At 35.6% G+C, this 119,984-nt stretch overlaps 5 protein-coding genes across 6 annotated transcripts; 2 read left to right on the forward strand and 3 right to left on the reverse strand.

Annotated features, from left to right (window-relative positions):
• The first annotated feature begins 9,090 nt into the window (after nt 1-9,090).
• On the forward strand, nt 9,091-34,049 carry LOC149895621 (uncharacterized). The gene is made up of 9 exons (XM_090118797.1): nt 9,091-9,169; nt 28,969-29,051; nt 29,768-29,890; nt 30,224-30,289; nt 31,706-31,797; nt 32,209-32,289; nt 33,016-33,134; nt 33,389-33,497; nt 33,794-34,049. The coding sequence occupies exons 2-9, from the start codon at nt 29,002-29,004 to the stop codon at nt 33,976-33,978; spliced, it is 825 nt and encodes a 274-aa protein (XP_089974923.1). The 5' UTR covers nt 9,091-9,169; nt 28,969-29,001; the 3' UTR covers nt 33,979-34,049.
• Nucleotides 34,050-40,610: 6,561 nt separating this feature from the next.
• DPCoAC (dephosphocoenzyme A carrier) lies at nt 40,611-61,329 on the reverse strand. Its single transcript, XM_090118915.1, has 8 exons — nt 61,133-61,329; nt 50,867-50,952; nt 46,674-46,815; nt 46,065-46,253; nt 45,526-45,696; nt 45,081-45,166; nt 44,179-44,362; nt 40,611-42,930 (listed from the first exon to the last, which is right to left on the reverse strand). Exons 2-8 carry the CDS (start codon nt 50,916-50,918, stop codon nt 42,777-42,779), a joined length of 978 nt encoding a protein of 325 aa, XP_089975041.1. The 5' UTR covers nt 50,919-50,952; nt 61,133-61,329; the 3' UTR covers nt 40,611-42,776.
• A 649-nt stretch (nt 61,330-61,978) lies between these two features.
• Nucleotides 61,979-68,464, reverse strand: LOC149895623 (phosducin-like protein 3). Its single transcript, XM_090118874.1, has 6 exons — nt 68,385-68,464; nt 67,561-67,632; nt 67,186-67,285; nt 66,157-66,358; nt 65,574-65,709; nt 61,979-64,323 (listed from the first exon to the last, which is right to left on the reverse strand). The coding sequence occupies exons 2-6, from the start codon at nt 67,623-67,625 to the stop codon at nt 64,188-64,190; spliced, it is 639 nt and encodes a 212-aa protein (XP_089975000.1). The 5' UTR covers nt 67,626-67,632; nt 68,385-68,464; the 3' UTR covers nt 61,979-64,187.
• A 1,715-nt stretch (nt 68,465-70,179) lies between these two features.
• On the reverse strand, nt 70,180-74,412 carry LOC149895624 (E3 ubiquitin-protein ligase RFWD3-like). Of its 2 annotated transcripts, none has more exons than XM_090119019.1 (2): nt 74,190-74,412; nt 70,180-73,323 (listed from the first exon to the last, which is right to left on the reverse strand). In XM_090119019.1, the coding sequence occupies exon 2, from the start codon at nt 73,312-73,314 to the stop codon at nt 71,401-71,403; it is 1,914 nt and encodes a 637-aa protein (XP_089975145.1). In that variant the 5' UTR covers nt 73,315-73,323; nt 74,190-74,412; the 3' UTR covers nt 70,180-71,400. The 2 variants fall into 2 exon arrangements, with proteins under 2 accessions (XP_089975145.1, XP_089975146.1); XM_090119020.1 differs by lacking the exon at nt 74,190-74,412 and adding an exon at nt 74,003-74,136.
• Nucleotides 74,413-74,841: 429 nt separating this feature from the next.
• LOC149895625 (BTB/POZ domain-containing protein 7) lies at nt 74,842-106,959 on the forward strand. The gene is made up of 31 exons (XM_090119123.1): nt 74,842-75,169; nt 79,688-79,813; nt 80,212-80,276; nt 81,469-81,566; nt 82,692-82,872; nt 82,947-83,057; nt 84,099-84,214; nt 84,485-84,550; nt 85,336-85,449; nt 86,012-86,126; nt 88,459-88,567; nt 89,316-89,387; nt 89,695-89,768; nt 89,949-90,074; nt 90,153-90,492; nt 90,733-90,852; nt 91,284-91,401; nt 93,545-93,690; nt 94,245-94,321; nt 94,708-94,833; nt 96,039-96,109; nt 96,506-96,563; nt 96,904-97,178; nt 97,483-97,542; nt 97,935-97,978; nt 98,721-98,778; nt 99,085-99,135; nt 99,741-99,800; nt 100,402-100,555; nt 101,674-101,736; nt 103,654-106,959. The coding sequence occupies exons 2-30, from the start codon at nt 79,745-79,747 to the stop codon at nt 101,723-101,725; spliced, it is 3,126 nt and encodes a 1,041-aa protein (XP_089975249.1). The 5' UTR covers nt 74,842-75,169; nt 79,688-79,744; the 3' UTR covers nt 101,726-101,736; nt 103,654-106,959.
• The last annotated feature ends 13,025 nt before the right edge of the window (nt 106,960-119,984 follow it).

Genomic DNA, 119,984 nt, shown 5'->3' on the forward strand with positions numbered 1-119,984 from the left:
TCCCCATATTATTTTACAACCTAATTTGACTTGTTTATTTGTTCAATGTTTATGACTAAATTTATTGTAAAAGATAGGATACCTTACTTCATAATATGTATTAGTTCAACTAACGTTTGAACAGCTGTTTTTGCGTGAAATAGTAACAAACATCCTGCATCTATTCTGACAAATTCGTTTCTTTTATTTCCAAACAAACACTTATTTTCTACATTAGGTAAAAAATAAACAGAGTGCAAAATTTCCAGTTTCGGTTCCTAGTAGGTACTAGGTAGGTCTTATTATGTTATGAGAGTTCATATTTTTTATATTTTCCTTTAAATTAGTTATTTAGATAAGAATAACATGTTTAATTAAGTTTATAACCGAATAAATTAACACAAAAGATATCATTAATTGCTACATTAATGTAATTAATGCATTACTTATCAATATTATTTATACATTAAAAACATAATATACCTATTTCATATACTAAAATAACTACTTGCAGTTTGGCCCAGCCCTGTCTGGGTTCTTTTGGACAAAAACTACAAAAAATATAGCCTATAATACATTGAGTTACTATGTACTACGTACTAGAGAGGGCATCGCTACTACACTATTATTATAATTGTTACACGAGTTAGAGCCAAGCGTCTCAAACATCGCTTAACCCATTGACCACCGTAAGCCCCGATCGGGGCGCGACACAATAGATTTTCTATTGTGTCTGTGATTCCGAGGACTGATGGATTAATATGTACAAATGACTAACTATAGCCGCCCCACGCGCGCCCTGCAACGCCGCGATTGTCGCACAGATTTTGTTCGTGGTGTCCTCTCTATACGTATAGTAAAATACCTCAATGCTATAATATAATATATAAATTATATTATTATCATTAGGGCAGACATATTTGTCATTCAAATAATTTTTTGAAAACTCACTCATAACCGGGATTGAAACTTAAAAATTTAAAATTGATAATTTCCAACCTGTATGTAGACCGTACATACCTACACTTGAAAATCATAACCCTCCTTTCGCAGTCGGTTAAAAAAAAAATTACTTATCGCTTAATTTTTTCTTAAATTTGTTTAAACATAATATGTTAATATAAAAACATTACAAAACCGCAAGGTTATTATTTCTCTTTTAAAAGTCCTTCAAATATAATGTAGGTATGGAAACCCCATTGCCAATATCAACTACTTATTTTTATAAATTCCCCAATATTGATCAATTAATTTCAAGATATCTTCAATAATATTATTTAAAATAAAAAAATAAAAATGGCGGAATTACCAATAGGCAATAACGTATTAAAACGTTGCGACTTCTAATTACCTATTAAACTATGTCTAAAAAAATCTTCTCTCGCAATTCGCAAATAAACTAATGCCTAATTTTAGGCATTTAATTTTATTTTGTGCAAATTACTTCTAACGTTCCTAGTAAATTCTATCCCTCTTTTCTAGTGCAATATTTTCGTACACGATAATAGCACAGATGACGTGACACACAATGTTTTTTATTGATTAACATCGAGATAGTACATTCTATCTCGATGTTGATTAATAGTATTTTAACGCGTTATTTTTTAAAATATTAGGTAATTAGCGTTCTGCATAATAATATAATATTTGGAAAAGATAGTAATTTTCTTCTCCTATCTATACTAATAGTACTATAAAGAGGAAAGGTTTGCAATTATGACGTATGTATGTATGGTTTTCACGCATAAACTACTGGACCGATTTCAAAAATTCTTTCACCATTAGAAAGCTGCATCTTCACTGAGCAACATAGGCTATATTGAATTTTCAAAAAAATTAGAGATCCTTACCAAAAATGCAATAATGTAACCCAAGGTTTAAAAAATTCCTTAATAAAAATTCTGTCATCACGTGCGCTGCGGAATCTATTCCTTGAAGTACGAGGATGGTTCTTATGAAAAAAAAACGTAAACAGTAAGTAAAAACGTAAGTAGGTACCACGGGCGAAGCCGGGGCAGACCGCTAGTGTATAATATTTTTACTTCACGTAAATATTATTCTAGGAAACTTCAATTTGCATATAAAAATAAACTGAAAAGAAAAAACAATGCCGACAAGAAAAGTATGTATCATCATCATTTATTGAAGAAAAACCCTCTAATCTTAAACAGGCCAATACCACAGATAACCAAATAATTCCTAATACTATAAAAACCTATTTATTATCGATTAACAAACGCCCACAACTGACTAAATCGGAATTGATAAAACGTTGAATATTAATGTAGCTGGCACGCGCCTTATAAACTACATTTCTACATAATATTACTTTGTCAAATCTATTGGTTTTTCCATTTTTAGTCCAGCCATGTAGAGCCATTGGTTCTGTAGAAAATTTTATTTTACAATAGCTATCTAATTCATATTATTATAATATTTTATTTCTATAAAGATTCAAATAGTAATTATTACTAGCTGCTCTTCCCGCCATTTCTATTAAAAAAGCATAGCATATTTTTTTGCTATCGAAAAATTGTTATTTGTGTGTCAAATTGTCAGAAACAAACAAGACATCTTTCCTGGTTATAATATCAGTACTTGTAGATTAAAAAAAAAACCATCAATTTATAAAATTTAGATTTGAAAATTTTCGTAACTAAGTACCTACATACCTACCTAAAATTTATCTACATATTATAAACAAGACAAACATTTAAAAGTCTTTTATATTATAATTTAAATCGATTTATTTAATTAATTTAAATTTTCGTTTAGAAGTACACATAAGTTAAATTGATATTCAAATTTTATTTACACTCCGTATTGCCTTCACTGAAATAATGTTTATCTTATTCTAAGAAGAGAATTTTCACCGCAGTACTCATGACTCATGATTACCTACTTGTAAACATTCCACACTTAATAATCTATGAAAGTACAGAAATAACTTTACATGACGTAACTAAATATATACCAATACTAGCTGTGCTCCGCGGTTTTACCCGCAGTGCTCCGCTCCTGTTGGTCTTAGCGAGATAGTCTATAACTCTATAGGTATAGTTTTCTCGATAAATGGGCTATTTAACACCGAAAGAATTTTTCAAATCGGACTTCGGAATCGGAATCGGAATTGTTCCTGAGATTAGCGCGTTCAAACAAACAAACTTCTCAGCTTTATAATATTAGTATAATCATGTATAATATACCTAGATTTAAGTACAGAAACAACTTTTCATGACGCAACGCAATATATAACAGTACTAGGTTTCCGCCCGCGGCTTCGCCCGCGCAGTCAATGAAAAACCCGCATAGTTCCCGTTCCCGTGGGATTTCCGGGATTGCGTCATTTTCCCGGGATAAAAAGTAGCCTATGTCCTTTCTCGGGTATCAAAATATCTCCATACCAAATTTCATGAAAATTGGTTCAGTAGTTTAGGCGTGATTGAGTAACAGACAGACAGACAGAGTTACTTTCGCATTTATAATATTAGTATGGATTACAAAAAAAAAAAACCGTTCTTAAGATAAACGCAATTATTGTATTGTTACCGATCCTTGATAAGTGTACAAAGTTTGAATTAAATCTGTCCGTTTAAAGTTGGTCAAAATCGAGTCCAAAGGAGTCGGTTATATACAAACACAGGTGAAGCTAATCTATGCGTGTTAATAATAAAGTGGAACCCAGAAACCACTAACAAATAAATTTTATTTATCTGTCTATGACAACGGACTGGATTGACCGGTCGCGGTATTTAAAATTGTTTAAAAGCTATTTTAAATTCTGCTCTTAAGAATGAAGAACATTATAACATACATAAATACCTAATTGCGTTTTCTGAATACCGGAAGGTGACAAATAGTTTTACGAAAAAAGATGGCGCGTAACGGAAAAATGTCACGCGTAACCAAAATAATATGTTACACTAAATTTTTTTCCAACCCCGATAAAGAAGTTTCACTTCAAAAATACTACACAAAATAACGGTGCATTTACATCAAACGAGCGTATGCTCATGCTCATTCTAACCCCACTATGTCAAATTCTTTAAGTGTAAACAGGCGAAGAGCATTCTTTCGTTGTTAGTGCGTTCGAAAAGATTCTATGCAATGTTCTAATATAATGAACAACACTGGATACGAGTTTTCGTTTACACTAAAAGTGATCTCGTATTCAGAAAGAATGCTATAGCCTTTATGTTGATTTGTTTGATGTAAATAGGTACACCGTTATATTAAATACAGGATGTGGCAATTTATGGATAACTGAATCTGGAGATAGAGAACATTGTGTCGATTCAAAAGAATGTATTGTGTCAAGTGAAAGTCCCTCTGTTTTCGAGGTATTTGATAATAATATTTCGAAAATTCTATAAAATAACACCCTTCGCCACTCTTTCTGATGCTGTGACTCCAAATTAAGACATTTTTTCAATCTTTTTTTGCATAGATGGATAGATACACTATCGAATATTAAACCATAATTTCAAGAGGCGCAATTATAATTGTTTTTAAACAAAGATGTATCTCAAAATATGTTTGCTTATTTTGTTCCTAAATTTAATCTAACGTGGTGTAAAAGTAAGATATGGTCAGTGGTTTATTTCAGCTACTTTCATAGCATTATGTCCTATGGAATTCTACTGTGGGGCAAGGCTGCAGATATATAAACTATATTTATCTTACAGAAAAGAGCCATTCGCTCTATATATAATTTACTACGTGCTCGGGACTCACTAAGAGATCATTTTAAGAATACTGGTATCCTTACTGTACCATCACAGTATATATTTAATAATATTTTGCATGTACACAAAAGCTCTGACTTACACACAAGAGTAGGAGATAGACACTGTTATGGCACAAGGAACAGGAATAGAATTGAAATGCCATTTTTCCGATTAGCTAAAGTTAAAAATTCATTTATGGGTCAAGGTATACGCTTATACAATAGAATTCCTCACAATATTAAAGAGTTTAGTAGTTCTAAATTTAAAACTTACATAAAAAATGTACTAGTTCAGAGAGCGTACTACAGTATTCAGGAATATATGGACGATAAAGACCCATGGAGGGTTGTCGCGTATAAAACCACAGGACAGTTCTTTGGCATATTATGTAGTTAGATATAAGTTACATATTATGTAAATTTATTGACATTATTTTAAAAGAGCAACTATGGAGTTTCTTGCCGATTCTTCTCCATAGATACTGCTTTCCGAATCGGTGGTAATTGTTAAAAATACTATGTAATGACGATTCGAAAGTGCTACTAAATAGTAGTCTAATTGAATAAATGAATGTTTGAGTTTGAGTGTAGGGACACACATAGCGATTCGCTGATCAAAGCTTTTTGTATATGTAGGTATGTGTCTACATTGTATCCCCGACGCTTTTTACATTTATTAAAATTATATTAGAGTCAGTAGTGCTTAACGGTTAGCCTAAGTAACACACATTGTGAAAAGCATTAAAAGTAATTGAAGAAAAAGGCTTCTATTATTTGGAGACCTTGGGGCTGAAGCACTACCTGTGAGCACTACTTTACAGTCAGCGCAACGGTGTGCCAAATTAAGAAAAAAACATGCCTGTTTCATTAATATTCCGAAATAGTTTCATTGTCTATTTTCAGCATTGAATACACATTTAAATTCGTTATATAATGAGACAAGAGAATCCATATTGAAATTAAAAGTAAAGTGAAGTGAAAAAATCATTTGAAACTGTCGCGTCGTTTTGTTAAATTATATAAAATTTAGTTGTTCGAAGTGGCCACCATAAGCTCTCATAGGTACAAACTACATTTTTGAAGTGAAATTACTTTACGCGCGTTGAGAGTAAATTTCAAGATCGCGTCATGGCAATACCGTCACGTCATGGAGTAAGGCGACGATTTTGATATCTTTGAATCTTGCCAAAAAGTTTCACTTCTGACGCGTGTGCTGGGCTACTTTTTAACGAATGATTGCTTCAAGCTACTTGCATGTCTTATTAAAGTAATATTTGTGTTATATTTTCCTTTTGTTAACCGACTTCAGTTATAACATATGGCGCAGAGACATGGTCGTTTACAAAGGGCCTGATAAATAAATTAAGAGTGACCCAACGAGCTATGGAGAGAGCAATGCTCGGAATTTCTCTGCGCGACAAGATCCGCAATACGGAAATTCGCAGACGAACGAAGGTAACTGACATTGCTCTCAGAATCTCCAAACTAAAATGGCAGTGGGCAGGCCACATAGCCCGCAGGACCGATGCTCGTTGGGGAATACAGGTCCTTGAATGGCGACCAAGAACCGGACGGCGCACTGTTGGACGCCCTCCCACAAGATGGTCGGATGATATAGTTAAGACAGCTGGGCGCAGATGGTTAAGCAAAGCCAAAGATCGGCAACTGTGGCACAGTATGGGGGAGGCCTACGTCCAACAGTGGACTTATCCGGGCTGAATGGATGGATGGATGGATGGAACCGACTTCAAAAAAGGAGGAGGTTCTCAATTCGACAGTATTTTTTTTTTTGTATATTTGTTACGCGATTACTCCGGCAATTATAAACCGATTTGAATAATTCTTTTTTTATTTGGTAGGTCATACGTCAGAGGTGGTCCCATTGTCACCAGGTCAGGATCTGATGATGGGATCCCGGGAAAATCAAGGGAATCCCTCAAATTTTGTAGGCATATACACTGTTTATCAGAAATTATTTAAATTTGTACATATAGGTATAGTCTTGAAGTCGGTTTTTGTTTTTTTTCTAAAAAATTACTTTATTTCTATTTATTATCATATATGGTTGCCTAATTAAATCCGGCCGCAAATAAGGGTTGCCGGCTGTTAAAGATGTTGAATATTTAAGGTTGAGTGTAAACATGCTTGCAGCCAAATTTTGACTGGCAACCTAGTTGATATATATTCTCCTAATTATAAATACATAATAGTTACATAAAAATTCGGTTTTCAGCAAAAAACCGATGAACACACTAATCTTATATTTATAATTTTTATAAGCCAGCAACCCTTATTATCTCAATAATTGGGGTTGGCAGAAAATTAGCGTCGGTGTCTCATGACTGACTCAAGACCTTTTTTAGGAACATAGTACACATTACTTTGGTTATTTACTATTTATGTACTCAATACTAATACGGTTTGACCAGAGCGAAGGAGATTTAATTTACGTAAAAACCAGCTTACGTAAATCGGAATTAAATTTTAAATTATAATTTCGTATAATAATTAATAAAACCTTGTGCTTTTGAGGTTGTTAACCTTTCACTTTGATAAATGATATGATTATTATACAATGAAATAATATCTTTAGGTATATATATTTTATCCGACATCGAAAATAAAGGTATGGAGTCGATTTTGAATGTTTATACTCGTATCATTTTCATAATGGTAGTTACTTCTATGCATATCAGTAATAAATATAGGTATTAAGAAATAAAAAACAATTTAATAAATGGGTCAAATATGGTGGGTCATAAAATTATTGTATTGTCACCGTTCCTCGATAAGTGTACAAAGTTTGAATTAAATCTGTCCGTTTTAAGTGGGTCGAAATCGAGTCTAAATAAAATACATACAAATCTTATACATCTTATATATAAAAATGAATCGTAAAATGTGTTGGTAAGCGCATAACTCGAGAACGGCTGAACCGATTTCGATAATAATTCTTTTTTTATTATATTGCTTGAAGTACGAGGATGGTTCTTATGTAGAGAAAACGTAAACATGTACCACGGGCGAAGCCGGGGCGGACCGCTAGTTATATGTTACATATATAAATACAGGTGAAGCTAATAAATGATCAAGGTCACATCTTTTATTCACAAAATCGTCATACACTTATTTTAAACGTCAAATTTTGCAAAATGGACATTTATTATTAAAACTGTTACCCCTGTGAACAAGGGATGACCACGCCCCTACCCCTCGCCACGCCTTAACCCGTTACTACTTTTACCAACATAGATATTTTAAATCTTTGTTTATAAAATACTAGCTGTATCCAGCGGCTTCGTTTGGGTAGGAAATTCACTTAGAAATGAGATGTGAAAGGGCAAAAAGTAGGTATCCTTTACCTATATAAATAAATAATCGCTATCTTGCGAGTTGCGACGTAAAATAATGATTTAATAACAAAAAAATAAATAAACAAATTTTATTGTTAAAATTACCTAAATAAAATTACTTTAGGTAGGTACGTATTCATGAGAGAAATAGGCCGCTATGTTTTTTTTATTTTCAAATGTGGTGCAGCCGGGGCAGCTTCTCGTATAAGTACCTAGGTATATTCTTTGTGAGAATCTAATGAAAGTATGAATCTAAACAATCAGATATATTATTATCCGCGATTTATTATCTAGTCACAAATCAAAATGCTAAATTACAACTTAACCTGTCGCGTAGTTTTCGCATAAAAAAACCATTAGGTATCCATGTCCTATAATCTATCTCTGTACCAAATTTCATACAGATTTGATCAGCTATTTTGCATGAAAGAACATCAAACATTCAAAGTTCAAACATATCATGACAATCTTTCATGTTGTTGGACTAGCTAATACGAATAATACAATCATACAAATATTTTAATAGAATTAATTTACGTAATTTTCTACATAATATTTAGCTTCTTACACGTGCAAATCACAACATCTAAAATTAGGAACTACAATCTACATATTAATAATAATTTCCTTCTCTCTTACCTACTGACGAATTTATATTTCCACAAGAAATTCTCACAACTTATCCATATTATCCATATTATTCCATTTATAATAGAAAAATCTTCCAAATATAATATATTCCATCAACAACACTTACACAAAAACCTTTTAGTTTTACAAAATATAATTCATAATTTGACTGACTGTTGAAATTTTAATCATGCTTAAATTTTTGAAGCAAAATCAAAACCAACCCTAGTAAGCCACGCCCCCACCCTTTGTAAACCACGCCTACATCATGCTATCTCTCTCACTCTAATAACATTCGAAAGAGACAACAAAAACTACCCTCTACACTTCATCTCGCTCTCGCGCTATACGAGTGAGCGGGACAGCGATAGTTGGTTTGGGAAAATGGTTATTTCTGCTTCAGTTGCTATCGAGACGTTGTAGAGTAAACATCGGAGTGATAATTTGTGATTGGTTGGTGGTTGTGACGTGTTTAGAGGTGGTAAGTAGTTTTTATATAAGATAACTAGCGGTCCGCCCCGGCTTCGCCCGTGGTACATATATTTACGTTTTCTCTGCATAAGAACCATCCTCGTACTTCAAGGAATATAATAAAAAAAGAATTATCGAAATCGGTTTAGCCGTTCTCAAGTTATGCGCTTACCAACACATTTTGGGATTCATTTTTATATTCATAACTAGCGGTCCGCCCCGGCTTCGCCCGTGGTACATATTTACGTTTTCTTTCCATAAGAACCATCCTCGTACTTCAAGGAATATAATAAAAAAAGAATTATCGAAATCGGTTCAGCCGTTCTCGAGTTATGCGCTTACCAACACATTTTGCGATTCATTTTTATATATAAGAATATGTATATTCAGTGATGTGAAACAAAATCTAAAATTTTAATTTATATAATTTTAAATTGAAAGTCTATACTTACTAATATTATTAAGCTGAAGAGTTTGTTTGTACGCGCTAATCTCGGGAACTACTGGTCCGATTTGAAAAATGCTTTCGGTGTTAGATAGCCCATTTATCGAGGAAGGCTAAATATCATCACGCTGACTCACGAGTGGTGCACTGCGGGTAAAACCGCAGGGCTAAGCTAATAAGATATAATCGGTATTTATTAAAATGTAGTCTTCTAATTGCGAACTTTTACATTTTTTTTATTAGTTATAATTATTTTCGACTAACTGTTCCCCGCGGTTTCACCTGCATTGTTCCGCTCCTGTTGGCGAAAGAATTTTTCAAATCGGACCAGGTTCCTGAGATTAGCGCGTTCAAACAAGCAAACTCTTCAGCTTTATAATATTAGTATAGATTCCAGTAGAATAGGTACGTTTTCAGACTTATTCGTTTTTCCGCATTATAAGTAGTATTGTTATGAAGTCATAGTCTATATCTCTATACAAGCAAAAATAAATTTGGAAAATCCCAAAGTGCAAGCATACGACTAAAATAAACGCACATAATACGTATCTCCGTTTTGTCTTTAGGTACTTACCTATTGTTATTACATTCAATATACAGGGTGTCTCAAAAGAAAGTTTATATTTTGTGGATGAATAAAAAAAAAGTAAGCGGTGTATTGAAAAAATGTTTATTAATTATTAAAGTGCATAATATGGGAATTTATTTATTAAAAATAATATCGTCCAAATGCAGTCCATTGCGTTCACGGCACTCATTTAATCGAACACTAAAATTATTTATGACAGCACGGCAGGTAGACACAGTGATGGCTGCCATTTCGTGTCGGATATTTTTTTTTAAATGCACTAGAGAAGTTGGTTTTTTGGCATACACTTTAGATTAAAGAAAAAGTCCATGGGAGTTAAATCAGGGCTGCGTGGAGGCCAATTTATATCACCTCTGCTAGAGATCAATTTTCCCGGAAAATTTTCATGAAATCGAGGTAAAGACATATTGGATGTGTGTGATGTAGCTTCGTCTTGCTGCAACCATGTTCTCTGGTTATAGCCAGGAAAGTTTTGCATTGCAGGCACTAAAAAGTCGTCTACCATCGCTCTGAATTTACTGTAACTGCACGCCCCCTTTCGTCTTCGAAAAAGTAAGGGCCAATAATTCCTCGCTAATTTCTATTCTCGATAATTTCTTGTGGGGGTATCTTAAATCTAAAGTGTATGCCAACAAACCAACTTCTCTAGTGCATTTAAAAGAAAATATCCGGCACGAAATGGCAGCCATCACTGTGTCTACCTGCCGAGCTGTCATAAATACTGTAATTTTAGTGTTCGATTAAATGAGTGCCGTAAACGCAATGGACTGCATTTGGACGATATTATTTTTAAGAAATAAATTCCCATATTATGCACTTTAATAATTAATAAACATTTTTTCAATACACCGCTTACTTTTTTTTTTTATTCATCCACAAAATATAAACTTTCTTTTGAGACACCCTGTAGTTTTGGTTAAATTAGCCATTTTCTTAACCAATCTCCGCATAGTAGACTCTAAAGGTAATAAAAAAGTGATTAAATTAATTTTTACGCAAGCTACCATGTTTCATACGAAAAAGTGTCTATTGACGATAATTTTTAGTTTTCTACATATTTCTGTATGTAATGTAACTGTTTCCGTTTTCATAAAGAATATTTTGCCATTGACAGTATTAAGGGGAGGCTCCCTAAATTTTATGTGAATTTGCATTACCTAATATTCTGAAACAGTCACACATACAATCAAAATGGAACTTTAGTATATGATTTATGGGGTCTTTTTCTTTCCACGTACAAGACAGTTACGTGTAACCGTAAACCGCGGGGCACAGCTAGTAAAAATATAAATTTATATCCTTTTAGCAACTAACATTTTATTTTAGTAAACAAGGATGGATGGATGGATGGATGTTTGTTAAACGCTCACGCAAATACTATTGAACCGATTAGGTACAATGCAATTTGTTATGCGGACTGCAGTTAGCTGAAGACTCAATACAAGACATACCTACTTAGGCTATTTTTCATTTCGGAAATATTCGGGTTTTTCTTTGAAAACGCTGACGAAGCCACGGGCGGAAGTATGCGTCCATTTTTTTAACATTGCCTTTTTGAACCTTCTCTAGATAAATTAATATTCTGGATGATCTGTAGAAACTGCTTTCCGACCGAAATAATAAATAAATAAATATTTCAGGACAATTTTCACACACGGCACGATCTGATCCCATACTAATCTTTCGCTTGTGTTATGGAAACCAGATGGCTGATAAACATACATATTATATAAATTTAAATAAATACTTATATAGATAATTAACACCCAGACACATAGCAAACATCTATGTTCATCACACAAATATTTGCCCCGGGTGGGAATCGAACCTACGACCTCTGGCTTGGAAGGCAGGGTCATTACCAACCAAGCCAACCGGTCAGTCAAATGTTTAAAGTTGTGTATTTGACGATTCAAAAAATTTAAAATACATAATTTTAAACATTTCACAGGGTCGGTCGGTCGTTCAATCATCTATCCATCCATCCTCACAAACTTTCGCATTCGCATTTATAATATTATTAGTAGAATTTTAACCAATAAAATAATATGTATTTAAAATAACACAAAGAGCCTGTATGCATTTGACACAAACACGCATATTATGTTATTACTACACGCATATTATATTACCTGGGTACGCGAGTAACGCCACGGTTTTCAGCTAGTCACAGAAAAAAACAAGCCCGCCTTTTAACAAGTCGATGAAGACAGAATAATCGATACAATTACATCACTAATGTCACGATCTTAGTCTCTTTGTGAGAACATCACTCGCTTGTCAAATGTCAATGGCAAACGATCGGTGTATACGCTTTTGGAGTTTTTGGGACAGTCCCATTTAGAAATATTATGTTTTTGTATTAATTATTTTACGTGTTTTAATATTAATTAAATAAGTATTGATTATTATGTATTAAATGTATTTTAATATTTTTTTTGTTTATATAAAACTAGATTAATGTATGGATTTTAATGATATAATATTTGTTATATTTGTATTCACTTGGATTAAGACAATAAAGATTAATTTAAAGAACAAATAAGTCATACCCGGCTAAAAGTTTTAAATCTGTATGCTGTACCTATCCTCCGGAATAATACACAACGCTTAATACCACGTATTCTCTACCCCTTAAAAATCAAATCCCATACCTTTATCACACAATTCACATCAATCACGCACTTTATTTTTAATTTTTCAAATTGAAGTCTTTAATTACTAAATGTGTTGATATCAAACGCAAACAATATATATATATTACGCTATACTACATAATAAACTTGACCCTTTTTCCACCACAATCGGTTAAAACAACAAAAACGAATTATCCCACAAAATCATCCAACATGTTCACCCTATTGCCCCCCCGTGAACAAGAAAATCAAAAATCTATGGTTAACCTTGTCAATACTATGTGCTTTTGATATGAATCTTATTACCTAAGCAATAAGATTGAAAATCACGTACTAGAAACGCAAAATTAAACTTGTTACATTACCGTTAAATTATATTTTCGACAGGCTTTGAAGTTTGCGAAATTATCTATTTTAATATAATAAGACTACTATTTCCATCCGAAGTCGGATGGAAAATTAATTTTCGTAAATATTTCGTAATCATTTCAAAAATCCAATCATCTATCTTTACTAATATTTTAAAAATAAATACATAGTTTGTATATTTATTTATTTGGTTCAACGTGCAAATACATTGTATAGGTAGGTAATGCTTGTTAATTAATTTTTCCTTAGTCCTCTTTCTTTTCAATCTTTTCAAAACAAAATCCTTCAAAACAATATCAACTGTGACAATATCTTTTGAGTGTTGATAGTTTTTTTTTTACTTATTTCGAAAAGAGCAATAGTTTTACTAGAAAATTTATTTTCAATAATAGATGCAATCAAATGAAATTGACAGTTTATCTACTTACTAAGTGTAGAAAACTTTGTACCAAATATAAAACACAACATTACACCAATCTTACTTGTTTAATCCATACTAATATTATAAATGCGAAAGTAACTCTGTCTGTCTGTCTGTTACTCAATCACGCCTAAACTACTGAACCAATTTGCATGAAATTTGGTATGGAGATATTTTGATACCCGAGAAAGGACATATAGGCTACCTTTTATTGCGAAATATGTACCACGGGCGAAGCCGGGGCGGACCACTAGTATTTAATATTTATAAATTTATTAACGTAATCAAAAAGAGCATTTAACCCTTCGTGTAACGAAACAAGACGGGCGGAAAATGGCCCTAAATATTATGCTAACGGGTTAAGTATCTTTTACAATTAAGGGTTAATATTTGACTAGTTTGACCCCCGGCGCCTCTCACGCTTCCCCTTTTAATTGATATCAATTTTTTAAATGTGGTTGATTGCTTTTTTGATCAGATTAAGAGGCTTAATACATTGTTGATACAGTTTTGAATATACTTAATTTTAAATGTGCTTATATATATGTACTAGCTTTCAGCCGGCGGCTTCGCCCGCGTAGTTAAAGAAAAACTCGCATAGTTCCCGTTCCCGTCGGATTTCCGGGATAAAACCTATCCTTTGTGTTAATCCAAGTTACCCTCTATACGTGTGCTAAAATTAATTGTAATCGATTAAACATACCTACACACCTACACAATATACACAAACACACACATCCATCCTCATAAACTTTTGCATTTATAATATTAGTAGGATAGTAGCATAGGATTCGATAGGATAAGTATTTTCGATACCAAGTCGAATCTTTTTAACCAAATTACTAAAAATTTCAATTGCAATGAAATCATCTATTAAATTAAAAACGTTTGTAGGTATGTATTTTAGAAATGAAATACCAAATCATTAATACCTTTCGATTAAATGGGCTTACGTATTTAACGTAAACACATTATTAAAATCGTTTATTTGTATAGGTAGTTAGCCCCAAGGCAAATGAAAATGACAGCAATTAGGTAATTGTCAGCCATTGTTGGTCGGTGACATCTCTTTTGTTAAAACACTTAATTACTATTATAGCCTTATTGTGTTAGATATTACGATTTACAATACAAATACAAATAAAAACATATGAAAAATAGTTTATGTTATATTGAATTTTCTATGAAGGAAATGAAAATTCACAAAAATATCATAATTTCACAATTTCTAGATATTATGTTAACTTAACTGTCAGTTAAAATTACAAATACATAATATGTACATATTGAATATAAACGTCAAAATATGTATAGGTTGTATACGTAGTATATTATTATTAGTCTGTGGTATACGTTACAGACGAAGCGGGCGAAACCGCGGGCGGAAAGCTAGTAAATAGTAATTAATACCTAGAGTAAAAAAGACACGATTACATTCATGAAACTGTTGTATTGTCACCGGTCCTTGATAAACACATGTACAAATTTGAATTAAATCTGTCCGTTTAAAGTGAGTCTATAATTTATAGAGTCCAAACTTTAAAGGAGTCTGTTAGATACAAACGTACAGGTTAAGCTAATAAAAGCTAATATCAAGGCATTATCAAGGTACCTAATAAGTGTGGGGTGCGTGTTATTAGATGTTACGAATATAAATCTATACTAATATTATAAAGCTGAAGAGTTTGTTTGTTTGTTTGTTTGTTTGAACGCGCTAATCTCGGGAACTACTGGACCGATTTGAAAAATTCTTTCGGTGTTGGATAGCCTATTTATCGAGGAAGGTTATAGGCTATATATTATCACGCTACGAACAACAGGGGTGGAGCCACGGGGGTGAAACCGCGCGGAGCAGCTAGTATGAAATAAAATATTTAAATACTTGTTGTGTGTAATATATACGTATGATAAAATACATACTTACACTAAAATATTGTGTGTTAGCCACAATAAGCAAGCAGAAAATAATATCCTACTTTTAACGGTGCATATTACATCAAATGAACATAGAGCAAGAGCAAGAGCATTATTTCGTCATCTTTTAGTGTAAACGAAAACTCGTATTCATTGTTGTTCAGTATTAGAACACTGCATAGAATCTTTTCGAACGCACGAACAACGAAAGAATGACACCGTAAATTGAATTGTTTTCAAAATCATTTTAATGTCGAATAATACTAGACTAATATTAACTTTTAACAATAAAATGTTTTCTCTAAATTAAAAAACAGATAGGTTTCACCCTCAAAAACCTTCGACTTTCCACTTTCCGACTTTTCCGTATTTCTGTACAGTGTAAACTTGACAATTAGTGTAATCACATCGCCTCAAAAGAAACTACAAACGTATTGTTACTGTGGCTACAACTAACTGGAGGGTTCGAATTGTTGTGTGTCATTTTGTTGAAGTGAAACTTCTTTATTGGGGTTGGAAAAAAATTTAGTGTAACATTTTTCATTACGCGTGACATTTTTCCGTTACGCGCCATCTTTGATTCGACGTATTTCTGTAAAGTTGCATATACATAGTAAATTATTTTTTGAAAAATAAGGTCATAAAGAAGTTTCACTTCTTACGTGTGTACCTACACTAGTACACGCACACATTTTTAAGCTATTGTATAGCTTCTATCGCGGGCCTTGAGCGCGGGGACCGAATCGAGAAAATCCGTAACGAAAAAACCTCACGCTCCCCACTCCGACGGGCTCGGAGGTCTGGCTTGAAGGCTGAAGGCATAGCATGCAATACCTTTACCGCGGCAGTCCCCGAGTGCCACACGTCTTTTTTAATTTTATTGTAAGTACATAGTAGGTATCACAGTAGGTATCCTAATAATACTATAAATTCAAAATTTTGTGCGGATGGATGGATGTTTGTTAAGTTCTTTTACGCATAACGCAAATAACTACTACTGAATCGATTACAATGAAATTTGGTATGTAGGTAAATATAGGGTATACTTACTCATTCAAACTCAAACTCATTTATTTGGCACCACATTATACAGAAATAAGGTAATTAAATAAAAACATTTTCTGTGGTGTAACTTCTTCTTCTTCTTCTTCTTATCAGCCGTGGGACGTCCACTGCTGGACAAAGGCCTCCCTCAAGGATTTCCAGTACGACCGGTCACCGGCGGCCTGCATCCAGCGGCTCCCTGCCACTCGGACAAGCCCCCCTAGTCAAGTGGCTTTCTGTTAGCGTACCGTTCAATAGAATAGACTACAAATGTATGAGATTGACGTAACCTGTAGATACGTTTATCTACAGCCTACGTCAATCTCATACATTCGTAGTCTATTCTATTGAACGCTACGCTAACAGAAAGCCACTTGACTAGGGGGGCAGGTCGTGTGTCCATCTTGTGGGAGGTCGTCCCACGCTTCGTCTTCCCGTTCGTGGCCTATACTTTAGGGATTAAAATCTTTTTCTTAAATACTCTACGAAAAATTCATTTCATTTAGCTTTCTGCCCGCGGCTCTGCCTACATTGTTAATTGTAATAGCTTCGTCAAGAACTACGCTATCCATTAGTGAAAATAGGCCAATTTTAAACAAAGCGATTGTTAAAAATTGGCCTATTTGTCTGGCATAGGTAATGTAATGTAAAATTAACAATATTAGGGCAAAAGGGATAGGGGCGTGGCCGGAAACGGAAGTCAAATATTGCGTTGTTTCAACAAGGAGTTAATATAAGCGTTTGTTTTGTTAACGTCAATATTGTTTGTGTGTGTTGGCATTTCTCTAATCTGTAGTGTAATAAAAATAGTTATATGCTATTTTATGTTGATATACAGAGTGTCCCACTATTGGTATACTAAGCGCGAAGGAACTTGTAGTTTTGCATACACTGATCAGGAAGAAATATAATATTTAAACAACAAAATTACGTCAATTTTTTTATTAGTAAGCTAGTACATCATCACTTTTCACTACATAGTATAAAACAAAGTCGCTTTCCCTGTCCTTATGTCCCTATGTCCCTTTGTACGCTTAAATCTTTGAAACTACGAAACGGATTTTGATGCGGTTTTTTTTATAGATAGAGTGATTCAAGAGGAAGGTTTATATGTATAATAACATCCATTAAATAGTGGAGAAGTACTGTTACTTTTGAGGTTTCTAATGTGATGTCGTAAAAAATTACATTTTTTCCGCTTACATTGCAAACGCAGGCTGAACCCTGCGAGTTATATGAAAATAATGTACCAAGTATTATACACATTGAAAAGGTCTACAGAAAAGTCTGTGATGGTATATGTCTATCTCTTATGGATAACCCACAATAACTTTTTTTGTCATTTACTTTTTACGACAAATAATGGCTAATTTTTGGTGCGATTTTAACCAATACAGCATTAAACCTTAACCAATTAAATACCTTGAATACATTGTTCGTTTAATATAGATCTATATGGCCCTTTACACCGTATGATTTAAGTGAATATTTTCGAAGATATTACAGATTTAAAAATTGCGGGACGTAGCGTTTGCGGCGTTACCAGCCGGCCGCCCGGCTATAAACTCAAAACTCAAACTCAAACATTTATTAATTATTCAATTAGACTTCTTCTAGAAGCACTTTTGAAACGTCATTAAGTACATATTTTTAACATTTACCACCGATTCGGAAAGCAGTATCTACGGAGAAGAATCGGCAAGAAACTCCATAGTTGCTCTTTTTAATCATGTCAGATTTATAATTTTACAAATTACATATGTAATATCATAATATATTATCATAATATACCAAAGAACTGTCCTGTGGTTTTTACGCGACAACCCTCCATGGGTTTTTATCTTCCATATATTCCTTAATACTGTAATAGGCTATCTATTTTATACCCGTGCGAAGCCGGAGCGGGCCGCTATGTTTTTATATACAACGTTCACAGTTTTTCTGTAGTGTATTTAGTATCAGCATTGCACCCGTGCGAAGCCGGGGCGGGTCGCTAGTGTTTTTATATACAACGTTTTTTGTTGTGTATTTAGTATCAGCATTGCACCCGTGCGAAGCCGGGGCGGGTCGCTATGTTTTTATATACAACGTTCACAGTTTTTCTGTAGTGTATTTAGTATCAGCATTGCACCCGTGCGAAGCCGGGGCGGGTCGCTAGTGTTTTTATATACAACGTTTTTTGTTGTGTATTTAGTATCAGCATTGCACCCGTGCGAAGCCGGGGCGGGTCGCTAGTAAATTATAAAAACAAAATAATATATTAAAAACCAAAACATTAATATAACAAGAACCACCAATCATTTTTATTAAATTTCATAAAAAAATATTACAAAAATATTCGTTCTCACTAATATTTACATTTAACTGAACATTTTAATACACTACTAAATTATCTATGATTTTAACAAAAATCTTACAAATATACACGCACCCTGTTGAAATAATTTATTATCTGTATTCGCTAATCTGTGCTCAGCTAATGCGATCAGCCTCTAGGGATGGCTTTGTTTATATGTATATAGGGGATAGATGCACAGTATAGATGTACTTAACTTTTATACGATTATGCGAAGTTTAAATTGTTCGATCATATCAGATTTTTTTACCAGAAATTGCAATAGAAAGAAACACAAGTTAGGAACTAAAAAACAATAAAGTTCAACAGAGAATACGAATATTCTAATTAACTTTTACAAGTAAACAGAAAAAATACAGTTAAACACTGAAATCCCTATTTATAATATTAAAAATGCGAAAGTAACTCTGTCTGTCTGTCTGTTACACTTTCCCGCAAACCTCTCAACCGATTTTGATGAAATTTGGCACAGACAATCTTTAGACCCTGAGAAAGAACATAGCTTTTATCAAAAATGAAAAATATCAATGTTAGTGAACTTAGCAGATCAAAAAAAAAATGTGAGTTCTTATCGCGTGCAGTTGAGTTCTACAGTTCCTGATACTTTTTAGAAATAGTTCTGGCGTTTTTACCTTAAAAAACGACATTTGAAAAAATTTATCTGCCAACTTCCCGTAGCAGATCATTTTTAGCAGATCAAAAAAAAATGTGAGTTCTTATCGCGTGCAGTTGAGTTCTACAGTTCCTGATACTTTTTAGAAATACTCGCGTAAAATGAAACACTAGAAAATTTATTTATGTCATATTTCATTTTCATCACGCCGTAGCATCATGTCGTAGCATCACGCCTTAGTATCATGCCGTAGCATCATGCCGTAGCTTCATGCCGTAGCATCATGCCGTAGCATCATGCCGTAGCATCATGCCGTAGCATCATGCCGAAGTATCACGCCGTAGCATTACGCCGTAGCATCACGCCGTAGCATCACGCAGTAGCATCACGCCGTAGCATCATGCCGTAGCATCTCGCCGTAGCATCATGCCGTAGCATCATGCCGTAGCATCACGCCGTAGCATCATGCCGTAGCATCACATCGTAGCATCACACCGTAGCATCACACCGTAGCATCACAGCGTAGCATCACGTCGTAACACATGCCGTAGCATTACGCCGTAGCATCACGCCGTAGCATCACAGCGTAGCATCACGCCGTAGCATCACGTCGTAGCATCACGTCGTAGCATCACGCCGTAGCATTACGTCTTAGCATCACGTTAAGCCGGGTCCAGGTCGGGTTTTTTCAAATGTCGTTTGTTAAGGTAAAAACGCCAGAACTATTTCTAAAAAGTATCAGGAACTGTAGAACTCAACTGCACGCGATAAGAACTCACATTTTTTTTTGATCTGCTAAAAATGATCTGCTAAGTTCACTAACATAAAATATCATATGTTTTTTTTATGTCGAAGCCGCGGGCGGTAGCTAGTAATTAATACATAAGTTAAGACGTCATAAACACTTGAAATTCATTTAAAAGTTTCTTAAATCTATACTTATAATAAATCTGTAGAGAGGCCAATTCTGTACATGAAATATATTTAAAAAAAAACTATAAAGGGGTGATAAGGGATCGCTACTGATGCCAAAAATGCAATCAGTAAAATTTTTGTCTGTCTGTCTGTCTGTCTGTATATTCGTTATAGAAACAAAAACTACACGACGGATTTTAACCAAATTTGGCACAATTATTCTTCATACTCCTGGGCAGGTTATAGTAAAAGAATCATGTAAATCGGTGTAGAAACACCAAAGTTATACATGAAATACGCTATAAGTCATCGCGCGTGAATACAGAATCATGCCATAAGGATTATTTTTGTGTATCATTTGCCGCGTTCGACGCGCTGCGCGGCGGGAGCTATAAAAAGGCGGCGGGTCTGCACCCGTTTCGCGTTGTCACGGCATCACGTGTGAACAGCTGAACCGATTTCGATAATTCTTTTCTATTATATTCCTTGAAGTACGAGGATGGTTCTTAAGTAGAGAAAACGTAAATATGTACCACGGGCGAAGCCGGGGCGGACCGCTAGTATTAAATAAAACACAAAAGCATTATTATAATTGTTCTTGCAAAAGGTCAGTTTTGAATGAGGCATGAGGCTTTAAATAAAAAGGCGTTCTCTCACGACGATCGTTTATTTGCGACTGACTTAATCTAATTACAATCATAACAATTATAATATATTTAAGATCTACAAAGTCTAGCACACATTTTTTTATTACAAAAAATTAATTTTAGAGTTAGTAAAAGTGAATTCTGTGTTTCATTTAACAAAATCTATAAAATGCAGTTCCATGAAGAGTTAACAATACAAAGTATAAATTATCCCTACTAATATTATAAATGCGAAAGTAACTCTGTCTGTCTGTCTCACAGGTACGCTTTCCCGCTTACACCTCTCAACCGATTTTGATGAAATTTGGCACAGACAATCTTTCCTGAGAAAGAACATAGGCTACCTTTTATCAAAACACCACGCGGGCTAAGCCGCGGGCGGAAGCTAGTACTTTATAAAAATAACCCCAAATCCCAATTCTTAAAAGTAAACATCGTTCAGAAACGAATCAAAATTTTCACCTCGCACCCCGCAGGTAGTCATAATTCAATTTATTTCGCATTCTGTACATGTCACCGGTGGTTTGAATACTGTATCAATTGGTTTGGATTTAACCGACTTTATCAAAAGAGGTTATACAGAAAAACATATCTATAAAACTGAAGAGTTTGTTTGTTTGTTTGAACGCGCTAATCTCAAGAACCACTGGTCCGATTTGAAAAATTCTTACGGTGTTTGATAGCCCATTTATCGAGGAAGGCTATATAATTATCATCACGCTAAGACCAACAGAAGCGGAGCTACGCGGGTGAAACCGCGGGACACAGCTAGGTAAATGGGCTATCTAACACTAAAATAATTTTTCAAATCTGACCAGTAGTTCCTGAGATTAGCGCGTTCAAACAAACAAACTCTTCAGCTTTATAATATTAAAGTATAGATAAGAGATGCTCATTCTCAAATGAAATATCAAATTCAAATCGATAAAACCGGTAAAATCGATTCAGAAAACAAACGAGATTATAATTACCTTCAGACAGGAAGCCACAGCGGATATGAAGCTGCGACGACTTCCGGTGACGTCACCGGCTCTACGTTAAGGAAATATTGCTGGAAAATTGATTTTTCATACTTTTCAGTTGATTTTTAAAGTGGGATTGCGTTTCAGTTTTATTTTTTGTGGATAAATGGATAAACTATGAATAAGTGAGCCTTTTGTGAACGGAATTTTGAGAAAGCATACATTTTTTATTTAAGTTCACCATTAAGCTGATACGTCATACTTTGCGACATATTTTATTTACCTATATTGATACTTTTTTCTAGGGATGTAACGATACATGATTTTGCCGATACGATACCGATACCGATATTTGTAGTAATGTATCGGCGATACCGATACCGATACCGATATCGACGGCTTGGTAGAAAAATAAATAGTGAATTATGCATAAAAAGTTACCAACATTTAACAGAGACAACTGTTAATCGTATTCTTTTATTTAATAATGCCAAATCAAAAAACAACAAAACCATTTATTTTAGTACATATTATTATTTTACGAATTCAGTTAAACTTTAAGTAATACACATACAATCAGTACCTAATAAAAGTTTACTATAATGGTAGAGTTTTTTCAGAAAACAAAGTGCGCACGCGCGGGCGGCCTTCGCATCGTTCATTGGGCGCGGATTTTTGAATTATTTGATATCAAAAAAATTGGTTGTTTGTAAAGTAGGTTTACGATCGAGATGTTTACGTGATAACATAATGCAGTGGCAGCGCTCGAGATGAAACGGGAGATCGGTCCGTCTCTCTCTCGTTATACCTGCGATCGCGCTCGTGAGGTTTTGGTGTGACACAAGTTTATGAACATGTCACCCGACTAAAACGATTTTAAAAACGTTATCACGTTAAAAATTAAGTTAAGAAAGAATTTAATAAAAAAATATCGGTATCGGTTGATTTATTATCGGCGATACCGATATATCGGCTTGCCGATATATCGGCCGATATATCGGTATCGGTATCGGTATCGTTACATCCCTACTTTTTTCATATTAATTTGGACAAAATCTACATACATATCTGAAAGTATGAAAGTTTTTCAATAAAGTGTGCTTACCACAATAATTAAAATACCTAGTTAAAAGAAAAGAAAAAACCACAGAAAAAACACACTATATATTTTATTAGTCCATGCTTAAACTAATGCAATTATTGTATTGTCACCGATCCTTGATAAGTGTACAAAGTTTGAAATCAATCTATCATAAGCCAATAAAAACTTTTTAATGACTGGCTCTGCTAAACCCTCGCTATTAGTATTATATAGTGTTTTAATATCTGTGGTATCAATAAGATAACAATACTTATACAGGGTGTCCCACTATCGGTACAGTAAGCGCGAAGGAACTTGTAGTCTTGCATACACTGATCACGTAATAAATACTTAAAAAACAAAATGACGCCAAAAATTTTTTGCTAAATTTTTCCTGAAAATCCATGTTTTCTTCTCTAGCTTCGCGCAGCCGGCATAAACCGCTTCGATAATGTGAGCATTTTGTCTATGAAAATATATAATCTTAAAAGATAGCTCACGTGCTGGTGGCAAAGTTGTCTTAAGAGATGCCTACGTCCTAAAATCTACCAGAATACCAAATTTCAGCCCGATCCGTTTAGTGGTTTGGGCTATGCGTTGCTAGATCACTATGTCCGTCAGTCAGTCAGTCCTTTTGTTTTATAATATAATAAGATTGTTATACAATAATGAATATAACAAAACTTTCAAACATAAACAAGATGTTCCAAAAAGCATCGCGTCATCTCAAAATACCTTTAAGAATATTTGCATAACAACACAGTCACCCGGCGTTCCCTGAATATTAATATCGATATCTGTTTTCATTCATTTATAGAAAAATTGATTCCTAACACGCGTCTTGGTTCACAATGATGTTAAAAATTCACTGTTTTTTCATCGTTTATATTCTGTTGTAGGAGAGTGAATTAGATTGATTTTGACTTTAGAGCGCATTCTTCAATCCTTGGTTTAAAATTCCAATAAAATCCTATCCTACTAAGGGCCGATTTTTCAATGCTTGGATAAAACTTATTCGTCGAATAATGTATAAAACTACCATTTTAAAAACGTATTCTAATTGCCCGTATTTGACAGTTTACGTGACATTTTAATATTATCGTGTAATACTTTATTGGACGGATAAGTTTTATCCAAGCATTGAAAAATCGGCCCTTAGTACTAATATTATAAATGCCAAAGTTTGTGAGAATGTGTGTGTGTTTGTTACTCTTTCGCGCAAATACTACTGAACCGATTACAATGAAATTTACCAAACATATAGAGGATAACTTGGATTAACACATAGGAAAGGTTTTATCCGGAAATCCCACGGGAACGGGAACTATGCGGGTTTTTCTTTGAAAACGCGGGCGAAGCCGCGTGCGGAAAGCTAGTAAATATATAAAAAATGTTGTGTGGTTTTATGAAACCACGGTAAAAGTGAAACTGTTCGAACGGTTCCGAACACTGCTTTGTGTAGCGCATGTCGCGTGACGGTCGGCTGCCGAGTAGGTATACCGTATACCTACTCGGCAGCCGCGATACACGCGACATGCGCTACACAGACCAAACAGTTTGAGACGATGTAATAAAAGTTTCACTTTAAAAATAAAGTAGTATGTCTTGTTATCATTTTTAGTCCTTTTTTGGTGCGACACTTGAAAATCAAATTCAATTAAGAAAATATAAATTTCATAGAAATATAGGTTTAGTAGATACTAGATTTCCGCCCGCGGCTTCACCCGCGTTTTCAAAGAAAAACACGCATAGTTCCTGTTCCCGTGGGATTTCCGGATAAAACCTAGCTTATAGACATTTTCCAGTCTTATGGAAATTTTCCTGTCTTAAATTTTCCTTTCTCATGGAAATGTCTTATCGAAATTTTCCTGACATATAGAAATTTTCCTGGCTTAAAAACATTTTACAAACTTATACAAATTTTCTTTATCTATATAATTTTGCGACAAAGAGGTATGGGTCGTTTCACCGCTGTCAAAAGTTACCCATGGCCATGTCACATTACAACGAATAAACACACATAAACACACACATTAGTATGGATTTATATTATTTATTATTCCTATAGCATTCGTGTGATACCAATAAATACGGTTGTCTGGAAGAAATCGCTATTTAGCGATAAAGCCGCCGTTGTTACAATGTATCCTAAGTTAAGTTTCAATTTGTAGTTTATCCAGAGCAATAGGTAAAATTATCACATAAGTATGTTATTTATTAGGCACTAGCTGCTCCGCGCGGTTTCACCCGCGTGGCTCCACTCCTGTTGGTCGTAGCGTGATGATATAGCCTTCCTCGATAAATGAGCTATCTAACACCGAAAGAATTTTTCAAATCGGACCTTTAGTTCTCGAGATTAGCGCGTTCAAACAAAAAACAAACTCTTCAGCTTTATAATATTAGTCCTAGATTAGCCCCAAAATGTGTAGAATGTTGATCTAGGGCCTAGGCAGTTAATTTAAACATTCCTTCAATCAAAACGTAAAATATTCGCAAAGCAGTTGTGCTAAGTCCCCACAGCGAACGGATATTACAAATTGTGACTCGAATGTGTTTGCTGTAAGTGAGTTTCAGACGGAATGACATTTCGTTATAATTTTATATGTATGCTTATATTATAATGGAAGAGTTTGTTCGTTTGTTTATAGACCGGGAGATACTGACACAAAATTTCGAGTCATTTGTAACAGGATGGCGGTTCTACAGGGGTCTTAGTACGCAATGACAAAAAGAAAAACGATGGCGTGAACGCTGGTACCGGCGGCTTAGTCGCGTGGGCGTTGGTCGAACTCGTCGGAAAATAGCGAAAGTCAAACGATTTGTAACAGTATGGCACTTATTTTTCCTGTAAGTTTGAGGATCAACGAATATAAATACAAAATTTCAAAGATCTAGGTGTTGGAAATCTTCACTTATATAAATTAATACTAAATTAATTTTTCAAGTATGACAGCACTTTTTCCCCCTACTAGAAGTATGGCAAATATAATAATGGTCACATTTTATCAAATACTCTCCAAAAATCCAAATGCAATACTGGTACAAAAAGTTTGGCGAAATCAAAATTTTTTGCAGATTTTCGGCGGTATGGCGACCATTTGGAATCGTCCGAAAAGTATGGCATGGCGATTTTCGTAAATGGCTGCACGACGATAGTTACCTGTGCAAAAGTTAGCCTGGTACAAATGGTTGAATGATTGTTTTATTTAAATCAACACATTCGCGTCGGTATGGCGGGCTGTAAGTCACACCGGAAAAGTATGGCATGACACTACCGCCTACTACTTTTTTATGGGCTATCGGTAAATTCTAAAATTTTTGTGTTACAAATCGTTTGACTTTCGCTATTTTTCCGACGAGTTCAACAAACGCCCACGCGACTAAGCCACCGGTACCAGCGTTCGGACCATCATTTTTCTTTTTGTCATTGCGTACTAAGACCCCTGTAGAACCGCCATCCTTGTTACAAATGACTCGAAATTTTGTGTCAGTATCTCCCGGTCTATTATTGTTTTGAATAATTAATAGATGAAGTTAGAATAAGAAAAAAAGCGTGTACCGAGCATAGGTGTCTGAAGTGAAACTTCTTTGCAAGAGTCAAAGATACCGAAATCGTCGCCTTACTGCATGACGTGACGGTAATGTCATGACGCGACCTTGAAATATTACACTCAACGCGCCTAAAGTTTTACTACTAAAAACTAAAAACACGCCAACTCTTGAATCACTCTATCTATTAAAAAAACCGCATGAAAATCCATTGCGTATAGTTTTAAAGATTTAAGCATACAAAGGGGCATAGGGACAGAGAAAGCGACTTTGTTTTATACTATGTAGTGATGAAGTGAGTAAAAATCTTAAGGAGTCGGTTACATACATACATACAGGTGAAGATAGTAAAAGCGTGTTAACGTTTTGAGTGTGAGTTTGAGTTTGAGTAAACAATACATAATACTTTGACAAATTGGCATTAGGGGAGTATCGACGAATAAACAGGATTACTCTGTGGGACAGTAATGTTAATTAGGGGTTCTTTTGTATGGAGTGACGAAATTCCTTTACTTTTAAATATATTTATTTATTTGTTGAAACAAAAATGAGAGATCATAATGCTTATAGTCATTCTTTCTAGCTGATTGAAACGTATTCAAAAATAATGAAGAAGATTGAATAAGTATTTTATTTATATTTGATTTAATATTTATTAAGTTAACATGACCAAAGATGTAAGTATTATAATATGTATTTTGTAATTTTTTCAATAAATTTTTCTGAATCCAATCGGAGAAAAATCGTAAAAATAATTAAAATCGGTTTAGCTCAACTTGCGTAGTAATATAAGGAAGTAACCACAGGAAGTAACCTTAGGAGTAACTAACAGGACTTAAAGTAAAAAAGAACACAGATAAATAATAATCTGATGTTTTTTTTTGTTTTGATGTTTTGATTGTTTAGATGTTTATTAATAAATAATTTGAAAATTTGATATTTGAATTATCACAGAATCTAATTTTTAACCACATAAAATAAAAGCAAAGCCGCAAGATCAAGTAGGTACAAAATAATTACCAAAAACACAAGTCTTTGAACTTTCTCCATAAAGATAAGTAATCTATCAAATTGACAAAATCACATCACTTTGTGATAATCAGCTTGTAATGACGCTGTCAGTCAGTATCCCGCTGTGAAAGGAATTGGCTTCCGTTTTTAGCACTGATATTATGTAGGTATCTTAGTTATTTTTAGGGTTCCGTAGAGAAATCCGTTTTTATGTTTATTTACTCATTTAAAGTAATTTAAAATATAGATTAGGAAATATAGATTATATATAACTGAAAGAATATAAAAATTCCTAAAAGTTATATAAATATCCAAAAAAATCTCAGCCAATTATTCGACAAATTATTTTTAACAAAAGAAAAAACTAAACATGTAATAACATAACAAACTGATCAAGAAACATCAAAACAATATTCCCTATCAAAAATTTGTCTGTTTGTACACCAAACCGCCTGCACACGACCGGAAGTCATAACATTAACCCTTGACGTCATAACCCTCAGCATGCCTGCCATTTTAAGTCCATATTGTTTATTTTAATATTTAATTAAATAAGGGAGCTCTATAATCCATTAGCATCAATATTTAGCTAGTATCGTTTATTTTAAACTAGCCGTTTAACCCGGGTTAATCTAATAAATCTTATTAATTTTATAGACTAGATATATGCCGCGTGGTTTCACTCGCGGACAAAGACGCGGGTTAAAACAAGTATTTATACATATATACGTAGATTATTTGGCATTCTGTTAAGTGGTACATAAGCTACACCACTGCTAAGTATCATTTAAATCCGTTCATTGGTTTTAGCGTAAAACGGTAACACACATCAATATATTCTTACAAGATTTCGTGATGTTACTTGATAAAAAAGAGGAGCGACAACATTTTAACAAAGTTGTGAGCAAGATTTTCGCTCACAATCTTTGACGTACAATAAACAATGAAACTCACAATCACGCTCAAAAATTATTAGAAGCAAATAGTTTTCAATAAATTCGATTATCTAATAAGAAATTGTAATACTGACATGATTTTAAAAGAGCAACTATTGAGTTTCTTGCCGGTTCTTCTCCATATATATCTACTGCTTTCCGAATCGGTGGTAATTTTAAAATAAATTAAATATCATTCTGGTTGTTTATAGTACTTAGGTTAGATTGCGAGCGTAAATAGTTTCAGCTTTGTAACAAATGTTTATAATAAATATGAGGTTTGTGTTTATAACAATGCTGATAAATAAGTTTTTGTCCACAGCTCAGCAAGCATCATGCATTGAAATGAGCCGCCATGTCGCAGCCTCCCTTCCCTCTCCCCTGGGGACTGCAATACCAGCACAGGTATCATTTTTGTTTTTTAATTATTTAAATCTAAAAAAGTAAGTAGAAATAAAACGTAAATTGAGAAATACAGCACAGAATGTGGAATTATAACTTTGAAAAATTTTGCAATGCTGTTTTCCAGAACGACTTATTTTATTTTATTTTATTTTGGTACAGTAACAGATTGCAGAACAATTCCTTATATCTAGCTCTTATCTAATAATACATATAAATTCTACAACCCAATTAATACCGTACACAGCTTTGAACCAAAAAAGAAAAACCGTTTACATTATGACCATGTTTTTGTTCCTAATCCATATCTATACCAAGCTATAGCCAGGAACAAACATAAACCAAGAAAAAAAAAATTCTAACAGAGAGAAAAAAAAAGCTACTACATATTTAAAACTTGTTGTTGTTATTGTTTAAATAAATAATTGCTCCAAAATAAACCTAAATATAAAGTGTGATAAGCAAGTAAGAACACACACGTAACACAAAATGTGACATTCGACACACGTGACACAACACGTGACATTCGACACACACATACACACACAGCTTTTTTAAGTTTTGGCTCAGGTGGCGCAGGTGTCCGGTAGAGCTCCAGAAACATTCAGGTATTAAAAAGTACACTAGAGACCGTGAACCGAAACTTATATGCTTTAGAAAGAAGATGTTTCTTACGGCTCTGGGATCTTACTCTATTCGTTCTTATTATTAATTCCCAGAGACCCCGGAACGCCCCGGCGAGAGACAGGCTACGACGCACACACGCACGCGCTGCACGTGCACGCACACACGCAGCCGCTGTACACACACAGACACACACACATCGAACCGCCACAGACGCAGTGAGTATAAACTATTTAAAAAAATTAAATTGTAACACAGGAAATTTCAAATAAATAGAATCACTGAAATAGATCGTTGATATACTTAATTCAAAACTCGTTTGAAATTTTAAATATTTAATAGTAACGAAAATGATCAAATTAATCTAAGTGATATTATTTAAATTAACTGGACTATAATATATTGAATATTAATCTATAAAAATGACACTGAGATGTTTTTCTCTCACCAATCCATAACATCTATTGATTTTAAATAAATTCGAACCTTGTTTCATGTTCAAAAAATATTTATCAATGTTTTTCTCTTAAATAAACTAATATTTAATTCAGATGCAAAGGAGAGAGTGAAGACACGCGAGAGTATCGCGACTACAGAGATCAATATCAACTGCACAGGTAATTAATTAGTACTATAAAGTTACTAGATTACCGCCCGCGGCTTCGCCCGCATTTTCAAAGGAAAACCCGCATAATTGAGTATTTGAATTAAATTTTTTTTTGTGATAATTGGAAAGATTATATATTAGTTTTATAACAAAACTGTTTTTATTTTTATTTTTTTGCAATAATTCAAAAGTTATTTCAAAATAAAAATTAGTCTTTGAATCCAGTACCGAAGACACGCCGGCAACTCCCGAAGCGTCACCCAAGCGCGTGTGACGTCATAATGTTAATTTTCACTCATTGCAGTTGATAGAACAATAAATATAGTTTGAAATACTTAACAGGATAATAAGGTAAATTTATGAAATTATTGTATTGTTACCGGGTTTTTATAAGTATACAAAATTTAAATTAAATCCGTCGGTTTATAGTGGGTCTAAATCGAATCGAAAGGAGAATTGGTTACATACAAACATATGTTTTAAGCTGATCCTGGCGATCCTTATCAGGATAAATTTATCACATAATTGTATTGTCATCGGACCTTGATAAGTGTTCAAAATTTGAACAAAATCCGTCGGTTTTAAGTGGGTCAAAATCGAGTCGAAACTTCGAAAGGATTCTGTTACATACAAACATACAGGTGAAGCTAATAAAAGCGTGTTAATACAGTGTTTTGATCTATTTAATTTTGTTGTCATTATTAAATTACATATTAAATATATTAATTGTTAATTATATTACTTAAATTTATATTAAAAATGGTGAACCTCAAAAGTTATCGTTTTGTACCATTATGTACGAATACTACAAAGGCAACTCCTGACAAAAATCGGTGATCATAAATATATCAACATCTGTTCTTGATGATTCTTATTTTTTTCGTAACTAACTAACTAATTCGGAACCAACTAACAAATCGTATTTTAGCAATAAACTTTCAATATTATTGTCTAGTCACGTGTAATAGCCGTAAACGCACAAACGCTATGTACTGCAGTTAATACATAGCTATAACATTATGACGTCACAACTGTGGTGACCAGTCATGGCGCGTTTGTAGTCACGTGATTCTAATTTAAATTTCATCAATTTTTAATTGCTTATAATTAACGGAAAAAAAATTTTTTGAAGTTATTTGTATTAAATATCAATATTATTAATAATAAAGTTTCAAAATACATAAAAAAAAATCAATATTTTTTTTTATTCAAATACTCAATTCCCGTTCCCGTGGGATTTCCGGGATAAAACCTATCCTATGTGTAAATCCAAGTTACCCTCTATGTGTGCTAAATTTCATTGTAATCGGTTCAGTAGTATTTGCGTGAAAGAGTAACAAACACACACACACAAATCCTCACAAACTTTACTTAGTTATAACTATTAAGGAGACTGTTAATAGAATTAAAATATAAACAATTGTAGATGCAGTTCGTACAGCAAAAACGCAGAAGAAGAGAATAAGAGTCGAGAGGAGACTGTGAGCAGCTCGGCTGACCCGTGGGGAGACCGGCTTGGTGAGACTTCATAGAAATATTTATTTTTCCACGAAAGATAAAATAAGAGAGCAATAAATTTAAAAAATTTTTTACTTGCCGAAGCACTACTAAATAGGTAGAAAATAACACGGTGAACAACAAGTAAGAAATTAAATTAGAAAAACAGACATTTTATCTCATAGTCTTACCGATAACAGAAATAATAACGAAGCAAGTTAACTTTTACACCGAACTCAATGACTTTGACGAAAAACTCGAGTTCGAATCCCACCAGCTCGTAATCGACGTTTTCAATACTTTAAAAATTTCTCATTTAAAAACATTTGAATGTTATACAACATGTGTATTTAAATAAATGACTGAAAAATAAATAAAGCATTAAAACTATTTCTCTTCATTTTATAAATTTGATCGTCTTTCCACAACCAGTGAGCAGTTCTCTCTGCCAGGCCAGCAGTTCCCGAGCTGAAGCCTCCTCCCCGCACCAACATGTTAGCACCACGCACTCTGGTATGTTCATTGAAATTAAAAGTACTTTGCTAATTATATTTATAAATGACTATACAGAGTATAACTCATCACACAATTTAAAGGTAAGGAACTCGAGTATTTAGTTCTTGATAAATTGTTATTTGAAAATTAGTTTTTAGGCGATTAACACACGGCACCGCGCACCGCGGCGGTTGGCAGTGAATCCCTACGAGGAACGGACCATTCGACCGCGCGGTCGGGCGGTGTATGTGTGTTTGGTATCAACTACTCTGTGGTATCAACGGATTTAATAGAAGCCAATGCAACTTGAGAACCGCTTCACCGCCAACCGCGGCGGGACGCGGCACCGTGTGTTAATCGCCTTATAGTTACTAAATTGGAGTTTGAGCAGCCTAATGTTGGGGTGTATATTTAAAAATGCGAATGTTTTATCTGTACTTAAATAAAACAGTTTGAAGAAAGGAATTATTCATCTGTTTAATTCTGTAAAAAAGACACAGCTATTATTATTAACTTCACAAATATAAATTGTTTTAAAGGATCACTAACAAATAAATAATTTGAATTTGACCATATCACGTTTACACATTCTCGCGAATAACGTGGCAAATGGTTAGACGAATAACCAACATGATTGTGAAAATGTGTTAAATCTACTTGTTCTATATACTTACTTGTTACATATACTTGTTATATTAAATGCATATTTAATGTTTAAATACTTATATTAAACATATCCGCCAGGCGGCAGACGTGGAGCCCTACAGCTCTGGCAGTTCCTAGTGTCCCTGCTGGCGGAGGGCGCGCGCTGCGTGGCGTGGACCGGCCGCGGGCTGGAGTTCAAACTGCACGAGCCTGAGGAGGTATGTACATACATACATACATACATAGAAACGAGACACTATCACCAGGTACTTAAAGTCTTTGAACGGATTTTAAGTTCTTCGTTGCGTTTGTTTCTTGAGAACTTTGGACGATTTTGATTCTTTTGTTTTTGTCCAGTTTTGACAGATTTCTAGCCGGTTTTTGTTAAAATGACACTAATTATTAAGTTAATAAGTACATTAACATATATATGATGATATGATATGATATTAAACACACGATCCACGGACAGGTTGCACGTCGTTGGGGAGCGCAAAAGAACCGGCCAGCTATGAACTACGACAAACTATCGCGATCGCTTCGCTACTACTATGAGAAGGGCATTATGCAGAAAGTTGCTGGTTTGTGTTGCTGTTGTTTTATTTAGTATTAGCTAATTATTGTCCTACTAAATATTATAAATGAGCAAGTTTGTACGTTTGCTTGTTTGTTAATTGTTACTCCTTAACGCAAAAACTGCTGAATCGATGTTCATGAAATTTGGCACACACATAGATAGTAACTTGGATTAACAGGATAGTTAGGTATTATCCAAAAATCCCACGGGAACGGGAACTGCGGGCGAAATGCTAATTGCTAGTATATTTATAAAATTTATTAAAATATCTTCATATAAATAACACATTTTAATTTGCAGGTGAACGCTACGTTTACAAATTCGTCTGCGATCCGGAAGCCCTGTTCAACATGGCGCGCACCCCCCCTCCCTCCTATGACGTCATCTCCCAACTCTACTACCCCCCCTACATCCCCACTACTAGTAGTAATGACTATCCTACTACTACTAGTAGGAGGTACTATGATACGCAGTTTGATACGTAAAAAAGTGGTTTTGAAGTCAAAATGATTAGGAGTCGTTTTTTGTTAATTGTGAAATAACTTTTATATTATTACCGTGTAAGTTATAATAATAATTGTGATTTTTAAGTACGTATCAAAACTAAGTAATACAGTAATACACATAGTTAATACAATAGTAAAGTTATATACATAAAAATTTCTAGTGTTTCATTTTACGCGAGTAGGGGAGAGCGGGGATGAAAGTCACATTTTTAACTTTTTTTATGTAACTTCCAAAATACGTTGTTTAGGAATGATATTTGTATATCAAAAGATAGTGTAATTATTCTGTTACAAAATAAATAAACGTATTTTTGTGTAATATTATCAGTTGTAGAAATATTTTGTATTTTCACTCTAAAGAAAAATGTGACTTATAACCCCGGGTCAGGCATGGTTGTCACAATGCCTAGGGTAGGTAGTCACGTACTAAATAACAGGCAATTTATAAATAGAAAGTCACACTTTGGTCTTATAATTTTACGGAATAATTTTTAATTAAGAACTCTTAACCAAATGAAACCGTGTCTACGGTCTTTATTTCAGTCTGAATATTAATCAATCACAATTTTAGCAAACAATAATAATCGTGAGTCAATATAGAGTCATCAAGGACAGATGGACTTCCAGCAGGTTTGTTAGGGTGATTTTCCGGTGTTGATTGAAAATTTACGGCTAAAACAAACAACCTCAAAACGCAATTAAAGTCAGCTCGCATACAGGGGGCTGGTTGATAGGTGACAACCAGCCCCCGAAAATTTGTGACAACGAGCCCCATAACACGAAAAAAAAAACTATACTACGATATTATAAAACACATTTCATCATCATCAAATGAACTGAAAGATTATTACTGTAAAACAAGAACGTATAATTACGAGGTTCGACACAGCAGCACAAAAATTTACTTTTGCTGTGCGAAAACAATAAACACGTGTGAGGCCCTCACGGCAGATCGGAGCGGTTTGACGCGAAGTTGGGACAGCGTTTTCACTGTATCGCTCTTGCCACGCTGTTCAACAGACTTATTCGATAGTTCAGTTTTGTGTTAAGACCGCTGTGACAAACAACCCGTGAGACAACCAAACCCGGTCTCCCCTATTATGTACATTTAGAAATTAATGATTTTAACGGATTTTAAACGCCATTTATTTATTATATTATTTCCGACGATTCGCACAGTTTGTAGCAAGCTTGGTCTCTCCATAGCCGTAAGAATCCGTTAAATCTTTAAATTCTAAAACGCTATAAAGAATTAAAGATATGTCTAATTGGTGTCTTAGTTTTTGAGTTTGATCTTACATTTGAAATATGACATTTTATAAACTATTTCTTGATATCGATGATAACAATATTAAATATATTTTATAGTTATGTTATACCCTTTTCTTACCAATGATGTTTCTTAATCAATATATTCATTAATAGTTTACATGAGTAAAAATGTAGCTACGCCAATAAACACGTCGTAGTTAATTGGAACTTGAAATGTTCTATTTCTATGAATTTAAACGTACAGCTTTTAAGGGCTTGGTCTAGTAGTGCAAACAAATGCATCCTGTCATCCTATATGTAAATAATACAAATGTACTAAGGGAAAGTTGCTCCACTTAATTTTTAAAAATTAAATCATTCGTATGCATAATTTAATATTCGTAATAAGTACCAAAAATGACAATTTGAAACAATTTTCGTGAAAATTACACCGGGTGATTTTTTTTATCAGTACACAAAATTTGCGAATACTTTCTATTGATATCTTCAACTTCATGTTTATATAACTGATCAACTTTTACAAAGAAATTTGGACGAAATATAAAAAAAAATAAGCTTTCCATACAAAATGCAGAACTCTATACATTTTTTTCGACCTAAGTTTCTTAGTGAAAGTTGTTCAGTTTAACTAATAAAACGGATAAACAAATTTTGTATATAATAAAAAAATGTAATGTTTGTGTTAAATGAAAACAAAAGATATTTATTTCTGACTAGCTTCCGCCCGCGACTCCGTCCGCGCGGATGTCAGTCTTCGCGTCTTCTACAGATTTATTATATTATGTGTAATATATTAGTCTATGGTAATATATAGATTTATATTGATAAACCTAATAAATGTTTTGCTAGCATTCTGATGCTTTATCGGTTGCACTGGATTTATCTCTTTTTTTTCAATCGCTTGAATGATATAGAGCGTATACGCACTATGCGGGTAGCCGCATTGCGGGTAGCCGTCCGGCTGACCGCAAGCATAATTATGTACGTAATATTAATTTCTATGCGCACTGTGCGGTCTGCGGTAGCCGCATCGCAGTGCGCATAGAAATGAATATTACGTACATAATTATTGTGCTTGCGGTCAGCCGGACGGCTACCCGCAATGCGGCTACCCGCATAATGCGTATACGCTCTATAGGATGGGTCCTTGATGGGCATCGAATGCTGAAGTCTCGAATCAATCAATTCTGACAGTAGGCAATTTATGTAAAATCTTGATAATGGTCCATCATTTTATTTTGCCTAAGCGTTACATACTTTTTTATATATTATATTTTTAACGAATTATTCACTCCAGTCCAAACAGCCAATAAGCAGACTTCTGCTTCTGCAACGTTTAGTTGTCCCTGAATTTAGAAAAAATAGTCATGATTCTTATCTATGACAAAAGTGTTATTTTTTGCATTGTATTTCAAATATTTAATTTTTTTTTAACCGCATCTTCCGCATTCATGTCGTATGCCGGAATTAGACATTTAACTTCTACTAGTCCCATTTTCCCTTTTTGATATGGGAGTGTATAAAGTAAATTTTTTAGATATTTCTCGTCATACTTTTAAAAAGTTATTATTATCATTTTGCTCATTAGGTAAAGTAATTTCGATATCAGTTTTAAGTTTTTTGATACCTGCAATAATAACGTCATAATCGCCTGCACATACTTATCGATTACACCCTGTATACAATCCACCATCCACATTCATAATGTTTTCCTGTCCTCCTCTCCTTTACGCTGTTCACCGATACATTTGAAATGAGTAAATCTGCTACCACTGAAGGATGTTTCATTGTGATCAGCAAATTTTCACCACTGTTGTCGATTATTTGTTTTTCATTTTTAATCAGCAATTGGGAATCATCAGTTTTGTTTTTTGCAGATTGGTGATGTACCCTAACAATACGACGAAAAGGGAAAGCATCAACGAATTATCGTTTTCGTCCTCTTTTTTTATTCTTCGCGTCTCTGTTACTTCTGTTTGTTTAGTTCTCAACACCCACTGAATTTTCTATGTTATTGTGATCTTCCATTACATCTGAGTTTTGATGATGTGATGATAATCCATTCGTTTTAATATTGGTACTTAGAGTTGGTAGACTAAACTAGAAATGGCGGACTAAATTTGTCAGCGCGTCTGTAAGATCAGAATATAAAACCAACATCCTGTATTTAAGTTACAAAATTAATAATCAAACAACATGCCGCTACGTTGAAAATGACTAGAAGAAAAAATTAAAACACCTCGGATCAATTTTGGAGTAAACAAATCATTTTCCCCGTATGGGGATTTCCCCGGATGAACTTGGGAAGTTCAAGTTCTCAATACAAGTTTATATTATATTTCGTATTTCTCAAACGAAAAATAAACATTTTTGGAACTTCAAAAAAATTATATTATACGAAAATTTATGAGCTTACTTTAGTTTTAAAGAAATATACATCCCTTTACTGACACCCCGTAAAATAAAGAAATTGTTGCCAATCACCTTTGCAATCTATTTGGTTTCATTAACTTTATGTTCGAAGATAATTTTTTTTCTAGTAGTTACACGCGTATTTTTTTCGTTTATTTTCCATATCGAAATCAAATGTTTAAAAATACGAATATTTGCACAAAACTAAGATAAAAATAATCAATTAACAAAAATATTAAATTTAATGAAGTACAGCAACTTTCACTTCGGTATGAAGGAAAATCGAGCGTAGAGCACACGTCAGAACGCTCCGGCCCAAGGAGCGCGACTAAAGAAATTCGCTAGGATTTTTCCTAATTATTTTAAATATTTTTTTAATATTTAAGGAATTATCAAAATTCAAAAAAAATTTTTTTTAAAGGATTAATACTCATTGGTCTTCAACCAACTCGAATAAATTAATGGAAAAAATAACTTTTAGCAGTATTTATCAATAGATTTTGTAAGGCAAAAAATGGGAAATTTAATGAATTTATAACGTTCTAATTAAGAAAATCATAAGTTTTTCGGCAATTTTGTTCAGCAGTTTTTAATAACGACTATATAAGGATAATAATGCGCTGATCAGATTGTGTAAATTGTAATCGGTTGCAACGTAGTGAGTGCACAAACTTAGCTCGAAATGTCTTTGGGGGAAATAGACTTATCTTGAAGGCCTGATTAAGGTAACATAAAGTAACATTATAAATGTGAAAAAATTCACGCGCATTGCGTATATTATAACACTAATTGATAAACAAGAAAAAAAAATTCAGTTTATCATTTCATTAGCCGGGAAAAAATTGTCAAATAACTTGTTAAAAACGCAATTTTGCTAGACTGCAGCCTTAATATAATTTGTTTATTTGTATATATATTTATCTATTGTTCTTAAAATAATAATAATTCGAATTTGCCTACAAGGCAAAGCCGTCAAATAAATGCTTGTCATTATTCGATAAATAATCGATGTAGCTATAATTCTGCTCAATCACTGTAATAACCTAATGGTGTTAGGGAAAGCTTAGTTCAATAAAACATTACTAAAATAGGTCGAAACATATTCTTTTGTTCGATTCTACGATAAAATTATTAAAAAAAATGAATTGTACAGTTTTTTTTTTCTTTTTTAACCAGGAATATGTAATTTTCTTCGTGTTTATCAAATTGAAGTCATTGCGTCAATTCGGAATATTATATTAGTTACCACATGATAAAATGAAATAGTTGTATTTAGATAAGTTATTGGTGTTCCGAAAGTTTAACTAAAAAAGTTGAACTGCAGAAATTCATTTAATATCATTAATTACATAGTATAAATTGTAGTTAAATATTTATTAATAGGTATATTGCAATTCTAGTCGTATTTTCTATCAAAATTGTACATTTAAGGTAACTAATTCAGACTTCATTTATAATAAAAAAAAAATGTTCCATTTTTGTGTTTTTAATTACGAAAAGCTTAATACTGTTAAATTTTTTAGTTAAAGTTGTTAGTTGTTTCTTTCTTTCATTTTAAATAAATTGAAAAACGAAAGAGCCTAGACGTATGCACAATAAACAACTACACCCACAACTTCGCTCATAAACTCACCGATACAAATTGTGCCTACGCAAAATTTTTAGTGAGTGAATGTAATAAAATTTGAACATTACCTACTTACTACCACAAAATATACGGAATATTTTCAACGCCGCCGAACTCTAAAAACCTTTATTGTGAGTCTAGTGGTTATAGTACCGACGTCAATATAAAAGAGACAAAATTGTAATGTTTTTTAAGCTTCTTGGCATAAAGATTACCAGATTTTATAATGCGAGCGTACAAGGTTAGTTCTTTATTGGTAACTAGCTGCTCCGCGCGGTTTCACCCCCGTGGCTCCGGCCTCCGTGGTGCACTCCTGATGGTCCTAGCGCGATGATATATTATAGTCTATAGCCTTTCTCGATAAATGAGCTATCTAACACGAAAATATTTTTTCAAATCAGACCAGTAGTTTCCGAGATCAGCGCGTTCAAACAAACAAACTCTTCAGCTTTATAATTTTATAGTATAGATTATCGGAATCCAACATGATCTACGTCGCAAAGGACATGTGTTAATAATTCTAATAAAGTTAATTTCATATTAATATCTTCAATTACTTTAGATAATAATTAGTTATAAGCAGTAGTGTAATTAGTAATTACTCAATTAAAAATATGATTAAGAATTGCAGTGCAATATTATTAGTTAATGTAAAAAAATTGTCAATAAAATAATTTAAACGTTACTTGTTTGTTTTATTTATAAACTGACTGTGCTTTGCGGTTTTACCCGCATTGCTTCGCTCCTATTGGTATTAGAAGTGATTGATTTTACTTATTCAATAAGTCAATTACCTTTACAGAAATGGACTTGCTACCTACTTGGGAAATAGTTTTTCAAATCGTACGCGTGGCTGCTTGACTCCTTAGATTAGCGCATTCAAGCAAACAAATAAATTTTTCAGCTTTATAATATTATTAGTTTGGATAATCTATTTACATATTAGACAGCCCATGTGCTTCTTTGCTTGCTTTCTGTACAAATTTCCGCCCGATCGGTCCAGTAATTTGGGCTGTGCGTTGATAGATCTTTGCGTTTTATTAAGATTTATGTAAACTACAGCTAGTTAGCTACTTCTGTTTAAAATATGTAGGCACAGCTTGCGTCCACAAGGTGAGTGCGACCAACGCGGGAGAAGCCGCGGGCGGAAAGCTTATTATTATATAAGCTCGATGCTGATTTAGGGTAACATTTGAAAATTCCAGTTTAGGTAGTAACATAGAGTCTAGGCAAATAAAAATCATTGTCAACTTGAACACATTTATTCCAATAAATTTGTACAACACCTACACAGTACAAATACACACATATTATAATATCAATCAATAACATAGATTTTTACGGCAATCGTAAATAAAATTTACAAAAATTAAATTTCACAATGCAGTATTTTCCGAAATTTATATAAGAAGTCGTAGATATTTCTTAAAATTAAAAACCGATGACCAAAACACAAAATACTTTAAAACGAATTTGCGCAAATATCACTGAAAAGCATAATAATGCCTATGTATTTTTATAATGGACGTGTGTAATCAAACGATACTGAATTTTGTAAGTAAATTTGTATTTTTATTAATTGGCTGGCTACTTGAAAAGTATATAAATTATATTATGCTATTTCACTATTACAGTAAAAAGTATAAAGTCGCTTCCCGCGTCTGTCTATATGTATGTAAGTATGCTTAGATCTTTAAAACTACACAATAGACTCTGATGCAGTTTTTTTTTTCAATAGATAAAGTGATTCAAAAGGAAGGTTTGAGTATATAATTTCTTATTCTTTAGGGCGACGCTGCGGGCGGTAAGCTAGTAAATTAGGTATACAATACTTAGTGGAAAATGTATCTATCAAACTGACATTTCACGCATATAGTGTACACAGTTCTATGTGTTGCCAGCTGTATTATTGTGAAAATAAATTAAAAACAGCTTACGAAAGAGTAAATGACTAAAAATTGAGTATCGTTTGAGGATTTATTATTTTAAAGATAAATATATTATTTAATAATATATTATTTTTAAAAGGCAATAAGCGTTGTAAAAAGATTGAAGTGAATATTTTTTATAAAAAGTCATTATATATATTTATTTATTGTCGCTTACAGTCACAGTTAAATATATAAAATTGAAAAACAGTATTGTCATTTATACATTCTACAAACAGTGCAATATGTCTACTATAAAGTGTAAACATTATCAAAATCAACAAAGCAATACCTACTATGTGAATAAACTTGTTTCTTAAATATTACTTCATAACAATATAATATTTTATATAAAATACAACCAAAGAATTTCCATAAAGGATTTATTTTCTATTTTTTTTTGAAGTGAAACTTCTTTAGGCGCGTTGAGAGTAAAATTTCAAGGTCGCGTCATGGCAATACCATCACGTGAAAGAGTAAGGCGGCGATTTTAGTTCTTTGAATCTTGCCAAAGAAGTTTCACTTCTGACACGTGTGCTCTGCATGCACGATATTTTTGAGTAAGTCCAACATAATATCGATTGAAGTAGAAATGTGAAAGTCCTATCCATTTCGGTTCAGCATTTTCCAACATAGACTGGAACTAACACATAAAATAAGCGGAGATTCAGTATAATATAAACATGTGTAACAGCTTAAAATACTGATCGGAGTAAAAACTGTTTTAATACGCTGTACTAAATATTCAAAAATGTCTAAGTTTTTTTCATAATTCATTAATTTATATTTAATATTATTTTATATTTTTTTATTTTATATTTCTGTCTTAATTAGAACACTCGTATTCTGATAATAATTGCACAATTCCCATGTATCACAAGACAAAGGCATTTATGTACAAATATTATTATTCTACACTGGTAATACTTACGAAAGAGCGAGACAGCTATGTGCGTAATTAATATGTTGAAAAGAGGCAGATATAGTTTTCATGAGGTCTCTTATAATTACAAAATAACATAATAATTATAACAAAATGAGGTTTTTATTTCGTCTTATAATATATTTCGATATTTTTACAATAAGAACGATTACATAGAGCTGCAAAAATTACAATTCGTAATAAATATAATATTGCAATAGCTAAAAAATACAAATAATATTATAATAATGTAAAAATTTAATTCATAAAAAGGCCATTTCGTTATTAAAGTCCCTTTAAGGCCTTTTTATCTAAATGTACAAAAATACACAAGGCTCTAAACAAAATAAATCCTTATATAATTCGAAACAATGATAAGATGTTATTTTGACTTATAATCAACAAGGCCCTAATATATTATAGACCCTTACAAGGTCTTTTCATGCAACGAGAGATTGCTGTTACTCTTTTAACAAAAATAACAGTAAAATTGATGTTATAATAAGAATTAATTAGCCTTTTTTCACATATTCACGTATTTTCACCAAATTATTCGGCAAAAAACTTAAACATAACAAATTATAATATAACATATTAGGGCCTTTAAGTGATATAATTATATATTGACCCCCATCGCTTCAAAGGTAAGTGCTACCTCTCTGAGGGTACTTTTAAAGGCATCGTACGTGGAGAAAGAAATTCCGACTGCTATGGGGCCCTTTACCCAGTTCATGCTGAGGCCCTTGAAAAAGGCCCGCCAGCCTTCGTCCCTGCGATTACAAAAAAAATGTAAATATAAAGTCCTTTTTAATTTTTGTATGAAAGTTATGTGTTAACAAATATGTAAAATGTGTTTTGAAAAATTTTCATTAAAAAAAGCCGGGTTGCACTCCGGGAGTGCCGGCAGAAGTGAAAACTTGATTATTACCGTTCAGCATGTTTGATATTTTGGAATGGTATCCGTCTTACGCATGGAATATAAGGGCTAAAAAAAAAAGTCCGTCTTACGCTTTTTCGATCAGGCCACGTGTCCTGACGCGAGTTTAAGATTTTATACCCAACGCCGCTAAAGAAGTTTTCACTTCAAAAAACTTTCTATATATTTAGATTCCTACTTAACTAATATACTAAATGTGAAAGTAACAACATTGGACCGTCTATCTTTGGTTCACGTTTAAAGAATTGAAGCGATTTTGATGAAATTTGAGATATTAGTTTTCAGTTCCGTCGAAAATTTAAATAGTCGTGGCTAGCAAAGTCGTAAGTGGTCCTTCGAGCCGGATTTTATTAGAATGTTTGATTTTTTGTGCAATTTGGAATAATGGAGCCTTCCTTGTCTGCATTTTGTGTACTATTTGTAACGCATGTGTGTGTCAGTGTGGGTATCTTTTATCTACAACTCTTATAGTTTATGTGTTTGTGCGAATCATTTGTGTATTATTTATATTGAATGTGTGTGTGTGTGTGTATTTTTTGTTTACATCATGTATACTGTGTTACGTCCCGGCCTTAACAGCAAACTGCTGACTACGCCGTTCGCATGGGAACGGAATGCGAGCGTTGTTTTGCTGTGTTAGTTTTTAAGATAATTGGACTGTTTTGAGTAGACGAGGGTGTAAAGTTTTATTTTAATTATTAAATGCAGTATTAAAGTAATATTGTTTTTTTTGCGGCCTCCGGCTGTGTGAAGCATAATAATTAATGTCTATATTGCTCGTGTCTGTGTGTATGTTTGTGCGTGCAGCTGTGTGCGCATTCCGGCGGGCGCGGTCTGCACGCGGCGCCGCACGATGTCGAGCGGGTACAGTGTGTGTGTGCACTGACCGGTAGACGTGTGTGTGTGCACTGACCGGTAGACGTGTGTGGGTGTGCACTGACCGGTAGACGTGTGTGTGTGTGCACTGACCGGTAGACGTGTGTGTGTGTGCACTGACCGGTAGACGTGTGTGTGTGTGCACTGACCGGCAGACGTGTGTGTGTGTGCACTGACCGGCAGACGTGTGTGTGTGTGCACTGACCGGTAGACGTGCGCGAGCGTGCGCGCGATGGCCGGGTACGGGTAGGAGCCGTCTGGGCGGCGGCGCGCGGTCTGCATGCGGCGCCGCACGATGTCGAGCGGGTACGACGCGGTCTGCCCCAGCGCGCCCGCCGCGCCGCCGAACGCCATGTTCACCCACCCGCTCGGCTTGCTGCCCATGTAGTCTGACACGGATCATACAATCGACGTTATACACACATCTTAGCAATGATACAAAGCCACTCAGCTTCGAGCCCATGTAGTCTACGCGAAATAGATTGAACAGACGCGTCGATAGTTAACATAATAATCGAACATGATAGAATCGACGTTTTAAACACGTCTTCAACAAAATCAACAACTAGATGAGATACAATCATCGTTATAGGCACATCTTCACAAAAATCAACAACTAAAGGAGATACAATCATCGTTATATGCACATCTTCAACAAAATCAACAACTAAAGGAGATACAATCATCGTTATAAACACATATTTTTCTCTACCTATAACTAAATAGACAATCAGCGACCAAAAACATCAAAACTAAAAAATAGATTGTATAATAAGCAATGACAATAAATCTTCTCCAAAAATCTTTTTTATAAATGCCTTAACTCCTACTCAAACTTTTAAATAAGAAAACACGACACTAAAATTTTTTCCTATTCAATTAAATTACCTTAAAGTACCCAATATCTTTTCTCATAAAGAAACACATAAAATTGTGTAATGTTGTCAGGTTAAATAGTAACATATATACAATAATTTCACGTTTAAGTTACCTATATTGATACATTGGTGTTTCCCCAGGATCTATCCTAGGTCCTTTGCTATTCATAACATACAAAAGTGACAGAGCATTATTAACTCTTTTTCATTATAAATAAAAATCACTCACCAAGATACCAATGTTTGAGCGAATCATACGTGAAGAAAGAGACGCCCGCGTACGGTACAACTCCAAGCACCGTCGCCGGGTAGCCGCTGAAAGTAAGAATAATATTTTGGAAATACTTATTATAATAAAAATAATGTGCTTACATTATTTTTCAAAACAAATATAGTTTTATTATGATTTTATGTTTGTAGGTGGATCTTATACTGTATATAGGTATATATACTATTACAAATCTGTGTGTGTGTGTGTGTGTCTCTCTCTGCGTGCCATATAAATAGAAGTATTTAGAATCAATGTGTGCGTATTTACTCGATTGTGTGTGACTATTGTGATATAATGTCTGTGCGTATGTGTGTGTGTTTGTATCTGTGTGCTCGCAATGTTTGTTCGTGCGTCTATGTCCGTGTGTAACTATGTATCTATCTGTCCATCTGTACACACTCACCGGTAGAGCGTCCTCAGCCCCTCGTCCCTCACAATCCTGGCGAACACTTGCCGTAGTGAGCTGTACTGCGCGACCGCCATCCGCGCGCGCGCAAGGTCCAGCGGGTACGTGGCGCTCTGTGACGTCACGCCCGCTAGCGAACCCGCCGCGAGCAGGCGGAGCGGGGACGCCCTGGTACGAGTGTGACGTCATATGCGGTGTGACGTCACATGCCACGTGTGGGTCGTGACATGTGACGTAAAGGAGCACGTGATTGAAAAAAAATCTCAAATAATAAGCTGTTTGATGTGGAACATAATTATATTCATCCATTCTCACATTATGTAGTATCCTACTAATATTATAAATACGAAAGTTTGTGAGGATGGATGGATGAATGGAAAAGAAGTTGAAGCTAGTAATGAGAAGATAATACTTATAATTTTTAAGACGAAGAAAATGATGATGAAGCTGATGAAGAAGTTGATGATGACTAACCAATAAATGAAAATGATGATAAATTTTACAACTATGATGATGACATAAAACTAATCACTAACTGCGCAGTCTGCGGCGAGTCGACCCCGAGCGCGCGTTTCCACTGCTCGTGCGCGGTGAACTGTATCGCGGCGTACGGCACGATGCGCGCCATGGTGGCGCTGTTGCCGCGCCAGAGCGCTGTAACGCCTTCGGTGCGGCAACTCCGCTCCAGGAACGCGAGCGCCGCGCGCCATGAGTACGGCGTTTGGCTGACAAATGTGTATTGTAATAATATTGTAGAATGAAATATGATGTGTTTGGTTTCCAAATTCAATATATCGTATATTATACCAAAAAAACGTCGTCAATTGTTTCATTTTTTTATTCCTTTTTCTGCATACTAGTAATTATTAATTAAGCATTATTAACAGGCTTTTGTGAGCTTCAAACATACGTGCTCATAGGTTTGTAAATTTGTATGTAACCGACTCCTTTACACTCGATTATGACCCAATTTTTTAACTAAAATAATTGTTCTAAAGCAAAACTTCTTTAGGCGCGTTGAGAGTAACATTTTAAGGTCATTGCACTACTTTAAATCTTGCCAAAGAAATTTCACTTCTGACACGTGACACACGCTCTTTTTTTCTTTACAAAATTTTTCATTGGCATTTAACGACAAAACTTACGATGTCTGAAAGTTAATCTTCGTCCTATCCAACGGCGCGATGGCCGTCTTGGCTAGCGCGCCGGCCGCCGCGCCCGCTATTAGTGACGTCACTACTAGCGCACTGCCTGTCAGCTGTCTTTGCGTGCCCACCGTGTTTGTAGCTACGAATGGCAGAGAGTTAAAAATCAAGTTTTAATTCAAGTTCTGTGTTTGTGAATTGTGACTATAATTGATAGGTTTAAAATCAAGTCCAATTCTTGAAACTAAAAAGTCTAAGTCAGATTTCAATGTAGATTGGTGTTCAGGTTCAAAATCAGATAAAAAATCAAGCTGAAATGGAAGTTTATCTTGTAACTGATTCCCAGCTGAAGAAGAAGAAGAATGTCATGACATCAATCTTGAAAATGACAATTGTGAACAGATTCAAGGATGATTATGGGCATGATGTATGGGCAGTAAGATGGGCAGTGTTGGGCGAGTAAAGGCAATCACGATAGTGTAGAGGGCCTAGATGTTTATGATTGGCCGATGATCACTGTGTATTTATGTTCAATCGTATTCGCCGTAATGTATAAAACTAAAACGTCGACGATCATTTTCAATAGCTAGCTGTGCCGCGCGTTCACCCGCGTACCAGACCTCCTATAAACTACAAACAGTTATTTTTTTTGTTTATTTTTTCGATAGGTCCGTGGGTTTTCAACAGTTGACGTGAGTCTTTTAGTGTATGATAGATTTTTTTGTTATTGAGTCCCATTGCAATATGGTATGGTATTTCTCCCCAGGAATGTAGGTGACCTTTTTTGTAGAAATTTTACTTATAAACTTCAAAAAGATTAAGTGTGTAATTAAAACACAATTTGCTTTTTAAAATTGTCTAGTTAACTTCTTCTTTCTTAATTCTCTGAATAGTTGTGCAATTCTCATTTTGCGTGTTTGTTTGTCTTATCATCATCTCGATATTTAAATAAAAACAATATCATAACTGATAACATTAAAAGATAATAATTATTCGAGAAACATATCTTTAGTTATTTATTTAGACACGCCTCTAGGTTTACCATTGTCTTTTTGGTCGACTACAGATGTTCCAGGTTCGAGGCCTGGGTTGGGTTACAAATAAAAGAGAGCTGTTTAAATGTTATTAGTATTAAAAAGTATGCATTATAACCATTTTTCTTATGTCCAAAATTGCATGATAAAATTTTTACATTTGCAGTTCTAACAAAAAGAAAAATATATGACTTTATGCCCGCCGATACAAGGTTGCGTTGTTGAATTTTTATGAAGTGTCAATTAATGTTACCTATTAATATGACTCTTATATAGGCCCCCATTGCCAGCACCATGACCATCATTTTCTTTTTGTTACTACGTAATTAGACCCCCAAAAAACCGGCATTTTAATTGTTTGTATTATCATCTTCCGGTGTGTGATGTGACTGATAGCCTAAGGACATAATATTATATACCTCATAAAGTTATATCTACGTTGATCGATGACTTAAGGCGACGTTAAGTGCCGAGCATAGTCCAGATTGTGGTACAAGTGCCAAGTGGTAAATTATTATTTTCTGTATTTTGACAACGAAAGCACACGACACAGAGCAAGTAATATAGTAAGAGACGGCACTCAGTACTTCGATTTCGAGCTCACGCACACATATGCATGTATTACTTAGGTCAAATCTTATATACCAACCTATGAAAAGTTTACGTCAAACATGACCCACATTGCTGCCAACATTTAAAAAGTAGACGTTGCTAGTGATGTCTCTTTATGAGTGCTAGTATCGATAAAACTTCATATCGATATCGATAAAATTATCGATGCTGGGTAACAACACTACTAATTCTCATCCATATATTCAAATTAATAGGAAATTAAAAATAAAACAACAATGTAGATGAATAAGTTTATTAATATTAATTATATAATAACATTTTTATATAATATTAAAACTCACTATTATCAGCAAAAATGGATAATTCCATTTGAATTTTACTGAATATCTTTATTTAGGCATAAAGGACTGAATTCGGCTTAAATATTATGTGAATACAACTAGATTCACATTTTATACTTTTCCTTGAAATATTTTGCGGGATTTATATTAAATCTCGTTCTAAATTTCGATACCAATACATATATCGTTGCCGTTCGGATCGCCATATTGGAATTGTATATGAAGAAGCCGTTGTTTTCTTTGGACATAATAATATCTCCTCCAATTGATTCTACAGCCAGAACATGACGTGTTAGAGACGTTTTCTCATAAATTGTTATGTAATTATTATGTTTTATCTTCCTTATAGAACAGTCATTGGGTACATATTGCAAATATTTAGTCACAAATCACAATAATTATTACACACAAAGATTTTAACATTGTTTAGGTACACAATATAACACTTTTTCTTCTTTTTTCACTTTTGGCAGAAATATTACAAATTAAAAAATGTACTGTACATTAACTGAGTAAATAACTAAATTTACGATAAGTATACGAAGAACAAACTTTGTAAACATCCACCAAAACAATAAAATAAAACGCCATTTTGAATTCAAATTTCAAACAACAAATCAAATCAACATCAAGACGTTGTCTATGCTTAAGTCTTAACCATTGACAAGAAATTGAAGAAAGAAAGAAATAATTTATTAATGTACTAGCTTAAAATTAAAATGTACAAAAATAAGGTTTAAAAAAAAAGAAGAAATAATAATAAATAATTTAAACTAAAATATTAAATCTTTTATTATATGATTACATCGGAGAGGCCAACATTAGAAATATTTTTATTTTTTCTAAATGTTGGCAAGCCAGACTTGACCTTAGGTCTTGGAAAAGTACAAAATAATTTGAACTCTATGTCAATTGAATGAAGTTTAAAATTGCTTGATAATGGAAGCCTAACCAAAACGATGTTCTAAGTGTCGACCCACTGGCACACGAAAGCTTGAACGCGTTAAAATCAGGATCTGGGGGTCCGATTTGAAAAATGATTTCACGTATAACACAGCGGGGCACAGTTATTCTAGTTATATAACAACATAAACAAATAACAAATTATCATTTTTTTTTTTTTGCAATTAGATAATTCACACCAGAATATTACACGTGATGTTCATTTTAAAATTATTAAAAGTTGTATATCTGCACCTTAAGACAATAATAATCATTGTATAGGATAATGGATTTAAGGCACGCGTCATTTTATTAGTTTTTTTATCAGTTATGAGTAATTATATGCACTGTGAAGAACATGTGTACTTACAATAATATACCTAACTTGCGATTGTTATCCTACTTTCGGAAATTAACTTTGTATAAAACAAAGTCGCTTTTTCTGTCCCTGACCCCTGTGTATGCTTAAATCTTTAAAACTACGCAACGGATCTCGATGCGCTTTTTTAATAGATAGGAGTGATTTAAGAGGATTGTTTTAGTATATATGTATATTTTATATATGTAATTTATTAGGTTTTAGACAAAGCGGGTGAAGTCGCGGGAGGAAAGCTAGTATTAAATAAATTATCATATCTTATTATTTGTTGTTTGTCACTTTTCATAATAATACATTTAGATACCCGTATCTTTATAATCAATACTTAAACTTTGTCCTCTTGATTTTTACTATCGTTCTAGAATCTTAATCTTAATTTTATTTTGAAACAACACTTCGAATCAATCTTTTAATAATAATTATTTTATATTTTTCGTCACTGGCAAGGAGCCCCATAAAAAAATATTGTGTAACTTTATATTATGCTAATTTATTTTTCTTTTTGGGTTTATAACTAGGATTTGGCCTTCCCAAAGTAACATTGGCATAATTGTGCAAGCAAAATTACCACTCAAATAAAAAAAAAATATTTAATAAGGCTATTAACTAAGTTTTACCCACATTGCTCCGCTCCTATTGATCTTACCGTGATGGTTTATGGTATATAACCTATGTTGACCCAACCTGTTAGTAATATTCATTAAAAATTTAAAAAAAATCCATGAAGTACATACGTACTTATTGAGTTTAGCCCGGACATACATACAGACAAAAATTTTAAAAACTATATTTTGGGCTTCGATATCAATTGTTGACCACGGTCCACGACCTAAGATTTCTTTTAAAAAATTCAACGACTCCTATATCATCCGATGTTATTATAAATATGTATTGATGATGATGATGACGATGATGACATCTCACCATGTTGTGTATCCTCGCTCTGTTCAGGCGGCACTCGCGCGACGCCTCCCATCTTGCTCGCTCACATGACGTCACGCAGAATACATCTGAAATTAGTTTAGTTTTCGAATATTGAATGGAAGTAAAACATAGCTATAGCACAGAATATAGATGTGATATAGAGAAGCATACAGTCGTAGTATAGCTTGACCGCAGTGGCTGTACCGCTGTCAATCTAGTTATTATTCTGTGCCGCTGTGTCGGTATGTGCGCGGCGAGGCGGGGGGGAGTACCGACCGTTCCGTTTCTTTCTAACTTCTAACTCGTGCTCTTTTTTACCCGGTCCCTGCGGCCCTGCCTGACCGCACATACCTAAGGCGCGGTACAGCAGTTGCGGTCGAGCTATACCTCATCACATGACCACATACAGGTAGTTCGTCTTTGGTCTCTTAGTAAATGCCGAAAAATATTTTAGGGTGGGATTTAGAAATGCCAATAACCTTCCTTCTTTCGCAGTTGGATAATAATTATCATGTATATCATTGAAAAAAACAAACGCTTTAATGATAGAAACAACTAAAAAGTACTTTTTAGGGTTCCGTACCTCAAAAGGAAAAAACGGAACCCTTATAGGATCACTTTGTTGTCCGTCTGTCCGTCCGTCCGTCCGTCTGTCAAGACCCTTTTTCTCAGGAACGCGTGGAGGTATGAAGCTGAAATTTATATCAATTACTCAGGTCTACTGTCCCTTGAAACTGTGAAAAAATCAAACTTCTAAGCCAACGCAATCAAAAGATACAGCCGTTTATGCCGCAAATTTTTGACACTTGCAAGGGAATCAAAACCTACAGGGTGCTTCCCGTGAACTCAGAATCTTGAAATTTGGTACGAAGCAACGTCTTATAGCATAGATAAAGGAAAAATTACGGAAACCATAAATTTTTGGTTACATCACATACGGAACCGAGAGTCCGACTCGCACTTGGCCGGTTTTTTAACTGTATAGTATATGTATTTCATCTCTACTCATGAAATTGCCGTAATGCCAGCGATAAGTGTACAAAGTTTGGATTAAATCCGTCGGTTTAAAGTGGGTTAGGTACAATCGAGTCTAAACGAGTCGGTTACATACAAACATACATAAAGCTTACTCCGTCATTCTCTACATTGGGTATATTATTATGATGTTGCAACAGTTTGATAACAGCAGTGTTGACGCAAGAGTTCGACCGTCGTGTTATTTTTAAAACTTTCGTTGAAGCGGTTGAAGTACGAGGATGGTTCTTATGTAGAGAAAACGTAAATATCTACCACGGGCGAAGCCGGGGCGGACCGCTAGTTACTTATATTTATGTGTACCTAATAACTCTGTAGAAAGTAAATTCTGCACAATATTTTTTTTATAAAAAAAAACTACAGGGGGTGTGACTAGATCATTACCGAACGCAAAAATTCTTTGTTTATTTAACTCATTCTTAAAAAAATTTTCGATACGAAATGATAGTCGCAACAGAGCAACGGAGCGATTTTATGATAAGATCTTTGTACATATGTATAATATGTATACTATATGGAGATAGTATAAGGAGGCTAAATAGTGAAAGTTTGCATAATTTTATATTGTTCTAGCTGTGCTTCGCGGTTTTACCCGCATTGCTCTGCTCCTGTTGGCGAATAGCCTATAGCCTTCCTCGATAAATGCGATATCTAACACCAAAAGAATTTTTCAAATCGGACTGAGCTTAGCGCGTTCAAACAAACAAATAAAAAAACTCTTCAGCTTTATAATATGTATTAGTATAGATTTTGCTGATTTGACGCCGCTTCCTTCGTAAAGCTTGATATAGGCTACTTTTGGTGGACGTTAAAATATCCTGATTCTCACGAGTTTTGAGTGGTTCTCACATTGCAAGAGTGCAATGTTGCTTTTGAAGAATTCTTCAGTAGTGTCCCTGCTACTATTACTAATAGTTTAAATTCGTCTTCAGCACTTGCAGAGACCTTTTTGAGGGACCATGTTGCGGAGTGCAGTACATTATTTGAATTACGACACGTAACTGCTAATGATATTGTTACTGCCTTTAAGACGCTTAATCTTAAAAATACTTGTGATCTTTGGGGAATGTCCGTAAATTTAGTTAATAATATAATAGAAAATATTGCGAAAAATTTAGCTTCTATATTTAATAAATGTTGTGACTATGGTACATTTCCTAATTTACTAAAGCTTAGTAAAGTTATACCTTTATTTAAGAAGGGCGATCAAGAAGACTGTAACAATTATAGACCTATCTCTATTTTACCAACATTAAGTAAGGTATTCGAGAAGTTAATATTAAACCAATTGAGTAGTCATTTTGCATCTAATAATTTACTGCACACCAAACAGTTTGGTTTCACAAAGGGGCGCTCAACCACAGATGCTGGAGTTGCACTTCTAACACATATATATAAGGCATGGGAAAACTCAAAAAATGCTCTAGGGATATTTTGTGACCTCTCCAAGGCATTTGACTGCGTTGAACATTGTACTTTGTTACGTAAACTTAATCACTATGGAATTAAAGGAAAAGCCCAGAACCTCATAGCGTCATACCTGCATGATAGGATACAGACTGTAGTTGTTAATGGAGAACGTTCTAGCGGTGCGTCAATTAACATTGGTGTTCCACAGGGGTCAATTTTAGGTCCCTTCTTGTTCTTGGTATATATCAATGATCTTCCCTATTATTTGCAGGATAGGTGTGAAATAGTTCTGTTTGCAGATGATACCTCATTAATTTTTAATGTGGATAGGCATGACCCAAATGTTGACGAAGTGAACAGTGCTCTTTTACACATATCTGAATGGTTTACTGCCAATAATTTATTATTAAATGCCAAAAAAACCAATTGTGTTGAATTTTTACTTCCTAATGTAAAAAAGTTGAACAGAGATATTACCTTGAACGGGGAGGTATTGCATCCTACTGAGTCTACTGTATTTCTAGGGTTAACATTGGACGAGAAACTACAGTGGGGAGCCCATGTCAACACCGCTGCAGGTAAGCTCAGTTCTGCTGCATATGCAGTCCGAAAAATAAGGCATCTCACCGATGAAGATACGGCTAGATTGGTTTATTTCAGCTACTTTCATAGCATTATGTCCTATGGAATTCTACTGTGGGGCAGGGCTGCAGATATAGAAACTATATTTATCTTACAGAAAAGAGCCATTCGCTCTATATATAATTTACGTGCTCGGGACTCACTAAGAGATCATTTTAAGAATACTGGTATCCTTACTGTACCATCACAGTATATATTTAATAATATTTTGCATGTACACAAAAGCTCTGACTTACACACAAGAGTAGGAGATAGACACGATTATGGCACAAGGAACAAGAATAGAATTGTAATGCCATTTTTCCGATTAGCTAAAGTTAAAAATTCATTTATGGGTCAAGGTATACGCTTATCCAATAGAATTCCTCACAATATTAAAGAGTTTAGTAGTTCTAAATTTAAAACTTACATAAAAAATGTACTAGTTCAGAGAGCGTACTACAGTATTCAGGAATATATGGACGATAAAGACCCATGGAGGGTTGTCGCGTAAAAACCACAGGACAGTTCTTTGGCATATTATGTAGTTAGGTAGATATAAGTTACATACTATGTAAATTTATTGACATTATTTAAAAGAGCAACTATGGAGTTTCTTGCCGATTCTTCTCCATAGATACTGCTTTCCGAATCGGTGGTAAATGTTAAAAATACTATGTAATGACGATTCGAAAGTGCTACTAAATAGTAGTCTAATTGAATAAATGAATGTTTGAGTTTGAGTTTGAATAACAATCTTCAGGAGTTTTCTGAATTCTGTCCAATAAATAACATAAAAATATGTTTTGTTTTTTTCAAGTTTACCATCTTGATAATATGGTTATCACTACTTGGTAACAATTATGAGGATGAGTCTAATATTCATTCTTAGTAAGTAATCGGAACATATAATTTCACAATTCTGCATGTCATGTAGCTACGTGTTTATATATAAACCGTTATCACACTAAAATAGCTTAACCATCATCACTACATAGTATAAAGCAAAGTCGCTTTCCCTGTCCCTATGTCCCTATGTCCCTTTGTACGCTTAAATCTTTGAAACTACGCAACGGATTTTGATGCGGTTTTTTTTAATAGATAGAGTGATTCAAGAGGAAGGTTTATATGAATAATAACATCCATTAAATAGTGGAGAAGTACTGTTATTTTTGAGGTTTCTAATGTGAGTTCGTAAAAAATTACATTTTTTCCGCTTACATTGCAAACGCAGGCTGAACCCTACGAGTTTTATCAAAATAATGTACTAAGTATTATACGCATTGAAAAGGTCTACAGAAAAGTCCGCGATGGTATATGTCTATCTCTTATGGATAACCCACAATAACTTTTTTTTGTCATTTACTTTTTACGACAAATAATGGCTAATTTTCGATGCGATTTTAACCAATACAGCATTAATCCTTAACCAATTAAATACCTTGAATACAATGTTCATTTAATATAGATCTATATGGCCTTTTACACCGTATGATTTAAGTGAATATTTTCGAAGATATTACAGATTTAAAAATTGCGGGACGTAGCGTTTGCGGCGGTACCGTCCGGCCGCGGCCCGGCTATCTATTTTATACCCGTGCGAAGCCGGAGCGGGCCTCTATGTTTTTATATACTACGTTCACAGTTTTTCTGTAGTGTTTTTAGTATCAGCATTGCACCCGTGCGAAGCCGGGGCGGGTCGCTAGTTACTGATAAAGACATAAAGTTTTGGCTCGAAATTGGTCATCAACTACATAGTATGAAACAAAAAGATGTCGTTGTCTGTCCGTCCGTTCCTATGCTTAAATGTTTAAAACTACGCAACGGATTTTGATGCGGTTTATTTTAATAGATTTATTTATTTATTTATATGTATATATTTATTTATTTATATATATTTATTTATTTATATGTATAGATAGAGGTGATTCTTGTGGAAGGTTTTAGTATCATATCATATCATTTATTTATCATATCATTTATTTAGTAAGTATAAAACAGTATACCTATGTACTGTATGACAATCAAGAGCCATTTTCAACTAACAAGAATAGAATGTTTATTACTGTTTAACTTCAAGCTAATTAATAAAGTCATACTGTGACTTAATACAATTTTACGATGTAAGTACTAAGTAATATAGATTATCGAAAAAATGAAAAAAAAATGTGTGCGTACGTACTAGTGTACACACGTAAGCAGTGAAACTTCTTTATAACTTTATTTTTCAAAAAATAATTTATACATCGATAAGAGCAAGACGGCGCGTAACAAAAAAATGTTACACTACATTTTTTTCCAACCCCGATAAAGAAGTTTCACTTCAAAAATTAAATGCGATTTTGTGGCAGTTCAGAGAAGTATTTTTACGGTAATAGATACCTATAGTATACTATATAGAATATACCATGTTGAATTTCTCCGTAGAAATTCATAATAGAAAATATAACCCTTTTCGGCGCTTAGTCTGTATTATGAATTGTTCAATCTGTTTAGTCTGTTTCTTTTACTGAACCTATAACATATCTTTCTGAATGGTCACAAGATCTTTCACCTACTATATTTATTACGGCACACCCTGTATACTTAAACATTATCAATACACAGATAAAATTTATTTCCTTGTTCATTGTTAGGGCAATGAATGGATCTATAGATTAAGTTTTTATTAGATAATAGACAGTAACTACTTGATAAGCTACTTGACATCTAAAGAATCTAGTACCATAGTATTACCTGTGGTATTACATAGGAAATAATATTGTAATACTGTGCTAGTACATTATATTAATAAACTAGTTGAGCCGCGCGGTTTCAACCGCAGACGAAACCGAAGACAAAAGTTTATATGTATACAAGAGAAATTTTTAAAGAATAGAAAAAGACGATCACGAGGCGGGTTTCGAACCCGCGTCTTTTGCCTGAAATTTCAATAGATTCAAGTTTTATTATTTCGGTACATATAAGTTACAATACTGCAAAGTATCATCACAATCCATTCAGTAGTAACAAACATACATGCATTCCAAACTTTTCTATTTATAATATTAGTAGGATAGTAAAATTGATTAAAAGAGGAACTAAAATAAGTATTTACTAGTAAAAAGCTATAAATTATTAATATCAACGCTATACAAATTTACAAGCCATTACATAAAGGAGGTATTTTGAAGGTTATGGAGATAATTTAGGATCAAGATGTTTTTATAAACAAACAATGCGTTAAATATAATTGTCCTTGAGATGGCAATGACTGGAAGAATGATAAACATTAAACTGCTTATTTTTATAAACTTCTTAGTTACATAGTTATTTTGTAGAAAAAAATTTAATATTGACATGATTTTAAAAGAGCAACTATGGTGTTTCATGCCGGTTTCTTGCAGTAGTAAATGTAAAAATATGTAATGACGATTCAAAAGTGCTTCTAGAAGAAGTCTAATTGAATAAATAAATGTTTAAGTTTTCATTCTTATTTCTATTAAAACATATCTATACTAATATTACAATGCTTTGTTGGTTTGAACAGGCTAAGCTCAAGAGCTATTGTTTAAGGGCTTGGTCTAGTAGTGCAAACAAATGCATCCTGTCATCCTATATGTAAATAATACAAATGTACTAAGGGAAAGTTGCTCCACTTAATTTTTAAAAATTAAATCATTCGTATAATTTAATATTCTTAATAAGTACCAAAAATGACAATTTGAAACAATTTTCGTGAAAATTACACCGGGTGATTTTTTTTTATCAGTAAGTACATTTTTTTCGACCTAAGTTTCTTAGTGAAAGTTGTTCAGTTTAACTAAGTAATAAAACGGATAAACAAATTTTGTATTTAATAAAAAAAATGTAATGTTTGTGTTAAAAAATTATAAAATAGAAAAATACGCAAATGAAAACAAAAGATATTTATTTCTGACTAGCTTCCGCCCGCGACTCCGTCCGCGCGGATGTCAGTCTTCGCGTCTTCTACAGATTTATTATATTATGTATAATATATAGATTTATATTGATAAACCTAATAAATCTTTTGCTAGCATTCTGATGCTTTATCGGTTGCACTGGATTTATCTCTTTTTTTTCAATCGCTTGAATGATGGGTCCTTGATGGGCATCGAATGCTGAAGTCTCGAATCAATCAATTCTGACAGTAGGCAATTTATGTAAAATCTTGATAATGGTCCATCATTTTATTTTGCCTAAACATTACATACTATTTATATATTCTATTTTTAACGAATGATTCACTCCAGTCCAAACAGCAAATAAGCAGACTTCTGCTTCTGCAACGTTTAGTTGTCCCTGAATTTGGAAAAAATAGTCATGATTCTTATCTATGACAAAAGTGTTATTTTTTGCATTGTATTTCAAATATTAAATTTTTTTTAACCGTATCTTCCGCATTCATGTCTTTTGCCGGAATTAGACATTTAACTTCTACTAGTCCCATTTTCCCTTTTTGATATGGGAGTGTATAAAGTAAATTTTTTAGATATTTCTCGTTATACTTTTAAAAAGTTGTTATTGTCATTTTGCTCATTAGGTAAAGTAATTTCGATATCAGTTTTAAGTTTTTTGATACCTGCAATAATAACGTCATAATCGCCTGCACATACTTATCGATTACACCCTGTATACAATCCACCATCCACATTCATAATGTTTTCCTGTCCTCCTCTCCTTTACGCTGTTCACCGATACATTTTAAATGAGTAAATCTGCTACCACTGAAGGATGTTTCATTGTGATCAGCAAATTTTCACCACTGTTGTCGATTATTTGTTTTTCATTTTTAATCAGCAATTGGGAATCATAAGTTTTGTTTTTTGCAGATTGGTGATGTACCCTAACAATACGTCGAAAAGGGGAAAGCATCAACGAATTATCGTTTTCGTCCTCTTTTTTTATTCTTCGCGTCTCTGTTACTTCTGTTTGTTTAGTTCTCAACCCCACTGAATTTTGATGATGTGATGATAATCCATTCGTTTTAATATTGGTACTTAGAGTTGGTAGACTAAACTAGAAATGGTGGACAAAATTTGTCAGCGCGTCTGTAAGATCAGAATATAAAACCAACATCCTGTATTTAAGTTACAAAATTAATAATCAAACAACATGCCGCTACGTTGAAAATGACTAGAAGAAAAAATTAAAACACCTCGGATCAATTTTGGAGTAAACAAATCATTTTCCCCGTATGGGGATTTCTCCGGATGAACTTGGGAAGTTCAAGTTCTCAATACAAGTTTATATTATATTTCGTATTTCTCAAACGAAAAATAAACATTTTTGGAACTTCAAAAAAATTATATTATAAGAAAATTTATGAGCTTACTTTAGTTTTAAAGAAATATACATCCCTTTCTGACACCCCGTAAAATAAAGAAATTGTTGCCAATCACCTTTGCAATCTATTTGGTTTCATTAACTTTATGTTCGAAGATAATTTTTTTTCTAGTAGTTACACGCGTATTTTTTTCGTTTATTTTCCATATCGAAATCAAATGTTTAAAAATACGAATATTTGCACAAAACTAAGATAAAAATAATCAATTAACAAAAATATTAAATTTAATGAAGTAGAGCAACTTTCACTTCGGTATGAAGGAAAATCGAGCGTAGAGCACACGTCAGAACGCTCCGGCCCAAGGAGCGCGACTAAAGAAATTCGCTAGGATTTTTCCTTATTATTTTAAATATTTTTTTAATATTTAAAGAATTATCAAAATTCAAAAAAAATTTTTTTTAAAGGATTAATACTCATTGGTCTTCAACCAACTCGAATAAATTAATGGAAAAAATAACTTTTAGCAGTATTTATCAATCGATTTTGTGAGGCAAAAAATGGGAAATTTAATGATTTTATAACGTTCTAATTAAGAAAATCATAAGTTTTTCGGCAATTGTATTCAGCAGTTTTTAATAACGACTATATAAGGATAATAATGCGCTGATCAGATTGTGTAAATTGTAATCGGTTGCAACGTAGTGAGTGCACAAACTTAGCTCGAAATGATTTTGGGGGAAAGAGACTTATCTTGAAGGCCTGATTAAGGTAACATAAAGTAACTTTATAAATGTGAAAAAATTCACGCGCATTGCGTATATAACACTAATTGATAAACAAGAAAAAAAAAATCAGTTTATCATTTCATTAGCCGGGAAAAAATTGTCAAATAACTTGTTGAAAACGCAATTTTGCTAGACTGCAGCCTTAAATTTGAAAAATTCTTTCCGTGTTGGATAGCCCATTTATTGAGGAAGGCTATTTATCATCACGCTAAGAACAACAGAAGAGGAGCGCGGGTGAAACCAAGTAGTGCAGCTAGTTTTTAATAAGAATGAAAATGCAATATTTGGAATTATGTTTGTCATTCAAAAGATTGTTATTTACTTTCAATTATAAACATAACAATGTGTTGCACATATATATCTTTATATTTTTGCTCTTAAAAAATACTTATATTTTTTAAGAGACAATAGATTCACATTCATATTGGTCATTGGCTTAGAGCCAAATTTTTTTAGGGTAATGGCTATACATGTCAGACATGCTGTTTTAAGTTCCAATACATTGATACTTTACAATTTCATATTTTTTATTTTACGAATGTTATTTTTAATAGCATTAAATTTTTTTGAAGTTTTTATTTTACCTCATATATAAGTACATACTAAATATTATATTTTTGTTTCAAAGTCAATTTAAAAACCTTCAGTACACATCTTGTAAATAAATAGAAAAAGATACTAAATATAACACTTTTATAATTTGATAGTCAGTCCTGTAATATGGTTTAATTTTAAAACTAATAAATTGTGCAGATAAAATATTACCTTACGAAAATTTTAACGGTTATCTCTTATCAAAAGACTAATATATATGCTTCATGAATTAAAATAGTTTTATTTTTACGTAATATAAACATAACCTAAAAAAACAAACAATATTATTTGTTAAGTATTACAATCATTTAATTGATAAAACTCTCAAATAAAATATAAGATAAATTCTTATTGGAATCAAATCTATTAAAATTCAATCGACGTATTGTTATTATTTTAGTGTGATGATGAGTTCAAAGTACAAACTCCAACCTTGACACTATTGCTTGATAAAAATAAAAAAACACAACATTATGTTATAAATATTTAATATTTATCCAAGAATTAATATATAAAATTAATTTATTTACTTACGGAATTAAGTTTCGTTATTTTAAGAATACACTGTCTCACACTGTAAATCACCTTATTATGAATTTGTGTAAAACCCGTGTTTAAAAATTTCTGTGTATCGTTTTTCAAGAGTAGTTTTTCACGCAAACTACTTGACTATCCTTGAGATATTTTCGAAACTGGAGGAATTCGAATCGCAACTCGTCTTAAAACTTTGTTTGACAACTAATATCAATCAAAAATCAAAATATGTCAATTATTGTCAATGTCATTGAGAAGTCACTTGTCATTGAGCACGAAAATCGGATACACGTTTAGAGCATAGACCTCTGAGCTCAGTTAATACACGTTATATAATATTTTATTTTTTTAACATTCAACTCGTCTTTAGTACTTACCTTACCACACGAGTATAAAAAGGTAACTATTCGTGTGCTCTTATGGATTATAACATCATATTAATTTATCTAGACGCATTATATATATCTTTACTAGAGGAGTCAAAGAGCAACCTGCACGGGTCCAGTCCCGTGAGATTTTCAGGATAGGACCTATGCGCTTTTACAGTTTTATGCATGATTTGATGAATCTTGAGACTAGGGATAATAAAAAATCTAAACTAAAATTCGATCTAAAAAAATAAATCAGCCGAATTGAGAATCTCCTCCTTTTCTTGAAGTCGGTTAAAAATAAGCTTTCACTACGCTCTCACTCTTAACAGCTACTCAATTCAGCATTTATAACTTTTGCTTTTTGCATAATCATCAGAGTATGTTGTGCATTTTCATAAAAATACAGTACCTTTTGTTTTTACACTTAAAATTTTTAAAAAGAAAGGAGCCTAATGTAGATAATAAAAGTCGTAAAGGTACTTTAAATTTTATTGTTAATTTATTAAAATATAATTTCATTCACACAAGCACCAACAAACATACAAAAACTCACTTATACAACAAATTTGTGAATACAAAACATATAAAAAGCTTATTTAAATCTAAGAGGTCTATTTATAAGGAAATAATTGCGTGATTACATAAAGGCGGGTTGAATTTACATCTGTTATATAAAAATGTACCTTCAAAAGTGTTGGTAAGCTAAAAACTCGAGAACGGCTAAACGTAAACATGTACCACGGGGCCGAAGCCGGAAAGCCGGGGCGGACCGATAATTAACAATAAAATCAAATATGTATACAGGGTGTAATCGTTAAGTGTGCACAGGCGATTATTCCGTAAATATTACAGATATCAAAAAACTTTAAACTGATATTGAAAATACTTAACCCAATGAGTAAAATGGCCATAATAAATTTTTAAAAATAAAACGAGAAATATCTAAAAAAATCACTTGAAACCCTCCCATACATTTAGTATGAGATATGACTATCCCATGTACATGAGTTGATCCAAAAGTAATTATAATCAATATTAAACCAGGTCATTACAGTTAAAATATTTCGCTAGATAGTCTTCTAACTAGATAATATACATCGATATTTTTTTTCCAAAACTTAGAAAAAAAAACTTTGACTTCATCCGTAAAAACCCCTCAACGCAGCCATCTCTTCGCTATCGTCTTAAAATTTTTTGCTAAGACGGTGTTTTTTGTGCCGAGGAAAGAGATAGAAATAACTAGGAGCTAGATCTAACAAACAGGGTGGGTGTTCAAGCATTTGGAATGCTAATTTTTGAATGGCAGCCATTGCAACTGACGCTTTGTGATCTGGTGCGTGGTCTTGGTGAAACAACATTCAAGCCCGCAGTTTGCCATGTCTCTTTTCCTTACTAACCTACCGCTATCTTTTAATATGGTCTGTGTAGTAAGAGCCCAACATAGTGGCTACCTTCTTAAAATATTCCACCAAAATTATTCCTCCGGCGCCCCAAAAAAACTGCCGCTTTTATCTATCCCTCTAATTTTCACTTTGAATTTCTTCATCGTCACTTTGGAAGCTCGCATTCAGGCCATTAATTGTTTCTTGGTTTCAGCATAAACATGGTGAACCCGGGTAACGTCCATGGTCACAAATCGTACCAAAAAATTATCCTGATCTCATTAAGAATTATTTAGAAATTCAAATTCACCCTCTAAATGTCGAATTGTTGTTTCTTCTTTTTGTCGGCAAAAATTCTGGCACGCACGGTTCACATTCAAATTAATGTAAATACTTGGAAGCGTGGCCTATTGATATGATTTTTTTGTGATAACTTAGTGAGTACATGAGTAAGCTTAAAACAGTTATTTTATATTTTTATGTACACAGGAAATATCCAATTATCATTACTTTTGGATCAACCTAGTACATTTAATATGAAAGATTTTATCTTTTTCTTTCTTTTTTTGGTTTTCTGCTTAAATTACTTCGCAAATTTGAAGGGAAGTTTATTTCGAAACTGCAAATAGAGCTCCTCATTGTATTGCACAATGAGGATGTCACTTCGATAATCTGCTATGAATACAAAATGTGTGGGAAATAAAATATATGGGAGCGTTTAATGTAACATTTTTGGATATTTCTCGTTTTATTTTCAAAAATTTATTATGGCCATTTTACTCATTAGGTTAAGTACTTTCGATATCAGTTTAAAGTTTTTTGACATCTGCAATAGTTACGGAATAATCGCCTGTGCACACTTAACGATTACACCCTGTATATATCGATAGTAAAATATTACAATTGTTATCATATTAGCATGAGCATAAAAACAATAAAATTGTACACAATTCTTCACAGAATATTTACGAGTCCTAACATCCAAATTAAAAAAAATATGTTTCCTAAATGCAATCAAATCAATCAAAATACAGTCTTTATTAAATTATATTATTAGTGCATCTAGCATTAGACTGATCTTATGTATTATATTAAGGGCTGATTGTTCAATCCTCGGTTAAAACTTATTCGTTGAATAACATATTAAACTACCATTTCAAAATGTATTCTTATTGCATGCAATTGACATTTTACAGGTGACATTTTAACATTATCGTGTAGTACTTTATTGGACGGGTAAGTTTTAACCAGGGATTGAAAAATCGGCCCTAAATTATAATATAACAATATAATATATAAGAATCAATCGCTAAGTCCATCGCTAGAATCGGAATCGTTCCTGCTTCTGATGGTCCTCTTGCTTTGCACGTGAAGGGACTTCTTCTTACCTTCCGTCGGAGGAACTAAGAGGTCCCCCGAGTATTCTATCACTTGCGATCTGAAATATATTTATAGAACAATAGCTCAATTTGCAACATCCCTAGTTAATATTATAATTATTCATGTGAATGTGAGTTTGTTACGCTTTCACGCAAAAACTACTTAACCAATCTGGATGAAATTACGTATAAAGATTTTGAAATCCGAGTACTTGGCTATGTATGTATGTCGTGGCCATATCATAGATTTGCTCACTTCATAAAATGGTCACATTTTATGATGTGGCCAACACAGTTTGACCAGATCGTTAAATCGTTAATGTTTCACGATTTTGTCAATAAATAATTTTACCAACTAGTTACTTATTCAGCAGTTTCGTATGAAGGCAGGGCGCCTTCATATTTAACTGCTGAATACGCCGTTCGCACGGGTATAGAATGTGGGTGCGATTTCCCTGAGTTAGTATCTAAGTTTACGTCTTTATAATTATTAAAATGTATAATTCATTCTTTAACTCCGGTCTGGATCTGGCAGACATGGGTGTAAAGTCTCATTTTAGTTATTAAATGTAGTTTTTAAGTACACCTGAGTTTTCTTTTGGGGCCTCCGGCTGTGGGAAATGTAATTATCTAATAAACAATTATTTGAAATTTTCGACTGCGGCCGCACTTGCAGCGCCTCTACCAATAATACCACTTTGCGATTAATGATCAAATAATTTTGACCTTTTCATGAAAAAACCGCGCGTTTAGTTGCCCATATCGAGAAACGATTTCTTATCATTGATATGCTCAAACCACATCATGATGTGGCCAATAGAGATTCAAACATTTCATGAAATGCGACCATTTCATGAAATGATCGATCATTTCATGAAGTGAGCAAATCTACGATATGGCTACGACATGTACATTTTTCTTTGAAAACGCGGGCGAAGCTGCGGATGAAAAGCTACTACATAGTACAACAATGAAAAAGAGACATTTAAAGTTAAAAAATCACTTGTTTTCGTGAGTAGAGCACTACCTCACTCGCTTGACTGTGGCATTCAATCTATCTATATATATAAAACTCAAAGGTGACTGATATAATAGTGATCTATCAACGCACAGCCCAAACCACTGGACGTATCGGGCTGAAATTTGGCATGCAGGTAGATGTTAGGACGTAGGCATCCGCTAAGAAAGGATTTCCCGAAAGTCTTGCGGGAACGGGGAAAAACGGGGATGTACGTACAAAGTCGTGGGCGGAAGCTAGTACACAATAAATAATAATATACATATATAGATAGATAAACACACAACGCACCTGGCGATCCTCCACTCGAGCACCTCCGTGGGGAAGTCATCTCTATTGCCGAGATCAGTGAAGCCGACCACAAAGTCCTTCGTCTTGTTGTCCTTCACCAGCGCTATAGTGGGGATCACGCGGATCTTCAGACGACCTATAATGTTTAATAATAATATCGTTTGTTTTATTTGCATGTAAATGAATATGAAATAAATTGTAGTGGTTTTTACTATTGCCTCAGCATTTTCATCAGAAAACATAACGAATTTGGCGATATGAAAATACGTAAGTAATAAAACATATATAAATAAGTAAATGACTACTCCCTACAAGAATTATATGAACTTAGAAAAAAATGTGAGTAGAATGTAATTTTTTTTAATAAAAAAATAATCATTAAAATAACAGACAACCAGACAAAATAAGCAATATATTTTTTTCTAGATGAAACTCTAACTAAAGTATATATACCATTAAATATTCAACCAGATATATAAAAATAAATGCTTTGATAAAGACAACCAGTAACGTAAAACAAAAATATGAAAAAAAAAAATACCTCCAATTAATTGTAAGAACAATTTTAACAATTTTTTCATACCTGTCAAAAACGGCGCGCGTTCGGCGTCCATCTTGACAAAACGACACTCGACGTGTTTCTTGGCCAACACCTTGAGGTGCATGTCCACAATGCGACAGCGCTCCGAGTCGTTGCGGTAGAAGTGACACACTACGTTCTCGCTCTTATTGCAAACAGTGAAGAATTCCTTCTCGCCGTCTATCTCCGTGTATTCGCCGTGGCCCTGCAATAATATATTATGCTCTGTCCTTTACCTGAGTTGCCTGGCAGAGATGGCTTAGAGCCAAAAGGCCGCCATTTATACATTTAAATCAATTGATAAAACACAATGTACAATCCATACTATAATATTATAAATGCGAAAGTAACTCTGTCTGTCTGTCTGTTACTCAATCACGCCTAAACTACTGAACCAATTTTTATGAAATTTGGTATGGAGATATTTTGATACCCGAGAAAGGACATAGACTACTTTTTATCCCGGGAAAATCATGCAATCCCGGAAATCCCTTGGGAACGGGAACTATGCGGATTTTTCTTTGTTTGCGCGGGCGAAGCCGCGGGCGGAAACCTAGTAGTATAGTAATTAATAGTGATTATGTCTAATTGTGTTATTTTATGCACTTATAGAAATTACATGCAAGGCTGAGTTCGATATTAGTTTGAATGTAATAAAAATGTACTTCTATTCTACACAACTGTCTAATTGATGTAGTCAGTTGATAACAAATCACAGCAAGTCAATGACTGTTAACAAAGTGATGGTAGTTGGGTCAAACGTTGTATAAACAACGTCCTAAGCACGATTCGTATGAATGTGCCACAATTCAAAGGAAAGCGGCATTTTATAGTATTCGACAGCTAAGCATGTTCAGACAGGACATAGTGACAACTATATTGACAATTACTATTCATCCACAAAAATATTAACATTTTTATTTAATTAAATCAAAAATAGTGTTCTATGTTATATTTGTATGAGAATGATTCTTTATGGATAGTGCAATTTTATAAGCATTATATTTAGAATCAAAAACTAGTAATACTTACATTAGAGAGCCACTCCTGCTTCTGTTTGGCTCTCAGCTTCATCTCATTGATGCGCTGCTGTCTGATCGCCTCCAGGTCGCTGCTGTCCAGAGTGTCTAACCTGAAATATGGAACAAAATATTGCAGTTCTTATAATTCACTAGCTTTCCTCCGCAGCTTTGTTTCAAACCTAGTATATTATATACTTATATCTTCCTCTTGTCACTATCTATTCAAAAAAACGCATCAAAATCTGTTGTGAAGTATAAAGATTAAAAGCATACATAGGGAAATAGGGACAGAGAAAGCGACTTTGTTGTGTACAATATTTACCGAGGCATATTTACAGTGAATATCTATTTTAGAATAAATAGAACACAAATGTTTATAACTTACTTCTCTAGCTCAGAATCCAACTGCTTCTCCACATTTTGTGCAATCTGTTGAATTACTTGCTCCATTTTCTAGCTGTAAAATTAAAACATACAAATATAACTGAATGTTTGTTCCAAAAAGATTTAATTTTTAAATGATTTTCATTATTTTATTTAGGGCTGATTTTTCAATCCTTGGTTAAAACTTATCCGTCCAATAAAGTATTACAAGATAATATAAAAATGTCACCTGTAAACTGTTAAATGCAGGTAATTAGAATACATTTTTGAAATGGTAGTTTCATATGTTAATCAACGAATAAGTTATTCAACCAAGGATTGAAAAATCAGCCCTTAACAAATTTTTGACAATAATAGAACTTCTTCCTACAAGTAATTGCGTTGCTTAGCAACTACATTTTTAAGTATTAACTATCTCCAATAGTAAGTAGTAAGTACTGCATTAAGATATCTGAATATGCAAATAATATATGGTCTCTGTTTGTTAAACATTCCTAAATATTGCAGTAAGATTACTCATCCCGTTTTATAGTTCAAATTAAGAAAGATAAATATAGTACTAACTACATAATAATATTATGTAAAGATTATGTACTACATATAATATTATGTTTGTAAATATTATGCGTAGATTATGTTAAATATTCAAAACTATAGAAGGAAGCCAGATGGTTATTCGAATTATTTTAATACTTTACCGATTGTAGGCTTATTTATCTGCTTCTTAATATTTTCTTTCATAAATTAATAATGGTAGTCGGCGATGACCTCATAAAAGCTGTCACCACACATGTTAAGAGAATACACAATTACTTAAAAACTTACATGTTTAGGTGCTTCAAAAACACAGCAAATCCACTTTTTATTATGAACTTTTAGAATATTATCCAATTTATGTGATCCACGTCTTATTCTTAGATTACAAAATAAAATACAGATGGAGCATGTCAATCATTCATCGCCCTTGTCAAAGAAAATACGAAATCAAAAACGAATACGTTCCTCCGCTAGTGCTATAGCGATTCTAGTGTCATGCAATACGTCAAAAGGGGTTTGATATTTTAGTAAAAAAATGCTGTCTTGTGATATCAAAACGCTGTAAAACTTGTTCCCGAAAACAAACAAAAAGATAAAACATCGTTTTACAGATTTTCTGTAGATTTTTTGGCTTATTTAATTTTGTATACAAATAATAATTTTACAAATACGAAGGAATTCAAAACTTCAACGTATGCTGCCAGTATTTTGAAAATGAATTTGCCATTTTTAGGGGTAAAATGGTTAAAAGATATTCGGGGTAGTGCTGTTGGATTTTTCGATCGTGAATGTGATTATTTGTATAGTGCAATAAAAGTTCATGGTCATTATTAGATTATTTTAAAAAGTATTATACATTTTTTTGTTACTTTTATAAAAAGCGTCGTTTTCGCTTGCGATTTAATTCATGTGAACACATGATGGATATGATGAAAATAAAATCCCGCATTCTCGACTAAAAACTACCGCTATTCGCATTCATATGTTTTGAAAAATAAAAACTTTTTTTAATGTAAGTAATTTATTTAATAAATTTAATGTAATTTATTTAATAAAAATTGAATAAAATTATTTTGTCCATGTATAACTTTAGTAGATAGGTGATAAAATAATTTTTACAATATTATAAAATAATATCAAAAACCCGAATTTATATTAAAATTAAAATTAAAACATGACTGCTAATAATTTATGTAGCCTACGTCACTACCACCACAGCTACCTTCATAATTCAGATGATTGCAATGACACCTCATAAGTCACAACTCAAAATCGATCCAACAGTTTATACTGCAGGGCGTGTCAAAGAAATATTATACATACATACCTACACTCGAAAAACATAACCCTCTTTCTTCCGTAGTCGGGGAAAATTTTGGGAAAATTTTCAATATCTGGTAACATAACACCCACACAGAAGCACCGTGTACGTACAGTGCAACGGCGAAATGACAGCACACATAGCTTTATGGAAATGACGATAAATTAATCGGTTTAGTTCGGCAACGCTCCATCTGTCTTTTATTTTGTAATCTAAGGTCTTATTTTAGTCAATTATTTTATAAATAAAACAACCGAACGCTGCATTTGTGTTCTGCATAAACTTCAAGTTCAAAATGACATTTAAGTTTGACTGAGTCTTGAGCTCTTGACAGTTGACACAGTAGCACAGTAGTTTGAAAGGCTTTTTTGACGTATTATTTTTCTAAACACAAGGTAATCTGCCCTCCATTTAATATAAAAAGGCTGGGTTAATGCTTTAAGATAGGAATCAGCTAGTCAAGGATTCTGACTTAATTATTTACAAAAGCAAAAATGTCCAAATAGGCGACGTTGCCGTCGCCAAGTTCTGCAGTTTGGCAACGTCGCGTCGTACCATATTACTTGCTCTGTGGTTGTACCATGCGTTTCAATCAAGTTTCAATGTTAAACTTCTTGAATTGTCCACCTATAAGTTGCAACTTGCATTGTCCACAGAGCAAGTAATCTGAGGCCTAGCAGAGAGCTCTTAAGGCTCTTAACTATTTACTAAAATACAGTTTCTCATACAGATAAACAAACATTTTAATTCAATTCATTTAATTTATAAAGGCAAAACAATTAATTACAAATTACAACCATTTACAAAGGTAATATTATAATAATGAGGTATTTACTGCCCTACCTGAGAGCAACATAATTCGAACTACATTTTAATATATAGTCGCCATAATAGCGAAATAAAAATCCAATACATTATATATTATCACTAGCTCATCGTTCAGTAAGGTATTGTCGCAGCCATTTAGTGATATTATCAGCTATTTTATTAACAGCCTAGGCACTTTATTAAACGGCGCCGTTTATTTATCTTAAACGAAACATTGTTGTTATCACTTAATAAATAGCGACTCGCCCTTTAATCAAAAGCCTAGGCTATTAATTAAATGGCCAATTCAACCAGTAATCAGCGACATATCAATCACTTTAATACTTTAAATTATTTAAGTCTTTTTATTAAATATACACACGCTTATAACTATTTTGAGGCTTCCCAAAATTGCTTTTAATTATACAATCACTTTAGAAGACTTTCAATTCTATATTTCCTACAAAAACTATATTTCACGCATATTACTTTGGATAGCAGATTCAAAAGACTAATTATTCATACTTTTTATGGGTTATATTTGATAGAAACTTTATTGTCTCTATAGATGTTAATTTGCTGATACATTCTCAACGAGCAAATAGTTTTTATTAAATATTATTTTCTTACTCTGCAGCTTAATTTTGCTTTAATTTTACGACAGTAATTAAGTTTTTAAGTGAAGTGCTGTTTCGTTAACTTTAAATGATTTTTCAATTATGCTTTAATTTTAGATTTGTAGATGGCACAAGTTCTTCAGATATGGAGCAAAGCATGTCTGATTTACAGGCGGAATAGCTAAGACTAGAGGCTAACATTGCATTATTTTTTTTATAATAAAACTGATGTTTAGAGGAATATTTAAATAAAAGTTCTTTTGCTTGATTTAACGGTTAGTTATCTGATATCACTGCATTCTAACTGTCTAGAATTAGGTCTAGAAATATAAAAACATTCGCAATTTCATGAAAAACTGGTAAATAAAGCCTGTTTTTAAGCAATTAGTTTAATTTTCTGTTACTCAAATCCTCACTGCTGCTTCCAATATCACAATTAAACCATATCGAAACTAACAGATACGGGACATAATCCACGTACAAGTCAATACGACGAAATAAGTCCTTTAGTTCCCGAAATGCAAATCAGTCTTCACAATCACAGAAAATAGTCCCTATGTCAGGAGTTCGTTGGCACCGCTTTGTAAAGCCTTAACCTCGAAGCAGATACAGCCGCTAATATCGTATCACCATTCAACTGCGCCGTACAAACGTCCAACGCTGGTTCTGCCGCGGGCAGAGACATTGTCCTCGCACCGTCCAAACCGTGCAAATATAGAGTCGATTCGCTTTCAGAATGTGCGGCTACCCACGAGGCACCAGGAGCCTTCACCCATGTAGACCTCGACATGGATAATGAACGAGCCGAACCACTGAACGTCTGCTCTATGTCAAATAGCACTTCTCCACTTGGCACACTCGCTTTTAACTTGCATAGACTCAGTCTCGATCTCTCCGCACCACTTGACCGGCAAGAAACTAGCGCTCTGTGAGATTCGTTGTCATAACATAGAGACATGAAAGGACCTTCCACGGGTAAGGTCCGCGGCTCCCACTGCCTCATGTTAGCGATGTTAGTGACCCACAAACGACAAGAATTCAACTGGCACGACAGTAAACCGTACTCTGTTGAACATAGAGACACGACCGGCGATAAGTCTCCCGGAGCTGTCAGTCTTTGTATGTACGAGCTTGAGTTTCTCACATCGTACTGGTGTATCACTCCGCCAACTCCGCCCACGTAAAACTCGTTACTTCTTAAATAATCCCACGAGCACGACCATAGAGGCACTCCGCAAGTTATCGTCGAACTAGCAATTCCCCTTTCCACTATTCTAACTGTACTATCCAAACCGACACTTAGAAGCAAATCGCGCGGCTGCGAATACGTAATGTCTCTGATAGGTTTCGGATGTAAATGCACAAACTGACCTAGTTTATAATCTACACAACTGACTTTCCTTATTCCGTAACCGGGGAATAAGTTGTTCGTACTCTTTTGCGACACGTATAGTTCATAAGTCCGACAGTTGTAAGTTAGCACGCGGCAGCCACCGTCTTTGCACATTTCTAGATTTTTCTCTAACGCGAATCGCCACGAGCGTCTCGGAGGCTGGTCTTTCGTGACCTGGTTCTTCATCAAAGTCTCCCGCAACACTTCAAGCTGCAGAACGCAAGTGCGATGCGCTATCCTGGACTTGTGCAATTCCAGTTCCACACGACTCTTTTCTGCTTGTAAATTATCAATTTGTTTTTGCAGGGTCGTTATCTGCGACGTGTCGGCCGCGACTAGACGCCTCGCGTAAATAAACCGCACATCTTTTAATGTCGCTTTACTCTTGCAAGTCGGGCAGGATCGATCTTTAGCCGGCTGCGCTTTGAGCCATCGCTCCACGCACTGAGAACCGAATAAATGTCCACACTTCAACGCAACCAGTCTATGTTCACCGGAATTGCCCCACGAATCTAAGCATATTGGACATGTTTCACCATCGACATCGTCATTTCTTTTGGGCGAACTTAATTTTCTAACTTTTGCAGGCGGTTCATCTATACTATCGTCTTTTTGTGGTTCGGGAAGTGATTGCAAGCTGGATTCTTCAGTAACAGAAGCAGCACTTATTGGATTACTATCTTCAGAGTGTACGGAACTTCTTGCTTGCAAAGAATTTGAGTTATCGTTATAAATGCCCAAGTTCGGCCGCCAGGGCTCCACCAAGCCAGCAGGCAATAAGGGGACACTGTCCTCCACATCTGACTGTAGAGAATTCTGCAAACTGATGGGATTGTCATCGTAAATTATGCCCACATATGGTGTCCACGGCTCTACCTGGTGTCTGGTCTCATATGTGACTGTGGATGCTGAGTCGTTGGAATTTTCATTGATTTGGTGTTGCTGTGATGACTCTCCTCGGTTTTCTTCTACATTATCATTATTAGCGTTATGTGGTGGAGATTCTGGTTCCAGAATATTGGGGCTCCCGGGAGACTCGGGTATCAATATACTAGGACTGCTTCTAGAGCTATCGCCCATTGTTAATGTCTGGAAAAGTAAAGTTATACTTTAAGTAGCTAGAAAGGAAGGCTTTAATTCTATTGATTTTTTGAATGAGTAAAGAAAATAAGAAATTGCTTTATTTTGTTCTTGTTGTTTAAAAACCTAGTCCAAGGAAGTAGTATAAATAATAAATAAGTAGTAGTGTTTAGCTGAAATAAATGTAAAGTAAAATTTACATCAAATATCTTTACATTTTAAAGAAGTTAAGATTTTAAAAGAGATTGAGATGTGAGTTTGCTTATCGGCTCGTTAGAAGCTTTCAAACCGGTGGTAAATTATGTATGTATTAATTCGTGCATTAGAATATTTTAAAGCACTTCTGAAAGTAGTCAAGTTAAATGAATACATGTTTAAGATTGAGTTTTAATAGCCTGATTCCTATACCAATTGCAAAGATACTGAGATATTTATATTCATCAAAAGTTGTTCAGCAGTTTAGAGTGTGAAAAGTTAACTGATAGATTTGAATTCAAATTTACAAACAATACAACATGAAGCATTCAATTACATTGAAATCAGAATACTTCCACAATTAATTCACAAATAAATATATAATTATTGTGGCTTATCTAATTGGTTTAAAATTTCCAATTTAATTAGCCTCAATTTACAAAGTTTATAGTGAGGATTGAAACACAAAACTTATAAGGAATAAAACTCTTACCTAAAATGTTTGTTGTTAAACTTAATCTTTAATGTTACTGCCAAAATTACGAGTAAATTCATGTAAAGAAAATGCCTTTTTATATCGTGGGATAACTTGATTATTAGCGAAAAAACATTGAAAGCAAATTAAAACTAGTAAAATAATGATTTTAGCTTTTATTTAAGTTAAACTTTCAGTAACTCACCAGTAAACGATAACATCAATTTCCCAAAATAAACCAACTTCTTTGCATAAAAATGTAGTACACAAGTCAAATATAAAACAAATTAAAGTACAAAATTATATTTTCATCAAAGATATATTGTAAAAAGTCAACATTTCTTCATAAATTAGACAATTACAAGAATTTCATGAAAATAAAGCAAACCGACGTTAAAATTATTAATTTTTATTCTATCTGTGCACAACCTAGATCAGCTGTATGCGAAAATTCGGATACTTGATTAAACTACTTCGACACTGTATACTTTAGGGGCGTTTTTAAATAGTTATTATGGGTATAAAGATTATTGAATTAATTGATACATTCACGATATATTCAGTATCCTATAAAGCTACATTTTTATGAAGGTAAATTTTCCATATAAGTTATTTTCATATTTATTTTAACAGCAAACACTGTGTTAGATTTGCATACGTTTCTTGATATAATCGAAGCGAGCCATACGTTCAGAAAATACCGTGTCATGTCTGTTAAAATTGGAGAGATTTCATATCCAATTCAATTAACAATCCAATAAAAATACACACAATACATTTATTTCGTAATTTTTATAGTAATCGGTATTTCGTTGCGTGTATTCGAACGCGTTGTCATGTTGGCTCACCTCCTATTTATTTATATTTTTTTTATAGTGGCAGTGCTGTCAGAATCGCGAACCGAGCAGGAATAACGGGTTACTCTCGTTCCTGTTTTTTCGATTTTTATACTAGATTAGTTGCGTTAATGATCTAGCTGTATTTGTGTTTCTTTGTACTCCCGTGGGAATCGCCAATTGTTGCCAGTGACTTATGTTACAATGCTGTAATGTGAAATGTACGTCGATTCGTGATTTAAGTGGGTGAATGTTTTTAATGGCCGCTGTGTCAGTGCACAAACGAAATGTTTATATGAAAAGTGATTGAACTCATCGGATCTTACAGCTGTAATGCACAGGAGTACTGGTCAGTATTCATCGATCTCCGATAATCAGCGACGCGGTGTCGCTCGTTCTAAACTGGGATGACAGGAGGGTTTCGAAACATGGAAGTTTCGTGTACGCATTTGAGTTAAATCTTGTAATAGCGCAGTTATATCATACAGTAGAAGTGTGCAAATTGGTTTCTAGGCCAGCGTTGGTCAATACGGTGCTCGAGGCGAGCCCTGTTGACATTTTAACGACGCTCAACGCAACCGTAGGTATGTCGCAAAATGCAAGTAGGTCAAATAATTTAGAGGGTCAAATGCGCGCGCAGTGACGTCATATCATCCCCTAGCCGCACCCCCATAGATTCACTTTCAAAATATGTATAAGTGTGTGAAATAGGGCACCTACATCCAGTGTGCCTTACCTGTCACTGAGCTGTTTACTATGGACGGAAATCATTAGTAGTATTCCAATATATTACTTTACGAAAGTAACCTAGTGCTAAAAACCCTGATGAAATGTTTACAATGTAAGGTTCACTTCAATTTACCCTGTCATTTCTGTTTTATTTAACATATTATCAAGTTAGAAAATGTGAATAATCAATAAGTAGTTTAGTTTCGAACATGGAGTTAATAGGCAATAAATAAAAAGTGTAGTAGTTTTAAGTGTATAATTAGAAAATGTGTTAAGAATATTAAAATAATTATAATTATAATAAAGAATATCAGGGGACTTTTTTATGTTTGTGTTAAAGTGCATTCTAAGAAAAAGGTATTCTAGTTAACTATTATGTTGTTGTAATCTTCATAGGTAAGAAATATGATAAATACATTGAGGCTTATGACCAATTTGAAATTAAATTGTTTTATTTTTTCTTTTAAATACAGATAAGGTGTAAGTAGGCAAATAATTATGTTGATAATAAATTACTTCTTATAATTTTCCATTCAACTATTCTTTTCAATTCAAAACTGAAAAAATCCCATTTTAATAACAGTTTTATGTATAAATAATCATAATCATTATTGTATAAAGGACTTTTCAAGCCAAATAATATTGTGAAGTCTATTATTATAACTCCTATTTTATTCAGTAAAGAAAAATGATATACATTTTTTATTTTATTTGTATTCTACCTATTTAATAAAATAGCTGTCTTTTTACTTAAATTTGAGAATAAAAACCATTTTTATAAAATAAAAAACACATAAAAAATATGCAGTGGTAGTACTCAGTATAATTATTTGTAATACCTTTTTTTGAAATTGTTTCAAACCTTAGGACGGCAACAGGGGTGACCCATCACCCCACTACTCAATAAAAGTGTCAATATTTAGTTGGTATTGTTTCTGTATCTTTCTAATGCTCAATCTATTCTCTAATTGGCATGGATGCAATCAGTCGCACACGTCAACGTGTCGCGGTAAGTTTTTATTTTTGGTATAATGACATTGCTGGGGTTACTCATAACCCCTATTGCTGTTTACGTAATTATTTCGTTTTGTAATACTGTGATAATTTCTGGATTTTTTTTAGGTAAAATTGGTTTCGATTTCGGATACGCAGATTCAAGACTTTTGCAAAATATTGTTGATGCTAGCTCGGATGATGAGCGCTGTTCCGAAATATAGTAACTATTCAGCGAGAATTAGGAGTCACTTTACGTGATATTCTAAATATAAACCAGGAAACTCCTGAATGTGAGCCCCCTGTAAAATTGCAAAAATAAGCAAGATGTGCACTATGTTCAAGAAAAAGGGACAAAAAAGTAAAAACTTTTTGCACAAAATGTCTTCAGCCCGCTTGCACTGAACAACGGTTACCTATCTTAATCTCGAATTTTAATATTCCGAATATCATAATCCAGAAAACGTTTGGACATTTTTTCATAACCCCGAATTTTAAAATTTCGAAGTTTTGTTTGCCATATAATCGCAACTCCGAATTTCATTTGCCTATTTCTTCATTTGTACGACGTTTTACAATCCAGACGAATGAGTTCCAGACATACGAAATCTAAATGCACAAAATCCAGATGACCGTAATCCATATGCACGAAAGCCAGATTTTTAAAACACAAATTTTTGAAATACAGTTAATTGATATCCAGACAAACAATGTCCAGATTTTTGAAATTCAAATAAACGATATCCAGCAAAACGTAATCCTTCCAGGGGGACATACATACGGCAATAATATAATTGATAACCGCACGAACCTAACCTAACCTTCTAACACTTTAACCTTTCTGTAATGGGCAAGTAAAACAATAGCGAGTCGGTTCTGGCACTCGCCGGCCGCTGCCGCGGCACGCTCGCTTCGCTCGCTCGGCTCGTGCGTAGGGGGTCACAGTTCAAACCTAACCTAACCTACTGAGTCGAATTTGACACTTAAACCTTTCTGTAATGGGCAAGTAAAACAATAGCGAGTCGGTTCTGGCACTCGCCGGCCGCTACCGCGGCACGCTCGCTTCGCTCGCTCGGCTCGTGCGTAGGGGGTCACAGTTCAAACCTAACCTAACCTACTGAGTCGAATTTGACACTTAATCCTTTCTGTAATGGGCAAGTAAAACAATAGCGAGTCGGTTCTGGCACTCGCCGGCCGCTGCCGCGGCACGCTCGCTTCGCTCGCTCGGCTCGTGCATGGGGGGTCACAGTTCAAACCTAACCTAGCCTACTGAGTCGAATTTGATACTGAAACCTTTCTGTAATAGGCAAGTCAAACAATAGCGAGTCAGTTCTAGCGTGGGGGTTGTAGTTCAAACCTAACCTACTGAGTCGACTTTGACACTAAAACCGGTCTGTAATGGACAAGTAAAACAATAAATTTACTTACTGTAAATGTTTATTTTCAGTCGATAGTAAAGGTATAATCACGATTGTATGGAAATCAAATAAAAAGATTATGAAAATCTGGCAATAGTTTATCTGTTAAATGATTATATGGGAACCAAATAAAAAGATTATGAAAATTTGGCAATAGTTTATTTGGAAAATGGTACGATGGGAAACAAAAAAAAGTATTCTGAGAATCTGGTATAATGAGATCTGGATTATGAGAATACGGGAAACAAAAAAATACTTTTTAAAAATCTGGTTTTGGTGCATCTGGAAATTGATTCATCTGGGAAATTAAAAAAGGAATTTTAAAAATTTGTCATTCATTACATCTGTCTTTTAAAAGTTCTAACAACCGTTTTCGGGGTTTTAAGATTCGGGTAATAGAAATTCGAGTTTTTAATAGGTTACCCTGAACAACGTAAGGATGTTTGCTTGAACTGCATTTAACCCAAAAAAAAAACCAAATTAAGGTTGCCATAATTAATACTTTTTTCATGTCATTAATAATTGTATAAATGATTGATCTCTTAATAAATAACTTTCGTTTTCTTACAAATTGCTGTTTTATTTGAGTTTAAAAATAAAGGGGTGATGCGTCACCCCTGTTGCCATTTGTGTATGTAAAAAAAGTCTTGCCTGCGGAAGGTTAACATAATATTAACTTTATGACAAGTCAAACTTTGTCAGGAAACTGAATTATGATAATATGAGGAAAATTGAGAGCATTTGTAAGGATGCGGTTCCCCAATTATTGTATTAATTTGTAAATAAGTCATTCAAATTATTTGAAGTACAAACAGTTTTAACAAATCTATAGGTACCAATAGTAAAATTGGATAGGGTTCTGTTTTTAATATTGAAATAACCGAATTTTATTTGTCTCTGAATCTCTGGAACGGCTGGACCAATTTTGATGGGACTTTCAATAATAGATAGCTGATGTTATAAGTAAGAAGTAACTTAGGCTAATTCTTAATTCTGATATTCCTACAGGAACATTAGGATTAAAAGTAAAAACTCATTCATGTTGTGCAGGTGAAACCATGAGGCGTAGCTAATTGAATAAAATTTAGAAATAATATAAGTATATATATTTTTGACAATTATTTTGTATGTACACAAGTATAATGGTGAATAAATATGACAAAAAAAAATTACAAATGTACTGTATTGAGTACATTGCTGGCATATGTCCAAACAATAAAATAAATTTACAAAATATGTACTCAATAGAGTACATTGCTTGCATGTGACCAAATAATAAAATAAAATTACAAATGTACTGTATTGAGTACATTGCTGGCATTTATTATGTCCAAACAATAAAATAAATTTACAAAATATGTACTCAATAGAGTACATTGCTGGCATATGACCAAATAATAAAATAAAATTACAAATGTACTGTATTGAGTACATTGCTTGCATAGTATGACAAATACAAATGTAGTGTGGTGTACTTGTTATGTTATGAGATTGTGGTCAAGCGCTTCCCTGTCTGGAATAAAAAAAAGATGGGTTGCACTCTGGGAGTGCCGGCAGAAGTGAAAACTTGATTATTAACGTTGAGCATGTTTGATATCCATCCGTCTTACGCTTTTTCGATCAGGTCACGTGTCCTGACGCGAGTTTAAGATTTTATACCCATTTCAGAAAAAGTGCTCAACGTATCATTTAAATATTATCTTGCAATGTATAAACTGTATGTATAGGTGCGGTCGGTGCAGGCGCGCGGCGGTGATGGCGGGCGGCGCGGGCGCGGGCGGGGGATGAGCCGCCTGCTGTGCTGTCTGCGCGCGCGCCGGCACGACATGGGCGCCGCGCTGTCGCACCCACAGGTACGCGCACACTACTGCACTAACTACACTAGAATACTTTGTTTTTTAGGTTTTCCGAACGTAAAAAGGAAAAACGGAGCCCTTGGAAGCCCGCGGTTTCCCCCGCATTAAAAAAAAAACTGTTGTATTGGCAAATTGTTAATTTAAACCTATTATGACCTCTTAATCCAGACAGTCTACGCCCTGAATAAAATGAATGAAAAAATTAAACTTATAAGCCAATGCAACCAAAAGATGCAACTGTTTATGCTGCAAATTTTCGGAAATTTCGACAATCGCAAGGGAATCAAAATCTACAGGGTACTTATCCTAAAATTATCATTAATTTTCCTCTTGCATAAATATGTTATTTTCTGAATTCTGACTTCAATTTATTAAATTCTTGTAATAATTTTCAGGAAGGCGAGGCGTGTGACGGCGGTGGACTGCCCGCCTCGCCACCCACTATGGCTGACGTTATACGGTAATAATAATAATTATATAGCAGGTTGCCTGACAGAGATTGCTCTAGAGTGATAAGCCAACAAGTTTATCAGAAAAATAACACAAATTACAAAAAAAAAAAACTAACAGCCTGCAAATTGTTAGAACTGATCAAGTATAAATGGCTTTCAAATATTTTTTTTTATATTTATAAACAAAATCTGTTCACCCAATCGAAACTTCTGAGGTGCCAAAACAAAAAAAAAATGCAGTTGAATTGCAAGGTCTTGCTCTCCTTTTTTGAAGTCGGTTAAAAGGAGGCTTTATCATTGGTATGACTGGTAACTGCGAACGAATGTTCTGATAAATTTGCGATAAAAACACTCGTTTGTGACACAGATTTCCTGAAACAGGACGCGACCCAGACAATTATAGAAGTAAATATTTGCAGAATGATTAATGAGAAATTTGTTTTTTTAATGAAAGTAGGTTGAGGTTTTAGTGAGATTGTAGTTTTCGCGATAAAAAGTGGTCTATATCCTCCAATTTTGAAGGTTTCGTTATCTATATGACGTGATAATATAACTTTAGCGTTTTTAGCAGTATAAAGTTTTCAATTATGGGTTTTCAATTTTCATGTCAAACCCTTTGCATGTAAAAATTTTTGCACACATGCCAATTTTTCGCTTATCGTAAAAGTTATTTTAGTTAGCTATTTATAACATGATCGTCTAAATTCTATATGTTGTGTCATAAATAAAATAAATCGAGTTTAGAATCCAAAAAATGGATAGTATATTTCTATTTATAATACTATAAATGAGTACAATGTAGAAAATTGAGCTAAAACTCTACTCTTATAATAACAGTAACTAAACCATTTCTGTACTATGAATGTTAACATTTTATAGCAAGATTTTTATAAATAAGCTTATAAAAGTATTTATTTCAAACTCAAACTCAAACATTTATTTATTCAATTAGACTTCTTTTAGAAGCACTTTTGAAACGTCATAGGTACATATTTTTAACATTTACCACCGATTCGATTTCTGTGGAGGAAGGAAGGTGGTATTTTTACATCGAAAAAGGGAGGATCCTCGACCAGTCTACTCGACTGGCTGGTGAGGCCCCGATGAATGATGTCGGATAGTTGTATACATGCTCTGTAGCGAAAACATTTCGCTTGCGCGATTCAGAGCGAGGTATGAACAAAAAACACAATATTCCAGGGAACGTAAGAAGAAAGCTGGCGGCGCCGGTCTGGGCACGCTGCGGCGTCGCATCGCAGCCGCCGCACGACGGCCACGGGACTCGAGGCCTGATCGAGGTAAGATAGATTCGATTTTTGATATTTTTGTGTTTTTAACATGAAAAAAAAATGTGATTATTTATCGAGGTGAGTTAGATTTGTTTTTGATGTTTCTGTATGGAAAATTTGGTCGTTGTTATGTGGTAATGATGTAGCTTTTTATAATAAAACACTAAAATCATATAGGTTTATGGTCTGGAATGATAAACTTGACCTGTTCCAATAACTTGTGTATTCGATCCGGCTCGAAGGACCTGACTTGAATATATATTTAATTTTGACACAGAATTTTCTATTTCAAAATGTTAAGTAATTGGACAATAGGAAAAGTAATTTATTATTTTTCTCTATAAATACGTATTTCTTCTTGTAGTTAGCATTTTTACATAATCTATTCAATAAAAGTTTAGTCATACATAAGTTGTTTGCAACCTTTATAGGTGAATGACCCTTCTCTAAACTGTTTACGAGTCTTATCGGTTTTGATAACCCAGTTATTTACAATGTATAATTAATTAATGGCTATATGTAGACGCAGATTTTGTAACGGAGATGTGAATCTTTATTTTTCACAATTTCTTTTTTGCATGGGCTAGGATATGTGTTACAAATGAATGGAATATTTAACGTTTTGAGAAAACAATTTTCGAATGATAATCATAATAATTGTTTGTAGACTGATTTTGTTGAAAACTAAAACTGTTCAATATTCCTAGACCATAAAATACTGTAAAATGTAAATGTTTTTGTATTATTTCTATTTTATTAAAACGAAAAACGTAAGAAGCAATACGAAAATTTTATTTTTGTTATTTTCAGGCAAGTTTTTTTGTGATGTCTATTTTTTTGGGCTATTTCTTACGAATGTAGCTTCACTGCTATCTACTTCATGATATGGTTAAAAAAAAATTCGAATTCTGTAAAACGAACCATAAAAGTAAATTTTTTGTAAGTGGGATACTAATTTCACACAGCTAGAGTGTGCTATATTACATCGTTGTTTACGTCATTATATGATAGTACGTCATATTCTATGATAGTTTAACGGAATATTCTATCATAGTTTTACGTCATGTTCTATCATAGTTTTGCGGCATATTCTACGATAGTTGTACACCACGTTGTTGTCGGTCGGTGCGGCAGGGTGCGAGCACGCGCGGTTCATCCGCTCGGTGGTGAGCTCGTGGCGGCTGGCGGAGGTGTTCCTGCTGTGCGAGGAGCTGGAGGCGGGCGCGGCGCTGCGCGACCTCGTGACGCAGGCCGAGCTGGCCCGCGAGCCCGCCGCGCGCCTGCACGCCGACCTGGCGCAGCTGCTGGCCGAGCGGTGAGTGGCTGTCCCCTCCTCCCCCCTCCCCACAGCTGGATCATCTATATATGTATGTATGCATGTGCGTGCAGGTTGTGGTGCGACGTGGAGGTGGTGGGCGCGGGCTGGTCGCTGGGCGCGCACCGCGCGGTGCTCGCCGCGCGCTGCACGTACTTCCGCGACCTGCTGCTGCGGTACCCCAAGTGAGTGCGTGCGCACAGACACACAGACACGCAGCTTGTGCTGCAACGTGGGGGAATGTCGAAACACGCATCATCGCAACGATTTTTTTCAAAAGTATATTTAGATTTATAGGAATAAGAATATTGATCGGAAAATCTGATGATGTAATTTTAGTTCTTATCTTATGAAAATTCACTTTTAGATTTTTCGATATATTTGTCATAATTTTAAGTCATATTTCGAATATCGCTTACCACAGTTGAATAATTCATTCTGTATACGTAAATACACAAACACACACATGTACACGTACATATACAGGGTGTAATCGTTAAGTGTGCACAGGCGATTTTTCCGTAAGTATTACAGATAACAAAAAACTTTAAACTGATATCGAAAGTACTTAACCTAATGAGTAAAATGACCGTAATAAATTTTTAAAAATAAATCTAGAAATATCAAGAAAATTATCTTTAAACCCTCCCATACATTAAGTATGAAATATGAATATCCCATATACATTTAATATGAAAGATTTTAGCTTTCTTTTTCTTTTAAATTTGATGTGGCATTTTCCACACATTTTCCGGATACCTTCCAGATATTTTCCAGGCATTTCCCAGGCATTTTCCGGACATTTTCCGGGGATTTTCCAGGCATTTCAAAGCCCGGAAAATATCCAGAAAATGCGTGAAAATGTCCGGAAAAAGCGTGGAAAATGCCACATCAAATTTGCGAAGTAATTAAAGCAGAAAACCAAAAAAAGAAAAAGAAAGCTAAAATATTCTGAATATATTTCATACTTAATGTATGGGAGGGTTTAAAGATAATTTTTTTGATATTTCTCGATTTATTTTAAAAAATTTATTACGGCCATTTTACTCATTAGGTTAAGTACTTTCGATATCAGTTTAAAGTTTTTTGTTATCTGAAATACTTACGGAAAAATCGCCTGTGCACACTTAACGATTACACCCTGTATAATGCTGTACATGATGGTATTCAAAAGTATTACATCTTGTAGTAAATCCATAATTTTGATAAGTATTCGGTATGTGCAGATCGTCCGCGATCCGGCTGGAGGGCGTGGCCGCGGGGCTCCGGCGCGAGGAGGGCGAAGCGCTGCTGCGCGTGCTGTACGCCGGGCCCGAGCCCCCGCGCTGTGCGCACTGCCGCAGTGAGTGCACACATACATACATACATACATAGTGACGTCATATTCACAAACACATACATATACAAACTGAAATCATACTCGAACGTGACACATACAGATAGTGACGTTATACTCACAAATACACACATACATGAAAAGTAACTTGTACCGATTTTCGAATGTAGCATTAAATGTAAAATTTGTTTTAAAAACTATTTTTTTGTATTTTTTCTTTAAATTCAAATTTTAATAGCTTATAGCAAATATAAACATTTAATATTCACATTACAGAATGGGAACGAGGGGCGAATTCCGAAGCTGAGCTGGACATCATCAATGTTGAGAACACCTCGTCGTGTGAGTATTGTTTATTATCACTACGACACTTTACACACGACACTTCACACACGACACTCAAACATGACTCTTAAAACACGACACTTCACACACGGCACTTAATGCCTGACACTCGACACTTCACACACGACACTCAAACATGACTCTTAAAACACGACACTTCACACACGGCACTTAATGCCTGACACTCGACACTTCACACACGACACTTAACATCTGACACTCGACCTTGACACTTGACACTCGACACTCGACACTCGACACTTTACACTCGACACTTGACACTCGACACTTCAAACACGGCACGACACTCGACCCTTGACACTCGACACTTGACACTCGACACTTCACACACAACACTTAGTACCTGACACTTCAAACACGGCACTTAACACGTGACACTCGACACTTCACATACGACACTTCAAACACGACTGAATACTCCATAGCATCGAGTTATCCCAAAGACGTGTAGCTTAACAATTAAATTCATCAGTGTCCGGAATTTTGTATTTTTTAAAACACGCACGGTAGTCGTACCGATCAGCAGTTTGTCCGGGAAGCAGCAGTTGAATAATTTCCATCCATTTCGTATTTCATGTAGACAATAGTTTTTTATTCATCCGTTTAAATAGTTTAGACACTTTTACGTTCTTAAACACGACGCTTCACACACCTGACACTTAAATCATGACACTTACACACGACAAAAAATGAAATTTTGTCAATGTTATCAGCATTTTGTTTTCTTTTTAAATAATAATTGCATACATGTGGGTGCGCAGACCGGCGCGGCTGCTCGTGCTCGCGCGGCGCGGCGGCGGTGCGGCGGCTCGCGCCCGCGCTCGGCCTCGCGCCCGACGCGCTGCACCGCGACATGAAGTACCTGCTCGACTCGGGTCAGTGACCATATGTAGCCTATAGCCTGCCCAGATAAATGGGCTGTCTGACAGTGAAAGAATTTTTCAAATCGGACCAGTGGTTCATGAGATTAGCGCGTTCAAAATGTTCAGTTTAATAATTTTTGTATAGATGGATATATAAAAGTGTTGTTTACAATTTTGTGGCTAAATCGATATATTGATAGGGTTCGAGAAATAAAAACGAAATTGCGCTTTCTGTAATCACAAACAATTTCTTTCATTCAAACGCAATCAAATATGACATTTTAGTACAGGTTACATATTCTGAACGTAATAACTTACCTGTAATGACAAAAAACGACATTTAAAGCCTTTACTTCTAGAATTTTATTTAAACCGGGAAATTATTTACTGTAATTGTTTTTGTAACTGAATATAACCTCACTTACTTCAATGAAAAAAATTTTCAATATAGAGGGTCGGTGTCACTGACATGACTTTGACATCTCTGTCTCATCTTAAATCGGTATAGAAAAAGAAACGACCGTGGGGAAATGATGAATTTACATCGATTTAAACAATATGTGTGTGTGTACAGGCGAACTGTGCGACGCGCGCCTCACGTGGCGCTCGGAAGGCGCGTTCGGGTTCCGCGGCGCGCTCGAGCTGCCCTGTCACACGCTGCTGCTCGCGGCTAGATCGAGGTTCTTCCGGTAGGTAGTGATGTATACACATACACATACAATGCAATACATACTCAAATTTCGACGGACCGAAGGACGTTTTTTAAAAACACAAGATTTCATTTAAACGTCTTTAATATGTGCTCTCTACATCCAGAATGAGAACTTAAAACTATAAACTTATCTCTAAACAAAAATGCTGCGTTCTGAGAATTAAGAAATGCATTAAGGCGATGCAGGGTGGCCGAAGTTATGCCGCGTTAACAAACATGACGTCACATGCATGTACTGCGGGTGGCCCCGATATAACTACATAGTGTAGTGCAACACATACAACACACATAATAATAATAATGAATGAAAAATTATATAATTTAACATAAAATCTTATTTTTTTTCCATTCTGTCTGTCTCCCTTCCTATTATTAAGTAAAGTGTAATTGTGAAAATTGAATTGTGTGTACATTTAAATAATTGGACTAATTAATTTTATATTTTAATATTTGAACACCCAATCGATGGGTAGAATATATTAGCACATAGAAATCTAAATAACAAGACACTAGAAGTCGTAAGCACCTTGTCGCCACTCAGGTGACTTCCAAGCCACCAGTGCGTTCGTCGCTATTCAGTTGCTCTCGAGACGTGCGTGTGTAAACATTGTGTGTTTTATCATTTCCCATCGCGGAAATTCTTCCTGCTATACTAATAAAGGAATAACATTTCATCGGTAATTAATTTTTTTTTAGAAATAATGCCGTTTTTCCTTAAAATTAAAGAATATTTACAAGTAATACGAATGTCACTATAGTAATCTAAATAACAATGAATGCCACTGTTGTATGTAATATTAATTATAATGTGGGTATTAGTCAGTTCTTTAAAGAAACGAATCTTCAATGGCGGCGCTTATCATTCCCTCTCGCTCACACACGGCCGTACGGTATGCAAAAAAAAAATGGAAAAATAAAATCACTAAAATGTATTTGATTTTCCCTATAATAGTTTTTATCATAAATTTACAATGACAATTATGCATTTGCGAAAGTAAATAATGTTTTCTTGGAATTTGACAAAATATTTTCTTTGGGAAAAGTTGTTCAGTTTTATGGGCTTATTACAAGTATTATGGGGATTTTATTACATTCTGTATACGTAAATATGATAATTCATATAAATACACAAATACAATAACAAAAAAGTTTGTCAACAAACAATTTGAAATAATTAATAAATTAATTATCAATTTACGTTATTTTTATTTTCTTTTTTGCTGATCCTACCATCTGTCAAAGTCAGCTTTGGCCGCCATTGAAGATTCGTTTCTTTATTGAACTAGCTTATACTTTGATATACTTTATTAAAAATGTAATGTCACTTTTTTTTAAATATTCTTACTTTGATATACTTTATAAAAATATGTATAATGTCACTTGATCTTTATTATAATAAAGAGTTAAACACAACAGACACAGTCGACCGTTATTATTATCACGTTCAACACAAATTTCAACCTTATTTGTATGTGTTTAGGTTTTTTTTTTAAAGCCGATTTTTTTCGAATTTGTATTTTTTCTGAGCAAATAGAAGAAACAAAACATCTCATGTACCTGGGGATGTTATTCGAAAATAAACCGTGAAACCGTGCGTTAGGGTACTTAATAAAATGCTGTTTTTATTGTTTACAAGTTAGTTTTCACTAAAATGAAGCTGTCCAATAAAAGGCATAGTTTACTTGTGTGTACTATTTAGCTATCGGTTTAAATGTGTTGATTTTGGCGACAGTGGTTTTCATACTAATTATGACATTTTAACACTTTTATAGCGTCTTGTTATTTAGATTTCTATAATTATTAGCCACATGATATTTAAAACATCTGTATTTTGTAACTACATTGTTGCAAATAAATATACTATGAGTTTGAATATACAGGGTGTCCCACTATTGGTTTACTAAGCGCGAAGGGACTTGTAGTTTTGCATGCACTGATCACGTAAAAATACTTAAACAACAAAATTACGTCAGAAATTTTTTGCTAATTTTTTTCTGAAAATCCATGTTTTCTTCTCTAGCGTCGCGCAGCCGTCATATACCGTTTCGCTAATGTGAGCATTTTGTCTATGAAAACACAATCTTAAACGATAGCTCACGTGCTAGTGGTAAAGTTTGGTGGGTTGCTTGTTATGGGTGTACACATAGAGTTTTAAGAATTCATCTATTTGAAAAAAATGCGCCTGGAATTTTATAAGTATTTTTTACGAACTCAGCGTATGCAAAACTATAACCTCCTTTGAGCTTAGTATACCAACAGTGAGACACCCTGTATACTAAGCGCGTTTGTATGTTTGGTTGTATGTACAGCAGCGTGATGTCGCGGCGCGCGGGGGCGGGCGGCGCCGTGTGCGTGGACGAGAAGGTGCTGCCGCGCCGCTTCGCGCACGCGCTGCTGCACGCCGCATACACCGACCAGGTGAGCGGTAACAAGTGGACGTACACACGTAACAAGTGGAACTTCTTTATGACCTTATTTTTCAAAAAATAATTTACTATATACAACTTTACAGAAATACGTCGAATCACGCGTGGAAGGGATAAAAAAAAGATGGCGCGTAATGGAAAAATGTCACACAAAATTTTTTTCTAACCCCGATAAAGAAATTTCACTTCAATAATAATAAATTCTTTGTTTAGGAGTAACAAGCACCTATTACATTACAAACACAATGCACAAAAAGTCACTTAAAAATTTTATAACATTAAAATAAAAAAGTAACATGTCACAAACATCCTTATATTATTATTTTTAATTACATTACAGTTAAAGTCGTTAAAAAGAGACAAGAATAAAATTATTTGCTGATAACGCATTACACAATCCATCAGTTCAAAATCATATCGTCCATGTATGTATGTGCGAATCTAAAATTATTTGCTGTCAACCTATTGTACAATCCATCGTTCAAAATAATATCGTCTATATATGTGTCTGTGTATCTAAAACTATTTGATGATAGCCCATTGAACAATCCAAACATGTCGTGTTGTAATTATTTATTTTATGTTAAACTAAATATTATTACTATGGCTTATGTGTTATTCTGGCACATAAGCTACATCAATGCCAAGTATCATCAAAATCAACAAAGAGTATAATATTATATTATAATTAAGTGGTCTCCTTCATAGTGTTTAAAACAAAGTGTATTGTCTATTTGCAGGTTGATTTGTCTCTAATCGGTCGCAACTCGTCGCCGCCGTCGTCTGCCACTAGTACCATCAGTAGTAGTCTGGTAAGTACATTCTTTTTCATTTATTTGAGAAAATTAAGCTTTCCAACCAAAAATATGTAGTATCAATTGAAATGTAAAAAAATTCAGTCGTAACTGTTTTTAGCATTTTGGATTTATATTTAGCAAGAAAATGGATAATGTTTCATTTCCTTTTTCTTTGTTTCACATTCTTTGTTTATTCTTAACTACTAACAATTGTTTATCATAAAATTTATACGTAATTTATTTTCGACATATTTTATTTGTTACAAATTATTCCAAATGATACTTTTGAAAATTTATAAAATCGTTATTTATAATATTTCAGACGCGTGGAAGTAGTTCGCGCAGCTCAACGACAGCGCTGCTCGATGACGCCTTTCAGCTCTATGAGATTGCGAGGTTTATGGGATTTTTATAATGTATTGTGTTTTCGTATATTTTGAATATGGTGATAGTAAAGGTAAAATTGATAATGGTGGTCAAAATAATATCGATAATTATTATGATAATGTTGATTATTGTGTTGATGAAGGTGACGATGATGTTTGTGATGTTAACGATAATATAATCGCCGTACAGGTTCCTAGAGATGCCTATCGCGGTGCAGGGCTGCGAGGACGCGATCGTGCTGCAGCTGAGCGCCGACACGCTGCCGCACGTGCTGCGCTGGTGCAGCGCGCCGCACGCCTCCGCCTGGGTGCGCCGGTACGTGCTCACATACACACGCGTGTGGCACGTGGAAGGTTGCTGTCTCGTACAGTACACGTCGGGTGTGCGTTGCAGGCAGGCGATGCGCTACTTCCGCGACGAGTTCCCGGCGATCATGTCGTCGGGCGGCGCGGCGCGGCTGAGCAGCGCGGCGGTCGGCGAGGCGCTGGCGTCGCCCTTCCTGCAGGCGAGCGAGGCGCAGGCTCTGCGCGCGCTGCTGCGCTGGGCCGAGCGCGCGCACCCGCCGCCCGAGCCGGCGCCCAACGTGCTGCGCCACGCGCCGCACGCCGCGCGCCGCGCGCGGGGCCGGGCGCGCCGCGAGCTGGGCGACCGCGCGCTAAGGGACGCGCTGGTCCCGCTCGCGCCGCTCGTGCGCGCCGAGCACCTGCCGCCCGACTGCCTGCTGCTGCAGCAGGTACACACGCGACACAACACGTGACATTCGACATGCGAAAATTGTGTGCTCTTCTGTATACAAACAAAAACGTCTGTCCAACCCAAATACAAGTTGGTGTTTCGATTCGATTGAGATTCTACCCAATCGATGGGTAGAATGTATTAGCCACATAATATTGTGATTGAAACATGTTTAATTCGTAACTAAATTGTTGCAAATAAATATAATTAGAATTAGAATGTGAGTGTATGTGTGCAGGCGGTGCGTCGCGGCGTGCTGGCGGCGCCGGCGGAGGGCGCGTGCGGGGCCGACGCGTGGCTCGGCCGCGGGGCCTTCCGCCCGCCGCGCTGCTTCCTGCCCTACCTCGACGAGATCAAGGTGACCCCACACATACATACATACATGTTACACTACGTTTGGTGCGCGCACACACACTATCTCGACGAGATGAAAGTGTGAGAAAACGCACATACACTTTGAACGCACATATACTATGTATAGACTCGATAGATCTATTTGACATGAAATAATTCTGGTAATGTAATTTATTTAAAAACAACAAAATGGCATGACTTTTCTCCCTCTCCAAACACGTACGTACTACGTTGATGCTAATTATTTTCTTTTTTTTTGCAAATGGCTTTTAAATGAAAATAAATTGCGTTCTATTTAATTTTTAGCAATGTTTTTTTGTGTTCATAAAATTTTATGTACATCTTTTCTTACTAAATGAATTTATGTCAATAAAAACATTTTTTATTCTGATATTTTTGAATCGTTTTATCGAATCGTTGGTACGCTATGTGCAGGCCCTGCTGGAGGACCAGGCGGTGCCGGAGGGCGAGGTGGCGCTGATCCGCCGCGCGCGCTTCCTGCAGCGCATCCCCGACACGCTCTACATGGTGCGGGACATCGCGCCGCCCAGAGGTACCCACCTCACTATACAAACAAATGATTATATATATTATATTCAGTTACTAACTTATTTACACAGAACAGTAAAAACAAATAGAAGTGTGATGTGGGCGTGCCGCGTAGCCCACGTGTCACTAGTAAGGTAAGATCACCTAACTTGCTCTCAGTTGTGCGCAGAAAAATATTTGAGTCGGTTGTCAGCTGTCATACATTTTTTCCATATTTATTCATTAGTTAGGACGTGTTGTTCGGTATTAGAGTAGAAAAATGATAGAAGACGAAATAATATCAGCAAGGGAGGCATTTCATACCATCGGTAAGTCTTATTTTTATTTATTTTACATATATTTTATGTTATAACTTCGGTTGTCGGAATTTGTCAAAATCGTATACAAATATCTAGTCAAAATGAACTTTAATCCATAAGAAATTAGTACTGTTATAGAATGAACAGTTAACAAGACTTTCTGGAATATTATTGCAATAAACAAACGAATGTCGGTTTAGTGACGGTTGTGGCGCATATACTTTAGAAAAGACAATCATTATAAATATTAAATTTTATTTTATTTTTCCTTAGCTTTCAATTGTACAATGTATTTATAGATTTCCCAAAGACGCTAATTTAAAAGAGAAATGGATAAATGCAACGTGACGAGTTAACTGGATGCAGAACAGCACTAAGCAGTGTAACAAAGGCCACCGATACATCAAACCTACGGCAGTTCCAAGATTTAAAATAATGCATATTTTCTGTTTGTATTTTGTAAATATAGATTTATACTATTCTATTCCATTTTTTATTTAATAATAATAATATGAAAAGACGTACTTAGTAGTGAAAAAAAAAAAGACGGGTTGCACTCCGGGAGTGCCGGCAGAAGTGAAAACTTGATTATTAACGTTCAGCATGTTTGATATTTTGGAATGGTATCTAAGGGCTAAAAAAAAAAAATCCGTCTTACGCTTTTTCGATCAGGCCACGTGTTCTGACGCGAGTTTAAGATTTTATACCCAACGCCACTAAAGAAGTTTTCACTTCAATAAACATACTCTAACATTATACTATACTCATATAAAAGAAAAAAACGCACAAAAAATATTTATTTGTGAATTATCGATAAAAAAGCTGACATCCCTTAGGGCATAGCATCAGGTTAATATCAAATTAATTTCATTAATGTAGAGTGACACAAGTTTCAACCTTATCTCTATGTGTTGAGACTCAAAGTTATATCTATTGAAAACTAACGACCTCTGTTGTTGAATAGTCGAATGTTTTCGAATTTGAAAATTTTCGAATTTTCTGAGCAAAGAGAAACAAAACAGCTCATACACGTAGGGATGTTATACTAAAATAAACCGTAAAATCGTGCGTTAGGGTACATATTGAAATGCTGAATTTATTACCCAAGTCAGTTTTTACTCAAATTAAGCTGTCCAATAAAAGGCATAGTTTAGTTTTCTTCAGCTTTCAGTTTAAATGTGTGGGTTTGGCGACAGTGGTTTTCAAAATACTTATGACATTATAGCACTACTATTTGTTTTTACTGTTCTGTACTTAGACACTCAATTACTTATTCGATCACTCATTCATTTATTACATGCTATTGATACAATTAAAAAAAAAAAGACGGGTTGCACTCCTGGAGTGCCGGCAGAAGTGAAAACTTGATTATTAACGTTGAGCACGTTTGATATCCATCCGTCTTACGCTTTTTCGATCAGGTCACGTGTCCTGACGCGAGTTTAAGATTTTATACCCATTACAGAAAAAGTGTTCAACGCCGCTAAAGAAGTATTCACTTCAAAAAACAGATAATAAAATTTTTATAATCATGATAGGCCCCAAGTGTGAACCTTGGGGAACACCTGAAATATTTACAAAGATAACGCGATTCATAATTGACTTATGTAGGCACAATAACGTTTATAAAGCGTTAATAAGTTGCAATTGTAATATTACTGCATGAATTCTATCTCCTGACAACATTTTATGTTGTGTAGCGAATGATCTACACTATCGAATGCTTTATTAAAATCCATACATGATGTTGTTTATTTATAAGCTTTTCTTGTATTACTACACGGTATAATGTGAGTGTGTGTTTCTTGTATCACTACATGGTATAATGAGTGTGTGTGTGTGTGTCAGGCGGCGGGGAGCAGGCGGGCGTGCACCTGTGCGTGGCGCCGCGCGCGCTGGGCCGGCTGCGCGCGCGCGCCCGCGAGCTGCGCGCCACGCCCGCCGCCGCGCGCGCGCTCGCGCTGCACCACGACACGCGCCCCGTGCACAGGCAGGTGAGTGGGGGGGGGGCTTTATTGTGCACCACAGAGACTATACAAATTGAACAATACACAATTTGTTATAAATGAGCACAACAGGCGTCAGCGATCTCTTCCAGACAAACTGGCAGACAGCAAATAATAAAACAGAGCAAGAAGTACAATAAAACACTTAAAAAATCTTAAATAACAATGTATTCGATATCGTTATCGAATACCGCCCAACATTGTGGATCGCGTTTCCTTTGCCACGCTACACAAACAGGTGAGTGTATAGGGCTGTGTCATAGACACATCCCCGGTAAAAATGTGTATGTACAACTTATGTGGTATTTTGCAACATGAGCTACATCGCTACCAGGTATCATCGAAATCGATTCAATGAATTTCGCGTGAATGAGCGTGAAAAATCGGCATAGTTAAAAAAAAGCAAAACGGCATAATTAAGCTTTCATAATTAGAACAAAAATCGCAAAGACTTGAAAAGTTTACGTGAATACTTTTGAGTTAATTAAATAAAAATATTTTTTATGAAAAAGAATCACAAATGTGTGCACTGTGCATTACAGATAGCATTACGTGCAGTCCGCGAGATGTCGCTGCCGGACGCGTGCGCCGACCTGCTGCTGTCTGATGATGAAGAGCGGTGAGATTACATACAACATACTATATTTTATGCTACGTTTTATCCTACTCCATGCTCTAAATACGAACTGTATGATAATGTTGAGTAATGGTTTGACTAGTTAGTTTTCTCACACATAAAACATTGCATAAATTTACGACACTTGTTTTTATAATAGAAAATCTATCAGAACGTGCAATGAATTCAACTTCATTGAACAACGTAATTTCACCAATATATTTTGCCTGATTTTGTATCTATAAATCATAATATCTATTATAATTTCTTCCAATAACTCGCCTCGATTTTCGCTAGACTTCTTTTGATAACACTAAATCTTATTTTTAGTTTTTATAGATTTCAATTTACTTATTTGCCTGCTATAAAAAATAAAATGTTCATTTCAGTGAGGGTGTATACGCGGAAGGCGCGGCTAGCGAAGCGAGCGTGGGAGCGGGCAGCGAGCTTGGCGGGAATGCGATAGATAATGATGGCCGGTACTCGCGGACACTGTGCGATGTGGATTGTTGCCGGTGAGATATATACATACATACAGACACAGACATACGCAATACAAATATATACACACGTGTATTTGTATACACGAGATACACAAAGTTTTTATTTACCTATTTTTGGTAATTTTTAATACAAAATAGTGCCATAAACCTTGTGTTCTATACAGATTAGAATTTGTTTGGATTGCGCTCCGGGTTATCATCAGATAGTTTTACAGATTACATACATACATTGATGACATGCTTGCCACATTTTATGTTCTATACAGATTAGAATTTGTTTGGATTGCGCTCCGGGTTATCATCAGTAGTTTTACAGATTACATACATACATTGATGACATGCTTGCCACATTTTATGTTCTATACAGATTAGAATTTGTTTGGATTGCGCTCCGGGTTATCATCAGATAGTTTTACAGATTACATACATACATTGATGACATGATTTCCACGTTTTGTGTTCTATACAGATTAGAATTTGTTTGGATTGCGCTCCGGGTTATCATCAGATAGTTTTACAGATTACATACATACATTGATGACATGACTTCCACGTTTTGTGTTCTATACAGATTAGAATTTGTTTGGATTGCGCTCCGGGTTATCATCAGATAGTTTTATAGATTACATACATACATTGATGACATGATTTCCACGTTTTGTGTTCTATACAGATTAGAATTTGTTTGGATTGCGCTCCGGGTTATCATTAGATAGTTTTACAGATTACATACATACATTGATGACATGATTTCCACGTTTTGTGTTCTATACAGATTAGAATTTGGATCGCACTACGAGTTCTCATCAAATAGTTACAAAAATAGACACAATATACACAGGCGACATGCTCGCGAGATTTTTTGTTTAATTACGATTTTGGTTTTGTTTGGACTGCGCTATAAGCTATCTTCAAATAGTTACAGTTATACACAATATACAGACCCATATATAGACAACACTTTGATAAATTGTGTTCGATTCTGATTTTGAATTTGTTTGTAAAGTGAATTCGTTGAGTGTTCTTAACTTTTTTTTAATCAGTCAAAGATGTCGCCCTCACAAGATGGGGTAGTTTTAAAATATTAAATTTAATAGTTTTTATTTTTATTTGTATATATTCTATGCGTTTTTCCAAGATACATAAACAACAATTAGCGAAATTCGCTATGTAAGCGGTTTTGTCACGCAATAAACGTTTTGTCTATTGATCTTCAGGTCGAGTACGGGCTCGTTGCGGTGTTCCACCGGCTCGCTGCGCTCAACTCCCTCCGCACACGCGCCGCTCGGTGAGTTATTTGTTTCATTTCGTTTGTCAATAGATACCTTATGTAATAATGTATTTTATGAGTGTGATTATTATTTTATGAGGTTTATTAGTAAGCATGGCAAGATGTGTATCCAATTTAAAGCAAATACAACATTCAACATGCACTTTTTTAGTTATATAAATTTGTGATTTTGAATCGTATTTTTTATTACTAGTCTGTTAACGTCGTATTGTGGAAAATACTTATAATGTATTGACTCATATTGTTGCGAAACCATTATAACTGTTCTGTTTTAGCGACTGCTAATTTATTTGTTTTATGACTTCAATACTTCTAATTAATTCTGCTAATTCACCAGTTTGGTATTTTCAAAAAAAAAACCTTATATTTATTTTGAATATAATGTATTCACAGATAAGAGTCGCTCGAACACGTGTCGGCGGGAGCTGCCTGCGAGACCGGACACCTCACGGTAAGATGTTTTTTAGTTTGTGTATAATTATTTTCATAAATTTTGTTTATTTTAATCTGTGAAAGTAAAAAATGTACTTTATTATGAATTTGACAAACTTGTATTTTAATTTCGCCATACTATAAAGGTGATCCTAAGATCAGCTCTCCTTACTTTCAAATCACTGTTTATTGAGCACTGTTAATTGCCTTTGAATTTCTTTATTGACGTCGAAATTGGTTTAATATACTAAAACTGATATAAATATTTCACAATTTAACATTATTTTCTCGTCTCATGTGTTTTGGCAGAGGTATAAAGTTTTTCCTTCATATATTCATATAAATATGTATGTTTACAGTGCGGGTCGACTTTCCGCGGCCGTGCCCGACGTGGCGATGGCTCCCAACGGCAACACGCACCTACTGACCCCACACTACCCGTACCCCACTCACTCGACACACCCCACTCATCCCACTCACTCGAGCCACTCGACTCACTCGAGCCACAATGTCACACACTCGAGTTACAACGCAACTAGCTCGAGTCACTCGAGTCACATTCCCACTCACTCGAGTCACCTCACTCACGCGCACACGTTGGCGGCCGCGCACAGAATATCGGCTGGACATGATGGTGAGTCAATTTATAGAGAAAAAAAGTATTTTTATTTTATTTGTTGTAAATGGAAAAATTTGCTTCAAAAAAAAAAGCAAAATTACTATAATTTAGCTATCTGGAAATTGAATTTGATGTTTGAATTGTATGTTACGAAATTGAAATATGTGTAATTAAAAAAAATAACCAAGTGACTTTTGTTGTTGTTGTTGACTTAATTAGTAAACATTAGAAATAAATAATTCGGCGCGATGAAAATTTTAAAGGTCACGCAGTTAAATAAGATTTTAATAATTAATTATATTATGATGTACATTCACAGAGTACGGAGGCGTGGTGCAACTCGACTTAGGTGATGGGGCCACACACACACCGCGACCCGGTGAGTTATATACACACACACACACACATCCATATTTGAATGTTAAAATATAACACTATTTTTACCGATAAGGCTCATATTTCTAATTCACTAGTTGATACAAGTGAACTAAGGAATACTTGATATTTAATTTTAATGTTAATTTTATAGCATTTAGTTGCTTGATAAATGAGAATTTTTAAGAACAGAATTGTTGTATTTGATATTTAGTTATCAGACGAAAGACGTGTGTTCGAATCCGGGGTCATGATCGTTTTTTTCTATTCTGGAAAAAATCTCAAGTATGTAGTTTTCCATTTGCAGTGTAACTAGGGGATAAATATAAAATACACACACAAATAAATAAAATAAAAAACACACTATACACGCAGTAACTAGCCTGTGTCCCGCAGGTTCGCGCGCCCAGCGGGCTCGTCCGTACCGCGACCACTCACAGGTAACTTAGTTTACACAATTATGGCTTTTTGTTGTTATATTTATTTATTACTAGATATAACCCGCATAGTTCCCGTTCCTGTCGGATTTTCGGGATAAAAAGTAGCTTATGTCTTATTCTCCAGCTACCTACATACCCAATTTCATTGTAATCGTTTCAGTAGTTTTATCTGAAATAATAGCAAACATCCATCATCACCAACTTTCGCATTTTTTAAATTAGTAGCATAGTATTTACTATTTACATATTATTATGTATTTATTTGGGACTGGGTTCGATATTATTTTAAAGGTTATAAGATGCGATTTTATACAACTGCCTAATTGATGTAGTCAGTCGATAACAAATCACAGCCAGGCACCGAATATTAACAAAGTGAGGGTAGTTGGGTCAAATGTCGAATGAACAACGTCCGAGCCCCCCCCCCACCCCGGCACGATCCGTACGAATGCGCCACGATTCAAAGGGAGGCGGCATTTTATAGTATTCGACAGCTAAGCATGTTCAGACAGGACATAGTGACAATTATTCATCCAAAAAAATATTAAATGAAGAGTTAGTCTTACAGTATATTATAAGTTTTTTATATCATAAGTTCATTCATTGTTCATCATTTATATCTGTTATCTGTTGTGTTTATATCTGTTGTGTTATCTCAACCATGTAAAAAACTATATTTCTGTGTATGTAGAATAAAGAGTATTCATTGATATATTATTATAATAAATATAAACAATTGCAGGCGGTGTGTGCGCGCGACGACGAGCTGCGCGTCGCCATCGAGCTGTCCGTCATACGCGGTGAGTTTGCCAGGACCAGTAGTTCCTGAGATTGGCGCGTTCGAACAAACAAACTCTTCAGCTTTATAATATTAGGGCCGATTTTTCAATGCTTGGATAAAACTTATCCGTCACGTAAACTGACAAATACGGGCAATTAGAATACGTTTTTAAAATGGTAGTTTTAAACATTATTCGACGTATAAAACTACCATTTTAAATAAGTTTTATCCAAGCATTGAATAATCGGCCCTTATTATAGAATAAAAAATAAAGGTACTTTTTAGATATATGTATTTTCTAATAAAATAAAATGTATGTTTTCAGCGTACGGCTCGCTGCAGGCGAACAGACGAGCGGATCTCGTGCCTAGTGTTGGTGAGTTGCTATTTATTGTTTTATCCCAAGTTTTTTTTTATATGTCAAAAGATTGAAAAAATCTTTCATTTTGAGTCATACCATCATACAACGGTTGATCACTACTTAAGATTATTAATTCATTATTAATTGTAATAATGATACAAAATTAGAACTACATGGATAACTGATAAAAAAATTATTGTTTTATCTTAGTATCTCAAAAATAACTCGTCTATGTCTGTGTCTGTATATCTAAAACTATTTGATAATAACCCGTTGCAAAATCCAAACAACAAAGTTATTCCTTCATGTATTAATATACTAGCTTTCCGCCTGCGGCTTCGCCTGCGCAGTCAAAGAAAAACCGGAATAGTTCCCGTTCCCGTGGGATTTCCGGGATAAAACCTATCCTATGTCCCGGGGTAAAAAGTAGCCTATGTCCTTTCTCGGGTATCAAAATATCTCTATACTAAATAGTATAGAGATATATTTATGCAAATTGGTTCAGTAGTTAAGGCGTGATTGAGTAACAGACAGACAGACAGAGTTACTTTCGCATTTATAATATTAGTATGGATTATTATGTATAATATAATGAACATGTACATGTCCACAATGTGCAGACGCGTGTGCTCTGCGCCGCGGCGCGTCTCCCGCGCGCTCCGACCGACATCGCAACGCGTGTGAGTGACAGACATACATACATACACACATACAGTACGACAGGTTTGAACAAATTGGCAGACAAATATTATCTGCTATTCTTTAGCAAAAACAAGACACAGAAATTATATACACATCGCAAGTAACACACACATATAGTATAGAATACGTGTACACACACACTACAGTACAATGTATTTACTGCATTCAAACAACCACAAACCAGTAGCCTTAAAAGTAACATCACAAAAAATACACAACAACATCTTCTAAACCAGACTATTCCATTTCTGTTTAAAAAGATTTAAGAATGGAAAAAAATTCGATCACTGCGGGATTAGAACCTGCGTCTTCCGCCTTACCGGGATAATTTAATTGTTTCGGTTTTAACTATCTAAAGGGGTACCCCGCGCCATCTATTGGAATAATTAAACGATCATCTCAGTCAATATAAAACATTATCCATTTCAATGAGGACATTATTGTTACGATGGAATGCGGCCTTTTTGTTGAATTTGATATTTATTGATTATTTTCATACTATATTCAAAATAGTTTTCGTACTCTAATATAAGAATTTAAAATTCAGCACATTAGATCGCCCCTATGTACATGTTGCAGTATCAGTGAGCGGCGCGGGCGCTGTGAGCGGAGTGAGCGGGTTGAGCGGAGTGAGTGGAGTGAGCGGAGTGAGCGGAGTGAGCGGAGTGAGCGGTGAGCGAGCGTGTGCCAGCGAGCGGGCCAGCCCCGCCGGGGACTTCGCGGACACGCACTCGTGAGATAATATTATTATTAACTGCTAAAAAAGCTGACCCGACAGCCTAAACCCGTGGAATTTTATATGGCCATTATTGCACGCCTCATAAGCGAAGCGTTGAGGTGGGTACTACTGTCACTTCGCGCAAAACATCTGATTTTTCAAACTTAAAATGTCTTTATGTATCATACATTGCACTTGTAAGATAATACATACACACACATATTAAGAAAAAACACTATTTTTAACGTTCATGATATTTTTGATGTCATTTTTGTTATTTAAACTAGTTAAAAAACAGTTTAAAAAAGTTCTGTCTTGGACGTCCGTGTGTCTGTATGTGCGGATCCTTTTTCTTGTTAACATGATAGCGACCGAAATACTTTACTAATCGAGTCTTTTTTTTTTCTCTTACGCTTGAGTATGCTCAGGAGACCCTGAAAAATGAAAGGGTTCTACCCTTTCATTTTTCAGGGTCTGATTCGATGTGGTGTAATTGTTATTAAATAAACAAAAATAATAATTAATAAATATTTATTAAAAAAAAATTATGAGGCGTGCAGTTTTGGATTTTCCAAATTATTTTTAGGATTTTCTCAAGTTTTCTTTCACAAAATCCTTCTCCTGATAATGAATATATTAAAATGAGAATCATCTTAATCGGTCCAACCGTGCACGCGTGATACCGTGCCCGAGGGAAGTGAGGATTAATTGTTGATTGTGAGGCCTAATGAATACTACTTTCCGAATCGGTGGTAAATGTTAAAATATGTAATGGCGATTCAAAAGTGCTTCTAGAAGAAGTCTAATTGAATAAATAAATGTTTGAGTTGGAAATGTTTATATATAGAGAAGATTAAGTGAAGTCCCGTGTCCCCTAGTGGGGTAAGGGGCAGATGCATTATACATCTGTTTCACTGATCGATTTCCTTTAGGGACAAGTATGTGATCAGCCTTCTGTGTCCTGCCAGACCGAGACATTTTTTTTTCTTCGTCTCCACCGGGAATCGAACCCAGGACCCCTCGGTGTTACGCTCACGCGTCAACCACTGTACCAAGGAGTCAAGAACTATAGAGAAGATTAGTAGGTATTAAAAGCGATATTTATTAATTAATGTATAATGTCCGTGTTCCAGCGCGAGCTACTCCCGCGCGCGCCGCGACCCGAGCCCCGCCTACACCTCCTAGCGACACACACGGTGAGTGCACACACACACACACGACCCGAGCCCCGCCTACACCTCCTAGCGACACACACGGTGAGTGCACACACACACACACGACCCGAGCCCCGCCTACACCTCCTAGCGACACACACGGTGAGTGCACACACACACACACGACCCGAGCCCCGCCTACACCTCCTAGCGACACACACGGTGAGTGCACACACACACACACGACCCGAGCCCCGCCTACACCTCCTAGCGACACACACGGTGAGTGCACACACACACACACGACCCGAGCCCCGCCTACACCTCCTAGCGACACACACGGTGAGTGCACACACACACACACGACCCGAGCCCCGCCTACACCTCCTAGCGACACACACGGTGAGTGCACACACACACACACGACCCGAGCCCCGCCTACACCTCCTAGCGACACACACGGTGAGTGCACACACACACACACGACCCGAGCCCCGCCTACACCTCCTAGCGACACACACGGTGAGTGCACACACACACACACGACCCGAGCCCCGCCTACACCTCCTAGCGACACACACGGTGAGTGCACACACACACACACGACCCGAGCCCCGCCTACACCTCCTAGCGACACACACGGTGAGTGCACACACACACACACGACCCGAGCCCCGCCTACACTTCCTAGCGACACACACGGTGAGTGCACACACACACACACGACCCGAGCCCCGCCTACACCTCCTAGCGACACACACGGTGAGTGCACACACACACACACGACCCGAGCCCCGCCTACACCTCCTAGCGACACACACGGTGAGTGCACACACACACACACGACCCGAGCCCCGCCTACACCTCCTAGCGACACACACGGTGAGTGCACACACACACACACGACCCGAGCCCCGCCTACACCTCCTAGCGACACACACGGTGAGTGCACACACACACACACGACCCGAGCCCCGCCTACACCTCCTAGCGACACACACGGTGAGTGCACACACACACACACGACCCGAGCCCCGCCTACACCTCCTAGCGACACACACGGTGAGTGCACACACACACACACGACCCGAGCCCCGCCTACACCTCCTAGCGACACACACGGTGAGTGCACACACACACACACGACCCGAGCCCCGCCTACACCTCCTAGCGACACACACGGTGAGTGCACACACACACACACGACCCGAGCCCCGCCTACACCTCCTAGCGACACACACGGTGAGTGCACACACACACACACGACCCGAGCCCCGCCTACACCTCCTAGCGACACACACGGTGAGTGCACACACACACACACGACCCGAGCCCCGCCTACACCTCCTAGCGACACACACGGTGAGTGCACACACACACACACGACCCGAGCCCCGCCTACACCTCCTAGCGACACACACGGTGAGTGCACACATGCACACATACACGCACACTGCTGGCACTTGTTGCTTGGAAGAAATTGCTTTTTTTGCAATATAGCCGCCAATTGTTTCTTATATCGTGGTATTCTAAAATTAAAAATTGTGTGCAATAAAGAATATAATAGTTAACTATAATACACACGAAAGTCCCGTCAAAATCGGTCGAGCCGTTCCATTGATTAGCCGCAACAAACAGACAGACAGACAGGGAAAAGTTAAAAATATACTATTTTAGTATAATATGTACTATGTATATGTCGCCTTCATCTGGTTAAATCTGATATTTGACTGAATGACTAGCGCGTTCATTTAAATGACGACAATTAGCAGATTCTACCAAATGACTGCTACATAAACATCTGTATGGATTTTGTAAAAAGAATATTTTTATATTACAAACAGACACTCCAGTTTTATTATTGGTATACAATAAATTGTGTCATTGTTTCCTTAATTCGAAAGCAGATAATGTTTTTTTACATAATATATTGAATTTTTTATGTATACTTTTTTGCAGGCCCTCCCCGGCCAGACTGACTAGCGAGAACCTGAGATCTCACGACACGCAGTACTAGACTACACGCTGCTAAAGTTCGACCAAAATTTGTTCAGTAGTTTACGAGTTACGAATGTATGAGAGACTATGTAAGACTATAGTTAATGTAATATAAGTGAGGACGTTCGAATATGTTTTTATTGAAGGTACTAAGGCTTGACGCTCATTCAGGGATTTTTTTTCAGTTATATTTTTTGTAAAAACTGTTTTTTTATGGTAAAATGAAAAATAAATAATTTTACTATATTGTCACTTGTCTTTAAATAACAGACTGATAATTATTGTATAAAATAATATTTTAATTTTTATTGAAATTAGATAAGAATACTGCGGTTTAATCTACCTTCAATTAAAAAAGATCTGAGCGTGGTAATGTTTGCTTTCAACCAATGTGTTCATCTTGTAAAGTGTATAAGTGAAATAATAATAAAAATACTTTTAGATGATAAGACTTTTTATATTAAAACGCAAGACTAACATTTATTGTTACACATATTAAAAGTATTAGAGTATAATTGTATGAAATATTGTTAAAAATAAAATTTACTGTCAATTTTTTCCATTCGTATTTTATTTATTGTTGACTTTTTATTATTATAAAACGAAATTCAAGATATTAATACAAAAAATGATGTTTTAACTTTTAACCGTTCTCTCTCAGTGTGCGTGAAGCCTTACTGTATACTAAGTGTACATATTTACTTGTATATAATTATAATTAAGTATTGGAACAATAACAGACTTTCTGTAATATATACATTGGTCGATCTGCGAAACTATACATATATTATGTGTTTATCTGTTCAACTCCCTTGTATTATTACTTCCCTCATTAATTACATTTGTTGTGTATATTAATTAATTCTGGTGTCAAATGTGTTAAACACCTCTGAAAGGGCTTGATTTTTTACGAGAATCGTTCATAAATCGGTTTTGAGGATCTCGAAAAACGTCAAGATTCCTGTTTGAGATGTTTACGTTTTCTCTTCATAAGAACCATCCAAATACTTCAAGGACTATAATAAAAAAATAATTAACGAAATCGGTTCAGCCGTTCTCGAGTTTTGCCCTTACCAACACATTTAGTGATTCATTTTTATTATATAGAAAATGTGATGTTTATGTTATCTTTTGTGATATATCTATAGTTTCGTATGAGACGACCTTTGTACAGAATGAGTTATTTTAGTATTGAATAAGAGCTGTATATTGTTTGTATATAAAGTTTATATCTAATCGAATGCCGTTTTAACGGAGTCGTGGCGATATTCTGTCGTTGCGATATTTTATCATATATTGGAATATAATTGTATAGCGATACGTCGTCACGATTTATTTTAAAAGAGCGGTTGTATTCTTGTTGTGTTGCGGAAAGTCGTTTTCAATAATTTAGATAAATAAAAGTTTTATTTACACTTGAGGCTATTGGTTGTTTTATTGTATGATATTTTGAAGCAATTTTGAAGTTCATTTTTGAATTATTGGAAATAAAAAATGAGTTTATTACATAACCTACGGATATTCACAAGGCATTGATTTTTGATCATATTAATATAAAGGTGATTTAAACTGCCCGAGGGAACGTTTTGTAAACGTAAACGCCAATTATTATACAGGAAAAGATTTCACAATATAATACCATCTGATATACAATAGAATACAACCGATCGACTCCACCCCCTGTACCCCGAACTGCGATTCCAATGAATTTGTTGTTTTATATTCGAGAATAGACGAGTATATTTGAAAGCAATATTTTAATACGTGTTTCGTTTTATCGGATGCGATAATTGTAAACGACACACGACACCCCCGACACTGAATCCAAATTTATTTAGAAATTCTGCACAAATAGTTGTCAAATACAATGACGTATAAAATGTTAGTTGTACACAAAAATAGAGCGTGTGTGCCGAGCACACGTGTCAGAAGTGAAACTTCTTTTGCAATATTCAAAGATACTTAAACCGTCGCCTTACTCCACGAAGTTACGGTATTGCCATGACGCGACCTTTAAATTTTACTCAACGCGCCTAAAGACGTTTCACTTCAAAAATATAGCATGCTGTTGGTTGTAATGTTCAATATTTTGAGCGAAAGTCGAGCGAATTTGCGAGATTTAAGCGATATTTCGTGTGGGGGGTGAAAGCGTGTCGTTTCTTCGTGAAATATTATTATATATTCCTCGGTTTTAGCGAAACTCGATCAACAACTGTGTAAACCAATGATATTATATTATGTAAAAAAGTGTAGATAGGTATACCAACACAACATTCTATCTTCAAAGTGAGATGGCAATATTCTACCATCGTGAGCGAAAAAGAGACAAACTGAAAGAAATGTGGCTAATTAGCCACATTTAGACGTGCTTCATGGAACGCTAATAGCCTATCTGCACCTTTTCCTATATCATTGCTGTAAATATGATACAATTCGTACTGACTATAATTATAATGTTGTTACAACTAAGCCGGCCCGAGTCTATTCGAGTTTATTTTCAATTGAAATGGTTACTGGTACGATCTCAAGTATTATTTTTATAATAATTAAGCATTGAGGTATTATTACTACGTATAGAGAGGACACCACGAATAAAATCTGGTGGCGGCGCGGGGCGGCTAGTGATTCATACACTTTGTAAAAAAATAAATTGGTTTGAGACGATTGACTCTAACTCGTGTTACAAATAGTGTAGTAGCGATGCCCTCTCTAGTACGTAGTTCATAGTAACTCAATGTAATTAAGTATGTTAAATTGATAATGCAATAAAATGTTTGAAATGTTCAATACAAAGTTTTCTTTTTAACATCGAAGTCACGTGGTGAGTGATCACTGATCACATGTAACTACGCTAAGTATTATAATAATGTATCGATATAGAACACAATTTTTAATTGTAAATAGCAATTAATTATTAAGGTTACGATTTTTTTAAACGGTCACTTTGTACGTTCGAAATTCAAATAAATCGCGCGCGTACGACACTGTACCAATTTTGTCGTTTTTTTTTCCTATGAATCACGATTTGAATTTTTTATTACTGAATAATTTTAAATTGAGTATGTACTGAAGTTGTAATAAAAATTGACAATTCCTTTTTTTAAACAAATGTTTATTAAAATCTGGAAAAATTCAATGATTCGTGAAAATAAATTGAAAATGAAGTCAGTAGTGTCGTGCGCGAGAGACAAGACTTTGTGTTCCATTGTTGTAGTCGTTGTTATATTATATAATAATAAATAAATAAATAAAATATTTATTCACAAACACATGTTTTTTTTTCCAATACCGATACCTGTACAGCTGTCTGATAAAGAAATAATCTATACTATAAAGCTGAAGAGTTTGTTTGTTTGTTTAAACACGCTAATCTCAGGAACTACTAATGCGATTAGTATAAATTCTTGTTACCAAAAGGTAAAAAGCTGAACTAATTTAAGCTTTGATGAACGTAAAACAATGATACGAAATAAATATTACTATAGATAAATATATCAAGTGTTTTATTATGATGAATCTATACTATTTTAATATAATATAATCTATACTTATAATATTATAAAGCTGAAGAGTTTGTTTGTTTTTTGTTTGAACGCGCTAATCTCAGAAACTACTGGTCTGATTTGAAAAACTCTCGTGTTAGATAGCCCATTTATCGAGGGAGGTTATAATAGGCTATATACATAATATCATCACCCTAAGACCAACAGGAGCGGAGCAATGCGGGTGAAACCGCGAAGCACAGCTAGTAATATTATAAAGCTGAAGAGTTTGTTTGTTTGTAAACGTTTGTTTCAGGAACCACAGGTCCGATTTGTAAAATTCTTTCGGTGTTAGATTAGATAGCCCATTTATCGACGAAGGCTATATATTATCATTACGGATAAGCTTAAGTTTGTTTGTTTGTTTGAACGCGCTAATCTCAGAACCTACTGGTCCGATTTGAAAAACTCTTACGGTGATGGTATCTAGCACCGTAATTATCTAAATTTTATCGAGGATGGGGTTATAGGCGCTATGTCATCAGCCTAAGACCAAAAGGAACGTAGCCATGCGGTTGAAACCGCGAAGCGCAGCTAGTAATACATAATGCACAGGAGGCTCAGTCGTGAGTACCTACTAAGTACTTCAAATCGATAAGTACGTCGATCACGACCAGGAAAGTGTGCAGGAAATTGATTTTTCAATTAATCTTGCGCTGCAGGGGCATAACATCACTACTGCATACGTAGTATATTATTATTAGTCTGTGCTACTGCTAAACGGTGAAGGAAAAAATCGTGAGGAAACCGACATGTCGATGAATCAAAAGTTGTCATGTGACATCTGCTAACCCGCACTTGGGCAACATGGTAGATTATATTATATAGCCTGTACCCTCATAGTAGGCCCGTGTCCCAGCAGTGAGAATGTATGTTGGCTGATGGTGATGATAATGATGATGAATAATGCATACAGAAAGAGAATAATAGAGATTTTTCGCAGTTTGTGGGTGTAGTTACGCAAAAAATGAAAATTTTCAGTTATGTATACGGTGCTATTTTATGAAAAAAACCTGACTTATGGACGACCGAGATCGCCACGGTTTCTGTTAGAACAGTTATTTGGGTAGATAAATAAATAATAATCCATTGAAATGTTACAAATTACAATTTTCTTTTTTTTTGTAATAAAAATCTGCGATCGCATAACGGGGACAATTTTCTTTTTTTTGTAATAAAAATCTGCGATCGCATAACAGGGAACATTTTACCCCAAACCAACTCTCTCCCCACAAATTCCCCACACCTAGGGTTGCCAATGCAACACCCTGGGTGAGTTAAAATTAACATTCTCAACCTATAAGAATTCAGACGTTTCACAGAACGTCTTGTTCTTAGCTGCTCGAGCTAAGAACAAGAGTCAAGACGTATCAGTGAGACGGGAGAGACCAAAGAGAAAGAACCAAAGAACCAAACATCCAAACAACCAAACAACCAAACAACCAAACAACCAAACAACCAAACGAACCAAGAAACAACCCTTTTTTTAGATTTGATGCTACACTGACCCTTCTATATATGGACTCGAGAAAAAACAATTATAGTGCGATACAGAAATACTATAAATAAATTACCGCCATCTATTATCACCTTACTCAGGTAATATTAATTATATCGAACGATCTGTCGTGAACACTCCATTAAGCCATTTTTAGGACAGTACTATAGATATGATGATTAAAATAAATTCTACATTAAATTAATTTTCATCTATTTATGCGTATTATTATGATTATCGATAGATATAATGAAAATGTTTATATTTAGAAACAAGGCCATCTATGCGACGGATGAAAAACTTTAATAAACGCAGTCAGCACTCTGTGATTAAAGTCCACCCAAAAGGGCCGAGGCTCGAGCCCGGGTGGGCATGCTAATTATTATTTTTTAGTTTATCTGCGAGTTATCGACATCAGATTATATTATAATTTATATACCCTATTTAGATGTATTGTGTGGATTTGTAGTGTATTTTTTTTATCTTTTAGATACACTTAAGACATTAATAGGTAAAAATTAATTATTATTATTCTTTATTCTTGTAAATTACTGCTTAAGGAGGATAGTAGTTATAAAAGGTAGTTACAACTTATTTTTTTTTACATTTCTATATTATAATATAATACATTTAACTACATAATATAACAATTTTGAAACAGCATAATTTTATTTTATTTTATTTGTGTACGTGAAGTTTTTGTTGTTTTTACCCTAAATACTTCAAAGACGGTGTTAGACAGGGTGTCTTAAATAAAAATAAAAGTAAATAACAAAATAACTACATAATAATAATTGTTCAACCGAGTTTTATAGTGCGGATTAGCGTTAAAATCTTATCTCGTATATTTTATTAACCGTTTGTTTAATTTAATTGAATTTGGTATGTATAGATGCGCATCAATGAGAACTTTTATTAGAAACTAATTTTGTGAAAATTTATCCATCCGCTGAGGAGTAGTAGGGGAAAATCACTTCCAAAAGCGCTAAATCTCTCCCTTGAATAATTAATCAACCAGTTATTGAATATTATCGACTTTGGTGTCTACGGATGCGCAATAACGAGATCTATCGTCTGATAATAATTTCATGAGGATTTGCTTACCTGTTTAGGAGAAAACGAGGAAAATCACGTTGGGAGCCATCTCTCATATCTATTGAACTGGGCTATGCACCCCAATAAATTTGGTGTCCAGGGATGCGGCCTAAAAAGACTTTTCATTTGATACCAAATTTGTAAAAATCCGCCCAGCGGTTTAGGAGAAATCGGCGAAAAACGAAACGCAGCGCCCACCCACCCTCCCAGTCCACATCTTTTAGGCACATCAACTCGGTTTGCACAATTTTATACCTATTTTTTTTTAATTTTTTTTTGAATAGAAAAATGATAACTGAAGAAGAATATTTAAAAATTTTTGAATTTGGACTTCTACAAAAGGCTACAGGAATATTTTAAGTTCCTGTTTTTTTTTTTTTTTTTTTTTTTTTTTTTAAAGTTGATATAGAGAAACCTACCCAGGCCAGAAACCAAACCTAACTTTGACATTAACCTAACCTAAACTAACCTAACTTTGACATTAACCTAACCTAAACTAACCTAACTTTGACATTAACCTAACCTACACTAACCTAACTTTGACATTAACCTAACCTAAACTAACCTAACTTTGACATTAACCTAACCTAAACTAACCTAACTTTGACATTAATTTAACCAAAACAAACCTAACTATATTAGAAACATCACCTACACTAACCTAGCTTTTTCAGCAACCTCACCTAAGCTAACCTAACTTTTGTAGAAACCTAACCAAAACTAACCTAACTATTATAGAAACCTCGCCTACACTAACCTAACTTTTTCAGCAACCTCACGTACGCTAAACTAACTTTTGTAGAAACCTAACCAAAACTAACCTATTATAGAAACCTCACCTACACCAACCTAACTTTTCAGCAACCTCACCTACACTAACCTAACTTTTTCAGCAACCTCACCTACACTAACCTAACTTTTTCAGCAACCTCACGTACACTAACCTAACTCTCACAGAAACCTCACTTCCTTTTTTTTTTTTAAGTAAGGTTAGGTTAGGTTAGGTTAGGTTAGGTTAGGTTAGGTTAGGTTAGGTTAGGTTAGGTTAGGTTAGGTTAGGTTAGGTTAGGTTAGGTTAGGTTAGGTTAGGTTAGGTTAGGTTAGGTTAGGTTAGGTTAGGTTAGGTTAGGTTAGGTTAGGTTAGGTTCACATAATCCATCGTCCGGTGCGGTGAGGCGGCGTGAGACGTGTTCCGTACACGCCGCCCCCCAGGAAGGAGGAACTGGCGAACACTAGCCAGGTCTTAATCGCGATGGGCCTATATAAAAAATAGGCTGCCGCTGTCGGGGTTACGGAAGCGGTTACACCAAATACCCGCGACCCTGCCAATATAGCGGAGAGACGGAACACAGTGGAGTTTAGTCGGTAGTCGCCGCATTCTGCGGTGTGAGTCCGACATAACCCAGGGCCCTTTCCCCGAGCGCTCTGGGTATGCCTAAATGCATTCTCCACTATAAAAAAAAAAAAAAAAAAAAAAAAAAAAAAAGGTTAGGTTAGGTTAGGTTAGGTTAGGTTAGGTTAGGTTAGGTTAGGTTAGGTTAGGTTAGGTTAGGTTAGGTTAGGTTAGGTTAGGTTAGGTTAGGTTAGGTTAGGTTAGGTTAGGTTAGGTTAGGTTAGGTTAGGTTAGGTTAGGTTAGGTTAGGTTAGGTTAGGTTAGGTTAGGTTAGGTTAGGTTAGGTTAGGTTAGGTTAGGTTAGGTTAGGTTAGGTTAGGTTAGGTTAGGTTAGGTTAGGTTAGGTTAGGTTAGGTTAGGTTAGGTTAGGTTAGGTTAGGTTAGGTTAGGTTAGGTTAGGTTAGGTTAGGTTAGGTTAGGTTAGGTTAGGTTAGGTTAGGTTAGGTTAGGTTAGGTTAGGTTAGGTTAGGTTAGGTTAGGTTAGGTTAGGTTAGGTTAGGTTAGGTTAGGTTAGGTTAGGTTAGGTTAGGTTAGGTTAGGTTAGGTTAGGTTAGGTTAGGTTAGGTTTTTTTTTTTTTTTTTTTTTTTTTTTTTTTTTTTAAAAGCACCCGCCATCGCAGGGTGTTGTCTGCTTTTTCTCTAGAGTATAGTCTAGAGACATTTATTTTCTTTAATCAAATAACAAACACAATTTTCTTTATTTACAATATGGGCACATAATATTAAAATACAATAAATTTTAAAATACGAATTTACAATATACAATAAAATTTTCAAAATAATAATAAAATACAATAATTAAAAGTCACTTTAAAATTAACAATTTAAACATTACAATAAAAATAAAACCAATACAAATAAATATACAAATTAACACGGCACAACAATAAAACTTAACCCTAACATCACAGCTTATCACAGTTTCGTTTGTTAACCACCCCAACAATGTATTTACAATATTCCAAGAATTCAGTTCTCGTATCATCCCCCAGGGCCGCAGGCAGATTCTCACCCGTCATCGCGATGCCCAATTTTTGCTCAATAACATATCTATCTCTTGCAAAAATCGGACACTCGAGCAACAGGTGAGAAACCGTCTCGTCGACTCCGGGCTGACACAGGCACGATGGATTCTCCTTCAGCTTGAATCTGTTCAAGTAGAAGGCGAATCCACCGTGTCCAGTCAGTGCTTGTGTGGCGTGGTGTGTGATGTCTATTTTCCGAACTATTTTGTATGCAGCAGCAGCGCTTGGGAAAAAGAGCTTCGTGCCTCCAGCCGTCTCCCCCACATCATATCTCCTGTCCCATTCCCCGATCGTATCCCGTCTCAGGATACGCTTGACGAATGAAACAGGACACAGATCGTAGTCGGGTTTCTTCTTCGACCCCAGAGCGGCCCCTTTGGCTAACTGGTCCACTCTTTCGTTCCCCCTTAGCCCTGCGTGCGCCTTGATCCAAAACAGAGCGACCTCCCGCCTCTGCGAAGCAGCTTTTCGGAGGGCCGCTCTTGTTTGCACAGCAAGGGGGTGGGGGGAACCGAGTGTGACTGCCTGGAGGGCCGATCTGGAGTCGCTGAAGATGCCGACTTTCGCCACTCCACTCTTGCAGGCTCTAATTACTGCTCTTTGGAGCGCTAGGAGTTCGGCCTGGTAGACGGTGCAATACGGCGGCAAAGCAAGCTTGACGGCCTTCGTCTCGGCCTCCCCCTCCCATACGGAAAGGGCGGCTCCGACTCGACCCTCAATCTTGCTGCCGTCCGTGTAGATCCTATGTACGTGGCTGTTAGCCACGTCGGAATACGAGTCCTCGTCCACCAGCCCGAACCCCAGCCCTTCCTGCTCTGCCGGATGTGGGTCCTCAATCGCCGGAGCCATTCTTTCCACCTCCCTGTCTCCCAGGTTAGGTTAGGTTAGGTTAGGTTAGGTTAGGTTAGGTTAGGTTAGGTTAGGTTAGGTTAGGTTAGGTTAGGTTAGGTTAGGTTAGGTTAGGTTAGGTTAGGTTAGGTTAGGTTAGGTTAGGTTAGGTTAGGTTAGGTTAGGTTAGGTTAGGTTAGGTTAGGTTAGGTTAGGTTAGGTTAGGTTAGGTTAGGTTAGGTTAGGTTAGGTTAGGTTAGGTTAGGTTAGGTTAGGTTAGGTTAGGTTAGGTTAGGTTAGGTTAGGTTAGGTTAGGTTAGGTTAGGTTAGGTTAGGTTAGGTTAGGTTAGGTTAGGTTAGGTTAGGTTAGGTTAGGTTAGGTTAGGTTAGGTTAGGTTAGGTTAGGTTAGGTTAGGTTAGGTTAGGTTAGGTTAGGTTAGGTTAGGTTAGGTTAGGTTAGGTTAGGTTAGGTTAGGTTAGGTTAGGTTAGGTTAGGTTAGGTTAGGTTAGGTTAGGTTAGGTTAGGTTAGGTTAGGTTAGGTTAGGTTAGGTTAGGTTAGGTTAGGTTAGGTTAGGTTAGGTTAGGTTAGGTTAGGTTAGGTTAGGTTAGGTTAGGTTAGGTTAGGTTAGGTTAGGTTAGGTTAGGTTAGGTTAGGTTAGGTTAGGTTAGGTTAGGTTAGGTTAGGTTAGGTTAGGTTAGGTTAGGTTAGGTTAGGTTAGGTTAGGTTAGGTTAGGTTAGGTTAGGTTAGGTTAGGTTAGGTTAGGTTAGGTTAGGTTAGGTTAGGTTAGGTTAGGTTAGGTTAGGTTAGGTTAGGTTAGGTTAGGTTAGGTTAGGTTAGGTTAGGTTAGGTTAGGTTAGGTTAGGTTAGGTTAGGTTAGGTTAGGTTAGGTTAGGTTAGGTTAGGTTAGGTTAGGTTAGGTTAGGTTAGGTTAGGTTAGGTTAGGTTAGGTTAGGTTAGGTTAGGTTAGGTTAGGTTAGGTTAGGTTAGGTTAGGTTAGGTTAGGTTAGGTTAGGTTAGGTTTTTTTTTTTTTTTTTTTTTTTTTTTAAATAAAACAAACTCCACAGACTCAAGGTCCGTGCCTTTTTTTTTAGATAATATAATTTTTTGTTTTTCATAAGGATGGTTTACTCGTCACAATTAATGAGGTAGTCCCGTCAACTACCATAATACAATTACATATTATTTTTAGTCTCTTAACTAGTTTTATAACATGCATAATTTTTATAATATAACATGCAAATTTTTTTTTTTTTTTTTTTTTTTTTTTTTTTTATAATATAACATGCAGTATTTTTTTTTTTTTTTCTTTTTAATATTATATATATATTTTTTATTATAATATAATTAATAAATAATTTTTTTTTTTTTTTTTTTTTATGTGTTATTTTTATTTATTTTTATTTTTATTTTTTTTGTGCATGCTATTTTACATAATATTATTATAGGTGATACGATTTATACAATTAATTTATAACAGTTTCAAACTTAATCTAATACAGATAGTGATATTTGTTAATTTTATCAATTAATGAATGAATTCTAATACAAATTAAGTACTTTAATCTATTACAGCCAAAAACACAATACATATTATTGAGTGGATAGGTAAGGAGTATGAAGTATTGGTTATTGTTGCCGCAATCCAAGCTTTTGGAGGTGTTGGTTTTATTTTATTGATTTTGTGAGGGCCTCCACGACTCTGCCGTTTCTATCCTTGAGGGCCATTTTTAAACAGTACTCCATGATGTTCTTGGTACTGGCCCTCTGTGCCCTCCCTATCAACCTGCCGATCGCGTCGCCACAGTCGTCAGCGAAGTAGACACAGGTCTTCGTGTGTCTGGATATTGCAACAACCGCGTGAGGTACACTGTCGTGCAGGCTGAGTTTTTTGGCGTTTGACTTCAGGATGAAGACGGTTTCGTACGTTAGGCCTTGTGCCTCGTGGATGGTTAAGATGCGGGAACCCGACCCCGCTCCATAGCCCTGGTTGGAAAGGGTGCTCTTTTCCTCCTGTGTGTGTACGAGGTAGAGGGTATTTTCCAAGGAGCTTGGGATAACCGCATCTCTATATCCCTTTTGGATTAATGAGTGCACTCTGGGCTGAGATGAGTATATGCCAGAGTACACTTCACTGAGGGCGAAGGCAACATCCATCGGATTGCGGTGTGTGCAGAGTAAATTTTGGTGAATGGTTGTGATAGAGTCGGGCCGACAGTATCTCATATGAAAGAGATTATCTCTGTCGATAAACGGCAGTTGGTTTACATCTCCGACTAAGACCACTTCCACTGCGCCAGACAGCTTGGCGGCCATAATTATAGAGCCAAAATGGTTCATGAGGGCTTCGTCCACGGTTAACCGTTTACAACTGAAGGACCCCCTGAATCCATTTGTTAGGATTGAAGCTATTGTGCGCACTCGTATTTTTTCCTCTCCTTTTATACGGTGCGCTAGCTTCTCTCTCAGATCTTTTGCCGCCTCTACTGTGGTTGTCGCAATTACGTCATTGGCCTCGTCGAAGTGTTTTACCAAATATGTTGTTTTGCCGCAGCCCGGCACTCCGTTGATCCACTTGATGTCAGGTACCACCCAGTCACTCCCGTACGCCGAGATGTCAGGCTCCGGGGCAATGGTTTTCGCCATGTCCAGGATCCTGTCATCCAGCATAATCTTGGTGCAACGGGCGGTCACGACAATGGGATCTCCCTCGGGGGTTTTAAAAGTGGTGGTTCCCTTGATTTTGAGTGCATCCTCGTCTATAGGAACAAAACCGACGCTAGCGCTGAACGCAGCCATGTAAGGACCGGACATTTGTCCATGTATGACCTTAGACGTTGTGTTGTTATAGATGGCTGCGTCCGCCTCCTCGAGTCTGACCCTTAGCAGCGCAAGGTTTTTAAGCTGATAGGCATGCATAATGTTTCTGCATGTTGTCAGACTGACCTCTCTGGTTGCCTCGATGACAGCACGGAATTCCAGAAAGGCGTTGATGATGTGGTCGAGGGGTTTTGCGACGGTTCTGTAATTTGGTGGATTGATTTGCCCGAAATCAGCCCGGGTTCTCTTAGCTCTCTCCGTTGGCCGTTCTGTGGCCTTGTTTGGCGTAAGAAATCTCTCCATCGCTGAGGTTTGCCTTCCACTCGGGTTGCCTTCAGTTGGCCGACCCATGACTACTTTAAAGAAGTCAGAGAGGGCCTTCATTCGGCTCCGGGTCTCAGGGCACTCTTTTGGACTTCGACTACTCTCTAATGCTGAGAGCCTTTCGGCTGCAATTTTTTGTTGCAGCCGCTCTGAGCCACTAATTGTTGGTGGATGGTTGACGCCGGTGGGTAGGTGATATGGTGCAGTCGATGCGGCGCGTGCGTGGGGTTTGAGGTAGTCTAAGTTTTCCCCTCGGTCTTCATAAACTATAACCTCATAATGTTTTGAGGCAGTGACGCATCCGCAACGGTCCACAACTTCACCTTTCTGATACCCGATGGCCATAGCGTCGACGCTAATAATGCGGGGTAGGTGTGCACCCGCTGATTGGCAACTCTGCGCAAGACTGGTAAGTATCAAACATGCCTGGGCGAATGGGGACTCGACTTTTCATTCGAGGAGTACGACCGCCTTGTTTTGCAATCGTACCACCCGGCAGGAGTGGCCCATGAATGTTGCCTGAGGAAGAGCTATGTAGCTACTACGCTTCATCACGGCTTTGTTGGTACTTCCAAACCGCAGAGCTGCGAGGCCGGGTGAGATGGCCAGCTGATTGTTTGTAATTTCCCGGCAGAAGGAGATTCCAAATGACTCATTGTCGTTGTCCATGAAGAGTGCGACGCTACGAACTCTCAGCTTTGGTACCCCTACTTTGGCGCACTCCAGTAGTTGTTCACTGGAGTTTGTCGGCGCTGGGGTAATAACGTTATTTACACCTGCTGTGGTTGTGATGAGTGGCCTACTGGTTGCAGGCGTTTTAGGGGTGGGGACTTGTGGTTGATGGGGCAAATCCTTGGATGCGATTGTTGAGCCGTTGTTTATTGCTGCGACTCGTGCGATTTTAGCGGCAAAGGCCAAGAATGGCTTCCTCAGACTCTCAGTCTCCATGATGGTGGGTAGAGACTCTTGGCTCAGTTGGGTCTGAGTTTGAATTTCGAGTGAGAGTCTGTCTGCACCAAATCTTGGGCACTCGAATAAAATGTGCCAGATGGTCTCGTGGCACGACGAGTCGCAGACGCAGGATGGGCTGTCTATTATGTTAAATCTGTGTAAATAGGCCGCGAATCCTCCATGGCCGGTTAAGACTTGGACTAAAGTTGGTGTCAATGTGGTGTCCTTAAGTACTCGTCTCGCAGAAGAGACGGTCGGCAGAAATGCCTTGGTGACCGACCCTGTAGTGGAGGATTCGTAGCGCTGTTGCCATTTTTGAATTGTTGCCTCCCTGATTTTCCGCTTAATGTATGAAAGGGGCACTTTGCTGTAATCAGGTGCAGTCTTTTTGGTGAGAGCAGCCTTTTTTGCTAGTTGGTCTGCTCTCTCATTCCCGGGTGTTCCCACGTGAGCCCTTAGCCAGAAGAGTCTCACCTCTCTGTCTTCTGCTCGGGTTTCCGCGATGAGTTTTTTAATCTCCAGAGCTAGTTGGTGTGTAACACATGGGTTTTTTAAAAGCTCAAGCGAAGATCTTGAGTCGCTCATGATATTCACAGTTTTGGCTTTTGAGCTCCTTGCCATCTTGACCGCTCTGTAGAGCGCGTACATCTCCGATTGGAAGACAGTGTTGTGTGACTCTAGTCGGAAGGTGGAGTACCTGGTCTCTTTACCTTTGTCCCACCATGTTAGGGCAGCACCTACCTTCCCCTCTATTTTGCTGCCGTCGGTGAAGATTTGGGGACCGACTACATGATAGGTCTCCAAAGTATTGGGATCCAGATTTTCAAGACGCTCGAACTCTGTTATTATCAGAGTTGAGGGATGTGGGTTGTGGAGATATCCCACTTTTTGCTCCACCTCTCTTCCTGGCGGGATATGCTCCTCCGAGTAGCCTTTTTTGATTTTGAAGAAGGCTGCCGCTTCCTGGACCCTGAGGTCGAGTGGCAGCAACCCGGAAAGTATGAGCGCCGATGTTAGAGACACCGTGCGATAGGCTTTGCAAATCTTTATTGCAAAGCCTCTCTGCAGCGAGGACAGTTGGTCTCTGATTGATAGTTTTTCCGCTGCAGGATACCACGCGCTTGCCGCGTATAGCACGATTGGCTCTATCACCGACACATATATGGTCCTTATTATCTCTTTGTTTAGACCCCAACTCACCTTTGCTGCACACGCTAGCTGTTTATATATGTCGGCTGCCTTTCTACAAGTGGCCGCCACGTGTGAGTTAAAGGTGAGTTTGCAGTCGATGATAAGACCCAGCAGCTTTATTTCTTTTACGAGTTTTAGCTGGATCCCTGACATGTTTATTATGGGGAGGTCGAATTTTAGTTTACGAGTTATTATCATCGCATTGGTCTTGTGTGCGGCAAAGTTCAACTTGTTTTGTTTTCCCCATGTTTGCACAGCCTCTAAGGTGGTGTTGGCTGTGCTTTGAATTTTTTCAACTGTCGGGGCTGAGAATATAAGGACTACGTCATCTGCAAATGCTTGGCAGTAGACGCCTAGGCTATTAAGTTTTTGGAGGAGCGTATCTAAAATTAGGTTCCAGAAGGTAGGCCCTCCTATGGAGCCCTGGATGCACCCTTTGTTGGTGCCCCTTTCGAATACTGCTCTTGCGTAATTGACTCTGACTGTCCTGTCACACAGGTAGGATGTTATAAGGCCGTAAAGGTTTTTTGGGCACCTCTTGTTAATAAGTTGTTTCTTTAGGGCAGGCCACCACGCGTTGTCAAAAGCCCCCTCTATGTCCAACGACACCATAAGCACAATTTTCTTGTAACTTACCTGTGTGTTGATATGCTGTAGAAGGTCATAGAGGGCGTCTTCTGTGCTACGCTGAGGAGTGAAACCGTATTGCTTGTTGTTTAGGGTAGGGAGGAAGAGCCATTGCAGTCTGGTGACTGTGAGTTTTTCAACTATTTTGCCTAGGACCGATAAGAGACCAATTGGCCTGTAGGATTTTGGGTGGGTGTAATCATCTTTCCCTGGTTTACGGATGATGCACACGTGCGCTACCTTCCACTGCTTCGGGAAGTGCTCTAGCGCCAGACATTTGTTGGCCAGCGCCAGGAACACCTCTCTGTCACAGCGAATTGCAGCTGTGCATATATCTGCCGTGAGCCCGTCAGGGCCGGGAGCCTTCTTTGGATTAAGCCTGTTTAGGACTGTTTCCAGTTCCGCGGCCGTAAATGGGGGATCATCGGCGGATAGGTCTTCGATGTCCGTGGATTTCCTGTTTTCAGACAGGTTTCTCACCAGGGTCTGATGTTCCGTTTCGGTATCTACAGTGTCACGAGGGTAAAAAGTCTGGGCCAGGAGTTCCGCCGATTGCTCCGGGGAAAGCGTTAAGCCGGCGGAGTCCCTTAACAGCAGGTCTTCTTGTTTTCTGGCCGTTTTCCTTATGACTCTGTAGATTCCGTCCCACATACTCTCACGGTCTTGTGTCTCACAAAATTCTTTCCAGCTTTGGGTTGCTGCCTCAGCTGCCTTGGTTTTGTATTCTTCCTTAGCGTGAGTGTATTCGTTTATAACAAACAGCCTGCGACTGGCAGCTGCATTTTTAATTCTGCATTTTTAATTCACCCACCCTCCCAGTCCACATCTTTTAGGCACATCAACTCGGTTTGCACAATTTTATACCTATTTTTTTTTAATTTTTTTTTGAATAGAAAAATGATAACTGAAGAAGAATATTTAAAAATTTTTGAATTTGGACTTCTACAAAAGGCTACAGGAATATTTTAAGTTCCTGTTTTTTTTTTTTTTTTTTTTT

This window comes from Colias eurytheme, chromosome 31, assembly GCF_061535395.1.
Source record: "Colias eurytheme isolate Ceu_HAF_F1 chromosome 31, ilColEury1 Martin Lab GWU primary, whole genome shotgun sequence".
In the NCBI taxonomy this organism is placed as follows: Eukaryota; Metazoa; Arthropoda; class Insecta; order Lepidoptera; family Pieridae; genus Colias; species Colias eurytheme.

Coding starts and splice junctions, on each gene's coding strand:
- LOC149895623 (XM_090118874.1), bottom strand. CDS start 67,625: ATGGAGCAAGTAATTCAACAGATTGCACAAAATGTGGAGAAGCAGTTG. Junction 65,710..66,156: donor ACGCGCGCCGTTTTTGACAG/GTATGAAAAAAT, acceptor TAAACATTATAG/GTCGTCTGAAGATCCGCGTG. Junction 64,324..65,573: donor CTCGAGTGGAGGATCGCCAG/GTGCGTTGTGTG, acceptor AATATATTTCAG/ATCGCAAGTGATAGAATACT.
- DPCoAC (XM_090118915.1), bottom strand. CDS start 50,918: ATGGGAGGCGTCGCGCGAGTGCCGCCTGAACAGAGCGAGGATACACAA. Junction 45,167..45,525: donor GGGCTGAGGACGCTCTACCG/GTGAGTGTGTAC, acceptor TCTTACTTTCAG/CGGCTACCCGGCGACGGTGC. Junction 44,363..45,080: donor GCTCAAACATTGGTATCTTG/GTGAGTGATTTT, acceptor GATCCGTGTCAG/ACTACATGGGCAGCAAGCCG.
- LOC149895625 (XM_090119123.1), top strand. CDS start 79,745: ATGAGCCGCCTGCTGTGCTGTCTGCGCGCGCGCCGGCACGACATGGGC. Junction 83,058..84,098: donor CTGCTGCTGCGGTACCCCAA/GTGAGTGCGTGC, acceptor CGGTATGTGCAG/ATCGTCCGCGATCCGGCTGG. Junction 96,110..96,505: donor CTCCGCACACGCGCCGCTCG/GTGAGTTATTTG, acceptor ATGTATTCACAG/ATAAGAGTCGCTCGAACACG.
- LOC149895624 (XM_090119019.1), bottom strand. CDS start 73,314: ATGGGCGATAGCTCTAGAAGCAGTCCTAGTATATTGATACCCGAGTCT.
- LOC149895621 (XM_090118797.1), top strand. CDS start 29,002: ATGTCGCAGCCTCCCTTCCCTCTCCCCTGGGGACTGCAATACCAGCAC. Junction 32,290..33,015: donor TGTTAGCACCACGCACTCTG/GTATGTTCATTG, acceptor CATATCCGCCAG/GCGGCAGACGTGGAGCCCTA. Junction 33,135..33,388: donor AACTGCACGAGCCTGAGGAG/GTATGTACATAC, acceptor ATCCACGGACAG/GTTGCACGTCGTTGGGGAGC.